At 36.6% G+C, this 144,179-nt stretch overlaps 3 protein-coding genes across 6 annotated transcripts; all 3 read left to right on the top strand.

The window, feature by feature from the left end:
- Positions 1–17,570: 17,570 nt before the first annotated feature.
- H2AP (H2A.P histone) lies at positions 17,571–17,924 on the top strand (the record flags this gene model as incomplete). The annotated part of the gene is made up of 1 exon (XM_080910275.1): positions 17,571–17,924. One exon carries the CDS (start codon positions 17,571–17,573, stop codon positions 17,922–17,924), a length of 354 nt encoding a protein of 117 aa, XP_080766401.1.
- A 1,064-nt stretch (positions 17,925–18,988) lies between these two features.
- On the top strand, positions 18,989–19,354 carry H2AL3 (H2A.L variant histone 3; the record flags this gene model as incomplete). The annotated part of the gene is made up of 1 exon (XM_080910884.1): positions 18,989–19,354. One exon carries the CDS (start codon positions 18,989–18,991, stop codon positions 19,352–19,354), a length of 366 nt encoding a protein of 121 aa, XP_080767010.1.
- A 26,402-nt stretch (positions 19,355–45,756) lies between these two features.
- SYTL5 (synaptotagmin like 5) lies at positions 45,757–135,473 on the top strand (the record flags this gene model as incomplete). Of its 4 annotated transcripts, none has more annotated exons than XM_080910290.1 (17): positions 45,757–45,875; positions 55,495–55,704; positions 68,390–68,505; positions 70,056–70,164; positions 76,824–76,955; positions 87,901–88,042; positions 95,454–95,583; positions 98,558–98,658; positions 103,224–103,313; positions 104,094–104,159; positions 107,079–107,257; positions 108,562–108,661; positions 110,538–110,699; positions 126,037–126,145; positions 129,511–129,643; positions 133,895–134,103; positions 135,331–135,473. In XM_080910290.1, the coding sequence occupies 17 exons, from the start codon at positions 45,757–45,759 to the stop codon at positions 135,471–135,473; spliced, it is 2,250 nt and encodes a 749-aa protein (XP_080766416.1). The 4 variants fall into 4 exon arrangements, with proteins under 4 accessions (XP_080766416.1, XP_080766415.1, XP_080766418.1 ...); XM_080910289.1 differs by having other exon boundaries at positions 98,558–98,664; XM_080910292.1 differs by lacking the exon at positions 104,094–104,159.
- Between the last annotated feature and the right edge of the window lie 8,706 nt (positions 135,474–144,179).

The following is a 144,179-nucleotide window of genomic DNA, read 5'->3' as shown; positions in this document are numbered from 1 at the left end:
ATGGAGGTTTTTGCTTTTTTTCGTTTTATTTATTTTAATTTTTTGCCAACCTTTCTCAACAAATATCTGGAGGAGGAAGTTCTTATTTGACAAGTTCAGTTTTCATAAAATGGTCTTTTCAAATGTGGTGATCGCACCTTTTAATTAAAGGCACATCTTAGGTCTTGCTGTTTTGCTTGCCATGCTGGGATTTGTGGGAATACTTTTTTTTCCACAATGCAATAAATTGCTGGCTCTTTCTTATTGCTTAAGAAATCAAGCTTCATTAAGAAATCAAATCCTTCCCATGTGACTTATTTTATGAGAACCATTTTTGGAAATTATATGGGAAAGTATTTTCCAGACTACCAAGTTATTTATGATGGAAGAGCTTTATAAGTATGCTAAGTCTCTAAGGTTATTTCATTTGCAATGGAATAAATACTCCAGTTTTTCATAAAATAGTGAGAGTCTGGGGATTTGTGGCTTCACAATTAAGGCACTATGTGTCACTTGTCTTTTGTCACTGCCCTGCTGTGTAATAAACTGTCAAACCTTAATAAATAAACAAAAAACCAATTATAATTCATTCAGCTTAACACTGTGAAGAGCTCTGCCATTAAGTTGCCAGATAATGTTATAAAATTATTTTTTCACACCATCATTGAAAATCTCTTTCAATAGTCCCACATACACAACAAATGGAAAGCATTTTTGTTGTTTTTCCAAGGTAGAGAACTGTTTCTTTCCAGCTGGCCTTAGCAGCAATCCTCCTGCAGCATCTTCCTAAGTATAGAGACAAAAGGTGTGAATTGCCATATCTAGTAGAAATATTTATTCAAGAAGTGTATAAATACTTTCTGTAGTACCTGAACTGAGACACCAGCCTTCTCCTCCCCCACCCCTAACTTAGTAAAATAGACCTATAATGAAGAACATATTAATCCATTTCTCTCCAACTCCCAAGCAAGGTTTATTTTTAGGTGAAGTTTAAGATAACATTGTTTTCATCCTGTTGCTAGGAGTTAACTTCTGTGCAAGTATGGGTCAAAGACTGGGACTTGATTTGCGTTCTCACTCCCCATTCTTGGAATAAAATCTCTACGCCGGCTACATCATGGGGAGTTGATAATTTCTTTAATGGATTGCAATCCATGTGTGATCCTCTCCAAGAGAGGCAAGCTAAAAAGAACCAATGTTATCCTCTCCTGTTAAGAATGCTTCAGACCCCACACCAGGGTGTTACTCTTAGAAGACTGCACATTTGTCCTTAGATATAACACAAGAGTTTTAGATCATTTGTCATGGCAGAGAAACACACTATAAAACAGAGCAACCTAAAAATTTCTCCAATGGCTCATTTGTCAAAAAGTATAGAAATTTAAGCCTAAAGGCATTTTCAGAAACCAGTAGAAGTTACAGTAAAAGTTAATTTGAGAAATATTAATCGATTAGCTGGAAATACAGTCTAAGTCTACATAGGCTAGTTTGTTAGAAGAAATCTGGAAAAGAAGTAGATGGGGGAAATGCTCCTGGGACACAGCAAGTCATAAACACTGACCTAGAGAAATAACAATTTGTGGCCTCCTGCAGAGATAGTATGTATGTCTCTTGCTTTCCCCTAGGTAATTGTTAAACACAGTAGAAAGGTGGACACAGAACTGAGCAGTAGAAAGTTTGCTTTGCACATAGCAGGCTCAATCTTGCATCTGGAAAAAGAGAGCAATCAGCTAGTAATAGGTGGGTTTTAATGTGAAGTTATGATCACTGAAATAGATGAAAGGAACCCAGTGCTAGTGTTTTCTTGGGGACATTGGTCAAACCCAAGTATACATGGCAGGAAATCACTAACATAATGCAGGAAACCAATAAATGGAGAAACAGTAAGTACTTAGGAGGAGGATCAATATTCCTAGGTGCTAAACTGTCTAAGACTTCCAGTTTCCAACCAAAACGATGAGAGATGCAAAGAAACAACAAACTTGAATAGCAGAAGGAACCAATGAGCTTAATAATAAGTCAATTTGAATGGCTTATTTTAAAAAGACAGCATGTTATATATGGTTTTTATTGCTAGAGCATGTTTATGCCAGGTAAGCCTGCTGAGATAGGCTTAGAGCTATGGGGTATGAGGGACTAGAAGACCAATCACAAAAGGATAAAAGGTTTCATTTCTTTCTATTTGTTTTCTATATATGTATGAAACTGCCAAAGAATAAAAAGGAAGTGGTTGGAGTATAATATGTAGGACATATGTCAGTAAAGCCTTTATAAAGTCAAAAACCCTTAACCATTTACATAGTTTTATGTGCTTAGTGAGTGTCTTAGGGTTTCTGTTCCTGCACAAAACAGCATGACCAAAAAGCAAGCTGGGGAGGAAAGAGTTTATTCAGCTCACACTTCCACATCGTTGTTCATCACCAGAGGAAGTCAGGACTGGAACCCAAGGAGGTCAGGAAGCAGGAGCTGATGCAGAGGCCATGGAGGGATGTCACTTACTGACTTGCTTCCCCTGGCTTGCTCAGCCTGCTTTCTTATAGAACCCAGGTCTGCCAGCCCAGGGATGGCACCACCCACAATGGTCTGGGCCCTCCCCCCTTGATCACTAGTTGAGAAAATTCCTTACAGCTGGATCTCATGGAGGCATTTCCTCAACTGAGGCTCCTTTCTTTGTGATATCTTCAGCTTGAGTCAAGTTGACACACAAAAACAGCCAGTACAGTGAGGTGCACTGACTTTGACCAGATCTTGGTTCTCAGTTTTGATCGTTGGATACCATTGATCATTTGGATTGATTTCTCGGATAATGCCTGGGTTCATTCACCTAACACCTTAGAAAAAAATAATTAGGCTGACTTGGCTCACCTTTGTGTGGTGTCTGGTGCTAGTATTAAATGTTGACTTTTAAAATGGATACCTAAAGGTCCAGTAAAACATTATTTTTTTTTTGATACATCTGTGCAAGCATTTGGAGAAGAGGCTTGAGTGTGAACAGGTGGAGCAGGTTATGAAGATACAGTCTAAATATGTATAAACACCGTTCAATCAATTATAGGCCAAGGTAGAATAAAACAATAACAATTTTTGGATTTTCCCTTTTATGTATGGAGCTGAGGCACTCTCTTTCTTGGACATCATAAAAGGAGTTCCTAGCCTTGGAACTCTGGATTTTGTGCTAAAATCTGCTCATGCATGCAAGCTTCCAAGTCTTTTGCTTCATGTTGAGATACAATGTTAGTTTTCCTGGATTTCAATATAGTAGGGCATTATCTTCCATTGAAGTGTGTCTCAGAAGGCACCATAGAGTTTTCCAGTGGTTTCAGCTCCCTTATAATAAATGCTTTCTTTGCTTTCTCGCATTCTCTATCTCACTTCCTCTCTTTCCCCCCTCACACAAGTTCTTGGGACCATTTCATCATGTATTAAACTAAGTAATAACATCCAAAGATAGTCTAGAATCTACCTCATCGTCCCTATAAAAGTTGTTCTGGGTAGGTATAGCAAATTCCCAGACACATTTAAGGTTTTTGACATAGATTTTCTTTAGAGTCTGATAGAACCTTCATTGATTTACACTTGTCCACAGAAGGAGTAGGAGGAAAAGAAGTAGTAGTAGTAGTAATAGTAGTAGATGATGATGATGATGATGATGATGATGAGGAGGAGGAGGAGGAGGAGGAAGAATAAGAGGAAGAGGAAGAAGAAGACAGAGATAGATGTGGTACAGAAGAAAAAATGTGCTGTTGGCTGTAAATATAAGAAAGGGACCATGATACCAAGAATGTACCTTTATTAGTTTGGGAAGGCATCGGACAGGCTCTTCTCTAGAGTTTACACAATGAAGATGCCACTGGAGCACCTTTCTTTCAGTCTAGTGTAATTAACTTTGGTCTTCTGACCTACTGATATGTAGTGGTCTAAATGCATATTTGAAGTTATTACTGTTATGATAGTTCATTTATAGCAGCCATAGGAATTAAACATATATCTCCTAGTACCTGGAAGTGGGTTGCTACCCTAATGAGTATATAAAATTGTGAATGTGCCTTTGTATTTGGTAACAGATGAACACAGTAAAGCAAGCCCATGTTATCTTAAGAAATACTTAAAGATTCATAAACAGAAATGTGACCATTGAAGATGTAGCAGGAAAAAGCTTAGAAGAACGTTAGAACAATACATAGGAATGGAAACTGATTAGTTTTGACTGTATCATCAGAGAACTAGAAAATCACCTTTATTCCTGGGGGGGTACTCTAAGGTTACTCTAAGGGGGATACTCTAAGGTTAGGGGCGCCTTCACAACAGCACAAGAACACCAGTGGAAAGAATATAGAGCTTTTTACACAGTAACACAACATGCTTGACAGATAAAATTAGCATACAGGAACAATGAAGAACTAGGTGTCTCTAGTCTTTATTAATGAGTTTATGGGGGTTTGCCTGAAAAACTTCATTCTGAGCTAGATCTGTTTGCATAGGCCTATTGAAAGAGAGGTCACTCCCTAACCCCCCATATCAGTAAGTGACATATTTAGTCACCAAATTTGCAGCACAAAGATTTATTACCTGGAGGAACAAGCAGGGATGGATAATCAGCAGCAAAAGAGCAAGAGAGGGTGGTTTTTGCATGTTTTGAAGGAAAAAGGGGGCAGATTGTGCTAGGATAAGTTGGTAAATCTTTATTGGACATGTTAGTCAAATAATGAAATTTGATCATTGGACCTTAATTTTTTTTCATAGTAATGTGTCAGTGGCTAAATGATAGAATACACCTTGGGGGTAGCTTTGGGAATGCAACAGTTTTTAGCAAGGGAGAGGATAAAGGGGTAAATGTGCAAAACCTGTCTGCCATTTTTGCCACATTTAGGCCTGTGTTTTCATGCCTGACATGTTAGAGCTCCTTCACCTATAATCCTGGGTATTCTGAAGCCATTGAGGAAGGATAAGAAGTTAAAGGTTTGCTTGGGCAACAGAGTGACTTTGTGGCCTGTTTGGGTACCTCAGTGAGGCCATGTCTTGAAATTAAAAGAGTAAAAAGCTTGGGAAGTATAGTTCAGTGTTTTAGCGTTGACTTATCATGTTTGAGTTCATGGGTTCCAACTCTAGCACCATGGAAGGAAGGAGAACAACAACAAAAAAAAATAAATAAATAAAACAAAATCAAAAGGCAAGCCAAAGCATTAGACACTACATTTTACCCAGGAGCATTTTAGCTTTTGGAATGAAAAATGCATTTCACCTTCTCAGCCCAATCAAATTGACTGTGTTCTATTACTATCACTTTATACCTTCTGTGACTGTCCATATGCTTTCTTGTCATTTTTTATTAAATATTGTTATTCTAACTCCTGTCAGTTGATGTTGCTCTAACCACTACCTATTTCTGTTGCTCTAACCACCTTATGTCACTGCCTTTCTGATTCTGTTAGCCACACCCCTTCTTTTGCTGTTATTTAAACTGCCTTCTATTTCTGTTGGTCTAACTACTTTCTATTAACTGCTGGTCTAAATTGGAATCTATTACTAAGGTCTCCTGATGCTGTTGGTCTAACTGCCTCCTATTGTTAATGGAATTAATACCTTTCTAGCAATGTTGATTTAACTCAACATTCAGTTAACGAATGTTCTATGTGGTCCCAAACAAAAGATGGCTGTTTCAGATGGTCCTAAAGAGAAGATGGCTGTTTCAGATGGAATATAGTTAACCAAATTAATTACCATGTGTTTACCATATAGGTTTTTTTTTTTTTTAGTACAATTTAGGACCAGGGAGTCACACCTAACTGTACTATGTTATTACTTTACCTTTAATTTTATGGTCAGCTTAGAGTCCTATATTGTTTGTGTAGTTCATATATCACCAAACAAAGACAAGCACTTTGAGGATTTATTGCTTAAATACTATAATTTAAAAGAAGTTTTAAGCTTCCTCTTAGAGACTGTGTTGTCTCACAGTTCCCCAACTCTCTGCCTATCCTAACATTTTCCCTGTGAATAATAGGAGCCTTATGTTCTTATAAAGGCAATGTTCTTCTCTGATGACTTCATGCTTTTTAGGGGAACCATTCCTGTCTCCCTTAGAATCAATTTTTGTTCAAATTTTGGCTACTTAATGAATTATCTTAGTATTCTGATGATATCTTTTTGTAATATATACATTAAGGGATCTTGGGACACATGAACATAGCATACCTTCATGTCTCTTTGGTGTTTTCACGTACTGATGTCAATATCTGAAGAGAAGGGTTCTCAGACCATTTGTACTTTTGCACAAAAAAATATAATTGCACTATTGTAACTGAAGGGCTTGCTTCATGTGTTCAAGTTTTTGTTTGACAATGAAGTCAAGTTTCTTACCTCAATTACATGGTACTGGTTTGTCCTGTATACTTGCACAAGTACATGCATAGACAAAAATATAAATAAGGAACTATTATGATTAGAACAGTGGATAAAGATGTGCAGATCTCTGTAGAAAGACATAGAACCCTATGGTGCACTTAGATCAGATGGTGGTTCTATTTTCAGTTTTTTTTTTTTTTTTGAGGTACCTCCACCCGAGGTACTTTTGAGGTATTTGCACCAATTTACACCCCCACCAGCAATGAGCAAGACATTTTCATTCCTCACATTCTTGCCAAGATTGTTATATGTTTGCTTAATCATAGCCATTCTAGCTGAGGTGAGTTGGAAAGCTCAAGTACTTTATAAAAAATGTTTTTCATTATTTTCTCATTAAGGGAAATTTATGTAATATAAATTAATCATTTTAAAACATAGGTTCATCCACACAATTTAATTTGGTGATTTCCACATTTATGATTCTTAACAAGCAAACTTAAGACCTACTGAGGTACATAAATTCTTTACACACCAAGAAAACTTTGATTATTTCCATGTTAACTTTTGTTTTACATGTACTTTGTATTCATTGTAACTAGTTAAGATTTCAGTGCATACTATCAAACCTTTAAAAAATCAAGTACTGACAAAAATATATTTATATAGTGTTATGCAATAACTGCTTTTAAAAATCTGTACATGTATCTCTGTTTTTTTAAAAAATAAAATTGCAAAAAGAGGGAAAAAAGAAATTTTCTTCATATTTCTTTGGAAGGCTTTCACTTTATAAATAATTTTGTTAGAAATTATACTCATTAAAATGTCTCTGTATCATTATCTAAGCTCAAGTACTTTTAATTTGGGCATATTTAATACCCAATGATGCTGAACTCTTTTAAACATACTTACTTTTGGTCCTCTTGTGTTTTATCTTCCAAGAATTTTCTGTATAGCACTTGGTGCATTTTCTATATAGTCTAGATTCTAAATCCTTTGCTGAAATATACCTAGCAAACATTTCTTCTCATCTTATAGTGCATCTTGTTCCTTTGCTGATAGTTCTTTTTTGCTGTGCACAGCTTCTTCATTTCGCACAATTCCACTTGTCAATTGTTGGATCTATTCCCTGTACAGTGAGAGACTTTTTCAGAAACTTCTTGCCTACATTTCTATCTTGAAGTATTTTACTATGACACTTTCCCGTTTTGAATTTAAACATTTGACCCATTTCCAATCTATGTCTGTGCATAATAATAGCTGGGATCCAATTTTATCCACCTTTAGGCCGATGAGCAGCTTTGCCAATGTCGCTTATTAATTTGTTTTCCCCCTATGGTATATATCTTTGCACTTTGACAATAATTAGAAATCTATAGCTGTATGGGTTTATTTCTGTAAATTTTATTTTACTGTGTTTATCTATGTATTTGCCTTTGTCCCAGTCACATGCTGGGCTTGTCACAATTAAGCTGTAGAATAATGTGAGATCAGATATTATAATACCTCCAACTAAGGGCATCAATATTTAATTAGCGCAGCAATTCTTAACCTTCCTAATGCTGAGAACCTTTAATGCAGTTTCTCATGTTGTGGTGACCTCAGCCATACAACTGTGCTCATTGCTACTTCACAACTGTAATTTTGCTAGTCTTATGAATATCAGTGTAAATATCAGTGTTTTCTGATGGTCTTAGGTGACTCCTGTGGAAGGGTGATTTGAGTCCCAAAGAATGATGACCCACAGATTGAGAACTACTGAATTAGCAAAATGATGTAAGAATAAAACAAGAACAGTATGTCAAAGCAGCCAAATAAATACGTCTCCCCTTCTTAACTGTAATTGTCTATTGAACAGATGCTGCTTTGAATTGTTATGCATGTAGCTTACTCTTTTAAAGTCAACCATGAAGTCTTGCTTTGATATTTTTCTATACCAGATTTTTATTTTCCTCCATATTTCTCTCAATCTGTCACACCAAAACACAGGCATGATATGCTTTCCTTTCCAAAGGTATGAAGGTTTTTCAAATGGATTTGCTATTGACAGTAGTTAGAGTGCATCAAGAATGGATAACCCATTGTTGGAGTCTGTTCAGCAAACTAATGGACCCAAGTCTTGTTCTCCTCAGTTCTTCCCACCTGTTTGTGTCTTAATCAAAACCCAGGAAACTTAAACTTGGAAATCATGGATCTTGTATTTTGAATATCAATTATAAACACACACAAGCCTTAGAGACTTTATTTTTTTTAACCAGCAACTGTAAATCAACAAATTAGTTTGGTCACAGGGTTAGAGTCTTTCAATTGTTAAATATAATTCGGGTTCTCACAGAGGACATCTCAGACCACAAAAAAAATGGGATGTTTTTTTTTTTAAATATAGTGTAGGGTTCAGAATATTTCAGATGATGCTGTGTGTACCCCAACTGTAACTTCTGGGTATTTAATAGCTGGTTCTTTGGTCTAGGGAAGAGAAAACAGGCAGGGGGCAGGTGATTCCTTTGCTGTTGTTATTAGCACTGCTCTCCTCACAGAATGCCAAAGAGACTTGTTTCCTTTAAAAGGAAAGGAATCAAGAAGCCAAATGGTGGTAATAATAAGGAAGAAAATCTCTGGAGCAGTTCCCAAATTTTCTTCTGTTATTGTGCTTGCCAGAGTATGCACCACAAACAAGTAGTTCTGGACAATGACTGTCTTCTGTTCCCATCAGTATGGATTTGGAATTGCTATTGGTATATTTGCCTAAGGTTCTTAGTGTACCCCCAACCTAATGAAGGCATAATTTAAAATCTTAACTCCTAATTATGTATCATGACCTCTGTAATAGAGGAACATACTATATTCTGCGGGTTACAAGAATTCCTAGCTTTGGAGAGTCCACTCACACTGAAAAAGCTATTTCTGCCCTCCACTAAGAAAGCTGTTTGATTTTGTTTAATTTATATTCATGCCACATAAGATTAAATTGTATCTTGTTCTCCTGTATAGTCTTCATGACTACCTGATAGTAAGTTAAGGAAACATGTGATTCGCCAAGTGAATATGGAAAAATCAATGGTCCCTGGATTTCAAGTATACAAGTAGCAAGGCTTATAGTGAAGAGCTCAATGTCTAGTGCGAATTCAAGAAATAACATCAAAAGCATTCAGCCAGGTGAATGCAAACTCTGTAAGCTTCATGTAAGCCCATGAACTAACGAAAACAGTGGCATACTGAAGTGGCTGTCCTATTGTGCTTTTTCTATTGCTATGACTAAAGCACTCTACTTGTGGGAGAAGGGGTTTATTTGGACTATATATTAAAATTCATGTCATTGAGAAAATCCAAGGCAGGAACTGAAGCTGAAACCACAGGTTACTGGTTTGCTTCCACTCACTTCCTTAGCTACCCCTTTACCTTTTATTTTTGAGATTATAACATAATCACATCATTTTCTTCTCTTTTTTCTTACCAAACTTCCCTTTCATATACCCCTCCACACTTCCCTTCCTTCCAAAAATGTATAGCCTCCTATTTCATCTCTTGTTGTTACACGCCTAATATATTTAATCAATATATCTCTATATAGTAACCCTTAATATATACTAACCCATGATATATTAATATATTATTAAAATTTATAAACACACACACACACACACACACACACACACACACACACACACACACACACACATATATATATATATATATATAAATAATTTAGGAATGTATTATGTACATGTAACAACAACTAATTGCTATATTCTTGGTTGTAGCATATTGGTATTAGATATTGGCATTGGATGACCAGTTGGTATACTCTTTTCTGGCATAGATTATTTCTCTCACTCAGAGCCTGTAGTTCTTTGTGTAGGACTGAGGCCTTGTAGTCATTCCCCCTCTATGTTGCCATGTCTATTATTATCCTTGTTCAGCTTATGTTTAGGCAGTAATACTGGTTAGACCTCATTGATGTAACTTCTGACATTGCTGGAGAATCAGTCTCACAGCAAACTCTCTGAGCCCTCTGGATCCTCAAATCTCTCTGGCCTCTCTTCCCCAATGTTACTCTGAGTTTGCAAAGTTATTTTATGTATATATCCATTGAGTCTGGACTCCCCAACCTGTCACCTTGATTGGATATAGTTTTGGTAACGGTCTCCATCTGTTGCAAAGAGATGTGTCTCCTTGGTGCAAGGTGATGATTACATTTGTCTGTAGGTATAAGAACATATATGTAGAGTGTAGTTAAAGATGATGTTGATTAAGTAAATTTGTGGTTGTCGGTTCTTTCCCAAGATCCATAACTTCATTAGCCAGGACCCTTGGCTCTTTTTGAGTGAGTCCCTAAGAACAATTAGAGAGCTGTTGGTTGCAGACAATGTATGAATGGCACTATTCAATCTCTAGGGTTATTGTACCATGTGTGTGGTTGTTGTGGTTCATAGGCATCTTAGCTGGGTAGGACTGTTGGTAGCTTCTCCCATTTAGGTGTGTTTCCAGAACCTATCAGTAAGGTGAAAGCTAGTTCTCAGGTAGGAGTCATTAAGGTCAGTTCCAGATCAGGGGCCTTTGTGTTTCCTTTCCTGAAATGACTGATGTTTTCAGAAACAGGGACTTACTTTCCATTTCTGGGGACCAACTAAGGGCAATAGTCATAGGTGTGGGCATGAAGAGTCTTGGAGAACAGTAACTGACAATTCCAAAGGGGGCTTCTAGTGTGTGGAGTTGAGTTTTCATTAGATGTTCTTTGCCTTTTCATTTAAACTATATATGCATATTTATACATGGTCTCACATATTATAGTTTTTCATTTAAGTAGTCATTCATATGATTCCTTTGAGGTTTTCAGTTATCTGTTATTTGATATCCTCCTCCTTTCTTCTGTATTTATCTGTCTTCACCTCCTTTGCTCCATACCCTGATCAGAACATGTGTACCCTGCTATCCCCCTCTCTATCACTCCCCTGCCCCCAATTCTAGCAGTAGTTCCCTTTTATATTGCTAGTTTCTACAGTTACCCCAGGCTATGTACTCTCACCTGAAAATTCAAAGCTGTTAGCTTCAGATAAAAGGGACATAGCCCATTTGTCTTTCTTGGTCTGGGTTACTTCACTCAATATGATTTTTCCTAGTTTTTTTTTTTTTTTTTTTTAACAACTGACTCATTTTCTAAAGTGTAATATCCAATATTTTCATTATCCATTCAACTGTTAAAAGTCATTTAGGTTGTTTACATTTGCCAGCTCCAGGGAATAGTGCAGCAATGGATATAGCTGAGCAAGTATCAGTGGACTAGGCACACAGCAAGAAGTGGTAAAGCTGGGATTTATTTTTAGCATTTTGAGAATTGTCCACATTGATGTCCATAGTGGCTGTGCCTGTTTGTAACCACACTAACAGTCACTGAGGCCCCTTTGCCCACAACTCTCCGACATTTGCCGTCAGCTGTTTTGTCAACCTTCGCCATTCTGACTGAGGTAAGATAGACTCTCAAAGTTGTTTTGATTTGTATTTCCCTAATCTCTAGGGATTAGGAATATTTTGAGACTTTTCTTAGCTATTTGTTTCTTTGGAGAATTTTCTGTTCAGGTCCTGGGCCCGTTTTTGAGTGACTTGTTTGGTTTTTGTCATTGTTGCTTAAGTGTTTGGATTATGAGTTCTTTATATAATGTGGATATTAATCCTTTGTCAGATACATAGCTAACAAAGATTCTGTGGACTTCCTCTTCATCCAGCTCATTATTTCCTTAGCCGTACAGAACTTTTTAGTTTTATGAAGTCCGACTCATCAATTATTGGTCTTAATTATGGGACAAATGAAGTCCTATTAAGAAACTCCATTTTTCTATCTGTATCATAGATTTTCTATCTGTAGGGCACTGTAGATGTTTTCTTCTAGCAGTTTTTGAGTTTCAGGTCTTTGATCTATTTAGACTTAGTCTTTGTGCAAAATGATAGATATTACTATAATTTTAGTCATCTGCATTTGGATATCCAGTTTTCCCAGAATCATTTAGTGGAGATGTTTAAAGGGATTGCATTGATCCTGTAAATAGGTTTTGAAGTAAAATGGTCATTTTCACAGTATTATTTCACCAATATACAGGTATGGGTTGTATTTCCATTTTCTAGCACCTTTCTCTTTCTTAAGAGGTTTATTGTTTTAATTATAGATATCCTTCATTTCCTTGGCTTGATTTATTCTGAGTTATTTTGTTTTATTTGAAGCCATTGTGATGGGAAGTATGTCTGTTTTTTCTCTGTATATTTGTTGTTGGAGTGTAGAAAATCTATTTCTTTGTGCAAGTTGATTCTGTATTCTGTCACACTGCTGGATTTATCAATTTATCATTTCTAGATGTTTTCTGGTAGAATTTTCAGAATTACTAATATTTAGTTGCATCGTGTCATCTACAAATAAGGTTAATTTTATGACTTCTTTCCCCCTTTATGCTTCCTTTAATTTCCTCCTCTTACCTTATTGCTCTACCTAGTACTTAGGGTACAATGGGAATGTGGATATTCCTGTCTATTTCCTGTCATCAATGAGATCGCTTAAAACTTTTTTCCATTTAGGATGTTGTTGCCAATGGGTTTCTGTACCTTTTCCATATATGCCATGACCAATATCTCAGGGCTTGTACTTCCACATTGGCCTGGCCCTCCCCTTATCGACCACCAATCAAAAAAATAACCTACAGATTGACTTTCAGGCCAATATAGTGAAATGAGCTCCTCAACTTAATGCTTTATCTTCCCAGATGATTCCAGCTTTTGTCTGGTTGACAAAAGTACTGGTACAGAGGTCATGGCCAGAGAAAGTGAGATGAGGTAATGCCTGTGAAACTGGTACAGTTTTGACCAGAGAGTGAGAAAGCAAGCTGGGAAATAGGAAAACAAGCAGGACTGAGGTAGAGTGTCTATGGACAGAGAGCTTGGTAGTGTCACTCAGAGAACCAGTTGTCATGAACAGGGGCACCCTCTGGGCTATTCTGGGGCTACTGTAGCCCATGGAAGACATCAGTGGCTATAGAAGGGAACAGGGTCACAGGAGGGGGGCTCAAAGCCACCAGCATCAAACATGATAGCTTCTTAAAGCCAGGATTGGGACAATAAGTAGTTATAGGCTCTTCTGAGGCAGCTAAGACAAGAGGATCAAGATAGGAGAAGAGGCAAATGTCACCAGGGAGCTCCCAAATGATTACTGTCATAGAAGGAGGTGCAAGAATGAACATGAGGGTTTGAAGTGAGGGAAAGAGAACTGAAGCTCATGTCAGAGAGACGGTGGCATCTTAGTGGCAAAGAGCTCCAGCAAAAGGGAAAGGGGGACTTAAGAGGATCCCAGGCAATAGAATTGTCAACTGGGTATAGTATTATCAACTGAGTGCACAGAACCACTGACTGGGCATAGAATATCATCAACTGGACATACTGTACCACCAATTGGGCACAGAGTACCAGCAACTGGGCATAGAGTATTATCAACTGGGAACACAGTACCATGAACTGGTCACATGGTATCACAGCCTAGGCACATGTATCACGGAAATATAAAATAGTCAGTTGCTTTGAAATTGGTTGTAACCTGCATTCTGCCAAGGATCTCATTAGTCTTGGGTGTGAAAACTGTATTCTACATCCTCTTAAGAACACAGGAGGGAAGAATTAACCACATTTATTACTGTTTCATTTGTCTAGAGACTCAGTTTCAAATGTGTTCTGCACATTTTCCATCCTCAAGATGGATGTTTGAGATAGAAGATGCCTAACCAAATTGGTTATGAGTTATCTCATACCATTTCTTAGCTTCGGACTAGGAAAGCAGAGATGCTGTATTTACTGACATTACTCTTATCCTTTAGATTTGTGGAGGATTTAGGGCCCCAATTTGCTCTTCTGGGTTGTTTTTAGCTAAGCAGAGAAAGTCAAGGATCACTTGATGATGTATTAGTCTATAGGTGTTCTAAACTGCCTCTTAAAGAATCTCTTTCCTTTCTAGCTTTCTTCTTTGTATACTCCAGCAGTTGGTATCCTGTCTTGTCTATACCAGTAAAGGGAGATTTTTTTAGCTTAATCGTCTCTTACCATGTTTTGAAAACAAAGCCCAACTTATGACTGATCAGTGTGAATATTTATTTAGTTGAACAGATTTCCAAATAAACTCTTGAAACCATGGTCTCCTCCCCATACTACTGCTTAGAGTAAATTGATAGGAAAAATGGAAGGAAGATCTGCTAAGGAGAAAGGGTTTGGTTATATGAAAGTCTCATCTTCCTCACATTGTAAATGATAAACATTAAGATATTTGCTCTCTGGTACTTCTAAAATCTATAACAGATTCATAGCATCCCTCCTCTTCCCCTTCTCCCTGTCTACTCCATACCACCTCCTCAATACTTCCCCCCTTTTCTCTACTTTTTTTCTTACTGCTGAAGCTGAAGCTGACAATTGACCTGTTACTGTGAAGTCATACTTGCTAGGAGGCTGGGAAGGACACTAGGACTCTTCAGTCCTCATTTATCAGTGTTGCTTCTGATGACTTAATTTGTATATGTGGTGAATTTAGTGGTAACTTTTTTTGTTGTTTAAAAAAGAATGGCAGATATGCAGATAATCTTGAATTGTCTGAATGCTATGAGAATCAAACAAACAAAAAGATTTGCTCTCAGAAGTGGTCCTCTGTAGACTGAGTCAAGGATATGGCTAGAAATATTTGTGCTAATGCCCTTGAGGAAATCAAAACATGGAAGTGTTTAATCACGTAGTGGCTATTTTGAAGAGACATTATCTGTGCTTCTCAGTACAATCAAGACTTAGAGATGGAGTCTCTCTCTTCCTTCCTTTCTTCTCTCATAGAATAAATCCCCACCACAACTTCCATTCCCTCTACTGCTCCTGATTCCCTACCTACCTCCTCTCTCTCAGAGCCACTGCTCCTCCATTTTCCTTCAGAAAAGAACACCCCTTCAAGGGAGATCAACTAAACATGGCATAAAAAGTTGCAGTAAGACTAGGCCCAATGTTTCATATCAAGGCTGAATAAGGCAGTATAAGGAAAAGGGTCCCAAGAGCAGGTAAGAGTCAGAGATACCCGAACCCCCAGTTAGGAGTACCATAAAAACATCACATTAAACAACTACAACATATATGTGAGGGCTTAGCACAGACTCATGCAGACTCCATGATTGCTGTTTTAGTCTCTGTGAGTCTCTATAATCTCTGCTTAGTTGGTCCTGTGGTCCTTGTTCTGGTATCTTCAACCTCTCTGGCTTCTACAATTCTTCTTTCCCCTCTTCTTGGAGTCTTCCGTGAGTTATACCTAATATTTGGCTGTAGGTCTCTGCACTTGCTCCTATCAGCTGCTGGAGGAAGCCTCTCCAATGATAAATGAACAAGCACTAATCTATGAGTATAACAGAATATCATTATGATTTTTTCATTGATCTTTTTATTTGTCATTAATGTTTGTTCAACTCTAGGTCTCTGATCGATATAGCTTCTGGTTCCTGGCTATCCAAGCAGTGTCTGGTGTGGGCTTCCTCTTGTAGAATGGGCCACAAGGTGAACCAGTCATTGGTTGGCCACTCCTATAAGCCACTATTGTCCCAGCACATCTTTCAGGCATGACAGATTGTCGGACAACGGTTTTGTGACTGTGTTGGTGTTCCAATCCCACCTGTGGATGCCTTGCCTGGTTGGTTATAGGAGAAGGCTGGTTCAGGTTTTATATCCTTCTTTACTAGAAGTCTTCTCTAGTATATGAGAGGGTCATTCTCATATAAGATCCCGGAAGTTTACACTGCTCTAGGTATCTACATTGCCCCTCAAGGCCAAACCCAAGTTCCAGTAGTCTCTCCTTGTACACTCTCCCTCCATTTGCTTCCTTTCCAACCCAATCTCTTTTGTTCCCTCACCACCTTCCTCTAATCTACCCATATAATCTATTCTATTTCCACTTCCCATGGAAATTCAGGCATCACCTCTAGAGCCCTCCTTGTTACTTAGCTTCTATGGGTCTGTGGAATGAAGCATGGCTATCCTTTACTTTGATTAAGGGCGTGTGAAAGAATCTAATGTCTGGTGAAATGAGTTATACAGATCTGTAAGCTTTGGGAAATGTTATATCAGCAGAAATAATGTCAGATTAGATTGAAGGTGACAGAAGATAAAATGATAGAAGTCTGTGGGATTCTTAAACTTTGTGAAGAACAACCGTGGATAAGATTACTCACTTGTAACCTTGCACAAAGAACACATTATTCAATGAAACTATTGGAGAGTCCAAAAGGAAGATATCTGGCCATAGACAAAGTCACAGAATCAGTAGAGCCAGGGTCAATGGTCTCACATCTCATGAAGTTATTGTTCTGCCTTGATATTCAATAAAGTTTTTACATAGTTGGGTTTTGATATTGGCTGGATTAAAGATTTCTTTCATTTGGAATAGGAAAGTTATTGGTTATAAGTGAACCAAAACACAACAGAAATGAACAAGATATTAATAAAATAAAAAATTGAAATAAAATATGTATGAAATAAAATATGTATACTGGAGCTTGGCTTTAACCCAACAGATCCAGGAAAGCTACATCCTGACTTAAAATGGAACACAAAGTACAGCTACCAACATCTATGTACCAGACAAACACTGAGCATTTCTTCTTCTTCTTCAAAAAAGATGTTTGACAGATTGGATAAAACTCATATATATATATATATATATATATATATATATATATATAATATATTATATATATATATATTATATATTGAATGAATAGATGTTCAAATGTGTACAGGATTGTTAACCAAACAACTTTAAATAAGTAAATTGAATCAAAATGGGTCCCAGCACTGATTGAAGAGGAAAGTCAAACCTCTACCTGGAAATGTATTTGACATGCTTATCACTGCCACATAATTAATGAAAGGTTGTAAAGACATACAGTTTCAAGTAAAACACATTATTTCTTCAATGTTAATTCAAGTGTAATTGGGGAGAGTTACAGTTCTCTCAAAATCAGGGTAAGGTGGACATATTGCTGTGTTAGATAATTTTTTGGGCCCTGAGGCCTAGCCAAAACTCATAACCTACCAGGCACCAATGACATCTCAAAGCCTAAGATGTCATAAAGGTAGCTCCTGACCAATGAGGTCCAGATGCTGGGGGTGCAATGGGCCTGACTGAACATTGTCTTTAGAGAACCAGTCCTGCTGGTGAACCAGGCAGAGCTTACGGGAGCCCCATCCATCAAACCATCATGTCAGGGAAGAAGAGCCAAGAAAAATCTTACAGCGACAACAAGCAGGTGGAAGATCCTTCTCCTATGCCTGAGGTCCAGGTTCCTGTAAACTATGTGTACCGCCTATTGCAGGAGGAACAATATACCCCCTGCCTAGGTTCCACAACTTCAGATTTCCTCCTTGCCATGCTTGATTACCTTACCGACTATATCCTGGAGGTGGTGGGCTCCGAAGCCAACATCAACAGCCAGCAAAATATCTCACAAGATAGAGAGAGACATAGAGACAACGACCGTGAACCCCCTCAAGCCTTCAAGAACGCGCCTTTCTCTCTGTTTGATGAGATGCCTGGACCCAGAAGGAATGGCTAAAGAATGGGGTATACAAACCAAGGATGGGAAGCCTCACAGACTCAGCTAGAACCATGAAGGCTAATAGCAGAGGAGGCTCCCCTGGTGTTCATGAATACTAATAAAATGTTTAAATAAAAGCTTGTTGTTCTGACGTATTTCATTTTGTCTTGTTGCATTGGAGGTATCCACAAAATACTAAGTAAAGAGTGGAAGATGGAAGTTGTTTCCGAGTGGGGGTTTGAATCAAGGGAGCACATCTCATCGGGGGTGGCTTGGGAAATGACCCTGGTGGGAGGAATTGGGTGGAGAGGAGGGTAGAAAAAGCTCCCTTGTTGGCTCTGAGTACAAAAGAAGCCTCAGAGAAGATCAGAAGTTAACCTTATTGCCAAGTTATATTTCCAGTGTAGTAACTCAGTGGGCATGGCTCGAGTAATGACCCTTGACACCTACAATGGCATCTCCTAGATAAGGCCTTTCTCCTGCATACTGCCCTGAAATTGATTCAAAGGGTATTTTTCTATAATAAACCATAACCATGGGCTATAAAAATCAGATTTTACACATTGAACAGTGTTGTAACCATTGATCAAGGTCTAAATACATTAATGGATTCCTTGACATTACTCGTTTGCCTACGGGGGACATTTCATGTTCAAACTTACTGTCAGTGACCAACAGTTTAAAAAAGGAGATACATAATGTCAAAGGCAATGCTGGGATCATAGGAGGTGGAATGGTATGCTAACGTGGGATAAACAGTTTTAGTTGAAAAACTTTTTTTTTTTTTTTTTTTTTTTTTTTTTTTTTTTTTTTTTTGCTGTACTGTTGAAATAAAGTAGAATGATTTTCCCCCAAATGGGGATGTCCTCACTAATGTGAACAGGTTTTTAACATGGGCTCTTGTAGACAGAAGGAGGATCAGGGAGCCCAGTGGCATGATATCACAAAGTCTGATGGCACAAAGGTCTCTTCTGACCAATGAGTAGCTGAGGTGACACTTGTTGGCTATAAAAGCTGCTGTCATGAGAGACCCCAGACCAGAAGGAAGACAGAGCTGAACATACAAACATCTATCAGGCAAAATGGAGAATGAAAATCAGAAGAAGGGTAGTGTGACTCGATCCTCAGGAGCAGAGTCTCATTTTCCCATTAATAAAGTAGAGCGTCTTCTTCGAGAAAGAAACCTAACTAAACGCCTGCGAACTTCAGCACCTGTTTTTCTTGTGGGTGTGCTCGAGTATTTGACCTCTAACATTCTTGACCTGGCTGGCAAAGAGGCCCACACCAGCGGCAATAAATTCATTGATGATGAGCATGTGATGAAGGCAATTCTAAAAAACAACGAGCTCTATCAACTCTTCAAAAATAACGAATATTTGGTTGGTCAGACACCGGAACCTACTGAGATACCAGCACCTTCTGAGACCTCAGCACCCAAGGAGCAGTGATCATACCTGCATCTCAGAGGCTGGATATCCATCTTAAAAGTCTCGAGTCAATGTCAATGGCTCCCTTGTTGGTGGAGGGGGGCCCTTAATCAGACATTTTATTAAAATGTCTAAACGATTACTGGTTTTTCTGATTTATTTCATCTGGTCATTTGGGGACAGATCATCAAACACCCTGGAGTGCAGGGTGTGGAATTGGGTGGAGCCGGTGGAGGTAGGGGGTGGCACAGAAACTGATTTCTTAGGGGGGTGGTTCCAATGGGGATGGTGTGAACAGTGGCCTTGGTATGAAAAGGTGGCTGAGAAAGAGGACAAGAGTGTATGCCACATCTCTGAAAGGAAAGGATTCCCCTAGAGAACTGTCAAAACTCTGCTCCTGCTGCTGCAGGGAAGGACAGGCTGTCTGCCCAGGAAAAGGGTTTCACTTCTGTTCTGGTTGGGGTGGACTCTAGTAGAGTGGAGTCCCTAGTGTAAGTGGAACAGTTCTTCCCCTTAAGGGAATGGTTTCCCTGGGCAAAATGTTACAGCTCTGCTCCTTTATAGTGAGGATTTCCCCAGTAAAATCTCTGCACCTGTGTTACAGCTCTGAACCAAGCAACGCCAAGGCAAGGAATACCACAAAGTCACATCACACAGTGAACTTCACAAAAGGGATTTATTGGGAGGGGAAAACCCAGGAGATGGGCTGTCTCTGCTTGAGCAAGTAACAGCAGGAAACTGAGCAAAAGGGTAGGGTTAAATAGAGTTTTTGGAGGGGCAGAGCTTTGCAGGGTAGAGATTTCCAGGGTGAGGACTGATAACATCTCAATGCCTGAGCTTGGATGAGCTCAGGAATTGGTGAGTTTTCCTATTCAGGGATTGTAGGTTTCTAGGGCAAGTTCAGGGATTGGTTATATTTCTTGGCCCTGGTTTTGGTCTTGGGGTCAATTCAGGGTCGTATATTCTTTATTCAACCCTGGTCAGGGGGTCGAGTCTAGGACAGTGTGTCCTTTCCTTGACCCTGATCTTGGGGTCAACTTGGGTTCAGTGTTTTCTTTCCTTGACTCTGGTCTTGGGGTCAAGTTGAGGTCATTGTGTTCCTTCCTTGGCTCCCTTCTCAGGCTCAAGTCTGGGTCAATGTGTTATATTTTGGCTCTGGTCTTAGACTCAGTGTGTTCTTTCTTTGGTCCTGGTTTTGGAATTAAGTTAGGGTCAGGGTATTCTTTCCTTGGCCCAGGACTTTGAGTCAAGTCTGACTTGGGGTGTTTTTTGTTTGTTTGTTGTTCTTTACAGAAGCTATCCTGGTAGGCTATGAATCTAGAAGACCCTGGGATGGCTAGTATGGTACTGCTGTATAGAGAGGGCTTGGTGAAAATATGGGCTATGGTGGAGAAGAAATCACTCTTGGGTAGTAATGCTTCAGGTCAGCAATTGCTGAGAGGAAACCATTGAGCAAGTCCTATGCATCTGTATTTTAATCATTGGCAAAGATCAGTTAGATGTGCTTCTTTATTTGAAAATGTCTAAAAGATAGAGGACACAAACTAATACAGGCTATGACCAAACATCTAAAAATAGTAACTGAATGCTGGGGATCTAGCTCAATAGTAGGAAGCTTGTACAGCATGAGTGAGGCCTTAATGTCAGTCCCTAACACAATAAATATAGAATAGATAGATAGATGCATATATATGCATAATATAGATAGATACATAGATTGGTAGATAGATACAAAGATAGATAGATGGATAGATAGATAGATAGATAGATAGATAGATAGATAGATAGATAGATAGATAGGAAGGAAGAAAGAACTGAAATCATGTCACTATAGTGGTACTTACAACTGTCTGCAAAGAAAGTACTACAAACACACTGGTACATTAAAAAGTATGCAATTATCAGTGACTGCATGTTATGTCTGTTCTTTTGTGACTGGGTTATCTCACTCAGGATGATATTCTCGAGATGCATTCATTTTCTTAAGAATTTCATTAGGCCATTGATTCTGATAGCTGAGTAGTATTCCATTGTGTAAATGTACCACAATTTTTGTATCCATTCATCTTCTGAAGGACATCTGGGTTCTTTCCAGCTTCTGGCTATTATAAATAGAGCTGCTATGAACATTGTGGTGCATATATCTTTGTTGTATATTAAAGTGTCTCTGGGGTATATGCCCAGAAGTGGAATAACTGGGTCTTCAGGTAGTACTATGTCCAATTTTCTGAGGAGCCACCAGACTGATTTCCAGAGTGGTTGTATCAGTTTACAACCCCACCAACAGTGGAGGAGTGTTCCTCTTTCTCTGCATTCTCACCAGCATCTGCTGTCATCTGAATTTTTGATCTTAGCCATTCTGACTGGTGTGAGGTGGAATCTCAGGGTTGTTTTGATTGACTGTCAATTTTTAATGTAACTCATGTCTGTTAGTATATCAGAGAAATCATTTTGTAATACTTTGCTCAGCACAAAAGTGACAGATCGAATATTTGTAACTTTCCAAAGGTTTAGGGTGTGGGGAGAAAACCTTAACTGCAAAATATATTTCAAAGTATTAGTCAAGTATCTGAATTTAAGATTGCCTGAGGAAAAATGTAAATAAAATTGCCAGGATATTGGGGCATATACAATAAGGTCATGGGAGCTTGGAAACCTAAGTGACTGTAGCTTGGCTACCTATGACTGAAAGTGATGAGACAAGAAGAACTAGTTAAACACCATGTAGTATTTTTCTATTCTTTGTTAATATTGATTTTCGGTTGTTTGTAAGATAATGTTGTTATGTAGCCCTGGCTAGTCTTATATTTAGTATATTTCCAGGATGCCATTAGACTTGGGACAGTTATCTGTGGCTCAGCCACCAATGCTGTGATTTCATGCCCAGACCTTTCTTTCACTTTAAAGAGAACAATACAGGGCATGATAATATGAAGATAATCTATTGGAAGTTATTCAGTTCACATACATAATATCTGCTGGGCAGCTGTGGCTAATTGCCCAGGTTCTGAATGAGATGGAACCATGGAAGCCAGAGGAGCATTGGCAGTTAACAGTTGATGGCTATGGGAAGGGGGGGGGTTGTCCTTTGCTTCAGTAGTGATTGGCATTTAACAGTTACTTAGTGGGGTGTTTTTTTTTTTTCTTCATTAGCACTATAGTTACTGGTTAAGTCACACATGCTTCAGTAAATAACTATTTAAGGAACCTTAATTAAATGTCATTAATTAAATGTCAAATAAATAACAAAATTAGGACTAAATAGAAAGATGAAGAAATTCATTAGAAGGGAAAAGAGAATAAGCAGGTAATGGGGGTTGAGTATGATAAAATATGTGAATATAAACTTGTTGGAAGTACATTGCTAAGAAGAAAACAATGTGAGTTTATATATTGAGACATTTAGAAGTGTATGCGTATAAATGTGCATGCCTTTTAAACCAAGGTTTTGCAAAAGTGTTTACCAGCAAAGAATATGGGCATATATGAAGAGCAGTCCTTTTGCATGTTTTTAACAAGCCAGACTCAAGTTGTAACAGTGCAAGTCCAATTCACTGAGTTCAAAATCCAGTATAAAAATGTGAATCTAAAGTCTTTACAAACCCTTCTGAAAATTTTATGCATTAACTCATGAACTCTAAGTCAGCCTTGCAAAGTCTTAAAACAAATTTTCTTCCTCTTTCAAATTATGTTTCTGTCAACTTTCTGAAGTTTTCTGTACCAGTTCAGTTATATTTTATGTTACTATCTTTCCTGTTCTAATATAAAAAGCCATTTGCCTTACAGAACCATCCCTTCTGCACAAGGACTGGCTGTGCAGGCCTGGTATCTTAGAAACAGATTTGTTATTTAAATGTGTTATCTCAAACATGGGGACCAAAAGGCCCACAGTCTGCACACTCCATACTCTCGGGAAAACTAGCATCATTTTGAGGCTTTCACATTTTACTTGTGAGAAGATAAGTTGCATTCAAGTTTAACATGACAACAATTGAAGAAAATTGTCTTAGAATATATTGACCTCACTGGACTGAATGATGAAATTTTAGATTTGATGCTAAAATTGCTTGAGAGTTTTAGGACAGAGAGAAAGATGCAAACGTGTTTTATTCTGCCAATGGAATAAGGTACTATATAAGTGGTATTAACTACAGAGAAAGGGATATAAGACAAGAGATGTGATAATTGCTATTCTAGGAACTGGTATAGGCAAGGAAACAGATCTTCAGGTAGAGCCTGTGGGGGTTGTGTAGCCATGACAACACCCAGAGTTTTTCAAAGTGAAAATTATTTCAGACTTCTGAATTTCAACTTATAGAACAGTGAATATATATTGTTTAAGCCATCAGATAGGACTAAAACTAAGACATTGGCTAAGTTGATGACCTGAGTTACATCACTGAATCCCACATGGTGAAAGGAGAAAACATTCCCACAAGTTCTAACCTGACATATAATAAATGTAAAATAAAAGATGCATCAGTAAAGGAGTTCCCCCTACGTTTTGAAATAAGTCTCTAACCTTATATAAGTCTTTGATATACGTCTATAAACGTATATGAGTTTGATATAACATTAATGATACCTAAATAAAATAGTTAGATTTTGAGGGATTACAGTATTGAACAATTGGGTAAAACTAGCCAGTAATTCCTGTCAAAAAACTGACTTAACCTTAAAAGTTTTCACTCTGACAAGAATAAAGTAACTGGTACTAGCCCAGGCAATCTTATAAATGATTATAAAATTCAAAGATATAAATATGGGCTACTTGTAGATATTGTGTGCTAGGCAGAACAAAGCAGTGATTCAGGACAGAAAGGAAACAAAGTAGCTAAATCATCACTCCAGAGCTCTGCTTGGGACAGACTTTGACAGTAAATTGGATTTCTAACAGTTCTTGGAGGTCCTTCTGAGTTGAGGATGACCAAGTCCTAAGAGCTCAACAGACCAGAGGAAGTTTTAATTTGTAGGTTGAGGCATCTTATAAGGGGTATCTATGCAAATAAGATCTTCAGAAGCCTATGTGAAAGGCTTTCAGGAGTCTTTTAGCTGCATACTCACAGGTTCCCATTACTCAGGACTGACCAAAAAGAATCTCCTTCAGAGTAGAAAGAGGAAAAGAAATGTTACCAGTTGACCAATTTGCGGGGATGATATTTTTTTTTTCTATATTTAAAGTGGACTCATTTTCAATTTTCTAGTATCCTATCTTTGAGATCCCTGGCTAAAGACCTCGACTGTGTTACGGTGTTAATACAAATGAATACACTTCTTGGGGAAATAATCTTCCAAAGTTTTGTTTTCTTTATTTCAAAATGCTGTATAATACTTTTACCAAACAGTTTCTTCAGGATTCTTTTTGTCTGCATGGAAAGAAAGCCAAACCAGACAATGAGAAGACCCACAGGACTCTGGAAGCCTCATTTCCCTTAATGCCTGGCAGTGGTCCATGTGGCAGTACACTGTGGTGGAAGCCATAGCAAGTGGTAGCCTCTAGTGTTCCAGCACACATATAGGCTCCCAGTATAAGAGTCCCTATTCACGGACAGCTTGTCAGCATCAAAACTCTCAGCCTGAGGTCTGAGTTCTTGACCCTAAAGTCTTGGTGGGAACATGCAGTTTTCTTTTAGATTCCTGACATCCTTTTATCTTTCTTTAGCCTTAGATCTTTGCCCTCTATTGTCTCATTCTTTTTACCACCATTCTTCCTGCTCTGAACACCTGACAAAAATGCAGTAGCTTCTTTGACTGTCATTTGCTTTTGCTGTCTGCTGCCGAACTGCTCAAGTCTTAGCATCGCTTCAGTTTTCCTTTTACTAAGCCCGTTGCTTCCCTGTTTCTTTGTCACCAGCAGAGCTGAAGCTGTAACAAGGCAGCAGAAAATAGTTTGATGGCCGATTAACTGAAGAGACAGTCAATAAAACAAGAAAAACAAATAGCCAATAAATATTTGAAAACTATCCTACAGTTCCAAGTACCATGGAAGTAGAAATTAACTGAGATCTCATCTCAACACAGTTAGAATGCCTACCATTAATGACACACACATGACACCAAATACTAGTCAGGAGGTTTGTAAAGCAGGACCCCAATACATTGCTGGTAGGAACATAAACCAACTTATTCATTTTGGGAATTAGTATAAAGGGTCCTCAGAAACTGCAAGGTAGCTGTAACTTTATAGCCTTTGTCCCTAAAATCTGATGCTATTTAATACTGTAAAATATCATCCAAAATTAAAGTTCCCATAGTTTTTTTTTAAATGCTAACACTTTAAAATGCCCAAAATCTTTCACAAAAGTCTCAAGTGACTTTAGAAACTCAAAGTCATTAATATACCAAAACATTCTTATTACAAAAGGGAGGAACTGGTGTATACAGCAGTCAAAATAAAGCAAAATCAAAACTTATGAGTACAAATAAAATCCTTTCTAGCTTACTGTTTGGTATCTGAGGCTTATAGCATTACCTCTCCATCTCTGCTTCTAATGGCACATACAGCTTACCTTCCAGGCTGGCTCTACTGCACAACAACTTCTGTTGTGGACATCCCACAGTTCTGGTGTCTATAGCATCCTGGTACCCATTTCAATGGAGGTATCCCCTTTACCCTCTTGGGGTCTTTCTGCAGGAACTCTTCCCTGCCTTGTGTGCTGTCCATGTTCTTCATCATCTTTTATCTTTTCATTCCTGCAAACTGAGCAATACATGGACAATCCTTTTACACTGTCAAGTCAGGCTTGACATGTAACTAGTTTCTGGTACCATAGCTAGATCAGCTTTTGTGTGCTGATCGCAAGGAACCAGTTTTTGTTGTTCCAGTGAAGTATAAGAGGCTTCACTTCAGTGCTGCTGGTCCCCTTGAGAAGTACATTTGTGATTTCATCCTCAGCATGGTCAGCACACCCACAAATTCTTAGTCAATATTAATACCCCCTAGACAGGTTGGCAACAAAATCCTTGTTCTCTCTGAAACATTATCTAAGCCTTTTATTTTCAACATTTTTTTTAAACTCTAAGAAGAATGATATATTAAATGCTGAGCACTCAATATGTTTTCTAAATCAGAGTTCCAACTGCATCCACATTCCTTAGAAAAAAGCACTCTAAAACATAAAGCCACGTTGTCTGGCCTATTATTTAACCACCTTACTAGCTCACTACCAATTGCTGTTCTAACTTTATTTCTGTTGCTGTGATAAAGTACCCTGACACCCCCCAAAATGGAATAAAGACTAAAATATTTTATTTGAGTTATTGTTCTGAATTTTCATTTAATACAAGTCAGGAGGGAAGTCAAGCAGTCATATCACATTTATAGCCAAAGCACAAGAAAGCAAATGTACCTGTATTGCTGCTTAATTCTATCTCTATCCTACCATTTTCTTCTCTTACATAGTCCAACACCCTTTGACTAGAGAGAATGGTGCTGCCCACAGGGACAGGAGTCTTTCTCATCAATTAAATCTCAAGACATTCCTTCATAAACATGGCCATGGGATAGTCTGAACTAAAAAGTTCCTCAGATAATTCCAAGTTTTGACAAATTGAACCAAAACACACTAAAAAGGAAAACAACAACAAAACATTTTTGTTTGCCAGTGGCAGCTCACACTTAGAATTCCAGCAGTTGAGGAGGGTGAAGTAGGAAGATTAGCATGAGTTCAAGTTCAGCCTGGACTACTTGGTTAATTCTAGACATATCTGGGCTACAGTGTGAGACTATCTCAACATACAAAACAGAATATGTGTGTGTCAAACTTTTGCTTATATGTGCAATCAAAAATTTATATGTATTTATATATATATGATATCTATCTATCTATCTATCTATCTATCTATCTATCTATCTATCTATATATCTATCTATCTATCTATCTATGAAAGTAGAAAGGAAAGTATATGGAGAAAGTCTAAGATAAAGAAGAGGTCTAAAGCAAGGTGGAAAAAGAAGGGAACAAAATAACAAAATAGAGTAATGGGGTGGAGGATGGGCAACAATGTGCTCATTGCAGTTTGTAATAATAAGAAATGTGGTATAAACTGTTTACAACAGTCCTGGGTGAGGCTATGCCTACAAGAGCCCTGACAACAAACTGCAACTCTTATGTAGTTTCCTTAATGTATCTGAGCAGTGCTCTAGGTGCCTGGTGGTCACACAAGGGAAGTACTACTGCATATTTGACTGAGAGTCCCTTTACTCAGGTCAGATAGGGCAGCAAGAAAAAGACCAATTAGTGAGTCTGCTAATTCAAGAGTTGATTTGCCCTGTTTTCAGTAATTTTTAAGTTACAGGAACATGAATGTAAAAAACAAGTGTTTTCAATGTAAGCTTAAAGAACTCATAATGGATGCTAGTAGTGTTTATTTTAACCAGACTTCTAACAGTGCTTACCATATGTCCAATATTGCAGTACTGGTTCTAAGAAAAATCTCACCCATTGTTCAGTGTAGTGTCATGGTTAAGTAATGGATTGTGATGCTTAGCTTCTGGTCCTGTGACTTTTCTAAGTGGGTAGCTGAGAAAACTGCTCTTTTGTTCATTCAGAATATGTGTGTAATAATATTACCATATGCTGAATAATTTGGAAAAAAAGTAGATGAGACATATAAAGGACTTGAAACAGTGTCTCCTGACACACTGTTATTACTGCTCCCCTACCCCAAGATCTGTATGAATAGTGTTTTTTTAGTGATAGAAAAGAATATTAAAAGAATGAGTTACTTTCAAAAAGGGTGTCATGTCAAGATCTTCTTATAAATGCTGTTTACGGGATGAAACTGATTACATTTCCTCTCCTTATTCTTGCTCAGCTCTGTAAACACCGCCTGCTTCTTGAAATAGCTATCTCTACAGATAAACATTACAGTGTGCTACTGGGTGTGTTTAACATGTAAATATCTTGTGGGAACAAGGGAGGCTGGTTTTTCAACTTCCTGCTCTTAGCACTTCCTGAGGGTCAAGTAGTACAGTACAGTTTGTGTGTCTGTAAGAAAAGTGAGCCTACAAAAAGACTTCTAACCTTACTGAGGTAAGAATGATATCCCTGGGGATCTCTGCTGTGATATTTACTTTGTTGAGTTTTGTATTTTATGATAAAAAAGATTTGAGGTGGGCAGATGATTTCTGGTTAGGAAAAATGGTTCTTTCTACCACTTGATACTGGAACTCACCATACAGGAAAAAATGGAGTAAGGGGCATCTGCCTGTTGGATTGCTTGATGGCCTAGTTTGATAAATTGGGATGGAAGATTAAGGATTTTCTTAATTTACTACTCAGAGTGAAATCTTATGGTGGAGTCCACTGAAAATCCAATTATATATCCTAATGACAAAAAGTAAATCAAGTTAGTACCAAACATACTAGTCATTTTTTCAAAGAGTTCTCATGGATAAGATGTAGGGTCCTTTGGCCCTGAATTTCTTTCGAGAATTTCAAATTTCAGATACTGTAAATAGCATTATTAAATTATATTTACATTTAGCTTCATTCTTTTTTCTATCATGTATGTTTTGTTTGTTTGTTTGTTTGACACAAGGTCTCTCACTTGTAGCCCTATATAGAATTCACCACATAACACAGCCTGGCCTCAAAGTCATGATGATTCTCTTTAATATAGTGTCTTACAATAAGGATTATTACTTTTCTTATTTAAGTGACATACATATATTTGTTACAGTCTTACTGTGCAGCTCATATTAGCCTAAAACTTTCTGCCTATAATACTGAATGCTGAGATTATAGATTTACAGGAACCACCACAAACTGCTGAAAATATTTTTTAGTTTATTATATCAAACAACATACTTAGAGACAACAGTAATTATATATTTAAAACATTCAAGAATGGTGAGTGGAAAAATATTCCTTATATGTGAAAATATATGTAAAATATTATAAGTAACCTGAAAAAGAATTATAAGCTTTTATTTTAACTTTAGTCGTGAGTTGATCAGAGAGCAGTATCCATGAATGATTGTTATAGTTCATACACTATGACTTATTCACATTCCATCACTCTATTATTCTAGTGAAACCCTTAAGTACTATATAACTCATAAGTACTACATGATCCTTAAGTCCTTATGCCAGTAAATATGCACATACAGCCACATATGTGTGTTCCCATATTTCTATGTAGAAAAACTAAGGTTGAAAAGATGAGGAAGTATGAGAAATCACTTGTCTTTCAGTTGCTGAAATTTGTTATTTGTTTATGTATTTTCAGGCTCCTGAAATTCTCTGCTAGCCTATTTGGAGATTATCTGTGTTGTTCTTAGGTTTATTCACATTTGATAATGTCTTCTAACTGGCTTGATTTTCTACTAGTTCATATCTTGGAGCACATTTAGTACTTTTGTTGCAACTATTATCATATACTCATTTACTATGTAGAAAGGAGGGAAGAAAATACTGCATTAATATATGGGAAATGAGCAGTTTATTTGCCTAACTTTATCACACAATGGCATATGTTGCAACTGTTTTGCCAACATGTGTAAACATATCTTTATTATCTTCTATTTCAGATTTGCTTATAGTCATCTTTTGTACATCCATATGTTCAATGTGTGTACTCTCTCTTCCTCTCTCACCACTTCCTTCCCACACAGATTCACACATTTTACTTGATTTTGCATAACTCTGTACCAAGTCTGGTTTTATTCCTGTGTAATCTCTTTCTGTGGGTTGTTTTGTTTCTTTTGATATGTTTCTTTACATCTTCTGACTATGTCTTCCCTTCGTCTTCCATCCTGACTTCTGATTCCACAAAAGAAGACATCAGAAAACTAAGAAGGGCCCCATTATAGGTTGAGTAATGCTACTGGCCATCTTAAGTTCTAGATGAAAACCTAATAGAAGGTAGAGCTTAGAGGAACAAAATACAGCCATGTGTGATGGCACAGACTCATAACTGCACCCAGAGGCAGAAGGCAGAGGCAGAAGTGTTGCAGGCTTACGGCTTACCAAGGCTATAGAGTGAGTACAAGACAATATTAGACAATGAAATGAAGCCCAATATAAAAATAATATAGTCCCTGGTACAGTACTTGCCTGGCATGTCTAACCCTTAGCACTGACAAAGGCTATGAACACAAGTTCACTAGAAAATGGTGTTTATTTTGTTTTGTTTCTCTTGTCATTCAGAAAAAAAAATCTCTAAGAGATAATACCTAGAAGATGCCCCCACTGCCTCTTCGGTTTCCCTTGTAAGATTGTACATTTTCTTTTAAATTTCCCTATAATGTCAAATCTACCATGGCCATTTTTAATGACATTGTACTACCATGCACCATATCATTCTGCTATGTGTTTTTGTTTAATTCTGACATGAACATTTATTTAACGACAGCTAAGCACCACAACTCCTTGGCACTAAAGTTACACCAGGCAACACTTGAGTGTGCCATTGTGCTCTTCCAGTCTAGTTAGGAAAGGTGTCAATTTACTGGGTAATTAATAAAAAAGTATGCTAAGCTTAGTAAAAATATTTTCCAACTGTTCATTATAATTGTCTCCTTTGTTATATGTGGCATTTAAGATCAGCTCCTATTTCTTGAAAATTTTCCATCTTTCTTGTCCATTTCTACACACCAATTCCTATTTTTCTATCACTTTCCTTTTTTTCCCTCCTTTTCTTCTAGTCTTTTGCATGTGGATTTCTCTATTAGTTAAACATTTAGCCCTGACCCACTTCTTTCCTTTGCTTCTGATTTGTCATCAATATCAGGCAACCCAGGTGAGACGTGAACTTGATATTTACCAAAAGATAGCCCTGAAGTCCTGATCCTCTGGCTTTTGTTGCCCAGAGTGCTGCAACCTACAGTTTTAAGTGTTTCCTCAAAGTGGCTGCTCAATCTCAGCCATTAATCTTTCCAGAAGCTATGTATTTTTTCCAACCACATGTGCAACTTCCATCTGATACACATAATTATGCAGCCAACATGATTGTCTTTGTGGCAAACACTTTCCCTTTCTGATCATGCCATTTATGACATGGTTCTTCATGTCTAAAGCTTTAGAGACAAATTTTCTTCTAATGTTCCTTTGCAGCCAAACTCCTACCCTGTGTTTTACTTTTATTTCTTTCATCTAGTGGTTATCCATTCTCATATCCCCTTTCTTTAATTTTTTTTTACTCTTTATTTTATAAGTATTTTCTTCCCTAAATCTAAGAATTCAAAATCTTGGCTTGGCCACATAGTCGTTAGAATGTCTATACCTCATTAATACCTTCTTTTCCTCATCCTTGGAGAAAGAATGATGGAATTGGTAGAGAGAAAAAAGAAAAAGACCTGGGGTGAAAATGTGATTCTGCCAACCACTGCCTCTGTACTGTGTTAGCCTCCGTTTCCTCATACACATCCTCGTACACAGAAAGGTTTAATTCTGATGTAACATGAAAGTTCTTTCATGGTCTTTCAAAATAATTTTGAAGTATCGGGAATTGTATAAATATTACAGTAAGAGCTTGACTTATTACTACTTTACATAAGCAGACTTAGGAAGACCTTTAACCTCAATGTCCACATCATTTGAGGTGTTTTCTTAGTAGTGCATTCTAATTCCCTCAAGTGAGATTTTTTTTTTGACTTTTTCCATATTTAAAGAAAAAAAATTGATGCTGAGAATATTCCAAATGGTACTTTTCAAGAGCTTCAAATTTAAAAACCCATTTAATTGTCATAAGAATTCCACGGCACAGGCATCAGCATGCCATTTACATGAAGATTATTGGAGGCTCATCAAGGTTATGTACTATTAACCAGATTTCAGATCCAGATAGCTCATCCGATCTCATATTCCCACCTATTATCTCAGCTTCTTTGAGCCCTAGAGCCTAGAATCCTGAACTACTATCACGTGCTATAGCTACATTTTTCATTATTTATAGGTTTTTGGATTTTTGTTTATTTGCATATGGAGGGGTTATTTGTTTGAAATAGGGTCTCACTGTGCTGCTTTGTCTGGTCAGAAACTCAATATATCAACCAGGCTGGACTTGAACTCACAGAGATACCTAAATACAGGGATTACAGCTGTGAGCCACCATACCAAGCTTTCATGTTTAATGCTTAATATTCTTTTCACAGTATATTAAAAAGTATTTGTATAATTTTTGAGACAGGGTCTTGATATGTACCCCAGGCTATCCTTGAACTTGAGCTACAGAGTAAAGCACTTTTTGCTTGAGATACAGAGTAAAGCACTCTTTGCTTGAGCTACAGAGTAAAGCACTCTTTGCTTGAGATACATAGTAAAGCACTCTTTTAAGCCAGCAAACGACAAATTCGGATTCTTTCACAATGAAATTTTGGTTTTGCCTTTTATTTGATTTCATGATTTTAATCTCCCTTTAACATTCCCCACTCTTCATCTTTATGGGCACATTGGGTCCCGTTTTAATTACTTTTTGTTCATTTAAATGGTCTTTCAAACCTGAGTTTTAAATTTTTTCCTGTAATCTTTATTGAATACAAATTAATAGGATTTTACTTTATTTTCCTCTTTACTGAATAAAAATATTAAAGTCCACCTTAGCTGAAGTCTTAATGACCTTATTCACTTTCAACTAGTACAGTGCTGTTTGCAACTCTTGTTAAAGTTTAATTTAGCCGTTTCCATTCCTTGTAACAGTTGACTTATCCAGGCTAATTCAATTTAATCATTCTAATGGAATGTCAGGAAACACCATGTTCCTACATTAAGAACACATCCAATTCATTTAAGGCTTGGCAGTTCATATAAATAGACTTCAGTAGTGTTTTCATTTTAGAGCTCTGCAGTCAGAAAATGTTTCTCAGACAGGTTCAGGACTTGGAAGGGAGTAGGGAAATTAACAAGGAAGCAACTCTAAAATCCATATCATTCTAAAGCAATTAAAAATCATCAAAACCACAAAATATAATTCTCAAAAGCATTCACCATTGCCCATGTTTTCCAAGAAGAGGAGGAATAGACTTTCTCAGAAGCAGAGTTGAGTTGGAGTAACAGATGGAGTGATTGCGAGAAGTCAGACTTTGAGCATAGCTACCTTATCATGAAATTGTAGGATTCAAAAATAAACTTTAAATGTAGACACATACCTCTATATGGATTATAAATGTAAGTTTAGTAACAACCCAATGGTGCCATAGCAAACATATTTTTCTAATTCAAATAGCTTGTTAAATTCTCTAATTCAAATAGTCTTATTAAATCCCTTAATATATATTCCCAAAAGCTACACTAATAGGTGTTTTTTTTGGTCTCCAAGCATGAAGTTTCAGTAAAATTAATGTGTGGCCTAAAATTTTGAAGTTAATTAATTAATTGAACCTGGGTATATACTGAAAACTCAGTTTATAATGAAGACCCACCTTACTGAATTCCTTGTAATTGGGAAAATAGTATTTATCTTAGCTACATGAAAATAAGTTGATGTTCTGTTTTCTTTTTGTTTTCATGTTATTTCTCATGTCTCTCTCTTTCTCTTTCTGTCTCCCTGTCTCCATTTCTTTCTCTCTGTCTCTGTCTCTCTGTATCTCTGTCTCTCTGTCTCTGTCTCTGTCTCTGTCTCTCTCTCTCTCTCTCTCTCTGTGTGTATGTGTGTGTGTAAATCAGTTATATAAAAAAAATCTACATGGCTACTGCTGATTCAAGTAAAATCCTGTCATTGTTCTTGTGAGTAATATTTATATGCTTGTCTCTGAATTTAAGCACCATAGGATACAACTATCTATCCGTTCTCTCTCCGACAGAATAGGTTCTGACGCAACAGGGGTAAAATCTAGTCAAACTCATTTTATTGGGGAAAATTTTCAGCCTGGGTCTATAAACATGAAATGTACACCCATCATTGCTACTAATACTAGAAACTACTCATGTTTTCTGAATACTTTCCATTTTTCAGTCACTCCTTTCTGTTTTACCAAGACATTTGAGATCCTACAGATGACATATTTAAGACCTAGCTTTGACCCAGAGTTAAGGATCACATTGGTCAACTTAAGTAACTTCTGATGGATGTGTCCCATTATCTAATTTCTATGCTTCAATAATTTCTATCTTTCTCCTTTGTTTTAGCCTACCCTGAAATTTGCAAAGATATTGTTACTCTTGCCCTGTCTCTGGCATCTCACTGGTTGGCTTCCTGAAAATGATTTGTTGCTAAGGGCTCTTGGAGTCTCAAGGCACCCAATTAATCAAGATTTTTCAAGTGTATTAGCCCCTTCAGCACCACCATTCCCTCAAGCCCTCAACTGTCCTTCCACCATCTTAGCTCCTAATACCTCTGTGCTCACACAAGCCAATGGATACCAGGCTGTCCCCAATTTCATTAATTTTTAATCTACAGTCTACAGTTTACTTTCTTTCCTTAGGGAAAATTGCCTCAATTTTATATTCTCTGCACTCTTTATACTAAGAAAAATTTCAAGTAGTCAGACCTCCAAATGTTATTGTTAGAATGTAGAATTTGAAATATATTTAAAACAAATATATTGAAGACTGTTATAGAGGTATGTTATGGAGGTATTTCCTAAATGATCTGTGGTAGAACAAATTAGCTTTTTGTTTTAATTTTTCAAAAATCTCAAAAGAATATATAAATATTAATAGGATATAAAAATGTGAATATTATACACGTACACAGAGAGTGAATGAGAGAGAATGAGAGAGAGAGAGAGAGAGAGAGAGAGAGAGAGAGAGAGAGAGAGCCTGACTTTTCAAATCATCACTAAATAGCCCACAAGGCACATGACATCCTCTTTCCAAGTATAAAAGGAGTGAATAAATATACATTTCATTTTTGGTCCACCCTGGATTTTTAAACTGAGTCTTCATGTATAGAAATGCATCTCTGCCTATTTCTTTGGTACAAATGTGTATCTTTCAAAGTAGGGATCTTGAGTGCTGGTACAGGATAAACTTGTTTAAGTGGGGAAATTTATATATATATATATATATATATATATATATATATGTGTGTGTGTGTGTGTGTGTGTGTGTGTGTGTGTGTGTGTGTGTTACATGTGTAATGATATCTACTATGATATATATCACAATGTGACATATTTGTATATGAATATAAAATTGTATAATATGAGAAGGTAATTGATTGAGTACATAAGGACTAGATGAGTGTCCTTCTGGCACAGTCAGACTACAATTTTTTTTTCACAGACTACAATTTTTATGCCTTGTTATCATGATTCCTCCAAATTGAGGAAATTTTTGGCTCATAGCAAGGGAGGATGCCATTGTCTGTCAAGCAAAGAAGAACAATGATATCATAAAGCTTAACGTTCATGCCAGTAGATAACTTTATAACTTCACCAGTGGACACAAGAAGACAAAGAGGCTGAAGCAGTCCCCAGCTCTAGGTTTTACGGTAATGAAACTGAGATAAAATAAACAATTATTTCACAATGTGCCAAAATCTTGGAAATTCAACAATAAATTAACAACATCACCAATATAATTAATCCTAGCTTTACTACTAATAAACTCTGTGGCCATGGGCAAGTTCTTGAACACAACTCTACCTTGTTTTCCTTATTTGTAATTTTGAAATAATAAAATTAACTCAGAGAGGTCATGTGAAGTTTGAATCAGTTAGTGTTTATAAAGTAAGACCTTAGACAGGATGTGACTCTTGGGAGGATTGTCTTTGCCAGTGGTATCAAGGAAAAAAAGACTTAAGGCAATATAATCATTGAGTAATGAAAATACATTGTAGTATAAAATATAATAAAATGTAGACCATGGGATATGTGGCTTTCAAACACTTGGATATCTTGAAATATATAATAGTTTCTATTTGGCTTACATTTGATGTCTGTGGAATCCTGTAATTTTATAGAAAAAAATTATGACAGGTGTTTTTGAAATAATTTTTATTAGACATTCTTTTTATTTTACCCAGGTAGATGTTATTACTTACTATCTTCTTATTTTATAGGTAGAAAAATGAGGATAATAAAATGCTTTTGTTTTTCCAACACAGAGATATAATCCGATCTCAGATCTTCAGACACTCCCCATGTGAGGTAGCTATTGAATCACCATAGGAAGCTTTTATAGTTCATGTTTGGACCCCAAACTCAGAAAACAAGTTTGATGTGTCAAAATGCATATAACATACAATTAACTCATTCAAGTGTGCAGTTCAGTGTTTTTTTTTTCAGTGTCATGTTTACAAATTAGTTATCCATAATTTTGATTGAACTTTAGAATATTTTTCTGGGGAAAATATGACAAAATCCCTGAGGTCTTGAACAAATGCCTAGTAGTTTAAGATCCCATCCCCAAGTTCGAATTATCTTTTAGGAACAGAAACATAACCCAGAAAGTGTTAAGAAACTGTACACCACTATGATCTCAGTCTCTAAAACACATACATCTCAGTAAGAGCCCTTCTTAAAATTTAAAATGTCGGGTAAGGCATACTATTGTTAATCTTGATAATAAGATTATTAAATTTGTACCTTAAGAGATATTATATACTTTCTAGAATTCCTTTATTCTTATTAATAGAGGTATATACAAAAAGAAGTGTATTTTATAACTTTTGTTACAAATATAGCAGAAGTTTTTATCCTAATTGCTACAAAAGCACAACAGTGATTTGAGCCTTGGCCCTAAAAATCTGAAATATTTGCTAGTTGTTGTCTACTAAAAATGTTTGTTCACCATTTGCATAGATGATTGTATAACATCATATTTTCAGAGTGGAAATCTTGTTCACCTTCCTCTACACAGTTTCTTACTATATGTGGTAAACAAACCATTACCAAGAAGTATATATGTGGGGAAGTAAGTTGGCTGTATTTGGAGAGAATTGCTCCTTTAGAACAGTGAGCTGGGCAGGTAAAAGTCAACTTTGGGGCCAATTTAAAAATAAATCTTTCAGGGTCTATTGTAGTTTGTGGTTTAATATCTAACTAGAACTTGATTTTTTCATCCCCTCAGCTTTAGATGTTTTAGTTTTATGTAGGCCTAAGAAGTTAGGATGCCTTGGTGACTGATAATAGAGCTTCCAGGGAGACATATGACTGGTCACATATTTAATGCCTACCACTTAAACAATAAAAGATTTTCATGGACTTACGATATGCTTTCCAGGTAACACTATGCACACTGTGTATGGATTTCCTAAAAGGACCTATGTTGGCTACTTTTATGTCAACTTGATATAAGCTAGTATCATCTAGGAAAAGATATAAGAAAGTTGAGTGAACGAGAGCCCAGAGAACAAGCCATGCTCCTTCATGGCCTCTGCTTCAATTCTTGCCTTTAGGTTTCTGTTTGAGCTCCTGCTTTGACTTCTGTCAATGATGGACTCTGACCTGGAATTGTAAGCCAAATAATCTGTTGCCTCCACAAGTGGCTTTTTTCATGGTGTTTATCACATCAGTGAAGAAGGAAAATTGGCCAAGGCCTCTGTTGTCCCTTGGCTCAGTCGATTTGTCTCTGCAGGCTTGAAATCAAGATTCTCTATTAACCATTTTCAGTACGTATAGAGGTCTTGATCAACAGTGGTTGGACGGTGGCTCAATGAACTTCCAGGTAGAATGGTGGCACATCTTTTTATACCAGCTTCCTATATACACTTGCGGTGTATTCAGAATATTGGATTTCAACAGTCATTTGGTGGAGGTTCTTTTGGTCTATACAGATGAAATCCTAGGTGGGGGAAGCTCTTCAGGAATGTCAGGGGCTTTAGCAGTTGGAGTTCTCAGTTGTTACTCTCTTGGTACAAGCCTCTAGTATCAAAGCCCCTTTGCTCCAAAAATATTACAGTTCTTGTATGGGCCTCATATGTTAGTAGTATTCCTTGGTCAAAGATAGTGTTGCAGCTTCTTAGGTAGGACTAGTTGTTGACATTTATCAGCCTTTGACGAGTAGCCACTGCTACTTGAGTAGATTTAAAAGGTAAAAGATTCATTAACATCAGTTGACTTGAATTTTGAGACCTATTGTCTAAGGATTTCACAGATCCTTGGGACTGTTCCAGTGGTCAGATCCTGCATTTCTGTATTTTGGTGCCAAGTAACTAACCTTCTAGTTCTTCAGTCTCAGATTCTGTGTTTTACCATCTCTCTACTTCCCCTCCCTGCTCTTAAATTGTTCAGCTGTTCTTTTTCTCTCATCTGCCAAGCAGCCAGCCTTTTTAGCTTGGCTTCCCACTGGATCTGTTGTTTCTGCCACTGCTGTCTCAGAGAGGTTCCCAATATTCTGCCATTTCTTATGCCCAAAGCTTCCTTCATATCACCACCTCTGCCTGCCTAACTGAAAGTACATTTTTAAAAACATCCTTTTACTGAACCCGGTGCTCAAATGTCAGAGGCAGCACAGGAGAATGTCTCCCAACTGTCAAGTCTCACAGCCTGCTTATATAGCCTAACAAGGATTGTTGGAACCAATCAAAGTCATTTGTTTCACACCCTGCCCCTTTATCACTACAGCAACCCTGCTAGACCACCAAGGGATGTGCTTCCTCCATGCCCTACATGGAACTGACCTGAGGGGATCTAGAATTTATCAAGGCTTATGATAGCAAAAGTTCTGATACAAGCTAACCCAGACAGCCCTGGCTACAGTTGTGCTTATGGGACACAGACAGTTAGCTATAAGTTATATAGTTTTATTAAGTATGTCAGCAACTAGCTACCTGATTAGTTGACAGGTAAATATTAAAAACATTTTTTGATCATGAAAACCAGAGAAGCAAGGAGATTATCAAAACTGCTAAATAGGGAGCTAATTTGAACTATTCCTCCACATCATTGCTTATTTACAGAAAAATAAGTGTGAGAATGTCTGCTTACAGCATGAACTTAAGCACTTTATTAACACTAACGTTGATTTGTTTTTAAAACATGTTTGGATGCTTTAAGTGGCTTCTTTTATTATCTTTAATCATGTGTAGATGTGTATACATATCTACTTTCGGGTATGTGCATGTGAATACAGGAGTACTTACAGGTTGGAGGTTTCTGAGCCTCAGAAGCTGTAGTTATAGGTTGTTGTGAACCTCCTGAAGTGGGTGCTGGGAACTAAACTCTGGTCTACTGGGATAACTGCCGGTTCCTTTAACAGCTCAGCATCTCTCCGGTCACTATTTTTAACACTTCTCAACACCTGCTGAGTGTTCCAGGGAGACATGTGTCTCCCCCATCTTACTTCCATGTATTTTCCAACATTCCCTCATTTTAAACCTGTGAAAAGAACGTCCACTGGACTCATCCTTAGAATATGCATGACTTTGTATAATTTTCCAGGATTTCCAGTAGTGTCCCACATTGTAATAATCCTTTCTCACTCAGCTTTTGCTCAGGTATTCTCTTGGACAATTATTTCCTTTCATCTTACTCAATATTAATTTCAGACCTCATAACTAAATGCAAACCTCTCTTCTTTTTTAAATTCGAGGGCTTACATATTCTAATACCCAATTTTTCTTCTAAATAATCCTTGTCATAACAATGTCTATAGCTATGAGAGCTTAGGATGTTCCAGAAGAATAAACGCACAAGATTTGACTTGGACATAAAACTAGATTACTAACAAAAATAATTCCAGGATATACAAATTTATATTATAATAAACTTGGGCTGTTAGGCTAGTAAAATCCTATATGACACTGGATTTGGTCAAGTTATTAGTACTTTTAGCTGCTTTTTAGAAACCAGTTATAAAAGTATAGCCCTTTGTAGCCCTTTGTAGTGTGATACTCTTCACACCTAGATGTGCTGCTTGTCATAGATTACTTGATTGATTAGCTGAAAGTTATATGTAACAGTGAACAATATACTCAACTACATCTCCAACTCTGTTAGTTAAATATTTAGTCTTTTTCATTATCTTCTTTATTCTTCTATCCATTTTTTGAGACATGATCTAATATAGTTAGTTCTGCCTTGGTTGGAACTCACTGTGTAGCTGAGGATGACCTTGCATTGCCTGATCATCTTGTCTCCACTTTCTTAGTGTTCAAAGTGCAAAGTTTACTCATTGTGACTGACTTAATAGTTTTTACACTAAAAGTTTAAAATATTAATGCAAATATGACAAAATGATAGGTAATATAGGTGTGTATTTAGGAAACCCATACAAGCTGTTTTGAGAGTCTCACTGTGGGGTTGGGTTCCGAAAATCCACAAGGTGATCTCTGTTCACAGAGGGGAAACGGCTTCTGCCAACTCCACTTCTGAGTTTGGTTTGGTTCAGCCAAAGGGGAGAGGGACTTTGGGGCAGGGACTGCTCTCACTGCCTCTACTCTGGTGCTTCCCTGTTCCCATTTCCACTGCTCCTTCAAGATGCTGGGCCCGGCCAAACCTGGGGACTAGCTAGGTAGTGATGGGTGCAGGAAAACTTCTGGTAGCAATTGTGGGAGACCAGATCTCTTCCCAAGTGGTGGTGTTACAACTCTTTTGACAGAAGCTCTCAGACAATGGAGTAATTCCTGCACAAGTTTAATTTTGGACAGGCTTCATATACAGTTTTGGGATGGCTTAAAGTCTGACAACAGGTACTTCCTGTTGGCATGGCCCAAGGGCTTTGGAATACCTAATCTACATATTTGTGGGTGTGGTCCTTCCTCTGTCTTGAGCCTACATGATGTGTGGCCACATCCTCACTTGCAGAGGAGGGACTTGGGGCATGTGATCCATGACTTAAGTCTTATTGCAGGGGGCTGTGGGGAGGCTGTAGCTGCATGAGGGAGGACCTGACCTCCTGGGAGACTGAAGTTTTTTTTCTTCTTAGAGTATTTGTTTGGTTTAGGTATGAATGTAGTTGTGGCTTTGAAGAATGAGTTGGGTAGTGTTCCTCCTTTTTCTATTTTGTGGAATAGTTTGGAAAGTATTAGTATTAGGTCTTCTATGAAAGCCTGATAGTATTCTGCACTGAACCCATCTGGTCCTGGGCTTTTTTTTTTTTTTTTTTTTTTTTTTTTTTTTTTTTTTGGGAGGCTTTTGATGACTGCTTTTACTTCTTTAGTTGTTATGGGGATGTTTAGATGGTTTATCTGATCCTGATTTAGCTTTGGTACCTGGTATCTGTCTAGAAATTTATCAATTTCCTCTAGATTTTCCAGTTATGTTGAGTAAAGGCTTTTGTAGTAGGATCTGTTGATTTCTTGAATTTCCTCTGTTTCTGTTGTTATGTCTCCCCCTCCATTTCTGATTTTGTTAATTTTGATACTCTCTCTGTGCCCTCTAGTTAGTCTGGCTAAGGGTTTATCAATTTGTTGATTTTCTCATGGGACCAGCTCTTGGTCTTATTGATTCTTTGTATAGTTCTTTTTTGTTTGTATTTGGTCAATTTGGGCTCTGAGTGTGATTATTTCCTGCTGTCTACTCCTCTTGGGTATATCTGCTTGTTTTTATTCTAAAGCTTTCAGGTATACTCTCTCCAGCTTTTTTCTTTTGAAGCACTCGGTGTTATGAGTTTTCCTCTTGTTACTGCTTTAATTGTATCCCATAAGTTTTGGTATATTGTGCCTTCATTTTTGTTAAATTCTAAAAAAATAAAAATTCTTAATTTCTTTATTTCTTCTTTGACCAAGTTGTCATTGAGTAGAGCATTGTTCTGCTTCCATGTGTATCTGGGCTTTTTGTTGTCTTTGTTGTTATTGAAGACCAGCCTCAGTCCATGTTGATCTGATAGGATGCATGGGATTATTTTGATCTCTTTGTATCTGTTGAGGCCTATTATGTGTCAGACTATATGGTCAATTTTGAAGAAGGCACCATGAGGTGCTGAGAAGATGGTATATTCTTTTGTTTTAGAATGAAATGTTCTATAGATGTCTGTTAAAGCCATTTGGTTCATAACCTCTGCTAGTTTCACCGTGTCACTGTTCAGTTTCTGTTTCCATGTTCTGTCCATTGATAAGAGTGGGGTGTTGAAGTTGTCCACTATTATTGTGTGTGGTACAATATATGCTTTGAGCTTTAGTAGAGTTTCTCTTATGAATGTGAGTGCCCTTGTATTTGGAGCATAGATGCTCAGGATTGAGAGTTCATTTTGATAGATTTTTCCTATGAGTAAAAAGTGTCCTTCCTTATCTTTTTTGATAACTTTTGTTTGAAAATCTATTTTATTAAATATTAGAATGGCTACTGCAACTCATTTCTTCTGACCATTTGCTTGGAAATTTTTTTTCTCAGCCTTTTACTCTGAGGTAGTGTCTGTCTTTGTCACTGAGATGAGTTTCCTGTATGTAGCAAAAGGCTGGATCCTGTTTACATATACAGTTTGATAGTCTATGTCTTTTTATTGGGTAGTTCCGTTCATTGATGTTAAGAGGTATTAAGGAATAGTGATTGTTGTTTCCTGTTATTTTTGTTGTTAGAGGTAAAATTTGGTTTGTGTTTCCTTTTTAAGGGCTTCTACTTGTTTATGTGTGTTCTTCTGCAATTCTTCTGTAATTCTGTAATGATTTTAAGTTCAAATCTTGTTTTTCTTGTTTGTTGGTATATCCACTATTTGCTGTGGTAGGAGCACTGGGTTGTGATGTTGCCAGGTTGTCTTGGTTTCCATTTTTTAGGTTTTTGTACTTTCCTCTTCCCATCTTGTTGTCTGTGATGCTAGGTGATCTTGCTGTCTCTGTCTGAACCTTTTCTCTCCAGTGGGTCTCTGGACCTGTGGGCTCAGGAGGGAGATTGCTTCTGTGTGTTCAGCTCTCTGTGGTTAGGCCTTGAGTCTTGATGACAGTGAGGTAGGTGGCTCTTGTTTTGGGCTGTGACTTGAGCAGACATCATAATATAAGGAGGATCTAGAAGAAAATAAAATTTGAGTAGGGGATTAGCTGTATTATTTTAGTGATTAATCATATGAAAAATTTCTAGACAGATTTTCCATTACTAAACCTGAAACATATGTTTCAGGTAGTAAGTTATTTCCACATAGAGGCAGGTGTTTTCTTTTCCCCAATGGGAGGGGCATCTCTCTCCTGTGGTTTCTATTCCCAGACTCACCATGTTCTTTCTCCCACTCTGTGTTTCTCTAGGATCTTCAGCAAGATGCCATCTTACTAAATTATCATTTCAGCCTAGTCCTTCCTACTGGAGGAAATATCCTGTCTTTCTTGATAAAGTTTGAAATACTTATGTTCTATTTTATCATCATTTATATACCAACCCAGGTATTAATATATTAGCCTGTTATCTATATATTAATCTATATATGGGCAAAAGAATTCCATTGTTAATCTCCACTAATCCAATTTTGTTTCTGTTAAATTCTGTTGATTTCATGGTTTGCTTCTCGTCCATTGTTCATTTTCACAGGCATTTATTTATTTTGTGTATGGGTGGTTGGTTGGGTATAAAAGCACATGAATAGGTCATCTCACTGAAATCAGTTCACCACTTCCACCATGTAGGTCCTGGGGACCGAGATCTGATTGCCAGTCTTCATAGCAAGCACTTTACCTGCTGCTTCCTCTTGTTAACCTTCTCTTAATTTATTCAGTCACAGAAGGACAAACTCATAGATTTTGAAAATGTATATTTGTATTTTTAGGTCAAGACATGCATAACTATTAGTATAATTTAAGCATTTTCAATGCCTTAACTATTTAAAAAAATACATTTTGCAAAGTATGCATGTAGAACACACTAAGTTGGACATTTTAAGCTTAAAGTACATTGCAAATAAACTTTAACTAGAAAGATGACATATTCAGCCACTGAATTTCCAGTTTATTTATTCTTTTCTATTTCATCTTAAAACCAGATGAGACACACAAAGATGGAAAAGCAAGTTGTGTACTTTATTTGGGGAGATAGCAGCTGGCACTGGTAGAAAATCCCAAGCATTCCATTTTTTGTAGGGTCTCCTTTGTCCTTGCTGCTTTCTCTTAATGTCTAATCCCCACAATATAATCGTCTTTAGAGATTGGCAAAAGGCCTCATATAAATCCAGTCTGGAGGGACTTGGGACATTAGTAAATGGATCTAATTTGTGGGCTGTTTGAACCATTTCCATTTGAAATTCTGGCTGATGCACACTGAACACAACACATACTCTTTGAAGAGTATAACTCTTTGAAGAGTTAAAAAGGCTCTGGATGCAGCTCTTTCAGTCCTTTCTCTAGCTCCATGGGAAGAATAACATCAGCTCACCAAATCCTGCAGAGCTCCCAGGGACTAAACCACCAACCATAGAGTACACACGGAGAGACCCATGGCTCCAGTTGCATATGTAGCAGAGGGCAGCATTGTCTGGCATTAATGAAAGAGTAGAAGCCTTTGGTCCACTGAAGACTAGTTTTCTCAGTGTAGGGAAATGCCAAGGTGCTGAGGTGGGAGAGGGTGGTTGGGAGTGGGAGTATCTTATTGGAAGCAAGGGAAGGGGGGAATGGAAGTAGGGGCGAATGGATAACATTTGAAATGTAAATACAAAGAATATATAATAAAATGATAAAAGATAATAAAGAGGCTCTGGTGGAGAGCCTATCCATTTGAATCAACTATCATTTTAGGTTGGTTTGATCTCATGAGTAGGTTTTCCCATAGCAGCCTTTGAATATGTAGTTATATCTAGAAGTCTGATATGAGCCAAGGAAACTGCATAGCTTTTAGTGCATAGGTTTGAAGGAAACATGAGGAACAGTATCTTAGAAAGATAGCAATCCACAAATCTAGCAAACAACTGTAAGAATTATTATTCTTATGTGGTTATAATCAGAGAATCCAGGAACAAAACTAATATAAAGATATGATCTATGCCCTGGTATGCTTCTTATATTATCAAGAGGAGTAGCCCATGTCCATCTAGTTTTAGCATGCTTATTCCTTCTATTTGAAATGGATTTGTTCTAACAGTGATTATCTAGAACTGGGACTTATATAAACACAAATACACACACACACACACACACACACACACACACACACACACACACGTGCACACATCACAGTCTGTTTATTTTTATTAATCTGAAAATTGTGTTTAAGCTAGTACACTGATATATCAAAAATTAAGTAGTTGAACAAGTGCTATGTGTGGTATGACCGAATTAATTTTTCTCCCCTTTGCTTTATCACTTTTTTTTTTTTTTTTAGCGTTTCCTACATTCTGGGCCCAGAGGGGATTGAGTCCTGTTCCGAAGCTTTTCGAGATCTCAAAGTTCAGCATCATTAGTGAACCTTAGCTGCTGACTGTCTACTCAGCAAAGGCTTTGAAAGAAGTTTTCAGTTCAAATGATGCTTTTCATGGACTGTAATCTCAGTAGAACATGTTTTCTCTGTAATGTGAAGGAATACCCAGCACTTGTCAGCAAATCTGCAGAGACCTTGAAATAAAACCCTTTAAGTTGAACAGCTTGGATACTAGGCTGACAAAAGGGAACCTTAACAACAGGAAATATCCATTCACTTTCTGGAAGATTCAACCGTCGCTACACAGAGCTGCTGCTGAACTACCATGTCTAAGAACTCAGAGTTCATCAATCTGTCATTTTTATTAGATCATGAGAAGGAAATGATTCTGGGAGTCCTAAAGAGGGATGAATATTTGAAAAAAGTGGAAGACAAGAGGATAAGGTGATGTATATTTGTTTTGCCCTTATTCAACTGCTTTCCTCTTTTTTTTTTTTTCAGTGATTTTGATGGGGAGTTTGACAGTTACACTGGAGACATATATTGATAAGGGACTTTATGACTTTCCAGAAGTAGCTCAAATATTTGAAAATATCATTGGCTCTGTGCTATTTAGCTAAAGACGATGGAGATCAGCTAATAATAGAATACTGGTGAGATGAAGGCACCCATTTGCTGACAGCAGACCTAGCAGCTATGAAAAAAAAAGACTCCTCACTTTTGAGTACCAACTCTGGGATGGCTTATGTAACATGTAAACAACTTAGTGTGTTGTTAATTATAGTTACATCACTGTGCTCATACAGGAAAGTAAAGGGAGGCTTTAACTTGGCTCATAGTTCAGAGAAATATCATTCACCATGGCGAGGAAAAGATTATGGACTGGAGCCTTTTTGTCTGTGGTGGTATCAGAAAAGCAGATTAGAAACAGAGTTGGCCTATCACTCTCAACTCTCACCTGAGCCACCCTACACTCACCAGTTAAGCCTGATACCTAGAAGGCTTCTACAAGCTCTTGTAGCAAATGCCACCATGTGGGGACCAAATTTTTAAACATACAAACTCATATATATACTGACATCATACATTCAAACATGACAGATCTACAGTGTCCCCCAAGAGCTCAGATATGAAAGACATTGTCCCAAGCTGATACCATAATTGGGAGGGAGTAGAATCTTTAAGAGGCTGAATCTAGCTAGAGGTTTTAAGTCACTGAAAGCATGATCCTCAAGACTACCATGAGATATAGACATCCTTTACTACATGCTCCTGTTGGCATATATAATGTTGCTGTAATCTACAAAAGCAGGGCCAAGCAGGCATTGAGTGAAATTCCTTTGAGTTCAAACAAATCTTTTCTTTTCTGCCTCTCTCTCTCTCTCTCTCTCTCTCTCTCTCTCTCTCTCTCTCTCTCTCTCTCTTGTTTATTTTTTCTTGTTGCTTTTTCTTTGTTTGTTTTTGGTTTGTTTTTTGAGACAGGGTAACTCCATGTATCCCTGGGCTGAGGTAAAACTCACTCTGTAGACCAGGTTGGCCTTGAACTCAGAAATTCACCTGCCTCTGCTTCCCAATTAATCTGCTGGGATTAAAAGTTTGCACCACCACTGCTAGGCTAAAATCTTTCTTTTTAATTTTATCATCTCTGGTAATTTTGTCCCACTTACAGAAGAATTGGATAGCACTGCACTCAATTCTTCTGGTTTAGATTTGTAATGAATAAAACCATAATGCTAACATTGTTCCCCATAGCACTGCTGAAAAGAGTAAGGAAGCTTATAAATATACTTGTGAACTCAGCTCCTTCCACTGCAGCCTTTAATTCCAGAACATGGGGTGATCCCATGACCTCTCTTCTCTAAGAACTGTTAATTGTTTATAAATTCTCAGGGATGAGCAGGGCTTGGTGATCCCCTCCACACCTTCATGACAGAAAATGAATGTTTCCAAACTAGTGCAGATCTTCTATTGATAATCAAAGTTGGCTGCAGTTTTTGAGTGAATCAGTGGCCACGCAATGTCTGGAAGCATTTCACAACAGGTGCTTTTTAAAAACCTATGGCTGTTTGGATGACCCTGTTAAAAACACACCATGGCCTTACCACTCTCCATCAGTAAAATGGAAGAGAACAGAACACATTTCTTTAGTCTGGCATTTAACGACAATTCTGACCTGTTAGCTGTATGCCATTATCCAAAGTTACTATGACTTTTACCAAACATTTAAAGAAGGACAGAAAGTTCTTTAAGTTGAACTCTTAAAGATGACTGCATCTCTAAAGCACAACTTTTTTGTTTGGTTCTGCTTGTCTAGTTCCACTAGAATGGGCCACTAAGTAAGCCCTGACCTTAGTGCATTAATAACTCATACACTCCAGCCCAGAAGCTGCCTTCCATCTTTTAGTTTACCTTAAAGTAGTTTATTCTTTCATTTCAGTCCTGTGGGAAGAGAAAGAGTAGAGAAAAACAAGCAAAACATTTGGTTCAAATAAATTAAAGGTGAATTCAAGAATAATACATTCCTGAGGCTAATCAGTACAAAGAATAACATTCTTTCAATACTCTATAAATTTTTAATCTGCAAAGCTGTTTTGTTTTCTCCAAATTTTATCACTCTGCCACCAAGAATGAATTAAGTTTGACCTTCTCAAAAGCCTGCGGACTCACTGCCTCTGTAGAAATCCCAGAGAAATATTGAACTGGACGTCTAGACTGGTAAACATTTTATTCTGGTCCTAATAGAATTGTCATAAAGCTTCTTAATACATTAACATAAATCCTTACAAGAGTTAAGAATGTGCTCCTTGGGCAGAGGACCTGAGTTCCAGTCCCTGTACCCATGTGAGGGGGTCTCATTTCCTTATGACTCTGGCATTTCGTAGATCTGACTCCTCTGACCTCCTTAGTCATACACACACACACATTAGTGGAACCCAAACTTTTAATGAGCCCTGCATAATAAAGAAAAAGTTCTCTCACCCAGAACCTACTAATTTTAGTGTATATATATAATTAAAATATAAATAAATTATTAAATTATATATATAACTTAGTATATATATATATATATGTTTATATAAATTGTATCTAATTTCAGTTTGACTCCATGTTACATCCCATATAGAGAAAGCATTTATGTATAAAATTTAATTTTACAGAATCTTTTTTTAAGAGATGTTTAACTGTCAATGTATATTTGGAGATATGTCAAACATTAAACTGCAAAATGTACTTATATATGCTTGAACTAATTTTTGTTTGAAATATATGTTACTATAGTCATAAATAATGTATATATATTCATGCACACCTCTCTGTAGAGATATATAGTATGAAATTTTACTTATAATTTATATTAATATACATATAATAGATATAGAAATAGACAAGAAAATCATCTGTCTTCCTAATACCTGTATAGAGATCAAAGTGTACATGTTTGTTTCTTCCATGTATGACAATTTTAGTCTTTTATCTTTTTAATGTATTGTCTTTAAGGAAAATTGATGTTGAGGACAAACCTTTAGGTAGCAGAAAATAATCTGTACCAATAGCCAGGACAATGCTATACTCTTTTTACTGTAAATTGCATAGAAAATGTGTTGTAGTATATGTAATCCAGAACATGACTATTGAATACTGGAGCTAGCAATGGAAACTAAAAAATATTTGCCCCCTCCCACCTCCAATAGTGGTCAGTTCATAAGAAGATATATAATATCATTTGTATTCTTGGGAAGGTAGCCTTTTTTATAATAAGTAATATAAGTAAATGTTTATTATTAAATGTCACATTTCACATTTTAGATTATAATTATTCCTTTTGATATCAATAGGAATATTCATCTCAAGTATTGGTTTTTATTATTCAAAATGAACATCTCATCTTCCTGTTATAGAATCTAAATTTACCAGTAATCATTTTTTCAGAAGCATGCTTTCAAAATCTTACATGCATATTTAAGTCACTTATTATTCTTAATCCCCATTGAATTGTAATTAAATGTTAGCTTCACTTTTCCTATGCCATATACTTCTGCCAACAACCAGAAAAAAGTTTTTTTTTTTGTAATGTCTCATCTATGACAACACGAATTCACAGAATTATCTTCTTTAAGATTAAAATGTGGGAATTAAGTACTGAAAATTTTTGCTGTGCACATTCTCCTTGACATAGTGAAAATAACCCACATTTGCATAAATTTAATTTAGAGACATCTCAGAAATGTACTTGTGTTATAAACCTGTAAGAACTAAAACTGTAACTCTCCAGTATGTACCTGTACCAGCAGCAGAAGGACTTTAAAAGATCTTTTCAAGGGCAATGTGTTCTCTTTAAAGCATCTCAACTTTTTTTTGCATAAATGCCCATTTTTTTTCCCATCAAGTCAGTCCTATTCTTCCCTTTGTCATAGCAACCATTTTTAAAGCCCAGTATTTTATCCTTTGTTGTTTCTGAAGAAAATGGCATTTTCGTACTTCTTGCTGTACTGATTCTTTCCCTGTCTCTGTATTTTCTACGTAATTTATCCTATTATCAAGATGGTGTTTTGCTGTTGTGATGTTCGGGAAAGATGCCTTTCAGAAGAAGCATCCTTATTCCTCTGATGGTCAGGATAAAACACAATACAATAGTTGTTTTCAGGTCTTTTGAAGTGAAAAACTCAGTTTGGTAATTACATATAAAATCAATTCCCTGTGTGATATTAGACAAGAATTAATAAACAGCAAACTGCCAAGTAGTACTGATTGATTTCTCACTTCTTTACACTTGTAATGGGTTGTCTTTGTCATATTGTTTACTGAAACACTTGTCTTAAGTTGGGTTTGCCAAAAGGAGAACTTGAGCCAAGGGATTGAGTCCTAGTGATGTTTTTTACACCATTAAACCTTGAATTCCTTAGGGAAAGGAAAACAGGGAAGGAGGAGTCATTTAACAAAGGTGCCATGTTAAGCAGAATCATATACATACATACATACATACATACATACATACATACACATACATACATACATACATTACTTACATACATACGTACATACATACATACATACATACATTACATACATACATACATACATACATACATACACATGCACTTTTTAAGTACCTTGAATGTCCATAATGATTCTCTGGGTTCTTTTTATAGCATTCGGGCATTATTTACACTCTTCCTTGTATTCCTGTGATTTTATTTATTTCCCTTAATTCTACTGTTTTTTCCCAGCATTATTGCTCTTTTACTTATTTGTGTGGGGGTGGAGTGGGGTAGCAACTGTCTCAATTAGAGTTTCTATCGCTGTGTTAAATCAGCATGATCAAAACTACCTTGGTGGTTGGGAACATTTATTTCATCTTACAATTCTCAGGTCATTCTATCAGGTTTCAGGACAGGAACCTAAAAGCAAGAAATGTAGCAGAGTCCATGGAGGAATGCTGCTTACTGATTATTTCTCACGGTTTGCTCAGTTCAGTTTCTTTAGAACCCAGGGTCAACACCATTCACAGTGAACTGGGCCTGCCATATCAGGCACTAAGAAAACTCACCACAAACTTACTTACTGGTCACTCTTAATGGAAATCTTTTCTCAATTGAGACACTTTTCAAATAATTCCAGCTTGTGTTGTGTTGATATAAAACTGGCATCCTTGATTATTGTAGCTTACATTTGAGTGTTCTCGGGATAGCTTTACACCCTAGGAAAGACAGCATTCACAAAATAGTGTCCTTTCTGAGCAGAACCCATTTAGCATCACAGAGCCTATAAGAGGAGACTAGTGCATAGAAAGAATGCAGTTTGCTTATTTGTTTTAAACACCTGACCAACAGCAAGCTGCCTTTCTGCTTTCTTGCCTATAGAACGGAAACTACCCCTTTCTTATGGCTTCCCAAATGTTAATGGCTTGACACATAAAGATTGTGTGTCATTATTGTAGCTATACCGTGTAATGTTTATATAAAATCTATCATACTATATCTATTATATCTATTAAAGCAGCTGCTATAAAACCAAAATTATGTGTGTATATGTATATCCTTTTATATATTATATAAATTATTTATATATTTATATATTATATATTTATGTATTATATATATTGGGTTCCATTTTTTTTCATGCTGGAATTGGAACCCAGGGCCTCATGTGTGGTAAGCAAGCACTTTACCACTGAGCCATACCTTCTACCCCTCCCCAAATCTAAGGGTTTTTAAATATTTTTTTGAGATTACAATGTAATTACATGGTTCCTCCTTCCGCATACATACTCCACCTTGCTCTTTTTAAAATCTGTATCCCCCTTTCATTGATTTTTGTTATATGTGTATATGTGTATATACACACAAATATATTGCTAAGCATAATTTGCTCTGTTTGTATAATGTTACTTGTATGCATGCTTTCATGGCTGACCATTTTGCATTGGATAACTAGTTGGTATGTCCTTCCCTAAGGAAGACTTATTTCTCTCAGCATTACTTAGTTGCCTGTAGTTCTTTTTGTATGGTTGGATGTTCTTTAGCTTCCCCTAGCCACTTTGGCTTGCCCGCTGGTGTTGTCCTTGTTCAGCTTGCGTTCAGGCAGCCATATTGATAAGACTATGGGTGTAAAAGCTCACATTTTCGCATTCAGAATACAGGAACAAGACACCATCCACCCAGAATTTTCTTCAGGCAAATATACAATGGCTCCAGAGTGGCTGGCACTACCTGTGAATATCAACAAAGGAGTGTTAGGAGCCATCAGCATCATGCTTCTGGCATATTATCCTGCCTTCGTGTCATGAGTGCTGTGATTCCTCTCTTGTTATTGATTTGCCATTCATTTATTCAATCCCATCAGCTTTGATTAGTTTTTAAAATCAATTTATTCTCTTATGTATTACATCCCTACATCAGTTTCCCCTTTCATCATCCACCTTCCCTACTTCCCTACCTCCTCCCCCCCTATTCACTCCTCCTCTGTGTCCTTTCAGAAAAGGGCAGGCTTCCTAGGGATACTATCCAAACATGGCATATAAGCTGTAATAAGACTAAGGTACATATATCAAGGTTAGATGAGGCAGCTCATTAGGAGGAAAAGAGTCCCCAGTAGCAAGCGAACATGTCAGAAACAGCCTCCACTCCCTCTGTTCAGAGTCCCACAAAAACAGCAAGCTGTCATATATGCGGAGTGTCAGAGTTAGTGCAGGCTCTCTGGTTGTTGGTTCAGTCTCAGTGAGCCCCTATGAGTCCAGGTTCATTGATATTGTAGGTTTTCTTGTTGTACCCCTTTGCTTTCTTAATGGAGTTTGAAACTTCAGCTGTAGACTTGATTTAGTTTGCTTAAGGTTGAAGGCACTGTAGCAGGGGCTGAAGCAAATCCCAAGAGCACCTCTCTTGCAAGTGGACAGTGCAAGAGATAATATTTACTGAGTCCTTATCGGATTTGCTGGAAAGAGATTTGGCTACAAAAATACAGACTTATGCTAATTATTTAAACAATATGAAAATTTTTCAGATATCTTCATGAATATAAAATTTTGTTTTGAGTGACAGCTCAATTACATTGTTTATTAAGGGGGGGGACCTGGAGTCCTTGACTTGTACTGTTCTATCATCTTTAAACTTTTTCACTTGATTCAGCACAAGGTCTTAGGTCTTACACCAGTCTCTAGCATAAGTTAAGGGATAGTACTTGTTCTTACCTGGTTATTGTTAAAATTTTAAAGTTCCTTAGATTCTCGATAACTGATGCTTAAAGATCATCATATTTTCTTTATTTTGTGTTTATGTGTCTGAGAGCATGCCTGCCACAACATGGGTAGGGTATGTGGGTCAGAAGACAACTTGTGACAATTCATCCTCTTTTTCCACTATGTAGGTCCCAGGGTTCCTGTCATTAACCTTGTTGGGAGGTTCAATTATATGCTGAGCCACATCCTTGACTCATTAGAAATCCTTTCCAGATTTTGTAACAAGTCTCAGAGGCAGTTGGCATCATAAATGTCAATTGTCTTAGGGATTGCCCAACTAAGATGTTACATAATTTCTTTCCTCCAGTCTACTATTCCGACTCCCAAGTCTTTTCATGCTAAGTAACCATATTCTGGGTTAAGGTAGACTGCTAGATAAATGTGTGTAAAGTAAACCATAAAAAAATTGAAAGCAGATGTTTGACTTGTATATGACCCTAACTTCCCACATGGGCCTAGCTATTCTAGTAGAAGGAGCTGATAAGAGGTTAAACTTTAAGTACCAAATGGCAGGCTCTTTTCTAAGAGAGAATTTGCACCCCAATCTCCTTGTTCCTCTGCTTATCACAATGAACTATTACCATATTCAAATAAGGTTGCTCTCAAGGGTTGTTGTCTACTTATGGTTATTTCAATTACTTTGTTTCTATCAGTTCTCTGTGTGAACTTTTTCTGAGAAGACAAACTAACTCTATTCACCACATCCAACTGCTTTATAGCCTAGCATTGAGTTATAACCATAGACAAGCAAGGTCAAGAAAAGATAGTCGTTCTTTCTGTACTTGGGAAGATGCTAATCTAATTGAGTCTGATGAAACTTAATATCATAAATGTGAAAGGGAAATGGCATGAAAGATGTAAAATGTTTTGAGATTTTTTTTTGTGCATTGAAAATAAGATAAGAGATCAACAACCTATAGGAATGGTTATAATTTTAATGAAAAATCAAAATAGAAAAGAGCTAATCTTCTAGGGTAGTGTTTGTCAAAGCTGACTGCATACTAGAACAAATAAAGACACTTTACACATAGCAAGCAGTTCTCAGAGTATCTCTAAAATTAGTAGTATTCAAATTGGTGGGTAAGAGACTTGAACAGCAGTATTTCTATCTGTGTGGACAGGTTAGTTAACAGCGTCCAAAGCTCCACTTCTCATACTCTCATCAATTACAGATTTTGATAAAATGCGGATTTGGAATTTTAAAATTAAGATCTTGGTCCAGTAAACCAGATCCTGATATTTAATGTCCCCAACAATTGCCTAAGTGCTGCTTCTGAAGAAAGGACTAGGCTTATAATTCCAAGTTTCTAAAGGGCAGATACATATATTTGTTGTCAAATAGTTTTGAAATAGACTGTGTTTAATACTGATGTGACAGGGGTCAAGCAAGGAAATTTAATTTTATTATCTCATAAAAACAACCATATTGGATACTATAATTTTTCCTATTTTAGAAAAAAAAGGAGATTTAAAAGTGGATAAATCATTGCCTGAAGTTAGACACCTAATTTATATTGCTTCCTGGACACAGAAATAGATGTGCCTGACAGAAAGGTTAATGGGCACTGTTGGAAGAACTGAAGAACTAAATGGGAAGAATATGTTTATAGTTACAGTTACACTCTTCATTGCTTTACTTAAGGAAAGAACCAATTTGGCTTAATGTCTTTCATCATGTGAACACATAGAGAACACTTCTAGAACTGGAAGATCAAAGGTGCTCGAACAAGAGAATACATGCTGATAAAAAACTGTGGTGGTGCAAAATGACAAAAGTGAAACACAAATACTCACTCAACCACCCATTTGCAAAGGTCACCGACACTGAGAAAAGAAATTGGAGTCATTGAAAGGATTTGGTTTTGATTCCATGGTTCAAAATGAAAATATGTTTAAATAAGGAAGGATGTGCTCCTGTGCAGAGATTTTAGTTATATTTGTGAATTTATTTGTGTGCTGGGTTTCTCCCTCTCCTCTCCCCTCCCCTCACCTCCCCTCCCTTTCCCTCTCCTCTCACTCCTCCCCCTCCCTCCCCTCCCTCTCTTCCTCCTCCCCTCCCCTCTCCTCTTCTCTCTTCCCTCTCCTCCTCCGCCTCCCCCTTTTCCTCCCCCTCCCCCCCCCCCTCTCTCTCTCTCTCACACACACACACACACACACACACACCTCTCATGTGATATGGAGATCAGAGGACAAATTGAAGGAGTTGGTTCTCTTGTTCCACCATGTGGGTTTCAGGCATTGAAGTCAGATTGTCAGGCTTTGCACCAATCTACTAAAGACTATCAGCCATCTCCTGTGTTTTCAATGTGCCTTTTTTTTTCTTACCAGGAAGCTGAAAAATGAACTTTTAGAAGCAAAGCGTAGGAGTGGGAAGACTCACCAAGAGACCAGTAGAGTCTGTGTTCACTGTCTGAAAACCCTTGGCCTCATCTTTGACCGGGGAGATCCATGCCAAACCTGTTCACTCAGGGTTTGCAGTGAGTGTCGAGTCACAGGACTTGATGGCAGCTGGAAGTGCACTGTCTGTGCCAAAGTCTCGTGAGTATTCTGTCTCTATGCAAAATCCATATTTGATGATTGATAAGATTCAAATGGGAAATTGAGAAATGAGGAAGACTTTTAAACTGGGAAAGGGGTAGATTGAAAAATCATAGCCTAGTTATAGGCTTAACAGATTGTGTGTGTGTGTGTGTGTCTGTGTGTGTGTGTGTCTCTGCTTATGTGTGTTGTATATATGGCATGAGCATATGTGTGTTATGTATGTGTGTTGTGTTTGGAGTGACTGATATGAGTCTGGTTTGGTGTGAGTATGTAGGGTATGAATGTGGTGGATATGTATGAATGTGTGTTTGCAAGCATGTATGTGGTATGAGTGTGTGTGTGTGTGTGTGTGTGTGTGTGTGTGTGTGTATGGTATATGGTGTGTGTGTAATGTGAATATGTGGTGTGTCTGTTATGAGTATGGTGTGTTTGTGTGTGTGTGTGTGTGTGGTATGGTATAGATGCATGTAGTATGTGTGTGTGAGACAGAGACAGATAATAGACAGGCACAGAGGATCCACTGCTTTCCATAGTGACTGTATAAGTATTCACTCCCACTAGCAATGTAAGAATGTTTCCCTTGCTCCACACCTCTCCAGCATGAGTTGTCACTTGTGTTATTGATCTTAGCCAATCTGACAGCATGAGATGGAATCTTAAAGTAGTTTTGATTTGCAATTCCCTGATGACTAAGGATATTTAACATTTAAGTGTTTCTTAGACATTTGAGTTTCCTCTATGGAGAACTTGAATCTGGTCCCCATTTTAATTGGATTATTTGTGGGGATTTTTGTGGAATCTAGTTTGTGGTATCTTGAGTTCTTTATATATATTAGATATTAGTCCTCCAAGTTGGTTAAAAAAAAAATCTTCCCATTTTGTAGGCTGATGCTTTATCTGAATGACAGTTTCCTTTGCATTACTAAAGCTTTTCAGTTTCATGAGGTTCCTTTTATCAATCATTTTCTTTCTCTTACAACTTTATTTTAAAAAAGAGGGATACATGTAAGGATTTTTAAAGGCATTTTGGCATAACACTATATGAATATTTTTGTCAGTGCTTAATTCTTTTATCTTAGTTTCTATGTTCTTGGTGTTGTGTTCAGAAATTTTTCTCCTGTGCCAATGAGTTCAAAGTTATTCCCTACTTTCTCTTTTCTATAATTTATTGTATCAGTTTTATGTTGAGGTCTTTGACCCATTTGGAGTCAAGTTTTGTGTAGGGTAATAGGTACAGATACATTTGCATTGTCCTACAAGCATATATTTAATTTGACCAGCACCATTTGCTGAAAATGATTTCTTTTTATTTTGTATTTATGGATTCTTTATCAAAAATCAAGTGTTCATACCTATTTGGATTAATGTCCTGGTCTTCAATTTGATTGTATTAACCAATTTGCCTGTTTTTATGCCAATACCTTGCTGTTTTTATCACTATAATTTTGTAGTACAGCTTAAAATTATGGATGGTGAAAATTTCAGAAGTTCTTTTTATGTTCAAAATTGATTGAGCTATCCTAGGGTTTTTTTTTTTTTTCCATATGAAGCTTAGAATTGTACTTTTTAAGTTGTTTGAAGAATTGTGCTAGAATTTTGATAAGAATTGCACTGCATTGAATTTGTATATTGCTTTTGTAAGGATGGACATTCTTACTATACTAATCATACCAATCCTTGAGCATGAGATATATTTTTATCCTCTGATAATCTTCTTCAATTTCTTTCTTCAGAGACTTGAAGTTCTTGTCATATAAGTCCTTCAATTTCTTGGTTAGATTTACACCAAGATATTTATATATTTGGGTGGCTATTATACAAGGTATTGTTTGCCTGATTTTTTTTCTCAATCCATCTGTCATTTGTATATAGGAGACCTGCTGATTTTTTGAGTTAACTTTGTATTCAGCTACTTTCATTAAAACATTTATCAGATGTAGAAGACTCCCCAATAGAACTTTTAAGGTCACTTCTGTATACTATCATATCATCTGTAAATAAGGACACTTTGACTTTTCCTTTACAATTTATATCTCCTTGATCTACTTCAGTTGTCTTACTGCTATAATTAAGACTTCAAGTACTATATTGAATAGGTATGGTGAGAGTGGACAGCCTTGTCTTGTTCCTGATTTCAGTAGAATTGCTCACACAAGGGATCTCTTAACTGAAAATTCAAAGGATTGATGAGAATTTTCTCAATACCTATTTCTCCAATTCTTATCCAATACTCTCTGGTTTGACTCTTAGTATGCATCCCCACCTTTATCCTATTTCTGTTTATTATCTTGTATATCCCAGACTCTCATTTGTTTTGACAAAAGTACCTGAGGCCTAAGACTCCAAAATCCCTTATTTATTACATGGAGCCTCAGACTTCAATATAGGAAGAATAGAAACCACTTACTTTTATCTATAATAGTTGTAATTACTAAATCACAAGACCCGTGGACTTGTGTTTTTTCTCAATTCACTTATTAAGTAGTATATATGGTAACTGAAGGTCTGATTCAGTATATCATTCCTCTGAAAGACAGCATCTGTTGAGGTCTTGTTAACAAGAAATTAACTCAATATGTTGAGTTAAGTTTGAAGATTATTCTAAAAGATGACCTACCCAAAATGAAAGAATCTTTTTTTTTTGTAATTCCAATTTAGATTATTTGCTACCTATTTCTTTTATTTATCTTCCTCTACTAAAGTATGTCCTCTGTATGTGGTTGTTCAATAAGCAGATGCATGGATGAACAAGATAATGAAATTCGAAATGGTGAATGAATGTCTCTGGCTAAAGCACGTCAAGCTGGAGGCCACATAAAGTTGGAGAAAAATAAGAGCCATGTAAATTTATGTCTGCCCTTTAATCAATGTATTTACCTATCACATAAAAATACAAGTTGTTAGAATGTGCACGCATAAATATTAAGATATTGAACAGCATACTTTTCATAGGAAGTATTGATATATTAATTACAAATTTTACAACCAATTGCATCCTTTTCATTGGTGAAACCTTCACTTAATCCAACCACACATCTGTATGTTTAATAAAACTTTTCATCTACATTACCTGTCGATTCTCTCTTACATTTGTTGTTAGCCTATTGGTATGAAATGAGCAAGATCCATGGGTAAAGAATATTGAATGCCTTCAATGGTTTCATATAAAAATTAATATAAAAATAAGATTATTAGGTTATTTTGAACCCATCAAAGAAGTTCTTGGTCATTCTAGACATTTTAAAGATATGATAGCTGTCAATGTATGACTCATACAATTCTCCAGTAATAACTTATCTATATTTATATTTTTCTGTAATAAATGGGAATGAGTATTTAAAATATGGAAGTTCAAGCTTACTTTTTTAACTGAGAAATTAATAATGTTTCTCTAATATTTAAGCTAGTAGTTTGTGTGCTCTCTGACACTAAAGCTTTCTGTATTGGAGATATCCTGTTTGCTATTCATGGAGTGGTTTTCAATAGGGAAGCATAAATGATATTTTATTGGCAGTAAATGTCCTTTGTTTGTGATAAGAAAATGTTCCAGCCGTACTGGGCTGTCTCCATGTTTAATAGGCCATTAAATTGAAATTTCCACCCTAACCTCTAAGAGATGAGATGAGTCATAACATGAGTCATGCTCTAATCAGTTGGAAGAACAGCCTTTATTGTCGTTTACCTTGGCAGGGTTTGATCTCTGAAGCACGGTAACGTTTATAGCAAGAATTGGTAGAGGGAAGCTATGCCTGTTGAAGCTAATTCAGTTTTGTTTTCGTCTCCCTCCCTCACCTCTAAGTTTTTTGTGTTTTCATCTGTAAGTGGTTTTTGGTTTCAGCATCTTATGCACAGGGGTTTCTTTGCATGGGGGGTGTGGAAAAGTAAGAACCTAGGCTTAGCACCCTATCTATATGGACAGAGTGTTTGTGTTTCTCTCGTTTGTTCTTTCAATCCATAATATCTGTGACACATAGTAGAAATTAAACAAATATGTGTTATGTAGTGAATGAATTTATAAATAACAAATAAGCATAACTAGCTTCCTTGTAATAAGCAGATGGAAGCTATTATCTTAGCGTATCTCATAAAGCATATCTTATTAGTGGTGTCTACAGTACAGGTAAGTAACCAAAATGCTTTGGTTCCTGTGTCTTTTTAAACAATACCACCTATTGTCCTATTCCAAAAAGATTAGAAGTTTTTCAGATTTATGTAAGTTTCTAAGTGAAGGAACCCTTTGTAAGCCCCAGGAATTTAACGTTAAATGAAACTGGAACTCTCTAATAGTCAGCAATCAGTGTTCACAGATAAGTATAGCACACTGTAATTTTGATCAAATGTGTTCTTCAGAGTTCAACTTTGAGGAAGCAGAGTCTATTTCAACCCTTGAATTATTTGATTACTACAGTGACATGTCAGACAGACTGAAATCTTATAGCAAGTGTCACATTTATTTTCTGTTCTCTCTCACCGCTTACTCTTGCTACTTGGCCTGCAGTACACACACATGGGGAAATATGTACACATTCATTTGAAATGCCAAGCAAGTGCTGATTATTTTTAGCTTCGATACATAATCATCCCCTCATAAAATCCTTGTTGTTCAGGAACATAAACCCTTTACTGATGATATTGCCAGGTGAAAAAAGTATGAGACTTGGTTTATCAATACAGTACCAGCCATCATACCTTTCTAACTTTGAGGAAACTGTTTACACATACACACATACACCCCGTAGACACAATCGCATAAAACCCAAGAGTGTAGCACACCGCCTCAGATGGTTTTCTTTTTTCTTTTTTTAATTAAACAACTTTATTCAAAAAACAAAGATAAATATACAGATTTTAAAAGCATTTTTGCATAAAAGTATATGAATACATTTTTGTCACTACTTAATTTTTTTAAAGGTTTGATAGTATGCATTAAAATCTTACTAGTTACAATGAGCATAAAGTACATGTAAAACAAGTTGTAACCTGGAAATAGTCAAAGTTTTCTTGGTGTGTAAAGATTAAGCATAATGGTTTTTCATTTTCTTTTTTATTGAACTTAATATAGTCTGTGAGTTGTTTCTGGGGTGTTCGGAGCTTTCTGAGGCTAGTATCCAATTATCAGTGACTGCATATTATGTCTGTTCTTTTGTGACTGGGTTATCTCACTCAGGATGATATTCTCTAGATGTATCCATTTTCTTAAGAATTTCATAAAGTCATTGTTTCTGATAGCTGAGTAGTACTCCATTGTGTAAATATACCACAATTATTGTATCTATTATTGTACTGAAGGACATCTGAGTACTTTCTAGCTTCTGGCTATTATAAATAGGGCTGCTATGAATATTGAGGTACATGTGACTTTGTTGAATGTTGGAGTGTCTCTGGGGTAAATGCCCAGAAGTGGAATAACTGGGTCTTCAGGTAGTACTATGTCCAATTTGCTGAGGAATCACCAGACTGATTTCCTGAGTGGTTGTACCAGTTTACAACCCCATCAACAGTGGAGAAGTGTTCCTCTTTCTCTGCATTCTCACCAGCATCTGCTGTCATTTGAATGTTTGATCTTAGCCATTCTGACTGTGAGGTGGAATCTCAGGGTTGTTTTGACTTGCATTTCCCTGATGGCTAATGATGTTGAGCACTTCATTAGAAGCTTCTCAGCCACTCAATATTCCTCAATTGAGAACTTTTTGTTTATCTCTGTACCCCATTTTTTAATAGGGTTGTTTGATTCTCTGGTGTCTAACTTCTTGAGTTCTTTGTATACCTTGGATATTGGGCCTCTATCTGATGTGGAGTTGGTAATGATTTTTTCCCAAACTGTTGTTGGCTACTGTTTTGTTTTCTTGACAGTGTCCTTAGCCTTACAGAAACTTTGCAATCTCATTAAGTCCCATTTGTCAATATTTGACCTTAGAGCACGAGCCATTGATGTTCTGTTCATGAAAATTTCTCCTGTGCCTATATGTTCTAAGGTTTTCCCTACTTTCTCTTCTAATAGTTTAGTGGACCTGGTTTAATGTGGAGATCTTTGATCCTCTTGCACTTGCGCTTTGTACAAGGAGATAAGAAAGGGTCTATTTTCATTCTTCTGCATGCTGAGTGCCAGTTGGACCAACACCATTTGTTGAAAAGGCTGTCCTTTTTCCATTGGATGTTTACAGCTCCTTTGTCAAAAATCAAGTGACCATATATGTGAGGGCTCATTTCTGGATCTTCTATTTTATTCCATTGATAAGTGTGCCTATCTCTGTACCAGTACCATGCAGTTTTTAACACAATTGCCTTGTAATATAGCTTGAGGTCAGGGATGGTGTTTGCTGCAGATGTTTTCTTGTTGTTGAGGAAGGATTTCACTATTCTAGGTCATTTGTTATTCCAAATGAAATTGCACATTGCTCTTTCCAATTCTATGAAGAATTGGGTTAGAATTTTGATGGGGATTGCATTGAATCTGTAGATTGCTTTTGGGAAGATGGCCATTTTTATAATGATGATCTTTCCAATCCATGAGCATGGGAGATCTTTCCATTTTCTGAGATCTTCCTCAATTTCCTTCTTTAGAGATTTGAAGTTCTTGTCATACAGGTCCTTCACTTGCTTAGTTAGAGTCACACCAAAGTATTTCATATTTTTTGTGACTATTGTGAAGGGTATCTTTTCCCTAATTTCTTTCTCCACGTTTGTCCTTTGAGTAGAGGAAGGCTACTGATTTGTTTGTGTTAATTTTATATCCAGTCACTTTGCTGAACTTGTTTATCAGCTGTAGAAATTCTCTGTTGGAATTTTTGGGGTCACTTACATACACTATCATATCATCTGAAAACAGTGATGTTTTTATTTCTTCCTTTCCAATTTTCATCCCTTTGATTTCCTTTTGTTGTCTAATTGCTTAGGCCAGGACTTCCAGTACTATGTTGAATGGGTAGGGGGAGAGTGGTCAGCCTTGTCTAGTCCCTGAATTTAGTGTGATTGCTACGAGTTTCTCACTGTTAAATTTAATGTTGAATATTGGTTTGCAGCATATTGCTTTTTATTATGTTTAGGTATGGGCCTTGGATTCCTGTTCTGTTCAAGGGATGTTGAATTTTGCCAAATGCTTTCTCAGCATCTAGTGCGATGACCCTGTGGGTTTTTTTTTTTTTTTGAGTTTGTTTATATGGTGGATTATGTTGATGGATTTCCATATATTAAACCATCCCTGCATCCCAGGGATGATGCCTACTTGGTCATGGTGAATGATCGTTTTGATGTGTTCTTGGATTCTGTTTGCAAGGATTTTGTTGAGTATTTTTGCATCAATGTTCATAAGTGAGATTGGTTTTAGGTTCTCTTTCCTTGTAGGGTCTTTGTGTGGTTTAGAAATGAGGGTTATTGTAGCCTGAAAAAATGAGTTAAGTAGTGTTCCATCTTATTCTATTTTGTGTAATAGTTTGGAAAGTATTGGTATTAGGTCGTCAATAAATGTCTGATAGAATTTGGCACTGAACCCATCTAGACCTGTTTGTGTGTGTGTGTGTGTGTGTGTGTGTGTGTGTGTGTGTGTGTGTGTGTGTGGTTGGGAGGTTTTTGATGACTGCTTCTGTTTCTTTAGGTGTTATGGGATTATTTACATGGTTTACCTGGTCCTGGTTTAACTTTAGTATCTTGTATCTGTCTAGGAATTCATCCATTTCCTCCAGATTTTCCAGCTTTGTTGGTAGTAGAATGTGGTGATTTATTAAATTTCCTCAGTTTCAGTTGTTATGTCTCCACTTTCATATCTGATTTTGTTAATTTGGATACTCTCTCTTTGCCCTCTAGTTAGTATGGCTAAGTGTTTATCACTCTTGTTAATTTTCTCAAAGAAACAGTTCTTGGTTTTATTGATTCTTTGAATGGTTTCTTTTTGTTTCTATTTGGTCAATTTCTGCTCTGAGTTTGATTATTTCTTGCTGTCTACTTCTCTTGGGTATATCTGCTTCCTTTTGTTCTAGAGTTTTCAACTGTGCCGTCAGGTTGCTATTGTATGCTCTCTTTTTGGAAGCACTCAGAGCTATGAGTTTTCCTCTCAGTGCTGCTTTCATTGCATCCCATAGGTTTGGGTATGTTGTGTTATTCATTTTCATTAAATTATATAAAATCCTTATTTTTTATTTCTTCTTTGACCATGCTATTGTTTAATAGAGCATTGTTCAGTTTCCATGTGTATATAGGATTTTTGTTGTCTCTGTTGTTATTAAAGACCAGCCTTAGACCATGGTGATCTGATAGGATGCATAGGAGTATTTCAGTCTTCTTATATCTATTTAGACTTGTTTTGTCACTGATTATATGGTCAATTTTGGAGAAGGCAATGTGAGGTACTGAGAAGAAGGTGTATTCTTTTGTTTTAGGATGAAATGTTCTGTAGTTATCTATTAATTCCAATTGATTCATAACCTCTGCTAATTTCACTGCATCCTTGTTCTGTTTCTGTTTCCATGATCTGTCCATTGATGAGAATGGGGTGCAATGTATTTTTTGAGTTTCAGTAGGGTTTCTTTTATGAATATGGGTGCTCTTGTGTTTGGAGCACATATGTTAAGGATTGAGAGTTCCTCCTAACAAATTTTCTCTGTAATGCGTAAAAACTGTCCTTCCTTAACTTTTTTGACAACTTTTGGTTGAAAATCTACTTTATTCGATATAGGAATAGCTACTCCAGCTTGTTTCTTGGGGCCTTTTGCTTGGAAGGTTTTTCCCCAACATTTTAGTCTGAGATAGTGTCTGTCTTTGTCCCTGAGATGAGTTTCCTGTATGTAGCAAAATGCTGGATTCTGTTTATGTATCCAGTCTGGTAACCTATGTCTTTTTATTGGGGAATTAAGTCCATTTATATGTTAACAGATATTAAGGAATAGTGGTCACTGTTTCCTTCTATTTTTGCTTTTAGAAGTAGAATTGTGCCTTTGTGTCTTTCTTCTTTTGTTTTTCTTGCTTAGGTATATTCTTTTTTTTTTTTTTTAACTAGGATGTAGTTTCCCTCCTTGTATTGGGTTTTCCACCTATAATTCATTGTGGTGCTGGGTTTGTGGTCAGATATTGTGTAAATTTAGTTTTATTTTGGAATATCTTTGTCTCTCCATCTATGGTTTTTGTGATTGAGAGTTTTGCTGGTTATTGTAGCTTGGGCTGACACTTGTGTTCTCTTAGGGACTGCATGATGTCTGTTCAGGATCTTCTAGTTTTCATAGTCTCTGTTGAGAAGTCGGGTGTGATTCTGATTAGTCTGCCTTCACGTTACATGACCTTTTTCCCTTACTGCTTTTAGTATTCTTTCTTTGCTTTGGGCACTTCGCGTTTTGACTATTATGTGTTGGGAGGAATTTCTTTTCTGTTTCACTCTATTTGGAGTTCTGTAGGCTTCTTTTATGCTCATGGTCATCTCATTCTTAAGGGTAGACAAGTTTTCTTCTACGATTTTGTTGAAGATATTTACTGGGCCTCTTAGTTTATATTCTTCACCCTCTTCTATTCCTATTATCCTTAGGTTTGGTCTTTTCATTGTGTCCTGGATCTCCTGGACATTTTGTTTTAGGAGCTTTTTGGCTTTTGCATCTTCTCTGTTTTTTCTGTTTTCAGTGTTGTCTTCGGCCCCTGAGGTTCTCTCTTCCATCTCTTGTAGTCTATTCAAAATGCTTGCATCTGTGACTCCTGATTCCTTTTTTAGGTTTTCTACTTCCAGGGTTGTCTCTTATAGTGTTTTCTTTATTCTTTCCAATTCCATTTTAAATTCCTTCTTCAATTCCTTCATCTCTTTGGTTCTGTTTTCCTCTAGTTCTTTGACTTCTTTGAGTGTTTTTCTTGTTTCCTGTTTAAAAGTTTCTGTTTCTTTATGCATTTCATCCCGTTCTTCTTGTTTAAGGATCTTCATCATTTTGAGGTATGATTTCAGGTCTGAGTCTTCTTTTTCTGTATTGTTTGGCATTCTTCTGCTTGCTGTGATGGGAGAGCTTGGTTCTGGTGTTGCCAGGATGTCTTGGTTTCCATTGGGTAACTTCCTTCACTTTCCTCTTGCCTTCTTGTTGTCTGTGATCATACGTGGTCTTTTTGTCATTGATTGGTTCTTGTCTCTTCTGTGTACCTGGCCTGTGTCCCTGGATCTCCGCTGTTCCTGGTAGCAAATGGCCTGAGCGTGTTGCCTCAGATGGTTTTCAAGCACTCAGCTAAGTTACTCTCCTTTTTCCCATTTGCTTCTGTTGAGTTCCCACTCTGCCCTGTCTCTTTTTACTTCTATTTGTTTTCCTTGCTTTCAGCAGCTCATGTGATTACTTTGAACCCACATGAATGACCCTGGCAGTCTTAGTATTTTAAAATCTCTCCATTCTAGCTGTACTATCTGATTAGATTAGTATGGGTTTCTGTTTGACAGTAATCTTGAAAGAATACCTTTAGAAATTAACATTCCACAAATACCTGTATTTTTACAAGTATTATAAGTAGTATCTAAATCCTTACATCTCTTGAGATATATCCAAGGATATTGTATTCATATTTATTCCTTTGATGGATTTTTATCTTCCTTAGATTTGGTACATTCTGAAGTCTCTAGAGTTATGAGTAAATACAGTCTTCTCTACTCAGTAGGTTAACTGCCCATCAGGAGGTAGGTATGGGGTGTACATGCTATGGTCATATTTTCACTGTATAATTTCTATAATGTTAACAGTTTATCATTTTAGCCTGTAGTAGAACTGTTGTGCACTTATATCCTGCCTCTGTCTCTTATAGTAAGAAGCAGAATTTTGATTATTGTAAGGAATAAAGCTGACATTCTTCCAGGATGCATTTTCTACTTGGGACTCAAATGCTGATTTTAAAGTATGATTGGTCAATAAATCTAGATATAAGGCTCCCTTTATTTGGTTCTCAGCTGCCTCTCTTTAGTCACTGTATCAGACTCACCAATATTTACACAGTCTCATTCTCAAGATACTTGATTTACATTGTATCATTCTTGTCTTGTCAAATGATTTCTTAATTAGTTTGCTAGTCTCTCATTTCTCTTTGCATTTCCCCAAAGATTGTATCATCAAGTGGGGACTTTAGAGTAAGTTCCCTATTACCTCCAGCAGCACAGCTCCTTGGCATGGCATTTAAATGTTGCTATTGCATAGCACAGGCCTACATTTCTACCTCATTTTCTACGATAATCCTCTCGAATTCATTTACCCAATAGTATCCTTAATAATACATTACCCTGAATTAAGGACTGTTTTCAGTCCTCAGCTAATGCCCTTATAAGATATTTCTTTCATGTTTAGTTAGAAATAATTTTAGAATGCCTAATGACTCTTGAGGCTGTAATAAGTCTTTATTGTAAACTTCAGCATGAACTTTACAGCAGCACAGCTGCTGTGGGTTGCATTCCAAGGATCTTGATTCATTTCATATTTACAAAGTACAATACCAGATATTACTTCTAGAAAGAGTATCCTAACAAGCCAAGGCTTTTTCCTTCATGTCACTGACAATTAGGTTTGTTGTGAAGATGTGGAAAGAAGAAAAAGTCTTTAAATGGCAAAGGAAGTCATCTGTTTCAAGTAAAATTTGTAACTTGAAGAAGTATAGATAAGTATCACTTATATGCAATACACGAGCAGTGAAAATACTTCAATTAATATCATCATTTGTGTAACAAATATTTGTGAGTATAGAAAATAAAAAAAGAAAATATTACTTGAAGGCACAGTCTACTGAAAGCCTATTATTATAATATTGTTAGGGGGAGGTTGAATTACATAAAGATTGTCTCTCAGTGAGTTAACATACCAATAGAATAGTTTAAAGTTCTCTATGTTGTAAGAAAAGTGAAAGTGAGGAAGATCACAGACATTTCTAGAAGGAATATAGGTGATTTCATATAGCTATTATAGGTACAGCTCAAAAATGGATAGGGCAAGTCCTAGTTTTTGTTGTTGTGATAAAATATTGACCATTGGCAAGTTGAAGAGGAAATGGTTTATTTGGTTTATACATCCCAAACACACTCATCATCCAGGGAGGACAGGTCATTACTCAAGTAGGATCAGAAGCAGTGACCATAGAGGAAAGTTCCTTACTGGCTTTTTCTCCATGCCTTTCCCAGCTTTCATTTTTATGTAACCTGGGTCTTAGTTCCCAGGGGTAACATCACCACAGTGGACTAAACCATGCCATGCCAAACATCTGTCAAGAAAATGCTTGAGCCAATCTGATGGAAGTAGACCATCAGTTTCAGGTCACCTGTCTAGGTGACACAGTTTGTGTTGAGTTGAAAAAACCCAACCAGCACAAGGTTATTCAAGGATCCTTTCCTACCTTTTACCTCCAAATGATTAAGGAATCCAGGAAGACATTCCTAACATGGGTATTTTGATTTTGTTTCTTCCTCTCTATTAGTTTTCCCCTTGTTTTGGAATCCATCCAATTACCATTCTCCTGGAGTATTTTGATAGTCCATCCTGTTCTATACTCTAGCCCAGTGTTTATATTCTATGAAGGGATCTTCTCCAAACAGGCCCTTATTGATGCCTTTATCTCATAGGGAGCTAGGTATTGGTTGTCTACCATATCGACGATCTTTTATCCATAGTCAGCATTTTTACCTAACTGATTTTTGAAAGTTGTTGGTGCAGCTCAATAACTTAATTTGAGAACCTTCCTTTTGCTTCATGAGCAGGCAGCTAAGGATCATAAGTGGAGAATGGTTCTTGGAAGAAAAGGCAAAGCGTTTCAAGCAAGTCAATGTTCTGGGCACTGATGTTGTTCGACAGTCCATCTTAAGAAGAAATCCAGGTAACTAATGGGATCACTTGTCAGTCCATCTTAAGAAGAAATCCAGGTAACTAATGGGATCACTTGTCTCCAAGACTGTAAGCTGATATTTGGTTTGGCTAAATAACTTCCCTGTGAAAATGAAGCAGGTCAACACAGTTGGATTTTCCTCCCTCAATCCCTTAGGACATTTCATAATTTGGTAGCCTGAAATATAAAACTGAATATCATACAAATGAAGTCAGTAGAAAATAAACGTTGTACTGATTTCCACATGCCTGATGTGCTGGGATTTTCAAAGAAGCCGTCCATTCTCATCATAGTGAACAATTTTTCCTGTGTGTTTCTCATGTATTACTAAACAGTTAAGAAAGCAACCAAAAACAGGTGAAATAAGTGCTCTCCATTTCAAAAGAAATGCTTGATTTTTTTTAACCAGGTTTAGTTTCAGATTTTTGAAATGGTATTTTTAAAAATCTAATTACTGTTTCCTAACCAATCACTAGCATTGTACTCTAAAGTCCCAGTCTCACAAATGGGAGCATTAGAAAATACCAAGAAGCATTTTTTGGTTTTCATAATGATTAGATTGAGTCAATAGCATTTATTGGACAGTTATCAAGTATGATAAGCTAATGGTCTTTAAATATGCAAGAAAGTTTCAGTAAATGAGGAATTATACTGGCTCCAAATACCAAGAACAACCAGATTGAGACTGCTTTTCAGTATACCGAAACTACAAATCTAATTGGTTCATTATTGAATTTAGCTTTCTTGTGTATATATTTCCCATGAATGATTTATGTAATAAAGGGAGAATGGGTGAAGCTTTCAAACTGATCTCTGTGTCACTTTTGGGTGTGGCAGCCACAAAAAAAGGCTCCTAAAGATTAGAAACATAAGTTCTGATGTTAAAAAGTCTGGTTGAATAAAAATTATCCAGTCAACTACAGCCTCTACTTACAGTAAATCTCAGAGACTTCTAGTGTGTAGACTACACTTCTAGGCATAAAATGCACACACACGTCTGTCATTCCATGAAGTCTGTCTCTCATGTTCATGATGTATGGTTGTGGTATATTACAGCATACTTGTGTTTACTACTACTGGGAGACTACTACAAGGGTGGTGTACTTAAAAGCAGCCTGGGATACATAGTAAGTTCCAGACCTGCCTTAGGAATATATTGAGAACTTGTCTCAAAATGAAAAAAAATGCCTAAAAAATAATGCCTGTAGTCTATAGATTTAGAAACCTCTTGAATGCAGCATTTCATACCCTAAAAGAATCTGTAGAGTCATAATGAATATGTTCCTTAATTATAATCCTTCTAGGGAAGCTTATCTTATCAAACTTTTTCCTTATGAGTCCTGATCTTAATTCTCAGGTATCTCTACAGCATTCAACAAATTAGAAATAACTATGTATACAAAATAAGTTGGGATTGAACTGCCATTACTGGTTATTCTAACTTTTTTCATCTTGTGGTAATCTAGAAAAATGAGAAGAGAAATTTGCTATCCCTTTGATTGTTTTTGTATATAAACTCATTTTCTATTTTTTTCCATGAGGGTCTGAAGAAATTCAAAGCCAAGAGCAAGCACACCAAGGTGTAGACAAGTCAGATACTTTGTCTTCTGTCAGGCAGAAGACCTCTCATGATGGATCAAAGAGGAAGGGGTAAGCATTTCTAAAATAAAGGATCTTTAGTGTTTTATGTCTGATGTCATTTCAGTGGCCCCAAGAAGGTGAAAAGCTCAACTGGGACAATATTCTATCCTAGGGAAATGCAATCTTTATTTTTTAATCTTGATATTTTTATTGTTATATTAACATTTCACCCTTCCCAATCTCTCCTCTGCAAACCCCTTCCTCACACTCCTCTCCTTGTGTCTAAGATTGTGCTCACCCACCTACCCACCCACCCACTCACCAACTCCCTGCTTACCCCTCCAGCATCCCCCTTCAATGGGACAACAAGCTTCCGCAGGACCAAACACCTCTCCTCCAATGGATGTCAGATAAGACAATTCTCTGCTATATATGTAGCAGGATCCATGGACCCATCCATTTGGTTGGTGGTTTAGTCCCTGGGAGCTCTGTGGGGTCTGGTTGGTTGATATTGTTGTTCTTCCAATGGGGATGCAGACCTCTTCAAATCCTTTAGTTCTTCCCTTAATTCCTCCATTAAGGTCCCCAGGCTGAGTCTGTTGGTTAACTGTACCTGCATCTGTCTTAGTCATGTGCTGGTGGAACCCCTCAGAGGACAGCCATACCAGGCTCCTGTCTGCAAGCACTTGTTTTTTTTCACTTTTTAGACTAAACTTTTTTTAAACATATTTTAAGCAATTTGTGTTACTGTACCGTGGGTATAACTTTTTTAAAAATAGTACATATTTGGAAATTCTTAATTTTAATTTCTAATTCAGCTATATCAGTGAACAGATGTTTTTTGTGGTCCTTACAATGTCAAAAGGAATTCTAAGACTCATTAAGAAAACCACTTGTTTAAATTAGTTGTGTGATATTAAAACAGGTCTTGGGCTATGTAGAGAGGCCAGGTTCAAAACCTTTTTACCCACATGAAAAGCTGAGCATGTCTGCCTGTGCCCATGGCCGCAGTATTGGAAGGGGGAAGCAGGAGTATCAGATCCACAGAGCTTGCTGACCAACTAGTCCATCTTAAAGGCAGGTCAGTGAGAGGCTGTCTCAGGGAATAAGTGGAGATCAATAGAGGAAGATACTTGACATTGTCTATTGCCTTCTTTGCACCTTCCCAATCATGTGACACAGCACTCACTTCTGAACACACACACACACACACACACACACACACACACACACACGTCTTGTTCTGCAAGTACTTCTTAGAATCAGCAATATTATTGGGCTTTGGTGTCTGCAGATGGCCTTTCCTTCAGTCTCTGCTCCATTTTTTTTTTGTCCCTGCATTTTCTTTACACAGGAACAATTCTGGGTTAAAAAATTTAAGATGGATGGGTAGCCCCATCCCTCTACTGGGACTATGTTTTTCTACTGGAGGTGGTTTCTTCAAGTTCTGTATCCCTGGTGTTAGGGAAATGGCTCCTCAGAGCCTCATGCATCTTTGGCATCTGGGACTTTGTAGTGGTTCTCTCTCTCTCTCTCTCTCTCTCTCTCTCTCTCTCTCTCTCTCTCTCTCTCTCTCTCACACACACACACACACACACACACACACACTCCCCACCCTCTACTGCAACTTATTTCTATTCAATCTCCTGGCCCCCTGGACTTCTCTCCAGTCTCTTCCCATACCTGATCCCACCTCGTTTTTTCCTCCCCCTCTCCTTTCCCACCTAGGTCCATCCAATCCTCTGCCTCCCATTATTATTTTGTTCCACCTTCTAAGTGGGATTGAAACATCCACACTTTGGCCTTACTTCTTATTAAGTGTCATATAATCTGTGAGTTTTGAATGAATATTCTGGATATTCAGAATATCATCGATATTCTGAAATTTTGGACTAATATTCACTTATCAGTGAGTATATCTTTTTGGGCCTCTGGGTTACCTTAGTCAGGATATTTTCTATTTTCAACCACGTGCCTACAAAATTTGTGAAGTTGTTGTCTTTAATAGCTGAGTAGTATTTTATTGTGTAAATGTACTACATTTTCTGCATCCATTATTTTGTTGAGTAACATCTGGGTTGTTTCCAGCTTCTGACTATTATAAATATGGCTGCTTTAAACATAGTGGAGCACATGTCCTTGTTATGTGTTAGAACATCTTTTGGGTATATACCTAGGAGTTGTATAGCTTAATATTCAGGTAGAACTATTTCCAGTTTTCTGAGGAACTGCAAGATTGATTTCCAGTTTGCAATCCCACCAGCAATGGAGGAGTGTTCTTATTTCTCCACATACTTGCCAGCGTCTGCTGTCAACTGAGTGTTTCCTTGTGTTGGAGTTTTCTTTCTATTATACTCTGTAGGGAAGGATTAATAGAAATATATTGCTTAAATTTTGTTTTGTCATGGAATATCTTGTTTTCTCTATCCATGATAATTGAATGTTTTGCTTGGTATAGTATACTGGGCTGGTATTTTTGTTCTCTTAGGGTCTGCATGACAGCGGTTCAAGATCTTCTGGCTTTTAGACTCTCTGTTAAGAAGTCTGGAAAAATTCTGATAGGTCTGCTATTATATGTTATTTGGCTTTTCCCCTCATAGTTTTTAATATTCTTTTTTTCCTGTGCATTTAGTACTTTATTATGTGACAGAAAGTATTTTTTTCTGGTCTAATGTATTTGATGTTCTATAAGCTTCTCATAAGTTTATGATCATCTCTTTTTTATATTAGGGCCATTTTCTTCTATGATTTTGTTGAAGATGTTTTCTGGCCCTTTGAATTGGGAATATTCATTCTCTTCTATTCCTATTACTCCTAGGTTTGGTCTTATTGCTGTGTACTGAATTTCCCCGTATGTTTCAGGTTAGGAACTTTGTGTATGTTGTATTTTTTTTTTTTTTTTGGATGTTGTATTTTATGGTATCTTCTATGCCTGAGACTCTCTCTTTTATCTCTCATATCCTGTTGGTGATACTTGCATCTGTAACTCCTGATCTCTTTCCTAGTTTTCTTTTATCTCCAGGGTTGCCTTCCTCTGTGATTTCTTTATTGTTTCTATTTCCATTTTTAGGTCCTGGATTATTTTGTTTAATTCCTTTACCTGTTTGATTGTGCTTCCCTGTATTTTTTTTTTTTTTTTTTTTTTTTTTGGAGCATGACCCCAGCTAGTTTGGAGGCCGAGGCAGGTTTAGTTTTTCCTAGTCTGCTTTTACACCATCTAATTACATGCAAATAATAAGGTCAGGTCTAGGTTAAGGAAAAATCAAGATAATAAACAAAAATAGTCAAGGAACAAGCAAAGCAATAAACAAAGTCCCAATACCAAAATCCTGTGGTCACTTTCTAAGGGCTTCTCAGGATGACCAAGATATGGAGACTACTTTCCTGTCCTAGCACAAAGTCATATTCTTCCCCAAATCATATTTCTGTTTGAGCTTACTTCCTTGTCCTTACCCAATGTCAAATTTTTGTCTTAAGCCTACTTCCTTGTCCTGGCCTAATGTCAAATTTCTGCCAAGCATCCTCAAAAGCTTTCCACATCTCCCCCTTTTTTATTTCATAAATAAGACTGTATCTGTCTTAGGCTGTTCTGACAAGAATGCCTTACTTACCCATCATGGAATATGCATTGCCCATCTGTCTTCGGTTGGTAAGACTCTGTGCAGAACATATCCATTTCTGACTGCCAAAGTGTTAAATTAATAACTCTGTCTGGGGATCCTTTTAAGTTTCAAGCCATGTATTTTGGTGGACAACATGTTGATATTGTTAAATGTGAGTTTTATTAAAGTGGACAGGAATGAAAGTATTCCCAGGACAGGAAGGGCCAGCATGATCAAGTTATATATGACACTCTTGAAGCTTGAACAAGATGGAAATATTGACCTCAGGCCATGACTAATTTTATCAGCAATATCTACAGCATCAAAGCTCAGATAGTCTCTGAATGCAAAGTTAAAATATCCAGAGAGTTGTTAGAATTAAGCCAAATACTCTGCAAGTGTCTTTGAACTTTTTCCCAATTTTAGTGACTATCATTGTAAGTTTTAGAAGTAACACAAATCCATTGGTATTTAGCATGACATTTGGGATGGCTTCTTACTCTTAAACTCCGAACTTCCTTCCCAATATTTTGAATAGGATCATAAAGAACATCAACTGTTGTTCCAAATGCCTATCTAAAATTCTCTTAAGAACTCAGAACATTAGTAACATTTTTGCTAAATGATTAGCAAAAGTAACTGGTTTAATTTCTTGTGTCAAAGCAATTGCAAAAGCAGTGCTGCTATTAATGTAATCAAAGCTTTGATACCAGCAATAACCAAGGTGCTATAAGAGACATCAAGACACAAACATCAGATTGTAAGCAGCTTGACAAGAGACTTGATGAATGAGTCAGGTTCAGGCTATCAAAAGGAAGAAGGGGTGAGTCTGAGCAGAGGAGAAACCTTAACAAGTAGAGAGTCAAGGGCACGTACAAGGTGCTTCTCCAAGCAGCAAAGACTGATATTATATTAAACGTCATTCTCATCCCAAATATAATTTTCCAGTAGAATGAAGATTCTGACAATTTAACAGTGACATTTTGTCAGGGTCCTTTGAAGCAGAGACAACTTAGCAGATTCTATTAAGATTATGCCAGTACCTTTGGAATCCATTTATTCATATTGAACACTGTTGAATATAAAATAAATAGGAGAGTTGCACCCAGCATCGTCTCCCTAAGGAATACGGCTGAGATTTTGTTGTTATTTTTAATATGTTTAGCCTCTGAAAATTTCAAATTTGTATACAATGCACTTTGATCTTATCCACCTATACTACTTCCCACCAACTTCCTCTAGGGCTCATCAACCCATCTCCTCCTGTATTTGATGTGCTTTATGTAAAATTATTGTCATTATCAATAAACCCCTGAGTCCAATTAGTGCCAACCATATTTAAATGTATCCAGAAACAGCCATGTTCAGTGTGCTTAATATCCTGGACTTGAACTCCATTTCCTGAAAAACTCTTTTTGCTTAATTTCCCATTAACTCCATGAAGTAGTCATGCAATCAGTTTTTGCTCAGTACAAGAGCTTTTATTGTGTAAGCTTCATTACCATAGAAGAGAGACCAAGGAAAATATAAAGGTGATTACATCAAAGAATATTCAAAGAGTTTACACACACATGCACATTTGTGCACTCTCGCGCGCGCGCGCGCGCGCGCGAGCGCGCGCGCACGCACGCACACACACACACACACACACACGCACGTATACACACATGCACATGTGCATACATATACATACAAAAGAAGAGGAGAGAGATAGAGATAGAGGGAGAGAGATAGAGTATGATAGGGAAAGAGGGAGAGGAAGAAGGAAAGAGAGAATGCTAGACATAGAGAGAAAGAACACAAATTCGGGTCAAAGGGGAAGGGCAGGTGGATTGGTGACAAATTAGGTAAGTGAATATAATCAAAACACATTATATGAAACTGTTCAAGAAGAAATAAACGTAAAAGATATGCAATTTACATTGTAGCTCAGTGATATGGATCATGCTTAATAAAAACAGAAATTGTACATAGCATATTCTTTCATTTTCAAGAATTGTTTTGTGTTCTATTAATGAGAAAGGTAGTGTAATTTGATACCTTTGTTCCTCCCAGAAAATTGGTTCCTTTCTGTGTAAGTTATATGTAATTCCCTGTTTCTGAATTCTTGCAAAGTCTCAGCCCAGAACATGCTTCTCTCTCTCTTAGCTGGCACTGATGAGTTTCCAAAGTAGATAGACTTTTGCTTAGCATAGGGGCAGAGATCTGGCTTATGAACAAGTAATATGTTCTCTGGGGAACTAGAGAGACTCACACCCAACTCCCAAGAACCCCTCCTCCTAGCCCTGTTCTTTTATTGAACAATTATTTATTGGTGAAAGAAATATAAACTTTATTTTATTATTCACTTTGGTACTGGGGAATCAAATTCTGTTCTTTGTTCTTGCTAAACATGCTCTGTGGGTGTGCCTGATACCCAAGTTTGCCAGAAGAAAGTATCAGAAGCAAGTTACACACTGTTGTGAGCTGCTACACAACAAATTGAACTTAGGTCTTCCTGAAGAGCAATCAGTGATCTTACCTGTTGCCTTGCCTCTCCAGCCCCTCCTTTACTTTTAAAAATCTATCAAAACATATTTGCAGTATCTAAAGATTCTTAGATATGTGGCCTTCCACTCAAATACAGTTGACTTACCAGGGCTACATCCTTAGAGAAAACAGACTGCTTCTCTCTGTGTCCCTAGAGAGTGGCAATTGCTCTACTGGCAGAAGTAGGATTTCGTGCCCATTTCCCATCTCCTCACTGGGAATTTGTCTGACTTTGACTTGCACATATTTTTGTTTTGTATGTATATATTTTCATGCTGCCATAACCACTGTGTGTTCACATATATCCAGAAGATATTGTTTTTTCAGTTGTCCACCACCTCTATCCCTTACACTCTTTCTGTCTCCTCTTCTGCAATGACCCCAAGGGAAGAGTGTTACAGTATTTATATCTCTTTTAGGACTATGCATTCTAAAGTCCAATATTTTCTGTGCCTTTCCCAGTTGTGTGTCTGTATTAATCACCATCTACTGCAAACAGCAATTTCTCTGATGGGGGTTGACAGGTGCATTAGACTACAGTCTACTATGATGATGGGTTTTCTTATCTTATTCTCAAATTCATATGTTTATTTTCAGTTTTCTTCTTAGCAAGTTCAGATCAGCAACCAGAGGAGAAATCAGAACTCCAAAGGCTGAAAGCGGAAGAAGCTATAGCTTGGACTTAGACAGCCAAAATCAGAGTTTCAAGTCAGCCTCCAGTTCAGACAGGTAAGAGACATACAAATTAAGTAATGGTACAACCTAGGAATTAAGTGGATGACTTTCCAACCATGTAGGGAGTCTAAATATCTGTAAAGGCCTGGCATACAGAGAATGCCTAATATATGTTACACAAAGACAAGAAGACAATTTTCAGTTGTTATAGAAAACCTTCCTCTTCAATTTACAGCTGTTAAAAATATTTGTGCTATCTAAAATAATACAACCTCATATTTGGGATGTTGGGGCTATAGTTCAAACAGAGATGTACATGACAGTTAATTTTTTTCATCCTTTTCTTAATCTTTTTTTTTTATTTTTTAAAACGACTTTATTTTACCAAACAAAGATAAATGTACAGATTTTAAACATTTTTTGCTTAAAATTATACATTTTTGTCAGTACTGTTTTTTCAGACATTAAAATAATTTTTACATAAAACCATGTGAATATATTTTTTTAGTCAGTACTTGATTTTTTTCAAGGGCTTGACAGTATGCATTGAAAACCTAATAGTTACAATAAGCGTAAAGTACATGCAAAACAAAACGCAACATGGAAATAGTCAAAGTCTTCTTGTTTTGTAAATATATGTATATTTTTTGTTTTCTTTATTTCTTGGACTTCATACAGTCTGTGAGTTGTTTCTGGGGGAGTGCAAGCCTCTGGGGTTAGCATCTTTTTCCGTTTCAACTTCTAAAACAAAATCCTCTAAGTGTCATATCTACTCTGTTGCAGCTTTCAAAAACCATTAATAATTTCATCATCTGTGCTGCCCCAGAGAATTTTTTGTGACTCCATTTATTTCTTGTTTCACTGCCTCTGATTTTCAGATGGGTCAAGTGAGACTATCTTGTGCATAATGTCATCTCCTGTCAGGAAAAGCAAAGAGAAAAAGTGAGGATAGCCAAGAGCATAGTCACTTCAAATCAGTTTTGATTGACTGTCTTGTTTTAGCATAAGTTGGGCCATATTTTCCATATTATCAAAGCCAAAGGTAAGAAAAAAATATCTTCTCTCATGGTACACTGATTTGTGCACATGCTTACCCCATTTTGGTTTTGGGTGTTCAGGCTACAACAATACTTGCTAGTCTCTCCATTCTTTTCTCTTTAGATTCTACAAACAGAATTTTATTTTTCTTATACCACTGCCCCATTTTGCTTCACTGTGGTGCTGAGTATGGAACTAAATATGTCACATGTTGTAATCTATTATATAGGCCAGAACTTTTCTGGAGAAGAGACATTCTTTTCACTATTGATATTTTTATTATTATGGTATCTGTTCATATTAGTTGTATTTTTTATCCAGAATTCCTCTACATGTCACTTTATATAAGACTGTAAAGAAAAAACACACAAGAAAGAAATTATTTATTATCCATTTTATTATCCACTATCAGAGGATCAGTATTGTGTACCGAATTTTCCAAATGCTCAAAAATGAAAATGTATCCCCTGTGTGATTAAAACATAAGCAAAATATCTTTGTCCTTGAAATAGTTTCACTGGATTCCCATCTATGCTGCCTTATTCATTTTCTTTCTTCAAAGCCCCAATCAGGTATGCTTTTGCATACCAGTCAAATAAGCTTCCAGGATGAGAAAACAGAACAGTGGCTGAGGGTTTCAGAATATCATGGGCTATATGATGAGTAAAAGGCTATCTGTGGCTACATGACTAAAGCATGTCTAAAAAAGTTCAAAATGGAGAAGGGGAGAGAGAAGGGGACATGAGAGAGAGAGAGAGAGAGAGAGGAATAAGAGAGGTGGGGGAGAATTTTAGTTTTTGTCTTCACCTTAGAGATGAAAGATATTGGTCTCTTCTTCTCAGCATCTTTAGTTGGAACACTGTGGTTGAGCCATTTTGTTTTATTTTTATTGATAGATTTAACGTTTATTATTTTGCACAAGGTGTTGTGTTGCACATATGAATGTGCACTGAATGCATGCTTAGTGCCCGTTGAAGCTCAAATGGGGGAGCACTGGATTCCCTGAGGTTGGCATCACAGGTGCCTCAGAACTACCATGTGGGTACAAGAAATCAAACTTTGGTCCCCTAGAAGAGAAGCTAGATTTATAGCCCCTGAACCATCTCTCCAGTACCATCATATTGTTTTATATTTTAGGCTAACATTTTAAGAAGAGGGTATATAAAAGGGAGGAAAGAAGAAGTTCTTTGTTAAAAAAAAACAAAACCCCAAAAATACAAAACAAACAAAAAACCTGAGTATCCCAGGCCTATCAAGCAAAACCAGATAATGTTATTTGAATTATTTGCCTTATATTAACCAGTCAAGGACAAGCAGCTGTCTCCAAATGATCAAGGTGTTTATGCTGTGATTCCAGACTCACTTTGCCTGGGTGTGTGTCTTTTGTCTTCTCTGTTTCTTGGCATGAGTAATTACAAAGCAGTAATACCATATGGGGATATTTCATCAAATACTGGTGTTTTGACAAAAGATTTTCCTGTAATTATAAACTGAAAGACAGACTGTAAATAGCTTTTACAACATTCATGTTTATTCTTTGGAAATGCCATACATGCGTACAGTCTATTGGTATTCTCTGCGTTCCCCACTTCCACCACCAGCCTCTCCCAGATAACTCTCATGTTTCCATAGAAGACTTTATCTTTTTGTTCCAATGTAATTTCTTTATTGATTCATTATTTATCACATTCACTTTCTAATCCTTCTCTGTCTAACCACCATACTTGTGACCTTCCCTCTAGCAAAAATAATAATAATAATAATAATGTCCCATTAGTATTATCTATATTCTCATTTGGAGTACGGTCAGAATCTTAGTGGCCTGCCTCCTAAATTGGACTAAGTCTTTTCTTGGAGCCATCTATTTGTGGAGGATAACATCCCAGCCTCCTATCACAAATGTCTTTTAGATTTTGAATAGCTAAAATAGTTTGTAGACAATTGGAATGTTGTTATCAGAGTTGTTTGGCTCTTGCATGTCAAGAGCAATGCTTTCCTATGAAGAAAAAATGAAGATTCTCAAAAGATCCAGGAAGCAAATTGTCCTATCCCTGGACATGTATTGACCTTGGTAATGACTCACTAATGGATTGCTATAAGGAGCTCCATTTCCTTGTTCCAAGTGGTTCCTTAAAATATTGAGGTTGGGGGGCTATTTTTTCTTAACTATCATCTAAAGAAATTGTGAGGTGCTCATCTCTTTCATATATGACGTCATCCAGCTGAGTGATCATTCTCCTCTTTTCTTGATAAAGCATACTATTTCTTCATGGTTCATTAGGCTTTTCCTGGAGCAACTGGGCTAAAATGTTCCCTTTTAAAACTCACATCATGTATGAGTAGAAACGATATTTTATTAGATGCCTAATTGATTTTTTTTTCAGTAGTTTCAAAGCTGGGGCAATATAAACAGGATAGGAAAGGCTTAGCAGTCTTTCAGAAGTCATAAAAAATAGCTATTCACTTGTTGCTAGGGACTGGACATACGAAACAAAGGATATTTTTACAAGGTTGTCCATTGCCAATAATAAATGGGATACCACTCACAGCAGCTATTTCAATTTTTTTTTTTTTTTTTGAAGTTCTGGTGAGTAATCACTGTGCTTCATCAGAAACAGATCTCCAGACAAAGATTCATGTGAGTGATTTATCAGCCAATTGGCTTGATTTTTTAAAATGTATTTTATGTGTATGATGTGTTTGGCCTGACTGTATTTCTCTGCACCAAAAGTGATCCTGATGCCCACAGTGGCCATAAGAGAGCATCAAATCCTCTGAAACTGGATGGAGTTACAAAGTGATGGACTGCCGCCATGAGGATGCTGGGAAATGACCTTGGGTCCTCTGGAAGAGCAGACAGTGCTTTTAACCTTCAAGCCATCTCCCCACCTCTCACCCAGCTAATTTTGAGAAAAATAGAGAGGGGATTTGGAGAGGCAGAAGAGAGAAAGGAAAGGCTAGGTAATGATGTTGGTCAGGTTAGACTGAGTCTGAGACCTTAGCCACAGCCTTAGGAATACGAACTATTTCCCTTTGTATTTGGAGAAACCAGGCCATTTTACTGTAACCTAAACCAGTCACTGACTATAGATTCCTCCATGCTGGGTTTCCTTGTTTAACAATAAAAGATAAGGGGAATTCAGAAAAATAAGAATTTGGCATAACATTTTTTAGTATAAGTATACACAGTGAAATATTAAAAGACTTAATTCTTAATAAAGTTTGTCTATATGAAATTCAAATTTAACTAAGAATTCTGTATTTTAGTCTGAATTTTATACCATGTGGGTAAGAAGGAGAAAAATTCCAAGGCATTTCTGGGCCTGTAGCTTCAGTCTCCATGGACAAATCTTAGAGGCATGAAGTACAAAGCAGTATCAGAAAGGTTCTTAAAAACTATGGTGAGTTATGTAGAACTAGTTATAGGATGTAAGGGCTGAGGTAGGACTACTGCAGTATTTTCTTATCATCATTTGAAAAACACAGAACACTTGAAATCTGTTGTGTAGTACAAGTGGATGGAGGGGAAGCTATATTCCTAGGCAACAATTTGTTCATGTTAGTGAAGGGTATGGTAAGGATTTTACCGTCAGACCTTGCTTCCCATCATTCCTAGTCACTTTGTTGTTTTTCCTTCCTCTTTGGTCCCCAATACACAGACACACAGACACACAGACACACACACACACACACACACACACACACACACACACACACTAAAGTTATTATTTTACTTTCAATTGCTCTTAGTGATGGTCACACATTCTACGAAGTTCTACAAGCTGCATTACTTCGCTCCAAACCAAAAGCAGAGAGGACACCATTAAATTCAGCCTTTGCTAACCTCATCCTTATTCCAAGCCCAAATTTTCTGTATTTCATGATCTCCTAGAAATAAGGTGTATTTTTTTACCTTCATGATTAAAAAAAATATATTTCCATATGTATATTATTTGAGAAAAGTAGGTTTCTTAAATCCATCATATGATATAATACTGACTGTACTTTCATTATAAGTAATATTTTCCTATCCTAAATAGGATTTTTATTATCCCCCCTGGAACTGAGATTTCAGGTAGGTGGCATCCCCTCCATAATACTATTCTCTAGCTTGAAGTCAGGATCACATACATAGTCAAATACTGGTTTCTTTCCCCTTCCCTGCCTTTTCTTTAGACAACACACTGTAATTTACTCAGCAAACTCCTTCAAACATTTTTATTTTATGTTTTATCTCTAAAGGAATGTGAATTTTATTCTATAAATTACCTGTGAGTGTTGGGGATAGAACAACTGAATTCCATATTGATATTCTACTTTTAATATATCAGGCAACTGTGGTACATGTTTATAATATAGCAGCACATGGGGAAGAGTTGGCTTTATGCCTGGGACCTCATAGCCAGCCAGACTAGCCTGCTTGGTGAGTTTAGTGCCACCAAGAGACTCTGTGTTTTAAGACAGGTAAATGGCACATAAGAATGATAATTACCTACTGACCTCAATACACACAGATTCCATCCACAATGCACATTCAAAACTCTCTCTCTCTCTCTCTCTCTCTCTCTCTCTATCTCTCTCTCTCTCTCTCTCTCTCTCTCTCTCTCTCTCTCTCTCTCTCTCTCCCCCTCTCCCTCTCCCTCTCTCTCCTTCCCTCCCTCCCTCCCTCCCTCCCTCCCTCTCTCTCTCTCTCTCTCTCTCTCTCTCTCTCTCTCTCTCTCTCTCTCTCTCTCTCTGTGTGTGTGTCTGTATGTCTGTCTTTCTCTATATACTGTCTGTCTATGGGTCTCTGTATTTGTTCCCATCTACTGCAGGAGGAACAATCTCTGATGATGGATGAATAAAACACTGACCTATGAGCATACATACCAGAATAGTATTGGGAGTTATTTTATCACTCTGTTTTTATTTTTTAAAAGACTGGTAGTATTTGGTTTTACCCTAGGTTCCTGGGCTGTCTAGTCTCTGGTGTTTAGTCACCCAAGGAGTGCCAGTGATTTTTTTTCCATCCTGTGGAGTGAGGCTAAGGTCAAATCAGTTATTATTTGAATATTACCATAAGCTTTCTGCTATGTTTACTCTAGCATTTAGATCTACTAATTCTTATATTTCTATTTTAACTTCTTTTGTGTAAGTGAGTACATACCCCTTTAATGGAAGCCACAAAGTGTCATAAACAACCTAAAGCATAATGTCAGACAATTGAGGGCTTTAGAAAACAGCATCTTGGTGCACTGAAGTGAGTGCACGGAGAGAAATATTGATTTATCAATATACTTATCAGCAGAAGACAAATGAGGTCTAGAGTTCCACAACATTCTGCACCAAGAAACTTGTATATACAGCCCATTTATAACCGATTCTTTCAGAATGTGTTGGCCTCTATAGTTTAAATTTGTTAAAGTGTAGACATGCATATCTGTGTGTTTATATATCTCTGTAAATGGCTTCATATATTCAAGCTAATATATGGGCTTTGTGGCCCATACATTCTCCATCTCAACTTGTCAATTCTCCGGTTGGAGAAAGAAAGCAGTACAGACAATATATAAATAAAAGAGTATGCATTATTTCTAATACCATTTAATTTATTGATATTGAAATGTAAAGTTCATATATTTATGTATCATAAGATACTTTTGTTCTTATCATCAATCTAAAAGTGAGAAATTATTCTCAGCTTGCTAACCACAAAAATATTATATGGGCAAACTTCAATCCACAGACCATGTTGCTGAATCTTAGTATTTCATAGTCATTCACTAAACCAAAAAAAATTATATATATATATATATATATATATATATATATATATATATATATCTTCATTTATCATAGTCACTATGAGGACAGCTCAGCCCTTTTCATGTGAGTGCTATGATAAATCGGAAGCATGCTGACCCATGGAAAGGGATGAATGCAAGTGGACACGTGTCTGAGATAAATGGACTTACTAAGCAATTTAGTACAATGCATTTCAGCTTTTTCTGTCTATTGGAACCTGCTAAGCAGTTTTTAAAAATAGACTGATTTCTAGATCACGTGCTTATAGTGTCCACTGTGAGGGTTCAGATGTGCCACAAGAGGTCAAGACTTATCTTACATGAGAAAAATTAAAGATTTAACATTTTAGGTTGCCAAAAGCTGGGGGAGAAAACTGCATTTAACTTTCCCCTCTTTAAGTTTTAATGTTTCTGTCTTATTTATCAGATTTATCCCATTTTCCAGATATAACTTTCCCCATTTTCACATATATTCAAAATGAAGAAGTTTGAAAAGCTTATGAGCCTCAGAAGGAAAAGCCTGCATTCTCTGTATGGTACCATGTATCGTGCCTTGGTCTCAATGTTAGTAGCTTTCACATTAATAGTGTCCTTTGGACACACTCATTTAACAAGGCTCAATATTTTCATTCATTCTAGAAAGGGAGGGTACCATAAAATGATTTCCTAGATTCCACTCCCATGAGAGTATTATAGAAACCAGAAAGACAATGCATTCAATTATAGTATCTGTTCTTCTTATTCTTGAATCCTCTAAACAGAAATGTATACATCTCAAGGGAAACATCAATATTTGGGGGACATAATGGAATTAGAGACAACAAACACATAGGCTTTTCAAAGTATATTTCCTGAACTAAAATAGACAAGATTAGTCTAATCCAGAAAAAAATGTGTTTCGCAGTAAGCTAATGTAACTAAGCCCACAGACCCTGTCAAGTTTATCTCTTTCTTTTTGCCATTTTCCCCTTGACTCTGTTGGCCTGAACATTTGTTGCCACTAGTTTCTAAAATATATTTAAATCATGGCAACACAATGTCTGAATCAAAAAAATGGAGCTATCAGAGTTGGCTTTCAAACTTTTCTAAATTTGACACAGATGCTGTCATCCTTATTTAAGTGGCAAAGGTTCCTGTATTTATGTCATATTTAAATAACATCTAAAACACTTGACACCTAAGTATTTAAAATTCCGTGCCTCTTTAGACTAAACCTTCCCTTAGTCTAATCAACCAAAAGGTAATATGCTGAGGCATTCACAGTAAATGTCAAGGACAAATGTGGAAGTGCATGTCATTTATGAGCTAATGCTGTTGGCAACAATAATTTTCAGTGGCTGACTTAGGATCACAAGAATTTTTTCCTTATTATAGGGTAGCCTGTTAAATGTCATCACTCTGATTTACCAACTGCTACCTGAGCTTCTGCTGTGACAGGACTTTCACTTTCAGACTTTGAAACTATGATGGAAATTTTGTCAAAACTGCATATATCTGGGAAATCCTTCAACACAGATAGAAGAAGGAATATTCACATGAATCCCTTTAGTTATATTTTCTTAACTTCTTTTTAAAAAGATTCATCATTAGACATCTATAAAGGAATTGTTTTTGTTTTCTTCCTAAAACAGTAGGAAGAGGTGTTTCTAGAATAAGTGTTCTGAGGATCAACAACCTGTGGTCATGACACATTACTGGGTAGGTGGCTGATCTCCTAAACCAAGTAGGTTCTCTGAGATGAGCTAAAGTATGTGGACAGTTATGAATGTAGCTAAGCTGTTGTCAAAATATAGTGTCCACTGGAAGAGGGTATAGGAAAATTGTCCCTAAAACTTGACCTTTTAAATTACATCAAGTGATTAAATCAGAAAATATATCTTTTGTTAAGCCCAACAAACATGGCCATAAACTGCTGTGAGATATGCCCACAGTACTGTAATTCGGAGTTATCTCTAGAAAGAGGAGGCCAGAGATGCTACATACTAGCAAAATGATGTGACATAGAAGTTTTATCAATATTCTCTCACTGAAATGTCAATAAACTAATGTGCACGTGGTGTTCCTTTGTCCTTTTCTTGTAGTGCATTGTATTACTACAGAATCCTGGTTAGGATGATTTGATATGAGTAAAATGACATGAGATCAGTATAAAAAAGCAGAAAAATTCAGCTCAGACTTTGGGCAGATGTGCAATATTGTTTTTAATCCCTTCTTCAAGTATTAACTTTGTGACAGCAAAGTGATCCAGTGGTGTGTATGCAGCAGCTCCTTTATTAATATATTTTAGTTAGCAGAGAAGATAACAAAATTTGCTGTGAAATTTTCATTCATTTATATCATCACGCATTATCTTAATTTGCTTCCCAGTGCCCTTTCTTTTCCTCTTTTTGCCGGTCCTCAGACTAGAAGAAAAATCTGTTTGGGCAGAAAGAGAGCAAGCGTGATTGCTCTATCTCATTTTTTTTTTTTTTTAATTTCATGATAAGATCCCACTTAACAAGTCCAAGCTAGCCTCAAAGCCATGATTTCCCTGCTGTGGCCCCTGGAATACCGACAGTACTGGTAGGGAACACCATGCCCTGCTCATATTTAAACCCTATAAGACTCACTCTTCTCATCATTAAAATAGAAGTTTTATTTTGAGGAAACAGAAATTGATGAAGACCTGAGATATAGTAAATACTGCTGTTGTGTTCATGGAGGGTGGTGATGTCAACCTGAGAATAATTTGTTTGATGGTTTCTCTAGTACCCAGCCAGAAAAATACTCAGGTGTTAAGGCTGACAGCTATAATGGTCATTGCCTGTTCCTTCGTTCACCAGACATGTTTTTCTGGTAGTAATGTACATAGGTTCAAACATTGTTACAATTCTTTCTTTGCTTGGTGTGGTAGTATACACCTTTAATACCAACCCTCAGGAAGCAGAGGCTTACAGGTCTGTGTGAGTTCTAGGCCAACCACAACGTAATAGTGAGATCCCCATCTCAAAGAACAAAAAAGAAAACAAAATTCTTTCTTTATCCCATTTTTTTGCCTAATTGTATCAACTGTAAGCCCTGTTCATTGTTAATTGTTGGTATACCTTATCAATTATATGCTAACTATTATAACTTACAACAATAGGAGTTGAGCATAGAGTTTTTATTTACTAGCCCAGATTGGACTCACTGTGAATAAAGAATAAAGAAAACTGATTTTTAAAAATCTATTCCCTTCTCATACATTACATCCCAACTGCAGTGTCCCTTATGCTCACTCCTCCCAGCAACCCTCCTCAACCCTACCCCTGTCTCCCATATCCACTCCTCCTCCATTTCCCTTCGGAAAAGAGCAGGCCTCCCAGGGACAAATCTTTCTTTTAAATTCTAATTTGTCTGAATTCTGTAATTACTGGTGACACTCCACTGAATAAGAACCTTGTAATCACCTCCTGAGCAGGAATTGCATTTCTCCTTACTGAATAGAAGCAAGTAAGTTTCTTAAACATGAAGACAATTTGAATCCATTTTATCCACTGTCACTCTTTTATAGCATGAGTCAGATTAAGAACTGAACTCTAATTTCTAACCATTGATTAAGTATAACTGAGTGACTCTGTACCAAGGAGGATACTTGACCAAGGAGGATGCTAGAGATAACAGCCTATGGTTAATAAGAATACCTTCAAAACTGACATATGCACAGGAATTAAGATGCCAAACAATACACATGGATATATAGATCCCCCCCTCTCTTTATATATATATATATATATATATATATATATATATATATATATATATATATATATATATATATATATAAAACTTACAACTTTCAGTATATATATTGAAAAAGAGGTGGTAACAAAGGAAGCAACTGACTTAGTTGTGCATGTAAATCTGGTCAGTTTATAGATATGTAATGTAGAGTGCTCATGAAAACTTGGAAATAAAGTCTGAAAGGTAAGGTGAAGCTAATAAAAGACAATGGAGTTAAGGCAAGTCAGGATATGGGGCACAGGATCTAGTGAAGTTCTGTAGGCCTTTACAGAAGATATCCTCAAAACATGAGCAGCTCCACTGTATTCTAGGGAAGTGGTATGCTTTACATCTCTCATCCTTTTCCTCCTAAGTATTTCCTAGCCAGTGTCTTTGGCTGATATCAAAGTTGGAATGTGCTTTGTCCTCTCATTTAGGGGAAGTACCATTTCATCAGATCTCATTGACCAGGAAGATGGACGAGGAGCACCAAAAATGAGCTACACAAATGGTGGAATCCCAGGCACTAAGAGGTCACCAGCCCCAAGTGCTCGTAGTGTGACCTCCATCAGCAGTAGAGTAAGTAAACAGCTGTAAAAAGATACCCGGTACCTGGGACTTGGCTTTACGACCACCCATGCCTGGGTTTAAATTCTCTGTATGTCAGAGCGTGTTGCTTATGCTGTTGAATGGAATGTATCCTTAGTGTTGACACAGAAACCCAAATTCAAAAAAGAAAGGGAAAGCCAGGTTTTTTTGTTTTATTTTGTTTGTTTTTGAAAGGGAGCTGTTTTTTAAAAATTAAATATTTTCCTTACTTATATTTCAAATGTTATCCCCTTTCCTGGTTTCCCCCCTGTAATTCCCCTATCCCATCCCTGCTCCCTCTGCCTATGTGAGAGTGTTCCACCACTTACCCACTTCCTCCCATCTTCCCACCATGGCATTCTCCTATACTAAGGTATTGAGCCTCCACAGGGCCAAGGGTCTTTCCTCCCCTTCATGTCTGATAAGGTCATCCTCTACTACATATGCGGCTGGAGCCATGAGTCCCTCCATGTATACTCTTTGGTTGGTGATTTATTCTCTCTGAACTTTGGGGGATCTGGTTGGTTGACATTGTTGTTCTTGTGGAATTGAAAACCCCTTCAGCTCCTTCATTCCTTTCTCTTAACTTCTCCATTGAGGACTCTGTTTTCAGTGCAGTGGTTGGTTGAGGGCATCTGACACTTTTTAGCTCAGTCTCTAGCAGAGCCTCTCAGGAGACAGCTATATCAAGGACATGTCAGCATATACTTCTTGGCATCAGCAATATTGTCTGGGTTTGGTGACTCTATATGGGATCCCCAGGTGGGACAATCTCTGGATGGCCTTTCCTTCAGTCTCTGCTTCACACTTTGTCTCTGCATTTCATCCTCTGAATATTTTGTTCCCCCTTCTAATAAGGACTGAAGTATCCACCCTTTGGTCTTCCAAATTGTTAAGCTTCATGTGGTCTGTGGATTGTATCTTTGATATTCCGAGCTTTAGGACTAATATCTACTTACCAGTGAGTCCATACCACGTGTGTTCTTTTGTGATTGTATTTCCTCACTCAGGAAATTATTTTCTAGTTCCATCCATTTGCCTAGGAATTTCATAAAGTCGTTTTTAATAGCTGAGTAGTACTCCATTGTGTAAATGTACCACACTTTTGTATCCATTTCTAAGGAACTGACAGATTGATTTCCAGGGTGGTGATACCAGCTTGCAATACCACAAACAATGGAGGAATGTTCCTCTTTCTCTATATCCTTGCCAGTATCTGCTGTCACCTGAGTTTTTGATCTTAGACATTCTGACTGGCATGAGGTGGAATCTCAGTGTTGTTTTGATTTGCATTTTCCTGATGACTAAGGATTTTGAACATTTCTTTAGTTGCTTTTCAGTAAATCAGTATTCCTCAGTTAAGAATTTTTTATTTAGCTCTGTCCCCATATTTTAGCAGGGTTATTTGACCCTCTGGAGTTCTTTGAATATATTGAATATTATCCCTCTATCAGATGTAGGATTGGTAAAGATCTTTTCCCAATCTGTTGGCTGCCTTTTTGCTCTAATGACAGTGTCCTTTGCCTTACAGAAGCTTTGCAATTTTATGAGGTCCCATTTGTCGATTCTTGATATTAGAGTATAAGCCATTGGTGTTCTCTTCAGGAAATTTTCCCCTGTGCCTATATGTTTGAGGCTCTTCGCCACTTTCTCTTGTATTAGTTTGGGTGTATTGGGTTTTATGTGGAGGTCTTTGATCCACTTATACTTAAGCTTTGTACAAGGATATAAGAAGGGATCTATTTGCATTATTCTTCTATATGCTGACCTACAGTTGAACAAGCACCATTTGTTGAAAATGCTGTCTTTTTTCAGCTGGATGGGATAAGCTCCTTTGTCAAAATACAAGTGCATGGGTTCATTTTTGGGTCTTCAGTTCTAGTCCATTGATCTACTTGTTTGTGTCTGTACCAATACCATACAGTTTTTATCATGATTGCTCTGTAATACAAATTGAGGCTGGGGATCAGCAGTTCATTTATTGTTGAGAATAGTTTTTGCTATCCTGGGTTTTTTTGTTATTCCAAACAAATTAGCAAAATGCCCTTTCCAACTCTATGAAGAATTGAGTTGGAATTTTGATGGGAATTTCATTGAATCTGTAGATTGTTTTTCGCAAGGTGACCATTTTTTTTTTTTTTAATATTAATCCTGCCAATTCATGAGCATGGGAGTTCTTTCTATCTTCTGAGATCTTCTTTAATTTTTTCTTCAGAGACTTGAAGTTCATGATCAAATAGGCTTCATTCCAGGGATGCAGGGATGGTATAATATATGGAAATCTATCAATGTAATCCACCATATAAACAAACTCAAAAAAAAACAAAAACAAAAAAACAAAAAAAAAAAACATATGATCATCTCATTAGATGCTGAGGAAGTATTTGACAAAATTCAACACTTTTTCATGTAAAAAGTCTTGTAAAGATCAGAAATTTAAGGCCCATACCTAAATATAATAAAAGTGATATATAGCAAACCAGTAGCCAACATCAAACTAAATGGAGAGAAACTTGAAGCAATACTACTAAAATAGGGACTAGACAAGGCTACCCACTCTCTCCCTACCTATTCAATATAGTACTTGAAGTCCTAGTGGGGGACAACAAAAGGAGGTCAAATTGCCAGATTAATACAGATACAGATGAGGATGCTTGCAATTAACCATTGGACTGAACACAGGGTCCCCAATGAAGGACCTAGAGAAAGGACTGAAGGAACTGAAAGGATTTTCAACCCCATGGGAAGAACAAAATTATCAACTAACCAAACTCTTCAGAACTCCCATGGACTAAAACCCCAACTATGAGTACACATGTAGTCCCATGGCTCTAGTTTCATATGTAGCAGAGGACAGCATTGTCTGGTATCAATGGGAGAAGAGACCTTTGGTCCAGTGAAGGTATGATTTCCCATTGTAGGGGAAGGCAAGGCGCTGAGTTGGAGAGGATGGTTGGGAGAGGAAGCATCTTAATGGAAGCAAGGGGAGGGGAGAGGGGATTGATAACATTTGAAATGTAAATACAGAGAATATCCAATAATTTTTTAAAGAAGAATGTCAAAGACATACAAGTTGAAAAAGAAGAAGTCAAAACATTACTATTTGCAGATCATATGATAGTGTACTTAAGTGACCCCAAAGATTCCACCAGAGAACTACTAAACCTGATAAACAATTTCCCCACAGTGGCTGTATATAAAATTAACACACACAAAAAAAAAATCAGTAGCCTTCCTCTAGTCAAAGGGTAAACATGCTGCGAAAGAAATTAGGAAAAGGACACCCTTCACAATAGCCACAAACAATATAAAATACCTTGGGGGTGACTTCAACCAAGTAAGTGAAAGATCTGTATGAAAAGCCAGGTTTTAAAGGTGGTGCCATATGACAAGTATTTAAATGTTCCTGTGATTTAAGCAAATATAGCAAGTTGAATCGAAGCTCTGACTTCCATCCTTCATGTTACTTCTCAGAGGACATATTTACAAATTAGCTATAGTAAATTTTTAGGCTGATTGATCAATTTAAAAAATTGAATCTTAAAGTCATTTTGTAATTTTCTTTCTTTACACATGTAAAAATGAGAGATCAGACACATAATTAATACTTAAATTATTATTATATGTGTTTTTACATACACACATACAGATATCCACTTATATGAAAAATGACGTTTTGCATAACATTTTTTCTTTTAAGGAAGAAAAATCACCAACAATATTGGAATAATACTTTTTTTTAAATCAACTATTGTCTTGCAAGTCATTTTTGGAATTAAGTTATCATCTAATATATTTTGTATTAAGCAAGAAATTCAATATTGGTGGCATTTATATTTAATAAATCTTAGTATGTGAACATTCAATACTTTTATTTAACTACAATTTGGTGTGTTTAAACCTCCTGAAAAGCCCTGGACAAGAAAAGATCGAAAATAAGTGAAAAGAATTAGCCATGCAAATGTCTGAACGAAGTGTCCTCTAGACAGACAGGGGCAATGTTAAAGATGTACAAAGAAGAAGGCTGTTCCATCCTTGAACATCACTGTCCTGGCTTAAATAGTTTGTAAAATATCTGAACACATATATGCTCTTCATCAGGAAAATAATGTGATTTATGAATTGCTTTCCTGTCTTATTAACAAAAAGATTTTTTTCTTTCTTCTTTGAAAGCACCTGCTTAGACCATCTAGAATACAAGAGCAAGCTCCACTCCATCACTGTCTAGTCAAAGCGAATATCCCCAATTTCACTGTAGGAGATTCATTTGGACAAAATTATTCTTTCCCCTCAAATAATACCTGGGAAGATGGGCCATCCTTGTTTAGAGATCAAATTGGATTAACTCATGGCAGCTGGACTGGAAGTCCGCTGCTACTAGCAGCATAAAGAACCCGGGGTGAAAGGATGCCTGATGTGCTAAAGGAAAACTCCAAAAGGCCAGTGAACTTCTGTTAGTGAATGGAGGGAGGGGTGCTCACATGTGGGTTCAGAGAAGTCAGGAGTCAGCAACGCCCTTGAAAGCTGCTTCAGTATTTAGTCTAGTTGAGATAGGTGAGGCTGCCAGGTTCAAGTAGAAGTGCAATATAGTTTACCATTTGTTTAGAGGATCACGAGATGGGGCTGATGAGGAACAACTGAGGGAAGTAAGGGAAACCCAGAGGCAATTCAGGAAGCCTTTGCCATTAGGAGGGGCTTGGGGAACCAGGGAGGTGGCAGCAGAAGGTTAGGAAGCAATCAGACTGTTTCAGCATTTTGGAGGAAGAATCACAAGACATTTGGACAGATTGAATATCAGTGATTGATCTGTTTCAATAAAGCCTAAATTGTACTTCCTTAGATAAAAGGCATATTTTGAATTTCATACATATTTATACCAAGCTCAGCAAGTGGATTCTGTTCAGCAGTCAGAAAAGTGCATAGATTATTGATGACTCAATTTCCTTCTTTAGAAACCTAACACAGAATGGTATTTAATGTATTTATATGTTGTCACTGAGAAGACACTAAGAAGATACTTCTACAAGGCTCAGGGAACTTGCGTGCCTTATAAAGAAACCTGTGGCTGAGAAAAAGTATGAAGAAGGGGGGCTGAAAATAATGATAATGTTTACCAACTATTATGATATTAAACTGTTCAGAAAAAGTATGAAGAAGGGGGGCTGAAAATAATGATAATGTTTACCAACTATTATGATATTAAACTGTTCAAAAAGTTATCAACTGCTGCACCTGTGCAGTGAGTAGCATCCGACTTCCAGTCCAGCTGCCATGAGTTAATCCAATTTGATCTCTAAACAAGGATGGCCCATCTTCCCAGGTATTATTTGAAGGGAAAGAATAATTTTGTCCAAATGAATCTCCTACAGTGAAATTGGGGATATTCGCTTTGACTAGACAGTGATGGAGTGGAGCTTGCTCTTGTATTCTAGATGGTCTAAGCAGGTGCTTTCAAAGGTGAAAAATAGAAAATATTTTCTTTTTAATAAGACAGAAAAGCAATTCATAAATCACATTGTTTTCCTGACGAAAGGCATGTATGCGTGGGTACCAGTGTGTGTGTGTGTGTGTGTGTGTGTGTGTGTGTGTGTGTGTGTGTGAGAGAGAGAGAGAGAGAGAGAGAGAGAGAGAGAGAGAGAGAGAGAGAGAGAGAGAGAGAGACAGACAGACAAAGGTCACAATTTCTTCTATAAATGAAAAACTTTTAGAAAATGAATATTTGTGCTGTATTATAAACTGCAAATTTTATGCATCACTTGATCCTCTAAAAATAACCTGCTTGATGCTTCAACAATTTAATACAGTTCCTCATGTTGTGGTGACCCCCAACCATAAGATTATATTCATTGCTACTGTTAGGAATCATAAATATTTGTTCTGTCTTATACTCGTAGACAATCCCTGTGAAAGAGCTGTTTAGATCCCAAAGGGTCACAACCCATAGGCTAAGAACTGCTCTAGAGTATGTGCTACATGTTGGTGACTATACAGTGTTAAGTGACCTATTAATATTCAATATTAACGATACTACCAGATCAGCTCTGGAAAAATTTTCTATCCTCATAATTGCTAGTAAGGACCTCAGTCTTGCTTCATTAGAGGACTTCCATGTGTTAAGAACTTTCTGATAGGCTGTTAAAAATGGACCTAAACTAGTTCATCTATTTCGACCTCTGTCACACTTTGGCTAAACTTTGTTAGCCTATGCTAATTAGAGGAAATAGAAGCAGTATACTTTATGCTACAGGTCTTACATGTTAGAAATGATCAAATAATGAGTAGAGTCTACTGGAGCTGAATTGATGCATGCTAAGCAAGTAAGAGGCAAACCTATCTGTGGTGGCTTTATTAGAGCATTCCTGAATGGCTTAGGATGTCAAGTAAGCAGGAGCAAACTCACCCTGTAGGCACTATTTATAAGGGAACAATGGTAAAATCTCCCTTGGCTTTAACAATTATCTAATGGTACCATTGTCATGGGCATTTAACTTTAGCCTAGTTCTTAAGAGGCCCACAGGATTTTGTTCTTAATATTAAATAAAGCTTAACTAGATAGTTGCCACTAGATTTGACAGAGAAATTGTACCTAAGTAATTTCAACAACATTGCTGCTGAGGAGAATCAGTTTCCTCCAAAGCTGTGGTCCTGTATAACTTTTTGAATTCCAAGTGGTCAGCACTTGACACATGTATACATTTGCAACAGTGCCTGAGATGCAGCAAATTAAAAATAAAATTTTGCTTTAGCCTACAGTTCTTGAGATTTCTAGTCAGAACAAAAACAGGAAGAAAAAAAAAAAAAAAAGAAGCCCAAAACATGTTTAAAAGGAAAAGAAAAAGAACCTCCCTGTGACAATAAAACAGAATATGGCAGGCAATGCATTATGGAGAAAGCTGCTTACCTCGTGGTTGCCAATTACCTACAACCTTCTATTTGGCACACCCCTAAAAGGCTTCTACCATAATCCAATCTGACCCACCTAGAGATGAAAGAACCCATTGTTTAGACCTTGGGGAAATAGTCCTAATTAAAAACCACAGCAGTGTAGTTGAATAGATGGCATATTCACAGCAGACAAACACAAGACCAGACAATTCTAAGGGCTCATTGCTACTCCATGTATGATTGGAAGTTCCTATTCAATCTTTCTTGCTAATCGAATATCACTAGTTTTATGAATAAAAAAATCAAATATGTTTCATGTTAAATTGCAACTGTCCTGGATTCAATTTCATACTGTAACTTTTGACATATAGGCTTCTGATAAAGGTCCTTCAAATGCTATTTTATTCCTTCTCCAAATAATATACATAAATATTTTTATACTAAAGTATATGTATATGAAAATGTTTTAAGAGCAATCGGTCAGTATAATGGACCTTTTTTTTTTCTTTGTGGGAAGGAACATGGTTTTGAAAATTCCATGGTTTTGGCTACCATTGAAAGCAACTCTGAGGAGCTCACAAAAAGTCACCGCAGAAAAACATCCGGTACACCTTCGATAGCACTGTCTGGTACCTCAGTCTCCTCAGGTGGGTGGTTACAACATAAGTACTCTACTGAGTGTACTTTAAAAATGACTAAATCAGATTGAATTTCCTGTTTCATATGAATGTTTTAGACTTGCGAAAATAATCACCCATTATAGTAACAGGCCAATGCATAAACATTTTCTAAAGGTGGTCCTAAGTAATGCTTTGGGTCACTGCACTTATGAAAAATTTACTTATTGAGTATATAGCTTTGTCATAAGTCATTGATTGCTAAGGTCCAAAGCTATACCAGATTATCAGTATAGAAATATAGAAAATATAAATTGTTCTAGGGTACATTTTATATAACAGGTAATGACTATCACCTGTGAATCAAGGGAATGATGATTCAATCTATAGAATGGTTGGACATTCCATATACACAGACACACTTTCTCATCCTTTAAATTGGAGCTAGTTGTAAGTAGCTTGGTCTGATGCGCTTTTTATTGCTGGGATAAACATCATGACCAAAAGCAACCTGGACAAGAAAGGGCATATTTCCTTGTATAGCTCATAGTCTATCAGGAAGAATCAAGAAGGAAAATCTGGAACTAAAGCACAGACCATGGAGGAGTGTGGCTTACTGACTTGCTCTTCATGGCTTGCTCAATTTACTTTAATATACCCCAGGGCCACTTGCTCAAGGGTGGTACTATCCAGAGTGATCCGCTTTCCTCCACATTAATATTGATTGAGAAAATGCCCCACAGGCTTACTGACAGGCCAATCTGATGGAAGAACTTTTGCAGTTGAGGTTCTCTCTCCTGAGTAACAGCAGAGATTGGGTGGGGTTTACATGGGAGAATTTGGAAGGAGGAGAGGAAAAGAGAAAATTGTGTAATTATACTATAATCTCAATATATATATTATTAAATACATTATTACAAAAATAACTAAATAATATTATCTCAATAAAAGAACTTTTTGTTTAGCTCTGTACCCCATTTTTTAATAGGGTGGTACATTTACACAATGGAGTACTACTCAGCTATCAGAAACAATGACTTAATGAAATTCTTAAGAAAATGGATGCATCTAGAGAATATCATCCTGAGTGAGATAACCCAGTCACAAAAGAACAGACATAATATGCAGTCACTGATAGTGGGATGCTAACCCCAGAAAACTCTGAACACCCCAGAAACAACTCACAGACCGTGTGAAGTTCAAGAAAAAAAAAGAAAAAGAAAAAAACCATTATGCTCAATCCTTACACACCAAGAAAACTTTGACTAATTATGGGTTACATCCTATTTTACATGTACTTTATGCTCATTGTAACTAGTAAGACCTTAATGCACACTATCAAACCTTTGAAAAAAATCCAAGCACTGACAAAAATGTATTTGTATACTTTTATGCAAAAATGCTTAAAATTTGTACATTTATCTTTGTTTTTTAAAATGAAGTTGTTCAAAAAAATAAATAAAAGAAATTCTTTAAAGAAAAACTTCTTTAAAGAAAAAGCTAGCTAGCACACATAGTAAAAATATTAGTGAGAAAAATTTGAATCATGAGTATTATTTATATTATAGTTTATTACCTATAAGAAAATTCTTCAGAGAAATATGTCACCATTGTAAGGTTTATGTGCCATATATTGAGGTAAGTTTAACCTTCAATATTAAATTATTATGTGTTGTTCAATGACAATATCTTCATGTAGCCCAAGGCTAGATTCTTTCTAGATTATAACTTGAATTTCAGAAGGCTCCCAAATGGTTTGTGTGTGCATGTTTTTGCATGTTTGTGGGTGTAGCCATCCACTTGTGTGGCATTGAAGATCAACGCCCTCTAAAATGCATGTTCTCAAAAATAGGAAATTATCCCAGCAAGATGATGCAGTGAGTGAAAGCACTTGCTTCCAAACCTGACAACCTGTGTGTGTTCAGTTTCCTGGGGAGCCCATGACAAAAGGAAAGAACCAATTCCTAAAAGCTATCCTATGATTTCTACTCTTGTGTCATGGCACGTGTGATTGCGAACACACCCTAAATAAATAAATAGATACAGTCTTAAAAGAAAAAGATTGCAAAGAAATTCACCTGTTCAATGAAAAAAAAAAATTAGGGTGGCCTAGAAACTTAACATCAGAAGGCTGACTTCTACTGCATATGTTCCAGGCCTCCTGCTCACTGTGTACGCTGTCAGGCACCACACCAAGCACTTGATCACTGCATTTGCCATTTAAAACAAGTATTTGATTGCTCTCTCCAGTCTTCTCTATAAGCAATGGCTTTTGTCTCAGCAGGACTTTAGAATAGAAATGCTCTGTGCAAGTAAACTGCTCTGACTTGGTAAGCTGACTAGAATATTGTTGAGAAGCACATCATTTGTTAACTGATACTTTAAAACTGAAATGAAGATGTTCTATTGATGAAGGGATGTTCAAGTAACTAATGAAATCCGAACCTCACAATCTTTCTATAGGCATTCCTTTTTGCATGAAAGGAAGTTTTATCATTTTTAAATGGAAATGTATGATTGGTTGTCATTATTTTATGTCAAATGAGAAAACACAGTGAATTATCTTCAAAAGTGATTATTTTTCTCATGAAGTTTAAAGACCCAATTTATGAACAATTTTTATTATTTAGGAAGGAATAAATCAGAATCTTTAAACAGCTTAAAGCTACCCTTGGATTTTATATCAGAGCACTTAATTTCCTGTGATCAAAGGCCAAATGAACACATATGCGTTCGTCTTCATACCAAGGCAATTTTCAAAGCACTATAAAAATTTAAGTATGTTAATATAAAACAGCATGAAGTTTATGAGCCTGAATATGTGGTTTCCATGACACTGTATTCTCTCTTCCTCCCTCCCTCCCTCCCTCCCCCCCAATTTTTCTCTGTGTCTGTCTGCATTTAAACTAGAATATTGGAATAGTTGCTTTTTTAACACCACAGAAATGTAGAAAGATGATGAAATAAGCTGATTCACATCTCCATTTCATATTTCTCCCCTCAGAGCGGAGTCGATCTGAGTTAGATCTGAGTGAGTCATTTGCAGAAGACTTAGAGGACACTTCAAGCATAAGAAGCAGATCTGTCCCTGGGGCTTTAGACAAAGACTTGGTAAGTTGGAAGTGGAAGAAAGTTCAATAACACATGGAAACGAGAGCATGATCTTGCTTTAAGAACTTGCACTTTTAGGTGATAAGTTGAGAGTAAAATGAAAACATGCAGTGTGTCTTCCTGGTAGTTTTCACTGGCAACTATAAGAGAAACAAAAACAGTAAACTTAACAAAAATAAAAACTATACTGCAAGTAAAACTACTTTATGAATATATACATATAACTTAAAATAATATAAAGTGATTGTCAGTGTGTTAAAATGCATTAAATGAATGAATGAAATAAAATAAATAAAAATGAAAATATACAATATATATTATATAGTATAATATGTGGTATAGGATCTTTGATTGCTATATGCTATACAAACTATAATCTATAGTTTATCTATAATCGATCATACAAAATCCATAACCTAAACATGTAATATATATATGTATGTGTGTGTGTGTGTGTGTATCCATCTGTATGTTGGTAGTGGTGAACTCCTTTAATCTCAGTACTTGGGAGGCAGAGGCAGGCAAATCACTGCGAGTTTGAGGCCAGCTTTGTCTACTGAGTTTTAGAGCTGTTACACAGAAAACCCCTGCCTCAAAAATTAAAAAAAAAATAATTAAAAATATATGAAATGAAGTAACATTATATTATAACAATATATTTTAATTTTTTAAAAACGCTTAAAAAGGCCAAAAATTTCTGATAAAATTTTAATCATGCCTATAGGACTCTACTTTAAAACTGATGAAAGCCATTTAAATATGATTTCAAATATTAAATATTGAAAATCTCAGTATATGTATGTCATTTTACAACTTAGTAGACAACATGGATTCTCACTGCCATTATTATTGGCCAATAATATTCTCAAGGTTTAAAAGTATGTAAGATAAAATAGGAATGTCTATAAGTATTAAATTTTGCACAAAATATAAAATAATATTTGTGTACTCAGAAACCCCTGGGTAAGTTAGTAATGAAATCTACTAGAATTGACAATAGAATCTACTTACTGGATTGTTCCCCAATGGCTTTCTCAGCCTGCTCTCTTATACACACCAGGCCCAAGAATAGCACTTCACATAGTGAATTGGGCCTTTCCACATTAATATTAATCAAGGAAATGCCCTACAGGTCAATCTGATAGGGACATTCCCTCATCTGATTCTCTTTACCTAGGTAATTCTAGCGTGTGTCAAGCTGCCAGAGAAATAACCAGAACAGTGGGAATTACAGAGGAAATAACACTGAAAATGAAATTGTAGCTTGTCTCTTTAGGTTGTGATTTAAAAAATAAAAATTATTACTTTTTTTATATCCTAAACGCTGCCCTGCCCCCAGTACCCTTTTCACAGAGTCCCTCTCCCCAGCCCTCCTCCTTATCTAAGAGGGTAGAGCCCATGGGTATTGTGAGTATTCCCCACCCTGGCGCATCAAATCTGGAGGGGTAAGCGCATTCTCTCCCACTGAGACAAGACTAAGCATCCCTGTTGTGGAAGAGATTCCACAGGCAACAGCTTTAGGGACAGCTCTTGTTTCAGTTGTTAGGTGACCCACATGGAGACTGAGATGCATATATGGCAAGGGCTTCAATACAGCTTGTGTGATGCTCTTAGGTTAGTGGTTCAGTCTCTGTGAGCCTTCAAGGGTCCAGATTAGTTGACTCCGTTGGTCTTCCTGTGAAGATTCTATCCCCTTCATGGCCTTTAATCCTTTCTCCTACACTTCCATAGGGATCCCTGACCTCCTTCCACTGTTTGGTTGCAGGCCTCTGCATCTTTTTCAGTCAGCTGCTGGGTGGAGCCTCTTAGAGAACAGTTATGCTAGGCTCCTGTCTGTAAGCCTAATAGTTGACCAGGGATTGATATTTGCCCATGGGATGGGTCTCAAGTTGGACCGGTTGTTGGTTGGCCATTCCCTCTCTCTCTCTGCTCCACTTTTGTCTCTGCATTTCTTTTAAACAGGACAAACCTTAGATCAAAAGTTTTGTCGGTGAGTTGGTGTCCTTATCTTCCCCTGGGTATGTTGCCTGGCTACAAGAGGTGGCCCCTTCAGGTTCTATAACCCACTGTTAAACATTGACTGCTGGGAGCCTCCTGAATCCTAGGTCTCTGGCACTAGATTCTCTTTCACCCAACCCCCACCCTCATCCCTGGCAGCTGCAGATTTCCATTCATTCTCCTGGCCCTTTTTCTCCTGTTTCCCCACACCTGATCCTGAACTCCCATTCCTCTCCCCCTCCACTCTCTTATGCAGTTCCTTCCTTCCCTCTGCCTCCTATGACTGTTTTATTCCATTTTCTTGTTTAACTTCTTTGGGTTTGTGGGATATCCTGGGTATCCTGTACTTTATGGCTAATATCAACTTATCAGTAAGTACATGCCATGCATATCTTTTGGGGTCTGGGCCACCTCACTCAGGATGACATTTTTTTAGTTCTATCCACTTGCCTGCAAAATTTATGATATCCTTGTTTCTCATAGCTGAATAGAATTCTATTGTGCAGATATGCCACATTTTTTGTATCTGTTCTTTGATTGAGAGACATCTACATTGTTTCTAGTTTTTGGCTATTGCTAATAAAGCTTCTGTGAACCTAATGGGGGCATATGTCCTTGTGGTATGGTGTAATATTTTTTGGTATATGTCCAGGAGTGGTATAGCTGGGTCTTCAGGTAGAACTTTTCTGAGGAACTACCAGATTGATTTCCAGGTGGTTGTAAAAGTTTACTATCCCACCAGCAATGGAAGAATGTTGCCCTTGTTCCACATTCTTGCCAGCATGTGCTGTCACATGAGTTTTTGATATTAGCCATTTTGATGGGTTTAAGATAGAATCTTCAGTTCATTTATTTTCAATTCTATATGTAGAAAATCCTAAATGATATAAAAATATTATATGACTACAGTCAATTCAACAGGGCCTTAAGATATAGCATTATTCATAAAATCCAATTATATCATGGATACTATCTGTAAACAGCTAGAAAATCAAGTTGCAAGTGTAATCCCAATAATAAGATGAAAAATACTTGGAAAAAGGTAGGAAATACATGTATTTCTGAATGCACAAGTGTCTTTTGTAACTTAAAATATTGAGCTAAATTAGAGGCCTGAATAAATGGAGAGATACTCTGTTTACAGTTTAGAAAATTTCATGTTTTTAAGGTAAAATATTTCAGGTTAATCTATGGATTCAGTACCAATCAAAATTCAACAAAGATATTTTGTAAAATTGGTTACGAGAATTCTGAAATTCATATTAACATGCCATGAGCCCCCCCAAAAAATAGTTACTCTTGTGTGTAAAAGACACTAAGGCTAAATGATTAACACTATGAGTTCATTATATTAATTTTTCTATTTTCCTAAATGCATGGACACATTTTTGAACACACCCAATATCATATGGATGCTTGAATTTCTTTATAATCTATTTTTACAAGGAAGTAAAGAATCATGAAGACTAGAAGTTTGTGTTGTAACTGCTACACAATCACACAGTCAAAATAGGATGCATAAAAAAATACTAGTTGATAAAACAGTAAGAATATTTTTGCCATACTTTAAAGAAATATCTAGTTTGAAAGCATCCAAGATGAGAAATAAATAATTTACCTCTAAAAGCATTAAAGTCAAAGAATATCAAATATAAGAGAAATTTCTTTAAAATGTATAGAAATAAATTTTATTTTATACAAGTAAACAAGAAGCAAATTAATAGCAGTTTCTATGGTAATACTGAGTTCAAGATCAAAACAATAATATTTTGAAGGTATTGAAAGAAAGCCATTTTAAACCTAGAACTTAAAAAAAAAAAACCCTATTTAAAAATAACATGGCCTCTAAGACTTACCAAACAAAAGCCCACATTGGAAACAGTTTAAGGTCAAAGATAGTTATGAAAAGAAAGAAATCTTGGAATGGTTGCAAAGCATTTTAAAAACAAATGTAATTATATAAATTGGTAAAGGTCTACTAATGGAGCTGAGACTGAAGAAGCAAAAAAAAAAAAAAAGATGCATATACACATTTAACAAGTCTTTAAATTCTGTTTTTTTAAAGCATACCAGTGAAAAATCACTGATCTTGTAGAAGTTATGTTAAGCATCAAAAAGTCAGTTAAAATAATTTATGAATTTTCATGATAAAAATAAACTACTAAACAATTATTCAGATAAGGAAAAAATGATAAGAAAGAGATCATGGTAGAGAGAGACTGGAGAGATGAAAGAGTTTGTATGAGGGAAAGAGTGTATAGGAGGCAAGTTTTATCTAATAATACCTTAAGTGTATTATCTAAATTGGATCACTGTAAAGACCAGGAAGGTAGGAATTAAACCTACGTCTATGCCATTCCAAATTTTATGTTCTTTCATTAGGCAAGCATTACTAGAAAAAGACTACCCACAATGCCCTTTGATTTGGTAATAAGGTGAACAAAAACCTAACCTGAGAGTTGATTTCTCTAGTTTGCCTTGATTTTCTGAGTATCTGTGAAATAAATAAACTTCCCATGATAGAAATAAACTAAGGCATTGTCTTTTCCATTCTCCTCTAGAACTCCTTAGAAGACCCCAAAGATGGTGTTGACTTAGAGTCCTCCAGGTTTTCTGCAAATACCCATAGTCTGGCAAGTGGCCTGTCAACTGTAAGCGCTCTCATAGAATCTTTCTTTCTTTTCTTTGTTCCCAGTGCCTTTTCAAAAGAGATGGTAAGGTGTGATCATATGTCCAAAGCTACTGTAGGTTCCTGCTTGCTCTGTGTCCTCATATCAACTTACACTCTATTTTGATTCCTGAACACTTACTTCCTTTTTCATGATACTCACACAGCTTTGGGATGTGCTTCATTCCCATTTTATGACGAACTGGATAAGAGGAGTTTGAAGACTCCCAGCACAAGGAATTAAATGATGACGGAGATGCCAATGCTAATTACCATAAAATGACCATTGACACTTGCATGAGCCATTTGGCACTTCTATAAACATACTCAGTTGTTTCATAAATACCTGAAAACATTCTTAAATTTCTTCACTTTCTAATTTAATCTCCAGTCATCTCAAGTCTATAGATTATTCCAGTTCTTTTAATTAGTTTTCCTCCGACCATTCTCTCAACACCCCAACCGCTCTCTACACTTACTGTCAACCATATAACTACAAAACATCACTACTCAGTTTCCTTTCCAATTCAAAAAAAAAAAAAAAAAAAGCAAGCATACATATAAACAAAAACCTCTCCAGAGCATTCCAATGTCTGAAGGGAAAATTCTGCTCTTAAGTTGAATTGAAGATCTCCCTTGAGAGCAGGCCTTTAGCAATTCACGTGTCATAGTATCTAGCTCTGTAATTGTGCATTTCTTTGCTTCTCTGATTTCTATGCTCTAATATGCTTTTTCTTTTGGTCATTGGATGGCATCCTTAAAGAACTCCCAAGCAGGATCTGATAGGAAGAGGAGCTACCTAAATGTGCCTGATGCGGAATCAGACACTGTGAGTTTTCACCTTTGTCATTTCCTTCTTCCCAACCACACTGCACAAATTCCATGGTTTGGGAAATCTGGTTGCATGAGAAGTTCTACCTGTTTTCTGCTTTATGTATAGACAGATACTCCATTTGAAAGGGATTCATGAGCTAACATGTCTATAGTATTCCAGTTTATTAAATGTAAATGATCTGAGTACCTAGCAAAAGACATATCCTAAAAGACAGTAAGCATCCCCATTTTATTTATTTTAATTTATAATTTGTCTTTAATAGGAATCTACAGTTTAAAAGCACACTTTTGTTTTATGAATTTTACATGAATAAGTGAGAGAATGGAAGCAATCTGCATTAAGTTTTCAAAAACAAAGAAAACATATCTAGACACTATCATCCTAAGTGAAGTAACCCAGTCACAAAAGAACAGACATACTATGCAGTCACTGATAATTGGATACTAGCCCCAGAAAGCATCCCCATTTTAAGTCACAACCATGTCTTGATAAAGAAAAGGGGCTTGCTAGTAGTAAATTGTGATAATTATTTTAAACCCTCCAAAGTATCAGATTTTGTAACTTAAGTTTTCTTCTAATCAGAAGGAGTCCTCATCCCTCTTTGATCATGTAGCTACAGAGGGATGGGGTGTGTTGAAGAAAATCAGTTGTAATAGGAGGCAGTAAGCTGTGATCTATAGGACATTTGACTAGAAACCTAGACCTTTCCTCCATGACTTGCTATTGCTAACAAATTAGTATACCAGAGTTTCTTCTTGTGTTATATTGTTGAGGGTAATTCATGATGCTCTTAGGACTTGAAGCATGGCATAATCCATAGATCAACACTACTGTAAAACCTTAGACCCCAAAATTTCTCAGTTTATAGAGCTTCTAACATTTTGGTTATTCTCTCATGTAACTCCTAAGTTAAAATTAAGGTCTCATTTTCCCCAAAATTAATAATCTCTTTTGAACTTAATAACTATTTAAGAAAGTAATCCCGGTAAACATTTTGTTCGGTTCTTAAATTGTTCTGTTACTACTAATAGGATAAGCACCCTCTGAGCACTGTAGAGCGCGTCATATCTTAGCATCTCAATAGCTACTTCCATGTTCACTTGTCACTCAACATTAATATTTTGTTTCTGCCTTTTTGGCTTTATTCATTATATTTGAGACAGTTTATTGTGTTTGAGAAAACTCAACAACCTTCTGGCTGTGTCTCCTAAGTTCTGAGATGATGGATATGATATAGAAACACACACACACACACACACACACACACACACACACACACATATATATACACACACATATATATATATACATACATACATATATATATATATATATATATATATATATATATATATATATATATATGAAATCTTGTTTTAAATTGGGGCAAGGGTCAAAAGCTCAGCATATCACAACCAGAAATCCACTTGAAAAATAAAAAATTAATAAAAATACTACAAACGGCTAGTTAGTACCTTGCCACCTCTGTATTCTGTCTGATAAATGCTGTGTTTTCCTTTCAAATCTTCAATAATATGCCCATGAATTTACAGTAGTACCCTGGGATATCAATGCACATAATTTGTGTTCTTGTGTTCTGTCTGTCAAAAAATTTAAATGTCAGACTATCCCAGACTAAATCTTCATTTAAAATGATCCTCAGGTACTTTATTATGTAGTTAAAGTTTAAAATTCATGTTGTAATATTTTCAGAATAGAACAAACAAATTCAGTTACTTATTGATTCTTGGATTATTCTTACCTTTGACTTCAGGTTAAAGATTATGAGCTAAGTCAGATATATCCTGTTCCTTGAAGAAATCCATTGTATTTGAAATACAAAACCCTTTGTAAAACAATAACAATAAAATTCATGCATAGATAGGTAGACAGACTCATAAGATAGATAGAAAGATATATAGATACATTCATATTCAGATACATAGACACATAATTTATACATTCATATATCCAGTATGATATATAACAGATAAATGTTCCATATATAGTTTTCATGTATATATACCTATTTCTTTAAACAAATCCCAACACTCAGCTCTTTGTACTGCTATTGTCCTTGCTTCTCAGTGGTGAACGAGAGGTTATGAAACTGCTGCATCATTCACAAATGTTACTGGTCTTTTGTGGCTATCATGTTACTAAGATAGTCTTTGTTTCTAGCACTCAAGGATCTCATATTACAAATATCTGGACAAAAATCTTTATTTGTCCATATCGAATTTTTCATGTATTTTATTAATTCAGGTACTTTAATTTTTTTGGTGCTATGTTCTGCTCATTACTATTCCATGGTATATCAAAGCTATGGGTCATGGACTATCTATGTGGCCACACAGCTGAGTTAGCCTTGTTAGGATAGGACGTCCTGCCATTCCTTTGCTAAGGCTGCAGCTGTGGTTTCCCCAGGAGTGATGGTGTACACCACGTGAGTGTAGGTAAAGACTCTTTAAGATTTCTCTTAACTTAAAATAAGAAGTGAGCTCTTCTTTGTCCTAATTATTGAATTCTAGATATTTAAAAAAAATGCACTTGAGTCCAGCAGCAAAAGGCAGATAATGACAGGGATGAATAAACAAATTTATATTAGAATTCACTAAATGACTCCATGACCATTAGAGGACACAAATAAAAGATTTCTGTTAACCCAAAGGAGATGCCCTCCCCTTTCAGCAAGCTTCCTGCCTTGCGCTAAATAGGGTATTCTCAGATTAGAATCTTATGTACTACCAGCAAAACAAGCAAAGCTAGTGACTTGCTTTTTAGCTCTTCTCTTTTGACTTTTCTGCTAATTAAATACAACAGCAACCGGAATTGATTAATGGGGGTGGATTCTGTCTGTGACTTGAGCTGTAGAATAGCACTAGGCCACTTCTGTCTCTCTTTTTTATTCAGACTAGCCTTAACAGCATGATGAGTGTCTACAGTGAAACAGGAGACTATGGCAATGTAAAAGTCACTGGTGAGATTCTTCTCCACATCAGCTACTGCTACAAAACCGGCGGCCTATACATTTTTGTCAAGAACTGCAGAAACCTGGCCATAGGAGATGAAAAGAAACAGAGGACAGATGCGTAAGCACATAGGATGCTTCTCTGCTGTGCATAGCACCGCCTTCTCTGTCTGCATGCATGTTTCCTTTTTACAAGAGGTAAAAGATTCCCTTCAATTAATTGAAGTAGGATGATATTGGATCCCTTGTTACTTGGTTTGAAGGAAGTCATGATATGATTCAGGAGTAACAACATTTAGCTTGTACAAAGGCCACGTGTGGTGGAAGCAAGCTGATCTATACACTGGGATGTCTTAAGAGCACCGTGCTAATTATTTAAACATATTTGCACACAATATATTTTAATTGCATTTTCCTCTCCTGAGCCTCCCAGATCCCTCCTGTGAACTTAATGTTCTTTCTTAGAGAAAAAAAGAAAGCACACACACACACACACACACACACACACACACACACACAGGCACGCACAAAGGACATGGAACTGGTCAACTACTCCTGAGCATGAGGCCCCCTCATGGAGTATACTTGGTTATACCCAGTGTCATGCCATTGAAGAAAGCCATTTTTTTCCTCTCCCAGAATCTAGCAATTACGAATAGCTTCTCAGTTAGTTTTGTGACTACTTGTTCATTTCCGATTGTCTAGACTTAAAATGGCTAAGTGACAAATATAATTATTTTGTCCTTTCCAGCATGGAAAGGAATCACCTGAAATCCTAACACATATGCTTCAGAACTCTGGTATAATATGTTTCCCTCTTGAGCATGTCTCTGTCTACTCTGTTCCTGTCCCAAGAGGCTTCTAAGAGAGGCTAAGATATTGGGGTTGCACTGTAAAATTGTCATTCTCCATGTCTTCCTTTTAAATGTTTCCTTTCATTCACTCCCTCCAGTGGTCTATGCCCTGACATCAGAAGATAGCACTAGTAATGAAGAGACATATGTCCCCAGAAAAGGTTGTAAGACTATTGATGTTATCAGATTCCATTTCTGTGGTAGAACAATATGGCAGCTTCTCCCGTGTTTTGTGGATTAGGTATTGTTATTATCCCACTCATTACTCTTGAGGAAATGAATGCACAAAAGTGTAAAAGCTCAAGACAATCTAAAGGAATAATGCATAATAATAATAATCACCCACATAAGTTTGGGTGATGCCAAAGCCTGTTCTCTACCAATATTGATCACTGTTTCTTTCTTATAGAAAGCTCAGGGTTATATTTATGATATCCTATTATACAAAGTAAAATTTCTTCATTCCCATTATCTTTTATCCACTTACCAATTCCCTTTTCTAACTGAAATCCTGAAATATTTTAGCAAAGTATATTTTCAAATGATGCTTTTTATTCTTTGTTATTTACAGTTATGTCAAGTCATACCTTCTTCCAGACAAGTCCCGAAACAATAAGCGTAAGACCAAAATCAGAACAGGTACCAATCCAGAATTCAATGAAACATTAAAGGTAAATAAATACTAACATAGAAACATGTTAATTAGAACCTCATTAATTTAGAATTAGCTAAAGGCAAGAAGGTTGAGACAGGAATATTGTTTAGAGTTCAAGGCTAGCTTGAGATTGCATAGTAACATCCAAGCAAGCCTAGCCTACAAAATAAGACCAGCCTAGATTGAGACCATCCCTTGTATCAAAATGCAAATAAGCCTAAAAGAAAAGAATAAATAAATGTATCATTTAAAAACTTGCATGTGTTTTAGAAAACTAGAATTTGAATAGTATTAGATTTCCTAGAAGTTTTTGGAAAAGAAAAACAAAGTAAACTAGCGATGCTTGGTTGACTCTTTGCTATTGCTGTGGTTATACCTTAACCATTTGTAAAGATCCATTAAAATTGCAAATTACATCTAGGCTGATAGGTATATCTTATAACAATATATGTTGCACATTCGAGAAAGCTGTTTTCCTGGTGTCTTACAGGGGAAATTGTTACTTTGTATGTATTTATTGCACTGCTAGCAAGGGTTATATACTGTTTCTCACCAGGATCTCAGAGTTTGGTTAAATATAGGTGTATATGGTCAATAAACAACACTAGAAATGTAAAGTCAGATTTGAGAAGTCTCAGAAAATACCTAGGTTAAATATGAACCAGACCTTAGGCTCTAAATTCTAAAGAAATTCTTATTTCTTATGCGTAGCCACAATCCCTTTTCTCACTCTGCATTCATCTTGCCTGGTAAGACCGACAAAGGAACAAAAAAATGTATTGCTAATTATGGGAAAATGTATGGGCTTATGCTCAGAATAAAGGGTTCAGAGTCTATTGCAGGGTGGGTTAGTTATAGAAGAAAGCCAGTAGTCTATATCCATCACTAGAGGTATGTGAGGAAGCAGGGGAAAATACTTTTTTTCACTTTCCTTTTTTTCTTTTTAATTTTTTTATTGAATATTCTCTGCATTTATATTTCAGATGTTATCCCCTTCCCCCAATCCCATTTCCCTCCCACTCCCATTGCCTCCGTGAAGGTGCTCCCTCTCCCAACCTCCCTCTCCCACCTCAGCACCTTGGCATTCAGCAGGGGCCAATATTAAAACAGAGCAAATACAGGCTGAGTGTGAATCCAGTGGTCATAATAGGATAGCAAAGATGAGCCCAAGGATAATATATAAACATAGTGACAGAGAAATTCAGGGAGCAGAGTATCAAAGTCAATCTGCTAGTAACCAATAAGACAGAGGAATACATATCAAGCGAAGCTCAGAAATCAGTCAGTCTGAAGTATGATCATGATATACAGAAGAACAAATGCGAGGGTGTGTGATCATGTCCCTGGTTAACATTCTTCTGGGGGGAAAAAGCAAGCCCATAATACCTACTTTTTGTCCAACCTGTGTGTAGTTATTTTTTTTTTAATTCTGCACTCACACTGGGCTTTATGAAGCTTAGGCTACAAATTTCTTATGTAAATACTTTTCCAGATTTAAGAATTCTTATTATGAATAAGTAAGGTGGAGTATTATATTAAACCAGGATCTTTAGGGTAGACATGAGGAAAACAAACAGGTAAAATTGAGAATAGGTTTCTTCATCACCTAACACTTTCATAGTCTCTGAAGCTTGCTGACCCCTACAATAAATTATATAAATAAATAGAAATATAAAATAATATATAAACATATTTATCCAGATGTATTTCTTGAGTATGTATAACCTAAAATGCATTTTTGCAACATAATTCAATTGTAGGGAAAATAGAAAGGCTTTTTATTCATATTGCTGTTGCCTATGGTCTGAAGATTGATGAAGCAAATTACAGCCTGCTATCCAATTCGATAGAGACCTCCTTTCAGAGTGTGATGTTTTCAATCTTATTTATAGTATACTATCAGCCACACCCAGCTGGAAACAAGAACTCTGCAGCTCTCGGTCTGGCACTATGATCGTTTTGGACGCAACAGTTTCCTTGGAGAGGTGGAGATTGCTTTTGACTCATGGAACTTCGAAAATCCATGTGATGAGTGGTTTGTGCTCCAGCCCAAGGTAGGAAATACTTACAGCTATATAATTAGATAAACTTGAGCCAAACTAATATCCCAAGCCTGAAGAAGCTGAAGGCTTCTAAATTTTGAGTAATAATCTGCAAAAATTATTAGATTTTTTTGATAGATATTTTAAATCCATTATTTTAGAAGCTCTTATAGATAGATACATGTTGTATAATATAAGAAGACTTGTAATCATACTTGAGTGAATTTTATTACTGAATCCTATTTATCCACTGAATATTTCTATAAATTGCTGAAAGGGCTACACTAGATGATGCCATTAAAACAAGAAAGTCTTTGTTTTTATACCATCAGAAACAAATTCATAGAGCATGACCAATATCAAAATACTATCTCTTTCTCATTCTTTACAATTTACAGAATAAACATGAATAGTTTTCTTGGCTCACATGAGAGCCAAGTGATCATTATCTAAAATATTTTTACTTTGGGGATTCATAAAATGTCAATGTAGTCTAGCACGTTCAACCCTAGAACAACAATGGCTTGGGTTCGTTACAAGCAACTAAATTTTCTTCACATTTGTAGTCAGTTTCTAAATGAGAAGGAAAATGAAAATGTTATATTTGTACAACCTATGATTATTTCTTACATGTAGTAATAAAAAGAAAGAAAAAAAGAAAGAGAAAAGAAAGAAAGGAATGAAAGAAATGAAAAAGAAAAATCATTTGGTAAAAACTGAACTGAAATTGGCATAGGTTTCCACATAGCTTCAGAATGCCTATGTGATCTTAGGAAAGTTATTTCTTAAACCTTGGTATTCTAATTTATAGCATAGCCACTAGTATGGTAGCTGTTGCTACAGCTCTGAGATCTTGGCTATCTGAAGTGCTTTTCCCTCTCAGAGAGCTGACATTACGTTTGAATAAGCATTTTCTATAAATCTGTCAGCATTCAGTTAGGCACACTGGAAGCTGTCAATAAAAAGCTTGGGAGTACTTGCATTGATTCATAGCTTGTTCCAGTTTAGCACATCTTAGCTAGACCTTGGAGTCCCTTGACTTTCTATACTTCTTTGGCTTCATTTTAGGGTTCATATATGGTTGACCTTTCCTGTCTCTACCCATGATGAACCTGTACACTATTAGATATAAGTAGATCATAGTTCTCTATATATGCAGCCCAGAAAAGTAGATTGCTTTTTTCCTCTTCCAATAGTCAAAACAATACCTTTGGCCTGCCTGGATCTTTTACTCCAATTATATTATCCTTTCCCCTAATGACTCACTGGTGAGTTAACATGCATTGGTTAGGACAAAAACATTTACAACATATTCTGGTCCTAATGGTAAGATTACCACAAAAGAAAAAAGACCCAATGAATTGTATTAATGGAAAAATAAACAGTACTAGGGGGAATACTCAAATGAAGTCCCCCACATCACCATAGGTGGCAGCAGTTAGTACTTAGTCATCACAGTCCCATGAGGTAAGTTTTCCCTATTTTATATATGAAGAAGCTGAGACTTAGAAATTAAATACAAATTGCAGGTTGACTTAAACTACTGGCCTTAAAATTGGTGGAAACAAGTTATAAATATTTTAGGATATATATTTGACCTGTATGAAATAAAGTTTAAATAATTTTAAGTGTAAAATAATAGTAAGAATATGACTGAATTAAATGTGATATAGAAGGAAGGTTTGACCAGCAAGAAATTTCATGACATCATTAATTGTTCTGAGCATATATATATATATATATATATATATATATATATATATATATATATATATGAAGTATTTGATCATTTAGAATTGGGCATTTGTAATTCAATGAAAAGATTTTAGCATAAAACTGTTAGCAGACTTACCAGCTGTCGATGGCTTGGATCGTTTTTATGTAGTATTGTTACCAGTAATCTGGTTCAGGGACTTTTGCTCTGCTAGTATCATAAACAAGAAGCAGCTATTTAAGCACTGTTTTTTATATAGCTATTGTATCACTTGGTGTTTAAAAGAAGCAAATGTTAGCAGCATGTAACTCCAGTATGGCTCTCATGTAGGCCATAGATAGTGAACCCTTCTTTTATAAATGTTGCACCTCATGGATGGACAAACCTAAAGAATCTACAGTCCTCAGTTACAAAAGTGTTATAGATCTTAAATGGGCCCAAGGACTCTAGACTTCTCTGCTCTTGTCAATAACTAGCATTACAGCTTCTGATTCAGCTTACATATCAAATTTTCTTACTGCTTTACAATTGTGCTATAAATGGATATCTGAGAAGCTTATTGCTAAAGATAATTCTATTGAACCCTTCTAGTAAATAGTAATAGCAGCTTCCTTTCTCTGGCTCTTCAAGACCTCCCATTCATCCCTCTTAAACTGCAACTCTCCATACTTTTTGTTTCTTTTATTTTACATACAAAGGCCTTGCCTTTGCACTCTTTCAAACTGTTCGACTATTTTTATTGCCACCACTCAGGATGCATCTATTGCTAAACTTTCACTGTTGGTTTTGTGGTTGTCGTTGCTGCTTCTGCTGGCCACTGGTCTTGCAGTGTCACTTGTTTTGTGACAGTCTACACAGCAGCCTCTTGGCCACTTTTGCAGCTCTCCCTTCTCTCCACTCATCTATGCCTCTTTCCTGGTTCTTTCTGCTGACTTCTCAAAGGATGTTCTGCTTCCGCCATAGTCACTGCTACCCCAGTGTCTCTGCAGCCTCTTTCCTTGCATATTAGCCCTTTCGACTGAATGTAGGCAAAAACGGACAAATTGAGAGAATATTTTCATTGTACCTAATGTTGCATCTCCATGGTAGAGAGCATAAGGAGATTTCCCACTTGGCTCACCTAGTGCATTCAAGGGTTTGCTTGTACATGGGGAAAGGGACACAGAACATTTGGAGCAATCAAAAACTCTTCAGATGAATATCTCGACACTAATCACAGAACTCTGTTTTCCTCAAGTAACAAGAAAACTTTCATTTAAAATGAAAGTTTCTGTTGGAACCAATCACAGAACTGTCCTTTCTTGCCAGTCCAATCAGTACCAATCACACACCAAGCCTATGATTGGTAGTTGAAGGGAAAGTTGTGATGAACCAACTGAAGCATCATCAGTTTTACTAGTCACAGTAAGCCTTCTATGTAAGGAATTTTTTTACATAAACATGACATAATGACATACATACCAGTAATTAAAATCATTGATGCAAATGAAGGTTACTGTTTCAAAAAATAATGAGAATACCTAATTTTGCCAGTGACTGGAGGCATATCAGGCAAAAGAAGCTATGTGTTTGAACTAATCACACCACTCACTTTTAAGCCATTCATCAAAGCACTACTATGCATTATGCTCAGTTAAAACCAAGCTTCTACTGAAATAAAAACATATGTTTAACAAATAAAGCATTTATTTTCAGCCAAATCACAATAGTCTTGGATGTGGAACAATCACAGACCTCACTTTTAAAGGAGCCACAATAAAACTATACCACTGTTAAAGAAATGTTTTGGCACAAATAAAAATTTCTCCACATGTTCACTAACAGAAGTTAACATTCGTTGCAAAAAGGCTTGTATTTGTACCAATCACAGCACTGACATTAAACCAGTAAACATGAACTTGCTAGGCAAATGAAGGTCTGTGTATGCACCATTCAGAATATTTTCCATTTCACCACATATAGAAATAAGCATTCCATGTAAATGAAGGCTTGTATCTAAACCAACCACACCACACAATTCCACAAGCACAATGCCCTTGATATGTAAATAAATGTCTATGTATACACCAATCAAAGCATTCTCCATTAGATCATGTACAGAATAAGAATTCATTTTTAAACAAGGCTTGTGTATTGGTTAATCATACTACATATGTTCAGCCAGCCACAATAGCTTTGGTATGCAAAACAATGTCTGCATATGCACCGATCAGAGCATTCTCCATTTGAACACATACAACAGTAAGCAGTCAATGAAAATGAAGGCTTGTATTTGAACCAATCATAGTACTCACATCAAACCAGACAAAATGGCCTTGCTATGCAGAGGAAGTTCTGAGTATGCACCAATCAGAGCATTCTCCTTTTGATCAATACAGAAGTAAGCATTCACTGCAAATGAATGCTTGTATTTGAACCAAACACACCATAGATATTAAACCACTCACAATGGCCTGCTATGCAAATGAAGCTCTAAATATACACCAATCAAAGCATTCTACATGTGGTCACATGCAGTTGTAAGCATTCAATGCAAATGAAAGCTCAAATTTGTACCAATCACATCACTCATATTAAACAGTCAGTAGGGCCTTCCTATGTAAATGAAAGAATGAGTGCATTCTCCATTTCATTACCTACAGAAGCATTCAATGCAAATTAAGGCTTGTATTTGGACAAATAACCCGACACACATTAAATGAGTCAAAATGGCCTTGCAGTACAATTTGAAGTCTGTTTATGAACCAATCTAAACATTCTGAATATAATCACACACAGAAGTAAGCATTCAATGCAAATGAAGGCTTGTGTTTGGACCAATCACACCACTCACAATAAACCAGTTAGTAGAGCTATGCAAATGATGGTCTGTGTGCATTCTGCATTTGATCTTATTCATAGGAAAGCCTTCAATGAAAATAAGTGCTTGTATTTAGACCAAACACACCACTCACATTAAACCAGTCAGTATGGTCTTGCTATGCTAATAAAGGTTCATTTAGGCACCAATCATAGAACACTACATTTCATCAAAAAGAGAAGTAAGCATTCAAAGTAAATGAAGGCTTGTATATGGGCCAATCACATAATAAACATTTACCCATTCACAATGGCCTTGCTATGCAAATTAGGGTTTGTGTATGCACCAATCAGAGAATTCTGCCTTTGAACACACATAAAAGTAACCATTCAATGCAAATGAAGACAAAGCACACACAATAAGCCAGCCACAATGTCATTGATATGCAAGTGGATGTTAGTAAGCACATATCAGAGTACTCACCAATTGATAACATAGAGAAGTAAGCATTAAATGCAAATAAAGGCTTGTATATAGACCATTCACAAAACACACATTAAGCCAGTCACAATGGGCTTGCTCTGCAAATGAAGGTCTATGCATTCACCAATCAAAACATTCTCTATTTGATCACCTAAGAAGTAATTGTTCAAGGCAAAGAAAGGCTTGTGTTTTGACAAATCTCACCACTCACATTAAATCAGGCAGTATGGACCTGCTATGAAAATGAAAGTCTGTGTATTTACATAGCAAAACATTCAACATTTGACCACCTACAGAAAAAGAGCATTGAACACATACAGAATTAGCATTTGATGCAAATTGGATGGCTTGTATTTGAACTAAACACATTGCTCATATCAAGCAAGAAGGCCCTTGCTATACAAATGAAGGTTTGTGTCCATTTTCCATTTAATCAGATACAGAAATAAGCCTTCAATGCAAACAAATGCTTGTAATTTAGAACAAACCCACCACCCAAATTAAGCTAGCCAGTATGAAATATGCACATTTTAGTTAAATGAAGGTCTATGTATGCACCAATTAGATCATATTCTATTTGATCAATTATAGAAGTAAGCAATCAAAGTACATGAAGGCTTATATATTAACCAATCACACCACATAATTTTAGCCAGTCAAAAAGGTATGCAAATATAGGTCTATGTATGCAACTATAATAGACCTCATCATCTGATTACATAAGTAAGCATTCAATGCAAATGATGACTGGGATCTATACCAGTCATACGACTCACATTCAACCAGTCTCTATTGCCCTTGTTATGCTAACGAAGGTCTATGTACATTCTTGATTTGATCACATATAGAAGTAGGCATTCAATAAAAATCAAGGTTTAAATTTGGACTCATCACACTAAACATAAAAAAAACCACAACAATGATAATGCTATGCAAATTAAGAATATACATATATAAGAATAAGAACATTCTACAATTTATCAAATAGAGAATCATTCATTGCAAATGAAGGCTGGTTTGTTTACCAATCAACCACACACATAAACAATTGAGTAGGGACTAACTATAGAAATAAAACTCTGTATGCATGTTTGATTTGATCACATAAAAGTAATTGGATTTTACAAGAAAGGGCGTGTATTTAACCAAAATTGAACCAGAAAAAGAAAGGCCTTGTTAATGAAGGTCACCATATAAATTAATCAGAGCATTCTCCATTTTAACACATGGATAAGTGAGCATATAATGAATTTGAAGGCTAAAAATAAAGCATTTAGTAGGGAATTGCTATGCACATGAGGGTTTGTGTGCAATCTTAATTTGATCATGTGAAAAAGTAAATATTCAATGCAAATGAAGACTTTAATTTGGACCAATCACACTACCAATATTAAGGTAGTAGCAATGGCCTTGCTAAACAAATGAAGAACTGCATATACAAAAAGCAGAAAATTATCAATTTGACCATATAAAATGTAAAGATTTACTGCAAATGAAGGCTTATATTTGAACCACTCACACAACACAAATTTATACACTCACAATGGCCTAGCTGTACAAATTAATTTCATGTATACATGAATAAAAGCATTATAATTTTATTCTCATATGAAAGAAATCATGCTATGCAAATAAATTCTATATAGGCTCTAATGGCTCTAATCTGAGTGTTCTTGTCTTGATGTCATACAGGAGTAATCATTTTATGCAAATGAAGGCTGGTATTTTGACAAATCACTGCACAGCCAATCAGGCAGTAATAATTTCCTTGATATGCAAGTGAGGTCCTGAGCTTGCACCAATCAGAGTTTTATAATTTAATCAGCATCTGAAGAAATCATTCAGTGGAAATGAAGGCTTATATTTGGACGAATCCGATCACAAGCATATAGCAAGTCACAATACAAATGCTATACAAATGACTTCTCTGTTTTATCCAATCTGAGGTTTCTCCTTTTGATTTCACACAGATGTGATCACTGTATGCAAATGAAGGCTTGTATTTTGACCAATCACACCACAGAACATAAGACATTCACAATATACATGCTATGCTGACAAGTACTTTGGGTGCTCCACCTAAGCTTTCTCATTTTGATGTCATACAAAAATATTGTTGTATGCAAATGAAGATTTGTGTTTGTACCAATCAAACCAAACACATTTAGATACTCAGAATACCAATGCTATGCAAATGAGTTCCATGTATGGCCCAATATGAACATTCTCATCTTGATCTCACACAGATTTTCACTGTATGCAAATGAAGGTTTGTATTTGAACCAATCACTGCAGAGCCCTTCAGAAAGTGATACTAGAGCATTCACCAATCATCCCTTTTCCCATCTAATCACATGCTGAAGTAAACATTCAATGCACGTGAAGCCTTGTATCTGGGTCAATCACACCACACATGTTTAGACAGTCACAAAAACAGTGCTATGCAAATGAGTTCTATGTAGGATCCAATCTACTCAATATCTTCTTGATCTCAGAAAGATGTAATTGTTGTATGCTAATGAAGGCTTGTGCTTGACCCAATCACTATACACCCATTCAGACAGTCATAATTTCATTGTTTTGCCAATAAAGTTCTTATATGCACCAATCTGAGGTTACTCATCTAGATCTCACACAAATGTAATCACTGTATGCAAATGAAGGTGTGTATTTTGACAAATCACTGCACGGCCTTTCAGACAGTCATAATGCCCTTGTAATTCCAATGAAGTTTTTGCATGCACCATTCTTAGCTTTTTCAGTTCATAAATGCTGAAAGAAACATTCAATGCAAATGAACGCTTGTATTTAGACCAATCACACCACAGATCATAAGACATTCACAATGCAATGCTATGCACTCCAGTACTTCATGTGCCTAACCTAAGCATGCTAGTCTTGATGTCATACAGAAATATCATTGTATGCAAATGAAGACTTGTGCCTGAATCCAGTCAGACTTCAAACATTTAGACACTGAGAATAGCAATGATATGCAAATGAGTGCTATGTATGGTCCAATATGAACATTCTTATCTTGTTCTCACACAGATTTTCGCTGAATGCAAATGAGGGTTTGTATTTGAACCAATCACTGCAGAGCTCTTCCAACAGTGATATTGTCATTCCTATGCAAATGAAGTCCAGGGCATGCACCAATCCTTGCTTTCCCATTTAATCACATGCTGAAGTAAACAGTCAATGCAAGTGAAGCCTTCTATTTGGGTCAGTCACACCACAAATGTTTAGATAGTCACAAAAACAGTGCTATGCAAATGAGTTCCATGTATGATCCAATAGCGCTCCCAGTCAATCACTAGCTGAAGGAAGCATTCAATGCAAATGAAGGCTTCTATTTGGACCAATCACACCACAGAACTTAAATGAGTTAAAGTTCCACTGCTATGCACATGAATTCTATGTGGGCTCTAATCTGAGGGTTCTATTCTTGATGTCATAGAGGAATAATCATGCTATGTAAATGAAGGCTTGTATTTTGACCAATCACTGCACAGCCAATCAGGAAGTCATAATTTCCTTGTTATGCAAATGAGGTCGTGAGCAGGCACTAATTGTGGCTCCTAGTATAATCAGCTTCTGAAGGAAACATTCAATGCAATTAAAGGCCTATATTTGGACAAATCAGATAATAACAATCTAGATATTCACAATGGCAATGCTATACAAATGAATTCTATGGATGATCCAAACTGAGTATTCTCTTGATCTCACACAGATGTAATCACGGTATGCAAATGAAGGCTTGCATTTTGACCAATCACTGCACAGCCTTTCAGAAAGTCTTAATACCCTTGCAATTCCAATGAAGTTTTTGCACGCACGCACCATTCTTACCTGTTTTAGTTCATCCCATGCTGAAGGGCATATTCAATGCAAATAAAGGCTTCTATTGAACCAATCCTAACACAGAACATAAGAGAGTCACTATTCCCCTGCTATGCAAATGAGTTCCATGTCAGCGCTAATCTGATCATTCTTGTCTTGATGTCATAAATGATTAATCAATGTATGCAAATGAAGGATTGTATTTTGACCAATCATTGCACAGATATTCAGGCAGTCATAATTTCCTAGTTATGCTAATGAGGTCCTGAGCATGCACCAATCATAGCTTTATAATTTAATCAGCTTCTGAAGGAATCATTCAATGCAAGGCAAGTGAAGGCTTATTTTTAGACAGATCAGATCACAAGCACTTAGCTTGTGAAAATTTACAATGCTATACAAATGAGTTCTATGTATGATCCAATCTGAGGTTTCTCCTCTTGATCTCCTACAGATGTAATCACTGTATGCAAATGAAGGCTTGCATTTTGACCAATCACAGCAAAGCCTTTCAGAGAGTCATAATTCCCTTATAATCCACTGAAGTTTTTGCCTGCACCATTCTTAGACTTTTCAGTTCATCCATGCTGAAGGAAATATTCAATGCAAATGAAGGCTTGTATTTGGACCAATCACACCACAGAACATAAGACATTCACAATACACATGCTATGCAGTTGAGTTCTTCCTGTGCTTCACCTAATCATTCTAATCTGGATGTCATACAGAAATATCAATGTAGGCAAGTGAAAGGTTGTGATTGTATCAGTCAGACCACACACATTTAGACACTCAGAGTAACAATGCTATCCACGTGAGTTCCATGTATGGTCCAAAGTGAACGTTCTTATCTTGATCTCAAGTAGATTTTTACTGAATGCAAATGAGGTTTTATATTTGAACCAATCACTGCAGAGCCCTTCAGACAGTGGTACTGTCCTTATGCAAATGAAGTCCAGAGCATGCACCAATCATCGCTTTCCCATTTAATCAAATGCTGAAGTAAACATTCAATGCAAGTGAAGCCTTCTATTTGGGTCAGTCACAGCCCATGTTTAGACAATAACAAAAATAATGCTATACAAATGAGTTTGATGTAGAATCCAATCTAAGCAATATCATCTTGATCTCAGAAAGATGTAATCGCTGAATGCAAATGAAGGCTTGTATTTGACCCAATCACTGCACACCCTGGCATAATTTCCTTATTAGGCAAATAAAGTCCTTAACATGCACCAATCATAGTGTTCCAAGTTCATCACAAGCTGAAGGAAACTGTCAATGGAAATGAAAGTACCAATTTGGACCAATCACACCACAGAACTTAAGGCACTCACAGTGCACCTGCAAAGCATTGCATAGACATTCCAGGCAAATGAAGGCTTGTATTAGAACCAGCCCTGCACGGGATTTCTGACGGTCATATGGTGCTTCATCTGCAAATTAAGTCCAAAGCATATACCAATCATAGTTTTTCAATTGAATCATATACTGCAAGAAATGATCTATGCAAATGAAGGCTTCTACGTTAACCCATCAGACTACACATAAATTAAGACAGTCACAATGCTCATGTCATGAAAATGAGTTCCATGTATTATCCAATAGCGCTCCCAGTCAATCACTAGCTGAAGGAAGCATTCAATGCAAATGAAGGCTTCTATTTGGACCAATCACACCACAGAACTTAAATGAGTTAAAATTTCACTGCTATGCACATGAATTCTATGTGGGCTCTAATCTGAGCGTTCTATTCTTGATGTCATAGAGGAGTAATCATGCTATGCAAATGAAGGCTTGTATTTTGACCAATCACTGCACAATCAGGAAGTCATAATTTCCTTGTTATGCAAATGAGGTCGTGAGCATGCACTAATCATGGCTCCTAGTATAATCAGCTTCTGAAGGAAACATTCAATGCAAATGAAGGCCTATATTTGGACAAATCAAATCATAAGAATTTAGCTATTCACAATGGCAATGCTATACAAATGAATTCTATGGATGATCCAATCTGAGTTTTCTCTTGATCTCACACAGATGCAAATGAAGGCTTCCATTTTGACCAATCACTGCACAGACTTTCAGAAAATCTTAATACACTTACAATTCAGTGAAGTTTTTGTCCGCACTATTCTTACCTGTTTTAGTTCATCCCATGCTGAAGGGCATATTCAATGCAAATAAAGGCTTGCTATTGAACCAATCACACTACAGAACATAAGACATTAATAATACACATGCTATGCAGTCGAGTCCTTCATTTGCTCTACCTAAGCCTTCTTGCTTGATATCGTACAGAAATATCATTTTATGCAAATCAAGACTTGTTTTTTTTTTTTTTTTTTTTTTTTTTTTTTTTTTTTTTTTTTGCCAATCAGACCACTCACATTTAGACACTCAGAATAGCAATGCTATGCAAGCGAGTTCAAGGTGTGGTCCAATATGAAGGATCTTACTGTGTCTTCACACAGATTTTCACTATATGCAAATGAAGGTTTGTATTAGAACCAATCACTGCAGAGCCCTTCAGACAGTGCTACTGTCCTTCATATGCAAATGAAGTCCAGAGCATGCACCAATCCTTGCTTTCCCATTTAATCACATGCTGAACTAAATAGTCAATGCAAGTGAAGCCTTCTATTTGGGTCAGTCACACCACACATGTTTAGACAGTCACAAAAACAGTGCTATGCAAATGAGTTCTATGTAGGATCCAATCTACTCAATATCATCTTGATCTCAGAAAGATGTAATCGCTGTAAGTAAATGAAGGCTTGTATTTGACCCAATCACTGCACACCCTGTCAGACAGTCATAATTTGCTTGTTAGGCCAATAAAGTTCTTAACATGCACCAATAATAGAGTTCGCAGTTCATCACAAGCTGAAGGAAACCTTCAATACAAATGAAAGTTTCAATTTGGACCAATCACACCACAGAACTTGAGACAATCACAATGCCCCTGCAATGCATTGCATAAACATTCCAGGCAAATGAAGGTTTGTATTAGAACCAATCAGTGCTTGGGATTTCTGACAGTCATATAGTGCTTCATCTGCAAATGAAGTCCACAGCATATAGCAATCATAGTTTTCCCATTGAATCATATGCTGCAGGAAACATTCAATGCAAATGAAGGCTTCTATGTTAACCCATCAGACCACACACACTTAGAGAGTCACAATGCTCATGTTATGCAAATGAGTTTCATGTATGATCTATGTCTTACTCAGGGTTTCCATTCTTGCTCAAAAATTATGACCACAAAGCAATAGAAAAGGGTTTATTCAGCTTACACTTGGATAGCTCCACTGAAATGCCTGTCAGCTAATGATACTCCCATTGACTTTGAATGTTCCCCATCCCAGGTATCTCTCTCTTTCTCTCTCTCTCTCTCTCTCTCTCTCTCTCTCTCTCTCTCTCTCTCTCTCTCTCTCTCTCTCTCTCTGTCTCTCTCTCTCTGACTCTATCTGTCTCTCTCTCCCTCTCTCTCCCTCTCTCCCCACTCTCTCCCCCTCTCTCTCCCCTCTCCCCTCTCTCTCCCTCTCTCTTTCTTGCTTTCTCTTTCATATATATATATATATATTCCCATACCTGATCCTGAACTTCCTTATTCCCCTAACTATCCTCTTACTATGTAAATAAATGACTGTGTATGTACCAGAGCATTCCCCAATCAGTCACTCTCAGAAGTAAGCATTATATGCAAATAAAGGCTTATATTAGGATGAATTTTAGCACTCACTTATATAAGAAACTAATAAGAACACTATTCTGAATATCAAGAATTTTTTTGTAGCATCACAGCATTTTTTATTTTATCACTGACTGATATATGCATTATATGCAAATGAAGGTTTCTGTTTGGACCAATCACCGTACTCAAGTTTTTATCAATTACAAAATGCCTCCTATGTAAATGATGGACCGTGTTATTATCATACTTGATCTTAGCCAAAAGGCCTAGAAGTGGTGACCATGTTATTACCAATCACTGCATTCTTTACACAGCATTCACATGAAGGTTTGTGCTTGAAACAATCTACAGTGTTTTGTACCAGTTAAAACCAAGCCTCTTATGTAAATGAAGGCTTACATTTAAACCAATGTACTTATTTTTTGCCAAGTAACAATAGTTGTACTATGCAAAAGCTTTGCACTAATCATAGCATTCTTGATTTTTCTCTGTGAGAAATAACTATTTTATGCAAATAAAGACTGATATTATAACCAATTATAGAACTCTTGTTTAAACTACTCATAAGTGCAGTCCCAAGCAAATGAAGGAATGTGCTTGAACTAATCACAACATTCTCTTTTTATTACTATTTGAAGTATGTATTTTATGCAATGGGAACCTTGTGTTTAAACCAATCACAAAAAGTCTTTGATGCAAATGAACAAACATGTTTTCATCAATCACAAAAGTGTTTACTTTTACAGATGATGTAGGGATCTTATTCAAATAAAGATTTGTCTTTGGACTAACTGAATGAGTGTTTAAAACCTTGCCTGTTATGCAATTGAACGCTTACGTTTAAACCAATCAAAATATTTATTTTAGCCTTACAATGCAATTAAAGAACTGTGTTTACACCAATCACAACATTGTCTAATTTTATTGATAACAAAAGCATCTTATTCCAATGTTGATTTGTATTTGGACCAAAAGGTGAATATTGCCATTAAAACCAAACCTCTTATGTAAATGATTGCTTATGTTTAAACCAATCAAAGCATTTATTCTTAGTCAAGTCACAATAACGTTACTATATAAATGAAAGAATGTGTTTTCACCAGAGTATTCTCCTTTTACTGTCAGAAGTAAGCATATTATACAAATGAAGTCTTGTGTATGGACCAATCATACTATTCATTTTAGATCAGTCATAATAGTCTTATCTATGCAAATAAAAAACTGTGTATGCACCAATAACAAAAATGTTTGCTTTTACTAATGACATATGTTCCTTATTTAAATGAAAGTTTGTGTTTGGACCAATCCAAGGAATGTTTTGTACCAGTCAAATTAAACATCATGCGCAAATGAAGATTATCTCTAAACCAATTAACATTCTTACTTGTAGCCAAGTCAAAATAGACTTAAAATGCAAATGTAGGACTGTGTATGCAACAATCTTAGTATAGATTTATGATAAGTCAACACATGATTGGACAGTGGTTTATTGGACAGTGGAGATGTAGGTGAAGAAAAGGTAGAAAAATGAAAGAGGAACAGGGATTGAGAGGAAAAACTAAGATAGAGCTGGGGAAAGCAGACTTGGATCCTGGTGGCTGTAATCAGACATATGTAGGTATAAATATTTAAAGGAATTATATAGGTCTTTATCTCATAGGGGAAGAGTGTTTGTGTCTTTGTCTATTAGATGTAATCTCATTGTATAGAGGGTTTGTGAATTGAGAATCTATTATATAATCACAGTTGAAAAGTTACTAGGATTTGAAGTGATATTTGTGATGGGTGGTGGAGGAAAGAAGACGCTGGGGCCGTAATTCCACCCGGGATGGAGGCAGTAGGGCAGGTGGAATAAAGTACCTGGGAAGGGAACCATGTGTAGAGTGTAGCTTGTGGACTGAATGATAGAGTCTGTGCTAAAGGTTCCAAACTAGAACAGCATCTGCAGAGTGAGACTATGAAGTCCAATAAATATTTCTTATTTAACATTTATTGCAACAGTATTCTCCACTTAATCACTGTCAGAAGCAAGCATTGCATTAAAATGAAGGGTTGTATTTGGGCCAATCATGGTCACATAAACCAAAAACAACTTTGCATTCAAATATTCTCCTAACGTATTTATCCTTGTTTCTATTGTGACAGCTGTCTGTGTGAATGTGTCAAAGTATGTAATATTGAGTTGTGTACTTATTGGCTTATATACTTACCATGTGTAAATGTGCCTGCCATTAAAAACCTTAGAAATTTGTACAGCTAACTCTTGATGAGCATGGCTTTATCAAAGGAAAATACATTTTCTTTGTAAACGTGATTCTGCTAATTCATCTAGTGAATTTGAAATGTGCGTAGTTTAACACAGCTTCCAAACTCCATTTAAGCAGGGGCTGTGTCTAATGCATCCCCAAAGTCTTATAAAATTGGCCTGTGGAAAAAGTAAGCATTTGGATGTAATAGCAAGTTTAGTTAAAGCTGAGTTAAATTCCACTCTGCTTTTACAAGCAGAAATTGACTGGATAATGAAAATGATGCCATGCGTGTACCCCAATATATATGTTCAGACTTCAAAATGATTCTATACCTTAACTATCTTTCATATATTATTAGGTTACAAAATGAATTGGTTAATTTTTTGTCAAAAAGATAGGGTCATCTAAAAAGTGGAAAGTTTTGTTAAATGATGATTTCTGTAGGTGGCTAACAAATGACAAACACCCCCCCTCTAGACAGGTAGTCTTGAGTTGCTCTTTTAACAAGATGATATGCTGTATTCTAACTTTCTTTTTACTTATCTCTTCTTGGCAAGGTGGAGTTGACTCCTGATATTAGCCTTCAATACAAAGGAGAGCTAACTGTTGTTTTGCGTTATATTCCTCCAGAGGAGAACCTTATATTCCCAGTAGGACAGCCTCAAGGTAGAGTAAAAAATCAACAGCCTTGATTAGTAACATTCTGTTTCTACAAGTATGTAAGTAGTTTAGGGTTACTTTCTCAGCACAACAATAAAATAGGGTTGGAATAACTGTCTTTTGAGAGTTCTCCACAGTGTACGTGGAGAAGAGGAATACATGACAAAAATCCATACTTACAGAGAAAGTCAAGTCCAAGTGGATCAAAGATCTCCACATAAAACCAGGTACACTGAAACTATTAGAAGAGAAAGTGGGGAAGAGTTTAGAACACATAGGTACAGGGTAAAGTTTCCTGAACAGAAAGAACACCAATGGCTTATGCTCTAAGATCAAGAATCAACAAATGGGACCTCATGAAATTGCAAAGCTTCTGTAAGGCTAAGGACACTGTTAAGAAGACAAAATGGCAGCCTAAAGATTGGGAAAGGATCTTTACCAATTCTACATCTCATAGAAGGCTAGTATCCAATATATACAAAGAACTCAGAAAGCTAGACTCTAGAGAATTAAATAATCCTATTAAAATGGGGTACAGAGCTAAACAAAGAAGTCTCAACTGAGGAACATCAAATGGTTGAGAAGCACCTAAAGAAATGCTCAACATCCCTAATCATTAGGGAAATGCAAATTTAAACAACCCTGAGATTCCACCTCAAACCAGTTAGAATGGCTAATATAAAAAACTCAGGTGACAGCAGATGCTGGTGAGGATGTGAAGAAAGAGGAACACTCCTCCACTGTTGGTGGGGTTATAAGCTGGTACAACCACTCTGGAAATCAATCTGGCATTTCCTCAGATAATTGAACATAGTACTACCTGAAAACCCAGCCACTCCCTTCCTGGGCATATATCCCAAAGATGTTCCAACATATAACAAGGACACATGTTCCACCATGTTTATAGTAGCCTTATTTATAATAACCAGAAGCTGGAAAGAACCCAGATGTCCATAAACAGAGGAATAGATACAGAAAATATGGTACATTTACACAATGGAGTACTACTCAGCTATTAGAAACAATAACTATTAAATTCCTAGGAAAATGGATTGAACTAGAGATTATCATTCTGAGTGAGGTAACCCAGTCAGAAAAAAACACACATGGTATGCACTCACTGATAAGTGGATACTAGCCCCAGAAAGCTCTGAATACCCAAGAAACAATTTACAGATATTATGAAGCTCAAAAAGAAGGAAGGCCAAAATGGGGATGTCTCAGTTCTTCTGAAGAAAGAAAACAAAACTCTCATGGAAGGAAATGCAAGGTCAAATAGAGGAACAGGGATTGCAGAAAAGATCACTCAGAAGCTGCTTCACCTGGGGATCCACCACATATGCAGTCCCCAAATCCAAGCACTATACCTGATCACAAAAATTACTTACTGGCAGGAACCAGACAAAGATGTCCCCTCAGGGACTATGCTAGTCATGTAGATACAGCTGAACATGTTTGCAACTAACCATAAGTCTGAACCCAGGGATTCCAGTGAGGTTGCTAAAGAAAGGAGCCGAAAGGAATTACAACCTCATGGGAAGATAACAACATTATCAACCAACCAAACCCTCCACAACTCCCATGGAGTAAAACACCTCTGTGCACACTTTGAGAGACATATTGATCCAGCTGCATATGTAGCTGAAGATTCCAGTGTCTGGCATCAATGTGAGAAGAGGCTTTTGTTCCAGAGAGGGCACATTGTCCCAGTGAAGGGGAATGACAAGGCAATGGGGTGGAGAGGCAGACCAGAAAAGAGTGCAGCTTTGTGAAGGCAACTGGAGGGGGAAGGGGCATGGGAGCAGGGTGGGGTAAAGGGATAACATCTCAAGTGCAAATACAGAGTATCTAATTTAAAAAGATAAAAAAAAGAAACCAACCCCGATGGGGAGAATCATTACTCGTATCAGTTCAAAAGATACATAATTTTTCCCCAAGTAGGAAAGATGTCTTACATGAGGGAGTTGGTTTCTAGGAAGCTGCTCTATGGACTCATTTACAAATACTCATAGAGTCTAAAGAAAAGTAAAATATCTGGCATAAAGCAAAAACAAAGGGAAAATTCAGATAAAATCAATTTGAATTTTTTCTGTTTTTTTTTTTTTCTTCCTCTATTAACATGTTAGGCAGCTTCCTTTATCTTGCTATTCATGGTTACTTTCCTCAGTGTTTCCCCGTGAGAGGAACTCATCTCATGGTCTTTTTTTCTTATGTGAAAAAAGTAGTGTCTGTAGTTCTTTGTGTCTGGTTGAGGCCTTGTGGTCTTTATCCCATCCACTTAGGCAATGCCAAAAGGTCAGCCCTAAAATGGCAAGTAAAATTATTCAGACAGAGTATAGTAAGGATTATATGTTTATGTATCTGACTGTGTCTGTGTATATGTATGTGTATGTGTATGTATATGATATATATACACATATGCATGTAATAACACTCAATGAAAACAGAGACCATGAACTTAAAAGAGATCAAGAAGAGATGTATGGAAGAGTTTGGATGTAGAAAAGGGCAGAATGAAATAATTATCATTTTAGCAATAAAAGAAAAATAGTTTTAAAATGTTGTGAGGATTAAATTGGTTCCTATATGTAAGGTAGCTCAAAGAGTGTTAAATAAAGGTGGCAGTCACCTAGTGGTTATTGCTAATATTGAACCTGTTACAACAGAATAAACATAGGAAGTAAAAAAAGTTTTTTTTCCCAACTACAAAATGTAACTGAATCTAGAGCTGACCCTGCATAAAATGGGAGTTATAGACTATTCCATTTGTAAGTTAATTTAATCTATCAGAGAATAGAAATGCCTTTCTTGTCTGGTTTTCACTATAGCTCTTTTTTAGTAAGAATAGGATGGTGGACCAGGAAGGATATTTTTCATTCTTTTCCTTTAGGAGCTTTACAGGGCTATGATTAAATTTAAAAAATAAATAAATAAAAATTAAAGAGAGACAATAACTTTATGAGTGAAATACATTATGGGGTTAGTGGAAGAAACTAAAGAGAGTAGGGGCGGATATAATCAAGAAATATTGTATCCATGTATAAAATTTTCAAACACTAAAATTTTATTTATTTGTTTGTTTAAATTTAAATTTATTTAAATTAAGTTTAAATTTAAATTAACAATTAAAAACTTATTTATTTTAATTTTTATGTCTTTTTTTCAGTATAGGTTAAAAAAAATAGACCTGTGCAGAAGTCTATTAGGATAGAAACTTTCATAACTATTTATATGTTTATTTATGCTATATATTGTTTGTATATAATAACAAAAAAGCTTGGTTGTCAGAAAAAAGCAATTATTTGTAGATTGCATAAATTGTGAAATAGAATTTCTAATCTTTTCCATCTCCTCTCTCATGATTCATGCAGGAAAGAAGATCTTTAAAAAGGGAAAGAAAGAGTCACCTCCCATTTCTGGGGGAATACTTGAAGTGTTCATCAAAGAAGCAAAGAATCTGACAGCAGTAAAATCAGGAGGCACCTCTGACAGCTTCGTCAAGGGGTAATTTTGTTTTAGCTCACCTCAGAGGATACTTACTGGTGTTGAAGGGAACTATGAGGTACTAGACAATGGTAGTTGTGAGAGGCCCACACTGTGCTTGTTGGATATACTTTGGAAGAGCTACCCTTAAGTCCTTGCTCTTAACATCTAAAGCAATGTCATTGTGGATAGGAGTTTGTGCTCCAAGTTTTGCTGTGTTTCCAGCACATATTTTGAGGTCCCATCACTCTGAAGTTTGGAAGACTTTCTCAGGAGACTTGTTTCTTAGAGGAAAAAAAAAAGCATGATTTTCTATGTATGATTAGACTTTTATTTTTGTTCTGTTATCATTTGGTACAACAAACAAAATATTAAATACTTGCTGTTTTTCTCCTTTGGGGAACATTTTAAAATCCCGAAATATTTCAGCATCTGCCCTGAGAGTGTGGGAGAGTGTGTATATATACAATATGTACAAGGACTACCTGATATATATTATTATATATTACATATATTGTATATACATAGTTCAATTATTATATGTATATGCATATGGCAGTTTCTTGAAAGAGTAATTTAAATAGATATTATTGCTCATTCTAGTAAATCCAAATAGCCAGTCTTTCTTGTTTCTGACTACTAGAGAATTCTTCTCATGCTCTTCATTCAAGAAAACAGTCAAATGTATATGTACTGAGAATTAAGTGCTGTACTTTGAAAAATAAATTAGATATGATACCTGACCTCATAACATAGGAAGTAAAGCAAGTTCTCATGATGCCAAGCCATGGCATAAGTCTTTGAGGCAGATGTTTTGAAAAGTGAACCAGGACTTACAGTAATGCCTGAAGTCCCAGTACTATAGAGACTGAGTCAGGAGGATAAGTGTATATTCATTTTGGGCTACATGTAGCAAGTTCAAGGCCAGCTGGAGCCACAGGGTAAGATCCTGTGTGAAGGTGAATTTTCCAAAAATGAAATAAACCATGCCTTTATACACATATGCTTTAAGTTTGGTGTACCTTGTATTAAAGCAAAAAAGATGACTAGAATCTCCCCATTGAGGGATTCTGTTTTTTAGCATAAAAAAAAAAATACCTTCTTTGGATCAAGCTGCTACAGTTTGCTTCAGGAGCCCAGCACCCAGTTTAGGACTCTGTTCCTTACTGCCTTTTATGGAAATCATATTGTTCTGCCTATGATGGCCTTCTAGGGATGACTCAATATTGTTTGAACAGTTTTTACATTCTCTTCCTGAGAATTTATCAGCAATAACAAAAAAAAAACCTATTTCATTCTATTTTAAGCTAACTTTCTAGTAAATTATCTTATTGATACTTAAATATTAAGCTTATTTAAAAATGATCCAAGAAGTTGGAGAGACCTCTTTCAGAGGACACAAGATCAATTTCCAACACCGACACGCTAGTTTAAACCCATTAATAACTATTGCCTCAGGAGATCTGATACTTTCTTTTAGTTTCCGCAGCCACTGCTCACCCATGGTGCATGGACATATATGTAGGAAAAACACCTTTACACATATGTCTTGGTTTGGGTTTTACTGCTGTGAACAGATATCATGACCAAGGGAACTCATATAAGAATGACAACCCATTGAGGCTGTCTTATAAATTCAGAGATCCAGTTCAGTATCATCAAGGTGCATGTATGGCAGCAGGCAGGCATGGTACAGGAGGAACTGAGAGTTCTACATCTTCATCTGAAGGCCACTAGAAGAAGACTTGACTTCCAGGCAGCTAAGATGAGGGTATTAAAGTCCATGCCCACAGTGACACAGCTACTTCAATAAGGCCACACCCACTCCAACAAGGTCCTACCTCCAAATAGTGCCACTCTCTGGGCCAACCATATACAAACCATTACAACATGTTACTCCCTTCCATAATCTCTTCTTCATTCCCTTTCCCCTTCTCCTCTGAGTGGGTGAGGGCCTCCTGGGTACTTCAGATGTCTTTGAGGCTAGGTGCTTCTCTCACTGAGGCCAGATAAGGCAGTCCAGCTAGAAGAACATACCCCATGTGAGATGATCCACCAAGCAGCTGACTCAGACAGATGCAAACACTCATAGCCAAGTAGTGGCTAGAGCTTGGGGACTTTGATGGAAGAGGTAGAAGGATTGCAACTCCAAAGGGGACAGAAACTCCAAAGAAAATCCAACTGAGTAAGCTAACCTGAATCTGAACCACCAACCAAAGAACACACATGGGCTAGACCTAGGTCTCCCTGCTCTTACATAGCAGAAGGTCCTGAACAACTGGAGCAGAGTCTATCCCAAAAGGTGGTTTGTTTCGTTTCATTTTGTTTTTATGTCGTCTTTCCCATGGATCAGGACAGTTAGCTATGCAAAGTTCAGCTGTTCTATACAAATCTGGGCTGGTAGAAAGCGTCTCATAACTTTTTCATAGAGCTACTTCTAGTATTCCATTGGCCAGGACATAGTTCTGTGGCTCTATGTGTTGCAAGAGAGTGTAAGGGAACGCGACATGCTCAAATTTAGAACCAGTGATTTTAAATAATGGAAATACAAAAAAATAAACTGTAAGGTGGTAATACTAAAAAAACTGAGGTTTTAAAGAAAAAAAATAAATATGTAATGGAGATTGAGAGATAGTAGTATTCACTGTTTACTATTTTTTTTTTTCCTTTTGGTTGGTAGTTCTGAAATTAAACCTATGGTTTTCCTAGATAAGCACTCTGTCATTGCCCTAATTACTAGTACTGAACGATATAGAAAATGAAATTGCCACATGATGCAGTTTTCTTCTTTATTCCCAGCCATTTACTTGTAATTGTATCTTCTACTGATTCCATATACACACTCATTTTCTTTCCTAAATCATGTTTCCTGAAGGCACAACAGAGATTTGTGAATTAAGAGTTTGAACACTCAGCTATTAGAAACAATGACTTTATAAAATTCCTAGGAAAATAGATGCATCTAGAGAATATCATCTGAGTGAGATAACCCAGTCACAGAAGAACAGATATGATATGCAGTCACTGATAATTGGATACTAACCCCAGAAAGCTGAACACCCCAGAAACAATTCACAGGCCATATGAAGCTCAAGAAAAGCAAAGGCCAAAAAATGAAAGCCTTACTCTTTCTTAGAAAAAAAAAAAAAACAATAAGTGTATAGCACCCTCTCAGAGTATGGTACATCTGGACCTTAAATCATTAATAATCCAAGAGCTAAGAATATAGCCTTGTGGCAATTTTTGGTGTTCAAAGATCATGATGCTTAATCTATACACACCAAGAAAACTGTTTCCAGGTTACATTCTGTCCTACATGTATATACTTTATGCCTATGGTAACTAGTGGACTTTCTTTCAATGCATGCTATCAAACCTCTAAAAGAATTAAGTACTGACAAAAATATATTGATATAGTGTTATGCCAAAATGCCTTTAAAAATCTGTACATGTATCCCTCTTTTTTAAAAAAATAAAGTTGTTAGAGAAAAAAAAAAAGAGTTTGAATACAATAGAGGGGACCTAGAAGACCAGGAGTCTACCTAAGAAAAGCTTGCAGGAAACACCAGCGGAAGAATGTAAACCATGAAGTAAAAGAGAGGGAAGTGGATTAAAATTATCTACTAATGGGAAAGTTTTTACTGTAGGCCCCTGGAGTTCAGTTCTACTGGGGAAGCAATAAGAACTCCATATAACAGTTTTTGGGTGTATCCCTCAAAGAACTGGGAAACTCATCAACCCTTTTTGCAAAACCCACTGATTGAGAATTGACCTTCAAGCATTTAGTGTCCAATAAATTCCAGGCACTCTGCATGTAAGGGTGAAAACTCATACGGAACCTGGTAACCTGATAACAGAGCATTTGAGGCAGAAATCTGAGAACATGCCAAAAAAAAAAAAAAAAAAAAAAAAAAACTAACTACTGTGACTACAAATAAACTAACAGATAATCCCGCAGATACAAAGTAAAGCTTTCAATAGTGGCTACCACCAGGGGTTTTTCTTTGCCAGATAGAGAACCAAATATTTGGAAGAGCTTGGAAAGACAGAGACTGCAGTTATGAATGAAAGGAGAGTACTTTACTATTGTGGCAAAAGTCATCTCTCCAAATAAAACATTATTTAAGTTTATAAAAAAAAACACAGGGAAAGGATACCAAGTATGCATAGTGTGTTCACACACAGTTCCAAAGAATTGTGAGAAATTCAAATGACAGCTCACAGGTAGCAAATTGATTTGCTTACTTTCTCACTGTCTGTTTCCTTTTACAGCTACCTGCTTCCTGATGATAACAAAGCCACCAAGCACAAAACTGCAGTTGTAAAAAAGAGCGTCAATCCTCAGTGGAACCATTTGTTCGTATTCAGTGGCCTGTATCCTCAGGATATAAAGAATTCTTGCCTAGAACTCACCATCTGGGACAAGGAGGCCTTTTCCAGCAATATCTTTCTAGGAGGTGTTCGTTTAAATTCTGGAAGTGGTAAGGCCCTGGGTGAGCTGGAGCTGGCGTATGACTAGAACGAGCAATGTTGTGGTTACTCCTGGTGTGAATGTGTGGTACAATGTCGTGTAGTTTAAGCTCCTGAAGTAATCATGGGTGTTTCTATGGTAATCCAGTATCCTTGGGCTTTTAGGTTGAAGTGTTATATTTGGTCCCTTAATAGAAAATGCTTCGATACATTCTTGTAAGTCAATTTCAAGTACTTTTGGGGATCTTACATCAGGTTTTTCTCAGGTAAAGATCTCCAACACAGCAGAGACTTTGATAGGAGAGGAGGGACCACCATTACTGAAACATCTTCTCACTGTCTAGTGCTTCAACTCAACTATGATCAGGTTGAATGGAAACTGAATTTTCTCTACAAACAACACCTAATGTTGTTCATATGAGAAATGTGTCTTTGCTTGCTATCTATTGCTATAATGAAGACAGTGACTAAAACCGACTTGGGGAGGAAAGGATTTATTATACCCCACAAATTATATACCACCATGATGGGAAATCAGGGCAGGAACTGAAGCAGAATCATGGGGGGTTGCTGTTTACTTCCTTGTTCATTTTGTTTCCTATATAACCCAGGACTGCCTATAGACTTCCCTGGGGCCAATCAGATCAGTGTATTTGTCAACAACCCAAATGTGTGTCATGTTGATAGAAAACTAAACAACACACAATGAAATCACATAACTCATAAAATAAAACAGGACATGAACTGGTGGGGAGACATATTGCAGTGGTCAAAATCTTTAGCACTAGAAGTGTACATGCAGTCACGTCAAATCATTTTATCCCATATATTAGGCTAGCCACATACCATGGCAACATTTTGGGTGAGAAAGACACCATTTATGTGAAAACATTATTTTATACATTAAGGAAAAGAGGAATACATATGCTAGTAAATTTGAAATCTTCAGGTTCAGGGTAGTAGTTATGGTAGAAATAAAAAGCATTATATCTGAACTCACATTCACTTGGTTTAGGTGAGTCAGTTTTGTGCCAAGCTACAAAGTAGGGTAGAAATGAGATTGAAAGAGCCATTCTGATTTCAGTGCACAGCTGAACTAGTAGGAAGTCCTCACTACATATGGGAAACTGAGGTCTAAGGAATTTCTACTTAAAACTTCCCCAAAGAGATTGTTCTTTACTTTCTAGAAGGTCCACTCCCTTGTGTGAAATGTTGTCCTTTCCTTTTTCATTTTTCAGGTATGAGTCTTGGGAAGACTGTGGGCTGGATGGATGCTCGTGGGGAAGAACAACGCCTTTGGCAAAAGATGGCTGACAACCCTGGGACATCGGTAGAGGGAGTTCTCATGCTACGCTCCAGCATGGCGAGATGTAGGCTCTGAAGGAACCAGTCCTCCCAAAACTACATCTCTGGTTGCCAGCTCTTTCCTCTCAGTGAAGGAACTGGGACTTTGAATTCACTGAAGAGTATTAGGCCATAATGGGAAACACATCAATGCTGGGAACAGTTAGGATATTGCTGATTGTCAAAAAACAAAACAGAACAGGAAATATATAACCTTTTATATGTGCACCTACCCAGGCCTCCGTTATTAGACAATAGGAAAGGTACCACATATCTTTGCAACAATCAAACCATGTGAAGGCTTGTGCGCTTTATATTGCTAGAAATATTACAAGCATATTGGAAAATATGGTTTAGATTGGGGGGGTCCCAATATTTTTTCCAACTGAGTTACTTAAGGTTTGTTGAGTTTGAGAAGAGAAAGGAACACAAAGAAGGTAGATTGCTTGAAGAAAAACAAAGTAAGATACTGAACTTTGTTTTCTTATTCTGGGATGACCTGCGTATGGTTTGGAGAATAGGTAGAATGTTGTTATAGTGGCAAACTTTGGGACAGAGATGGTAATGTTTCAGGATATACTGGTGGGACTTCTGTAACTACAGAATTTATCATGAACTCCCGCCTCCTTTTCAAGGTAAAGATAGCTAAATGATTACATGTGGTCTCTCTCTCTCTCTCTCTCTCTCTCTCTCTCTCTCTCTCTCTCTCTCTCTCTCTCTCTCTGTTTCTCTCTTTCATACACACACATCAGATACATACTAGCATGTGTGTAGAAAAATTAAAAGATATGGTCATATGTCATATGTTGCCTTGATAATCTAGCAATTCTGAGAACTCTATTACAAAAAAGTACAAAAATATATTTTGTCAAATATGTTAAGCAATTCAGTTAGCAGGAGTCAATTTGTATCTCTACATTTTGTTCACTAGTGAGACTAGTTAAGTGAAAAGGGAGACACTGCACTGTCCTTCTGTGAAGCTGGAGGAGTCAGAAACTCTGTGTTTTCTCTTTAACTTTCACTTTCCCCAAGTTCTTACTATTTTCTTCTACTATTGTAACAGCATATAACAAACCACCCCAAAAGTCAATGACTTAAAATGAAAACTAATGTTCTCATGCCTATGAAGGTTGTATAGGAAAGTTCTGCTTCCTACTTCCAAGCCTGAGGATGTAAATTAGATGTGTCAGTTTCTTCCTCATTAGACCAGAAGAATAACCTAAATGTGGTGGTGGCAGAGGTATAATTGAATAGGTCTCACTACTCAAGCACCTAAGTGTGATATGCCTCATTGGTCAAAAGAAAGCCATATTGCTAAGTCCAAAGTTTAACTTAAGAAGGAAATGTGCCTTGCCAACAGTGATGTCATGACACAAGTGAGAGTGGGAGAAAGAATGCTGAAATGGAGTTTGGTAGTTGAACCCATTTTAAGTCCTGGCACTTTGATGCCAAACTTTACCAAATGTAGATGCAAAGTCAGTTAAATCCAGAAGGGATGCCAAGCCTGGTTGTTCATTTTGTGAGTTTCAACCCTGTGGTCCAAAGAGCTAAGGTGACTTGTCCAAGGTCATGCAGAAGCTGTGACTGAATCCAGACTTAACTCACAGGTAACTTTGACATGACTCTTTGATTATCAAGGATCACATGTCAAAGAAAGTAGATCAGAGTCTGATTATTTAAACCTAAGCATACATGGTCTATGCCAGATGTCATGGGTTACACTTGTAATCCTGGCACTTTGGAAGTGAAGGGAGGAGGATCAGGAGTTCAAGGTCAGCCTTAGCTACATAGAGAATTTTAAGCTATCTGGGCTATATAGCCTGGCCCTATCACCCCATGCAGCAAAAACAAAATCCATGGTCAAGATATGTTCTGGAGTCAGATTCGATTACCCACCCATAGCTCAGTCTTTTTCATTTAAATCATGCAGACCCTTTTAAAATACAACAAATGAATGTTTGCCATAAGAGAATGAAAATCATGTTCAGGTTCATTTAACATAGTTGTTATACATTTTTAGATATATTCTTGAAATTTAAAACTGATTTAAGAATGTATTTAATACTATCAAAGTAAGGGGATACACAAACCAATCTAACTGGGTATTTAGAATCAAATACCCACATATACAAAAGAAAATTTTATAAAACCCCATTCTAGTTCTTCATGTAAATAAAAGGCAAATATCTTCAGCTCACTCTCTTTTTCTAAAATTGTAGGCAAAATAATAGCTCAAAATACAAGTGGGGTGTGTTGATATATAACTAGAACCTTATCATTCAAAAGACTAATTTAGGAGGATCACAAGTCCTGCATCAGCCCAGACTATAATGAGACCCAGTGTCAGAAGTAAAATAGTCTATGAAGAGCATAGAATTTAAGTGCTTAAATTCTATGGAATGGATTTGCCCACCACTTCTGCGTGAAAGTATACTTGCTGTCAGTCTTTTCTATGCGTATAGGTTATTACCTTATAGGAATCCACTGAGTATGTTTCTTCAGTGTTATCAGATGCCACAGAAAATGTGAGAAATCCATCTATGCTTAATGGCTTCTCTCAACAGACTTTTCTTTTTAAAAAGACAAGCACTTCAAAATAAAAAATTATATATATATACATATATATTTCAAATTTTATATATATATATATATATATATATATATATATATATATATCATCAAGCCACCCACTTACATCCGTCAACCCTATAGAAGTGATATGTATATGAGGAATGAATACCTATACATTCTTGTGATTCTGAAAAAAGATCAGAAACAAAGCAAAATTGATGAAAAGTTGTATGAAAATCACACACTCCAGATTATTTCTTTTTCTAGTTATTACTTTCTTCTTCCTTTCTGCCTCTGATCATTCTCAGCATACCTGTTAACATCTACTCTTTGGAGCTCTTCTCCTTGTTTCTATTCTACTTTCCTGATTATATATGCTTACGACTTCAGACTTTCATATCCAGTGAAGACTTATTTCTCAGCCCTAGACCCTGAGAAAAATCTATCAATCCAAATTAGTTATTCCTGTCAGAGCCCAGTATAAAGCTAAGAAATCACAGAGAATAACATTTAGGTCACAAATATCTGTTCCATAGGATGCCTTGCAAGCCTTATGCAATCGAAAGACCCACTAGGACTTTAAGACAAAATTTACATAGAAGTTGATGCTGATCACCAATCCAAGCTTGCCAACTTCCAAAAGCCACTATCTGACATATGAGCTGGCTTCCAAAATAATGTGTGTTACTACCTCTTTCTCAATATAATGCTAATGGTTTTTGTTCTCTATATATACCAGAGACTGCCTAGTCTGGCGTATCTGATTATATACCCAGTCTTTTATCATTCTATCTTTTCATTCCGTCTCACATAAAATTTTCTTTCTCAAGGATTTATTTCTGTAGTTTTATTTAGTGATGACAACCCTGATCTAAGTGTCAGAATAATAGCTCCATCAGGGAACTTTCTTTGAAACTGTATTCAAACTAAGCATTCTGTTATCATTTTTGTTCTCTCCTATTCTACCTCAGTATTTAGAGCATCCACCTTCTAACAAGTGACAGTAACCAGGCTGGTTGCTGATTTTTTATTTCTTGCTTTTCCTTTGCCCTGATACAGTCAGTCAGGGAATCATAAGTCCACTTAAGTTTCCTTATCTCCACGATACCACACAAGTCCAAACTAACATTACTCTTTTCATGACTATTTCAGCAAGTTTTCAAACTTCAATCATTTGAAAGTATGTATTATTATTTATTGTGTGTATATATGTTGCATGTGTTACATGCACATGTAGAGCCAGAGAACAGTTCTGTGCAGTCAGTTCTGTCTTTCCACTTTACAGAAACTCTGGGGATTTAACCTAGGTAATTAGACTTAGGCTGCAAGTATGTTACCAAATGACATATCACTCTGGCTGTTATTTTTACAGCCATTCTTGTACTACATCATTCCAATATACACCCTATAAGATGCATCTCAAAATTATATCTTAAATGTCCAAATATAGAGAAAAATTGAAAGAACTTTATAGCAAACACTATTATATCTATGGCCTAGCATTATTAGCACACAACTGTTCTTGTCATTATAGAGATTAGATTTGACCATCCCCAGTGATCTATACACCTTTCCATGGGCTTTCAATTGAAATGAAAATAAAATACAAATTATTGTATATGGCCCATCCTAAAAAGGTAACTGCCTTTTCTCTAGTGTATCCCAGGCTGGGCCTCCCCTCCCTATCCTCCCTTCATTTTTAGCCACCATGTGTACTTTTCTTGTCTTCATTAGCCAAATCCCCATAAATAATCTTGGTCTTAAATGCTACTTCCTCAGGAAAGCCTTCTTGATCCTGTTCTGAAGCTGGCCTTTATTTCTCTTCCGCTTCACACATTCCAATTACAACAAATTATTCATGCAATGAACCTGATGCTCATGTCTGCTGTCTCCCCTTTATGTAAGATTCATAAGGACTCGGGCAACACATTTCCACAGCTGCATCCCCAGTGCTTGGCTGAAAGATCAAAACTATTTGTGAAGTAAGTCAAAAGAGTACAAAAATAGCAACACAGAACCTTATATTACCAAGCACTGTTTCTCTTTTCTGTCAGTTAATTCATTTACTCATTTTACATCCCAATTACATTTTTAAAAGCCATTTCAAAGTAAGAGTGGGAAGGAGCCAACATAGCAAGGGTGGATCGGGACCTGTATATCTTTACTAAGAGTTTGGGTCATTGGCTGCATGAAATAGGGACTACTAAGAGTTCCAAGCTGAAGAAAGACAAAATAGCATGTATTTTAACAGCATCCTTCTGACTGCTGTATCCAGTACTTGGTGAAGAGATAGCAACTTGCAACACTCAGGCCAGTTTCTCCTACAAGTAACAAAATAACAATCTAAAGGTTATAGGAGAAGGTACCTGGCAGGTCACTCAAATGCCTAGGAGGAGGAATTTTGCTCTAATCATCATAGCTGTGTTCCTTAGGTAAGCTATACCCTGGATTGAGCCTACTGATTCTTCATCGGGGTTAGAGGCACAATGCTTATGATCACTCGGGTATCTGAGTGAAAGTTGTAAAAGGGAGAGAATGTTGGCACACTATCTAAGGGTAAATGACAGACATTACCTAAGTTATTGAACTGTGTCAATACTTATTAGGAAATCTGTAGATACTAAAGAAAAAAAATTTAATTTTTCCTATGTTATTCTTTAGTGTTAGTCAACTCATTCAATTATTTCATGAGTATAAAAAGGGATCACCATAAATATGCTAACTAAATTGTATATATATACATACATACATACGTAACCATAGACTTCTAACTTGCATGATTTGTTAATTTAAAAAGAAACTAGCCTTATATAATATCATAGGAACAACCCTAGCAGGTTATGCCAGCATATCATCTTTTCAGTAGACTAGAAGACAACCTTGGTGGAATATTTCACTCCTTATTGGGAGACTTCAGTTTCTGATTTTCACATGAATAAACAAAAAAAAATGTGTAAGGAGACAGGTAATCTTAAATGCCCGATTTTATCTTTGAATGCATGAATAGCACTTGCAGCAGATGAAGAGAATCAGCTTTCCTTGTACACTTCTTGTTATCATCACTGGACTTACTCATTAGGACATAGATTTTTCTAGGGCACAAGACAATGCTAGTTTGAAACACCCTATACCCCCTTTTCTTTAAAAGGTCACTAATATATGACTAATGATAATTAAGTACTTTTTTATTAACACCTTTATTTTATAAAACAAAGATAAATGTACAGATTTCAAGCATTTTTTGAGTAAAATTATACAATACATTTTTGTCTACTTTTTTTCAGATTTTAAAATAATTTTTACATAAATCTATATGAATAGTCAGTACTTGATCTTTTTAAAGGTTTGACAGTATGCATCGAAAAGTAAGCAACAAATGAATTGCACTCATTCACAGCGACGGGAGTCTGTGGTTATCAAGACTTACATTTAACTGGAAAGGAGAAAGCCATAGAAAGAATAATGGCAAGCCCTGCTTATAAAAATAAAGTTGGTAGAAATATCAAGTCAAGAATCCTCTAAAACTGGAAATCTATAGCTGTTGTGATCAGTGTTTTTTTTTTTTTTTTTCCATGCAATACACCACATTGATCCTGTCACTAAAGATTAGCAGGACATTTCCTGCTACAATAGTATCATTTATGGCTTTTGAACTAAGAAAAGAAACAGCATGGACAAATGTGTTGTAAATGTAACTTCTATTAACTTGATGTAATTGTCATCTTAGAGGCTTACTGACTCCACCTGCTTACCTAGTCCTAGTCCTGGAAGCTTCTGGTCTCTGTACAATGTAATCTAGGCATAGAATGTTTTCAGCCTCTGAGACTCACTTCTTAATAACCTCATCTTTTCTAGATCTTTCTGACCTCTAACTGGGTGGTTCAGCCCAGCTCTTCTGGTTCAAATTACTCTCCAAGCATACCAATTCAATCTGTCTTCTCTCTCAGCCTCTGACCGAATTGCTCTGCTTGGTCTCATACTAACTCTGGCAATTTGTTGTAATCTGACTTATTCTCTGGCTCCTACTGCCTCTGCTGACTTGCACTGAACTACATGGACTCAGGAAGGAACTCAACCCCACTGTACTGCACTCACTGCACTGACTCCCAGCTGAGTAAACGAACTCTCTCTCTCTCTCTCTCTCTCTCTCTCTCTCTCTCTCTCCCTCCCTCCCTCCCTCCCTCCCTCCCTCCCTCCCTCCCTCCCTCCCTCCCTCTCTCTCTCTCTCTCTCTCTCTCTCTCTCTCTCCTCCTCCTCCTCCTCCTCCTCCTCCCCCTCCCCCTCTCCCTGTCTCTCCACTGCTTTTAAATAGTTTTCCCCTGAGAGTTGGGTGACTCATTCTGTTAAATATTTCTCTGATCCATCACTTTGTCTATCCCTCAATTAATCATTGTTTGGAATAAAGGTGTGCACTAAAGGATTCCAGCCAGAGGGGTTAAAGGTGTGTAGTTGTGTCTGAATTCCAGTCAAATCCCACAGACCTAGGTCTGTGAATGTGGCCAGTGCAGCCATGTTGCTGGATTAAAATTTCTCTGCAAGGTATGCTGGAAAATCAGAATATTATGCCATATTAAAAATTAGGAAAATTATCTGAAGTATGAAATGAATACCATGATTCCATAGCATTGCTCTGAACATACTAACATTGCTCCAAAAATATCTAGAAATACTTGTGATAATTTTTATCAAACTGCTTGTGCTATTCCACTACAAAAGAGTTATAATTTGAGAGATGCTGTATTTAGAAGACAAACCCCCTACCACCTCCTAAATAGCCCAGACCCTTCCGAAATAGCACCACCCACTTGGTTCCAAGTGTTCAATCAAACTCATAAACCTAATGGGTTATGTGTCATTCAAACAGCACAATGCAAACAGCGTAAGGTGGAAAACCTTAATTCTGGTCTCAGAGGTCCTTAGTTCACATATTTACTATAAACCAACCATCAGAAGTAATTTATTCAACATAAGCCTTGGTCTGTTTGACTGTAAAATGGATATAACTGATCTACCTTAGAATAACTATGATACTGGGCCAGTGTGATGACTCAGGAAATACAAGTACTTACCCCTGAAAGCATGATGACATAATTCTATCCCCGGAACCCATAGTGGAAAGAAAGCAATGACTCCCAAGGGTTGTCCTCTGCCCTTTATGTGCATACTATGATATATTAATGTATACACACATGAATAAATACTTGAAAAAATGAAGATACCTGGTGAATTAATGTACATAAATATGGCCAACAAAATTTAAACTTTTATGAAACAGCAAGTTAACGTAGATAACATTTTAACACCTTTCTCTTAGATTCTGGGTTGGATATTAAATATTGTATATACAATAAAGTGGCCCTCAGTATATAAAATTTGTTTTAAAAAGATACCTATTATGAGAAATACTATAGTTTGAATATTATAGGTCCTCCAGAAGACTATGTGATAGTGCTTAATCAGTATTGGTGGGTAGTAAAACTTCTTAAGGTGTATCATCATGTGATCTTCAAGTTACCAGTACATGCCCTTAAAAGAGTAATAGCTGAACCCCTTCTCATTCCATATATCCAAGCCATAGAGGAAATAGTATTATTACACTTTTTTTCTTGCCAAGACTTTTCTGGCCTGCCACTAGAGAACCAAAAGCAATTAATTTTAAAAAATGGATTAAAACCTCTAGTATTTGTGACAGTCATGGAATGCTGACACATGTGATAGGTTCCTTTGGGCCAGGATTTCATGTTTCAACCAACTAGATGGTGGATATTACAAGATAAGTTTAAACATGCTAAAAGTAAACATCTGTGGTCACAATTTTTTTTTCTCTCTGCTCAAATTGAGGAACATGCTAACAACCCAATAACCCAACTTTCCTAACCTTAATACCTCTTCCTCAGATCTCCTGGACCATAAGCCGTCTTTTGCTAGGGCCCATCCACACTCTCAGTGAATGACATATGGAGGAAACCTACCTTTCTCATAGGATTAGTTTTCAAGACCATGCTTTTAATCTATATAAATGAACTCACCACTCTGTCAAAGCACACTCCATGGAAATGGGAGCTAATGCATCACTGTGAGTAAAGCATACTATTTCAAATGTTATTAGCTGCACTTCATTCACAATTCATTGACTTATCCTGGAGAAGAATTCTTAGGAAGGTGAAATTGA

The sequence above is a fragment of the Micromys minutus genome, assembly GCF_963924665.1.
Source record: "Micromys minutus genome assembly, chromosome: X".
Lineage (NCBI taxonomy): Eukaryota > Metazoa > Chordata > Mammalia > Rodentia > Muridae > Micromys > Micromys minutus.
The sequence above is the reverse complement of the archived record's forward strand: the minus strand, read 5'-3'. Positions and strand labels throughout refer to the sequence as shown.